General features: G+C 41.5%; 4 protein-coding genes and 1 long non-coding RNA gene across 10 annotated transcripts; 3 read left to right on the top strand and 2 right to left on the bottom strand.

Annotated features, from left to right (window-relative positions):
- Window positions 1–453: 453 nt before the first annotated feature.
- Window positions 454–51,605, bottom strand: LOC309709843 (uncharacterized protein). Of its 5 annotated transcripts, XM_082538723.1 has the most exons (5): window positions 50,983–51,605; window positions 38,314–38,627; window positions 34,840–37,851; window positions 31,115–31,189; window positions 454–1,468 (listed from the first exon to the last, which is right to left on the bottom strand). In XM_082538723.1, the coding sequence occupies exons 3-5, from the start codon at window positions 37,797–37,799 to the stop codon at window positions 1,279–1,281; spliced, it is 3,225 nt and encodes a 1,074-aa protein (XP_082394849.1). In that variant the 5' UTR covers window positions 37,800–37,851; window positions 38,314–38,627; window positions 50,983–51,605; the 3' UTR covers window positions 454–1,278. The 5 variants fall into 5 exon arrangements, with proteins under 5 accessions (XP_082394849.1, XP_082394852.1, XP_082394851.1 ...); XM_082538726.1 differs by having other exon boundaries at window positions 31,115–31,186; window positions 34,840–38,627; XM_082538725.1 differs by having other exon boundaries at window positions 34,840–38,627; window positions 51,135–51,605.
- Window positions 42,920–47,957, top strand: LOC309710903 (uncharacterized protein). Of its 2 annotated transcripts, none has more exons than XM_082540760.1 (5): window positions 42,920–43,036; window positions 45,282–45,333; window positions 46,195–46,350; window positions 46,584–46,679; window positions 46,849–47,957. In XM_082540760.1, the coding sequence occupies exons 3-5, from the start codon at window positions 46,237–46,239 to the stop codon at window positions 47,086–47,088; spliced, it is 450 nt and encodes a 149-aa protein (XP_082396886.1). In that variant the 5' UTR covers window positions 42,920–43,036; window positions 45,282–45,333; window positions 46,195–46,236; the 3' UTR covers window positions 47,089–47,957. The 2 variants fall into 2 exon arrangements, with proteins under 2 accessions (XP_082396886.1, XP_082396887.1); XM_082540761.1 differs by having other exon boundaries at window positions 46,189–46,350.
- Window positions 46,129–46,678, bottom strand: LOC309710904. The gene is made up of 2 exons (XR_014277827.1): window positions 46,571–46,678; window positions 46,129–46,241 (listed from the first exon to the last, which is right to left on the bottom strand). It is a non-coding gene; the product is annotated as an uncharacterized lncRNA (long non-coding RNA).
- A 7,415-nt stretch (window positions 51,606–59,020) lies between the features above and the next one.
- LOC309709845 (BCL2/adenovirus E1B 19 kDa protein-interacting protein 3) lies at window positions 59,021–65,338 on the top strand. Its single transcript, XM_082538729.1, has 6 exons — window positions 59,021–59,235; window positions 62,162–62,312; window positions 62,575–62,656; window positions 62,772–62,845; window positions 63,485–63,631; window positions 64,568–65,338. The coding sequence occupies exons 1-6, from the start codon at window positions 59,193–59,195 to the stop codon at window positions 64,614–64,616; spliced, it is 546 nt and encodes a 181-aa protein (XP_082394855.1). The 5' UTR covers window positions 59,021–59,192; the 3' UTR covers window positions 64,617–65,338.
- A 10,425-nt stretch (window positions 65,339–75,763) lies between these two features.
- Window positions 75,764–94,919, top strand: thbs4b (thrombospondin 4b). The gene is made up of 22 exons (XM_082540955.1): window positions 75,764–76,079; window positions 79,816–80,013; window positions 80,390–80,652; window positions 80,770–80,872; window positions 81,005–81,087; window positions 81,205–81,256; window positions 81,626–81,780; window positions 82,563–82,700; window positions 83,901–83,978; window positions 84,073–84,225; window positions 84,302–84,406; window positions 84,496–84,603; window positions 87,267–87,426; window positions 88,315–88,433; window positions 88,865–88,917; window positions 89,010–89,203; window positions 91,279–91,457; window positions 92,073–92,121; window positions 92,223–92,419; window positions 92,530–92,702; window positions 92,883–93,022; window positions 93,349–94,919. The coding sequence occupies exons 1-22, from the start codon at window positions 76,001–76,003 to the stop codon at window positions 93,405–93,407; spliced, it is 2,838 nt and encodes a 945-aa protein (XP_082397081.1). The 5' UTR covers window positions 75,764–76,000; the 3' UTR covers window positions 93,408–94,919.
- Window positions 94,920–107,234: the final 12,315 nt, after the last annotated feature.

Below are 107,234 nucleotides of genomic sequence, written 5' to 3'. Positions count from 1 at the left end.
AGGACCCCAAAGCGCTTTACACTACATTCAGTCATCCACCCATTCACACACACATTCACACACTGGCGATGGCAAGCTACATTGTAGCCACAGCTGCCCTGGGGCGCACTGACAGAGGCGAGGCTGCCGGACACAGGCGCCACCGGGCCCTCTGACCACCACCAGTAGGCAAACATGGGGTTAGTATCTTGCCCAAGGATATTTGGCATGCAGCCAGGAGGCAGCCTGGGATCGAACCACCGACCTTCTGATTAGTGGCTGACCTGCTCTGCCACCTGAGCTACAGCCACCCCAGTGACTATCATTTATACACAGTCTATGACTCAACTCCCAAACCGGACACTGCTACTTACGCTAAAGTGAAAACCATACACACAATAATTCCACTGTGCACTGTGATGGGCAAAAAGCACACTGAAGTCTGAATGACAAGAGATACCAAGGAGCTGTGGTAAAATACTTTTATTTAGCAGTAATCCATATCTGAAATATAGCATCCAAGCAAAACGGCTCTGACATATACAGAACTCAACTCACCATTCTCTCAAGTCATATATGCCTTTATTTATGTAAATATGTCGATTTATTTGCTCTTCTGTGTGTTGGCATGTGTGCATGTAGACACATGTAGTGTCTTTTTTTTATTTTCATCAATTACATTATAATAAAACTTTTAAATACAGGTCATAATAATTCTCTCGCTCTCTCTTTTTTTAAATGTCTCTGGATATAAAAGCTGGTGTTCTGACCCTCATTAGTCCAGTGATGATGATAAGTCCTATTTCTCTTTATCTCTTTGCCCATAAAACTCTGTTCATTACATCATTTATAAATATGCTCCATGGTATCTGCTATACTGCCGCTCGTGCTGTGCCCCTTAGCCGCTATATATTCTTTTTATATCTCCTAATTGCTTCCTAACCGTGAGTCATATTGTGGACTGAACTTTTACTTTTATTTGACTTCAGCACTTTTTACTTCCCTGCACCGGTGTCAGACCTGTGAGTGTTGAAGAGGCATTTTAAGAGCAGTAACAACATGTGCCTCCCAGTCAAACCATTATTTTAGACTCCAGCAGAAACAGCTTAAATTGTAACCTTTGTAGCTCTTTCTCCACCCACAGTTGTACATTTGCATTTTAATCCACCCGTTCATTTAACATTTGTCCCTTTAAACAAATCTCTGCAGGTAATCTTTTTTTCTTTTTTTTTTTTTGTTTTTTTTTAAGATCGTTACTCAGTGCATTATAGTATAAAAATGTCTCCATCCTCTCGGTGTTCAGAGGAACCAGAAGCACTTCTTCCGGTTCTTCTTGGTGGTGGCAGGGGGTCGCACTGGTTGTGGGGAGTCCTGTTGGTGAGGTGTCGTGGGCTGGGGTGTGGGTGTCTGTGGCGAGCCTTCTGGAGGGTCGCCCACCTTCCACGTGCGTACAACCTGCCCTTCCTGCAGGCGAAAGTCATGCTCTACACTGGAGATAGAAAGGGAAACATAGGCAGTTCAGAAAAGTGTCCGTAATTCACATTTAGACCTGCAATAACTGACTTGATGGCCATGTGGGGGCAGCAGAAACAACCAGTGAACGCAACATATGACCTCTAAAGTTGGCTGCACGACCTTGATGGCAGTTATTTGGAAACAATACATTGAGCTGAAACTCACTTGCTGAGGTTTCATAAAGCAGAGGGGAGCTTGCCCCGCCCCCCATGGGCTCGACCAAATGTGTTGTGCTAAATTACACAACTGGTACTTAAACCTGCTTTAAACAGCGTGATTTACCGGAAAGAACGCGTACGACAAAGCATCAAACTGAAGCAAGAAGGAGATAATGAGACCCACATCTACAACTTCCTCGCAGACAATAATGAATCTGTTGACAAAGTGAATCAAGCGCTAAAATGCTGAGGATGGCAGAAATGTCGCAGCACCAGCACTGATCCCCAGGACTGCAGTTGACACGCGCTCCAAAGGAAAAGTCAGCAAAGGTGCATTGTCAGTCACATTCAGGTCACGTGACCGCGCAGCTCAGGGGCTTGACCGCGAGAATGAGACGTGAACTCTGATGCACCTCTGCAGAACTGTAAAGGTAAAGGTAAGCAATAATAAATGAATGCATGCGCAATAAAGGAATAAGGACAATATTTGCTTACTGAATTACTTTTGTCAGCAGTTACATGTTGGGTAAGCATTTCCCCAATGAACTGATTCTTTCCCCCCTCTCTCTTCTCTTCTCTTTTCTTTTTTTCCCCCCATTTTACTTTGCTGCTATTCTTTCTTATTATGCAGTGGCCTAGTTAGATGGTGTTTCTCATCACAGCACAGATGCTGGAAATAAAGAGGACTCCCTCATACATGTGGATACGATGAGAGAAGTGCTGCAGAGGAAGTGAGGAGCACTGAGCTCAGCAGCAGCAGCAGAGGCAGGAACAGCACCAGCAAGGCCAGGAGTTTCCAGGCACGAACAAAGAGGGCTATTGCATTCATATCCATCTGGCTTTGTAACTCCCACTACCGCAGTCACTCAGCCACTCCACTCTGGATGGCCCACTGGTATTCTAATGCACAGACACAAAAAAAGAAAACAAAAAAAAGCCCCAAAATACAAATGAAACATCAAACTCCAGACAGGAGCACAGCGCAGGTAACGGGTGGGAGTGTGTAAAAAGAGCAGTGAAGAGGATTTCTTCCCTCGTCGATATTTACAGCAGGTTAAAAAAAAAAGTCACTTCAACTAAAGCCCTCTGCGACAGTTGGGACTGCTTCACAGCTGGAAACAAACCTCCAGAGCTGTGTAAAATGAGCCACTAGTCAGTAGAAAAGTACGAGATGGAGACTATGTCTCTATCTGTCTCTGCCAGTTTTTATTGCCCTAAAATGAACAGAGTAAATAAAACGTCTCCCTGTTTGTACCAACATACAGCTCGGCTCCCCTATAGAGCTCCCCAGTGGCTCTTGTCTTGCTTCTGCTGTGTTCCTTTCTTGTTTAAATGAATAGCCTCGGTCCACGGTTCTGCGTGATCAAGGCGCATCGTAGGGAACTGTCCACCCTCAACCTTAATTACTGTATCTGCACACTGAGCCCACAAACTGTGGCAGGCAGGAAGCTGTGAACCTAACAGCTCTTTCTCCGTGCTCCTCTTCTGTCCTCCGCTCACGTCTTTGCAAATTTTTAGCTGGAGGCTGCGCCCCGCCACACCTCCAGCCCGTGGGCAATTAGGTGCGTTTTACACACCGTACGATGATGGCCACGCTTTTGAAGCAGAGCGGCAGACTGTGAGCAGAGCTGAGGGTGTTCTTATAGTTGTGGAACTGTAAGCGATAATGTGCGTGCGCAGCCACACTTGAATTTAAAGTGTCAGGAATGATGGCGATGATCAGATCTGATCAGCTTTATGGTGGTAATCACCCATATCTGAGCTCGCCACAATCTCTGGACATTTACAAAAAGATGAGAGAAGAAGCAGATTTACATATGGATGCAGTGATTTTACAGGGCATATAAAATTAGTACATAGCACTGGTCGGTATAATTGTATTACATAGATACACAAAAAATGTGTTATTCAGTAATGAATAAAGGAAAGTCTTCTTTAATATACATATACGTGAGTTAAGTAAAGAACGGTTTCATGTTTTTGTTCTTTGGGCTCTGTTCTCTAGCACATTCCTTCTGAAATACAATAATACAGCATCATAAGTGCCGTGTTTCAGCTTTAATTTGTGAAGGTTCACATCAGACAGTCTTTGTTCCAGGCTCTTTCTTTCTTTTTTCCAGCCTGACCTTTTTGTTGACCAGAGGTGTCCATGTCTGTTGTGAAACCTCGTAGGCTGTCTTCTTTTGATCATTTCCAGATAATGCGTGACTCACTGTGCAGTCATAAAGGGCTTGTGCTAATGATTCTCTGTTTTTGCTTTTTGCAAATGTGTTTTTTTTATGTTTTAAAGTCTCAATTTTATTTTTATTTGCATGGCCAGTTGAGTACTTCTTATACAATAACAATCATAGTCTTGCCTCTAACTTTGTCTCCAAACAACCTGAGCTGTCCCTCTGATGTACTCATTTCTAATTTTGTCCCTCTTGGTCATTCCCAACAAAAAATCTCCAAACCATATATCATAGCAGCTCTCACTATGTGAGATCTACAGTTTTGGTTATTCTTTTATCACTTTGGCGGTGTGTTTGAAATCATTATCATACTGAAAATTGAAGATGTTGCTAATCAGACACTTGCACAATGCATCACGGATCAAAAACCATATTGCATTGATAATTCCATACATTTTGACAAGATCCCCAATGCAACTAGCTGAAGTGGAAGCCCAAACCATGACACAGCCTCCACCGTGTTTTGCAGATAGCAATAGAAACTCATTGCTATACCTTTCTCTACATGTTGACTGGATTAAAAAAAGATCAAATTCTGATTCATAACTCTGAGACCCATTGACACTTCTTTTCAGCCCAGTTCTTGTGTAATTTGGCATGCCTCAGCCTTTCCCCTTCCTTAAGAATGGCTTCCTGAAAGCCACATTACTGCTGAGACCATTTCTGCTGAGGCTTCAGCAGAAGGATCAACTGAAGGGCCCGATGCATCTCTTCAGGTCAGGTCTTTGCTGGATTTTTTTCTGATTTCTTAAAGACATGGCTTCTTTTGCCGTCCACTTGAGGGCAAAGTTTAAGGACAAACTGAACCTTATGCGACGTTTTTGGATGATAGCTATATCATATCATGTACATATATATATACACACACACACACACACACACACACATATATATATATATATATATATATATATATATATATATATATATATATATATATATATATATATATATATGTGTATATGTATATATGTATATATATGTATATATATATATATATATATATATATGTATGTATATATATATATATATATATATATATATATATATATATATGTGTGTATGTATATATATATATATATATATATATATATATATATATATATATATATATATGTATATATATATATATATATATATGTGTGTATGTGTATATATATATATATATATATATATATATATATATATATATATATGTGAGTGTGAGAGGTTATTTGTCTCTATGTCTTAGCCCTGCGACAGACTGATAACCTAGAGGTGTACCCAACCACTCAACTTTTGGCAGCTGGGATAGGCTCCTGCACTCATGGAGACCCTTAAACTGGATATGGAGTTAAGTCATTGTCTAAGGAGCATCTAAAGAAAGAAAAGCTTCTGAAGTTCTTTAAGTTTCCTTGAAGACTTTTCACCTCTCATCCAAGAAGCTTCTTCAGTTCCAAGAGCAATGAATGTAATGACATTTATTAGTGACTGAAACAACAGACATCCGAGTTTCTGTGTCAACATCAAAACCCGTCGAAAGTCTACTGAGATCACGTAAAAAATATGATATTTCACATTGTTAAAGTGTAAGTATGCCGTTCATTCCCACTGAGTGACCTTACTTTGCACATGCTGGTCCAATCCTAACAGATTTATTGTAGAAACTGCCTTTTATAATCATTCAGTTTGGGAGACAGTGACCTTGCCAAAGAGCACTACCACAGCGCATCTCTACAGGGGATTGAATCAGCATATTTGTAGTTACAGAATTCAAGGTTGTTTCCATCAACTACTTGAAAAATTAACAGCAAATTAAGTAGAATGATTGAAATGCTCTTAACAATTTTATTAACACTATCAGACTATCAGTCGGATGAAATTCCAGTTGGAAAAGAAGACGATGCTTGGCTGCGTGTTTGACACTTTCTGTAAATGAGTGTGTTACGGAGTCAGGTTGAATATGATTAAAAAAACTGACAAGGTAAAAATAATATTTTATAACCACAATTTAAAAAAAAAAAATAGGCATAGAGATTGGACACTACTTCATCTCTTTTTCATCCTTCCATCTATAAAACATTCATTCAAGTGCACCAGCAGGAGATCATCATTCCTTCTCTATCTCTCCTCTGTGGTTTTGCTGAGTAGTGGTGGAGAGACATTGGGCAGAAATATAGCAGCGTAAAGGCAATCAACTCGAAATATCTTTGCAATTTTCGCTCCTATGTCCTGAATATCCCTCAAGAAAAAAGAAAGAAAAAGCTCCGAACATTTCCTTACGACAGGGTTTGATGAACAGGCAGTCTCTGTGTGAGAGCCAAGTGTTGAGCCACCACACCCACAGATGCAAAACAAAAGATAAACGTATATGCACACACACATATACACTCTTACAAAACCTTGATACGCACAGATAATCTGTAATATTAGTACTCAGGAGAACAGGCTGCACCATGAGGTAATATTGTTCTGAGATGGCCTCATCATCTGCTTTGCTGTCACAGAGTGTCCCAAACTGTGGTCGTTTACTTTTAAAGGCGCCTCTTTTCCTTTTGGATTAACATTCAGATTGAACTGACTTGGTAATGGGATATAAACAGACAGAGTGTTAGGAGTGTCCAAGGCAGTTGTTTGAATCTAGCATTTCATTCTCCCTTAAGGTGGTAATTTATCCAGCCTGGTGTGATTTGTTGAGCACGTCTATTTTAGTAAACCATTAACTATGATGAGGGATCTTGAATTCAATCTTTCCCAGACACTGACCCATGTACTGCTGCTTGTATATGTATATACTTTTACAATATTGTGTTTGACCCATGTTTCTGGTGTAACTACACCACATGTCTGTTTTGGTTTTTCTCTTGAAGCAGAGAGTAACGTAATGCTTATAATTAATATAGGAACTAGAGGTGTATTAAATGGGAATATTCAGCACTGAGCAATACTGTACAAGTCATTCAAGATCTTCGAGTCAAATGAACGACAAGCACGAGTATCTAGGATCATCACTTAGAAATACTGCATAGAAAGTGCAACTGAATTTTTTCAAGGCTGTAATAAGTAAGTAAGCAAATAAGTAATAATAACAATATGATGATGAATGAATGAATATTCTTTATTGTCATTGTCACAGGTACAATGAAATTGAAAGATGTCTCTGGTCAGTGCAACATCACAAAAGATAAATACTTAAAAACTATAATTAAATACTTAAAAACTATAATGATAGGATATAAAAGATAGAAATACATATAAAATACAGTATTCTCATACCGTAGATACACCCAAGCAATCCAGGCCTAAGGCCCCATACAGACACTCAACATACGACCTAGTTGATATATCACTCAAACAATCAATCACTCAATCAATTTGTTAGCGCATCCAACAAAACATGTCTGAAAGCCTTCCAACATCAAGGGCACAAATGACAACAGGGGCAATGAAAGTCATCTACTTTTAGTAGCATTGAGACATGATATTGCAATTGGGTAGAAACTGTGTTTGAGTCTGTTAGTCCTTGTGTATGTTGTTCTATACCGTTTACCTGAAGGCAGCAGTTCGAACATTGAGTGTCCAGGGTGTGAGGTGTCCTTTATGATGTTATGGGCTCTTTTGAGGCAGCGGGAACTGTGTAGGTCTTTCAGTTTGAGGAGAGGGCAGCCGATTGTCCTTTGGGCAGCGTTGATTACTCCCTGGAGTGCTTTCCTCTGAGCCACTGTGCAGCTAGCGTACCATATGCCTATGCAGTACGTTAGTATGCTTTCGATGGAGGCTCTGTAGAAAGACACCAGCAGTCTCTGTGTGATGTTGTTCTTCCTAAGCACTCTCAGAAAGTACAGTCTCTGTTGTGTCTTTTTCAGTAGCTCAGAGGTATTCACACTCCAGGATAGGTTTCCCTCTATGCTGACTCCCAAGAAGCGGAAGTCTGCCACCCTCTCCACACAGTCGTCGCTGATGATTAGTGGTTGGATTTCTGTCTTGTGTCTTCTGTAGTCAATTATGAGTTCTTTGGTCTTTTTCGTGTTTAGGAGAAGGTTGTTATCCTTGCACCATGAAGACAGCCGCTCCACCTCATCTCTGTAGGCAGACTCATCTCCCCCAGATATGAGCCCCACCACAGTAGTGTCATCTGCGAACTTTACAATGGCGTTGCTCTGGTGGGCGGGGGTGCAGTCGTGTGTATAAAGCGAGTAGAGCAGTGGACTAAGCACGCAGCCCTGTGGCGACCCAGTGCTTAGATTTAGGGCTGGAGATGTGTAACGTCCCACTCTCACTCTCTGTCTGCAGTCGGTGAGGAAGCTATTGATCCACTTACAGGTGCTGTGAGGAAGCCCTAGGTCTTTTAGCTTGGCGTCCAGTTTGTATGGAAGAATGGTGTTAAATGCCGAGCTATAATCCACAAAGAGCATACGCACATAGCTTCCTTGCCTCTCCAGATGTGTTAATGCTACATTGAGTGCTGTTGCTATGGCGTCCTCTGTCGATCGGTTTGCTCTGTAGGCAAACTGGTGTGGGTCAAGGCTGCTGGGTAGGGCTGCTGTAATGTGGTAACGCACAAGTTTCTCAAAGCACTTCATCACCACCGGGGTTAGTGCCACTGGTCTATAGTCATTTAGGCTAGAGATATGAGATTTCTTGGGCAAGGGTATTATGGTGGAGGTCTTGAGGCAGGGTGGGACGTTTGACTGTTCAAGGGATTGGTTAAAAATCCTGGTGAAAATATAGGCAAGCTGGTCTGCGCAGTCTCTCAGCACACGTCCTGGTACGCCAGGTTTTTTAGCGGATGATCTAATGTTACTGGCGATGGGGCCGATGTCAGTGCCAAACACTAGATCCTAAGTTTTACTACAACTGAGATGGATGAAATCTGAATACAACCAATTAGCAATGGCAGAGAAGCATTAATTGAAGTAGGAAAGGCTGTTTCTGTTGTTGGGCTAAACAGAAAAAGCATAACGGTGTATCATCTGCATAGAAATAGTAGGCATAGAAAGAACAGGTGATACCTTTAAATCTATTTAATAGATGGCCCAAAGGTAACACATATAAACAAAAAAGAATTAAGCTCTGATGAGGACAGCAGATGAGGATGAAGGATGTGTCCCACAAGTATGATGAAAACTATTTGAGACCAGTCAGTAGGAAGTCAATAGTGAAGTTTACTTAAATAGTACTTTACAATATAAAATAAGATACAACAAATACAAGTGTAAAAATATGCCTAACAAGCTCTGATCAGCTGACCTTTCAGACCTCATGGTTACATACAGATGTAGCAGCTCACCAGTATAGGTGGGCATCTGACCAGTGATCACCAGCGTTCTAGGACTATAGAAGCTTCCATGCTCAAATGTCGTCTTGGTACTGGATTTCTTCCACTAACATATGACTGTAAGTTAACTGTGTGGTTTTTATCCTTTCCAGGATAAACCATGCCTCTGGCCCCTTAACAGGCAGGATGATCTACAGCCCAGTTGTGAGCAAGGCTGTGGCGATAACTCATGTTTAAAAACAAAAGCTTGATTAGTTATCATCACAGATGCTCATCACCTCCACGTATTTGGATTTTGAGTCAAATTTGCCAGAACGAAAACAGACATAAACAAATACAACATAACAGCATTATTTCTATTGTTTTCAAATTCTCTAGAGATATTACAGTGGAGTATTTTGACCATGATCATCGTGATGTGAAAATCTGATATCGCAATCTCTGCACATGCAGACAGACAAACACATAAACACCTGCCAAAATACTGCAAACCATTTCTCACCACAGCAGGTGTCTCCGTGACCACATGACCCCCTCGCCCCCTTCCCCCAACCACCACAGAGAGAGAGAGAGAGAGGGAGAGAAGCAGGTTTGTAAGCTGAAAACAATACACAACTACATGAACACAGCTGGTGATAGCACCAGGACTCTACAGTCACGCTATCCACAACGAAAGGCCGCACTATCTTTTGAACAACAGAAAATTTGAGTCAAATGCTATGAACAGCTTGCTATAATGATAACAATTTGTGGATTGTTTTTAAATGCTATTGTTTCTGTGAAGGCCCTTGTATTTTGAGTTTAGAAAGCTATTATAGAAAAAAACAAAGTAAATAAAGTTTATTAATCTGAAGTCTTATTTTTGAAATAGCTTTTTTTTTGTAGGGGGCGTTCAAGAGACATTAGGTTTACAGTGGTCCCTCGCTATAATGCGGTTCACGTTAAGCAGCCTCGCTGTTTCGCGGCTTTTTTTTGGTGCAATTTTGCATGCTTTTTTTTTTTTTTTTAAACAGCGCATTGTGTTCTGCATTGTGATTGGCTGTAAACCATTGTCAATCACCTCGTGCCGTGTCTCCTGTACACTACAGAATGCATTCAGCTTGTCAAATTTATCTAAGTCTTCGATCGATAGCCGTGTGACTCTGAAGTGCTGTACTGTATGTTTGTAAGTTTTCTCCAACAATACCCATTTATATGGGTATACCCAACACCCATTTCCCCGACAAATGTCGATGAAACATTTTGCACGGCTGCCTTTGGTTTTATTCTATAATACTGGACTTATTTCTCTATGAAGGTTTGAACTTTTAGAGTTTAAACCATAGAGAAAAGTGTGAAAATGTCCAAGCCTGTTGGAGAAAAGTTTATAAAGTGTGTAGTGAGGGGTTTTACAGCCATAAAACATCTATAATAATTGTAAAAAAAATAAAGTTGGCCACTTAGCGGATTTCACTTATCGCGGGTTATTTTTAGAACCTAACTCCCGCAATGAACGAGGGACCACTGTACTTACATTTTTATTCATCTTGATGGGGTTTTAATTGTACTGAAATACCTTTGTTGTAAGTATTAATGAAATTATGCACCATGATGCGCATTTGTCATTTTGATTTTACACATTAATTAAGCAACAGCCAAAAGACAGACATGAGGCAGGATTCACATGGACATATTCCCAGCAAACATGGGTGAAACCCCAACATCATGTCCTTCGTCAAAACTGGACACAAAACAATAAAAAAACGGAACTATAGATGGACAAGTGTTGGGAAAATACAAGTTGTGTCAGACTGTCTCTCATAAAGTGAGAAAAATAGATCAGATTATTGCAAAATAAAGGAAGTAATGCATTAGTACTTTTTAACAACAAATCTGGTTGCTGACTGCTTGTGAAGGCGACGTCTTGGCTAGCTAGGTGTGTGTTTGTTCCTATAGAACAAGCTGATTATTCACCGCAATGATCAACTTCTTTGACATTTTGATGCTGAACTACAAAGGCAACCACATCGCTCTCTTAGGATATTTGTATAACATTGATTTGGTGGTGCTTCAGCTGAATTACTGATCTTCTCTTGACTTGTTCACAATAAAGCCTTACTTAAGGCACATGCCGCGGCTAACTCCTCTCCCATCCCAGAATTTCTGCAACTTCCATTCACCTCCCACCGCTGGCCACCCTTCAAACTGCTCAGCCATCGCTGGATCTGCCCTGTTGGACTTCAATTTTATTCGACCTCTCCGGTGTGCTCGCCGCTTCTGACCTGGATTGGGACCTCTGGGACTCGCGCTCAACGCAGGCACCTAAGTACGCTGAGACGCGCCTCTGTCGAGGACAAGGAGACTAAGAGCAGGATGGCATTGTTAAACACAAGATCATTGGTGAATAAAACCTCCCTCCTCCCTTTGCTTGCTTTCTTACAGATACTGTAAGTAATCTAGGTGTTTGCCTGGATAGTTCACTTTAGCTGCATAAACAGGTTTCCTCAGTGGTTAAATCTGGCTTCTTCCAATTGCGCCAAATTTCAAAGGTCAAACACTTAATACCGTACAACGATCTCGAAAAACTGATACACGCCTTTGTGACCTCCAGATTAGATTATTGTAACTCGCTCTACCCTGGACTCCAGCTCGCTCACCTCCACCGATTACAGCTCGTTCAGAATGCTGCGGCTCGTCTCCTAACCGGAACTAGAAAGTTTGACTCTATTACTCCAGTGCTCTCTGACTTACATTGGCTGCCTATTAAATTTCGTATTGATTTTAAAGTTCTGCTGCTTACTTTCAAATGCCTAAATAACCTTGCCCCTGACTATCTCATCGGCCTCCTCAGTCTCTATACCCCCAGCCGTTCTTTACGATCATCTGGTCAGTTACTTCTGGCCCAGCCCAGGCACCGTCGTGCCTTTGCCTCTGTAGCACCAAACCTCTGGAATAGTCTTCCTGCTACCATTCGTGCCTCTGACTCTATTCAATCCTTTAAAGCACGCTTGAAAACGTACCTATTCAACCTGGCTTTTCCGACTCGCTAATTCTCACCGCTCATTAATTGCTTTATCGCTACTCATTTCTCTGGATAATCATGACTTCTCCCTATCTCTACACTACTTATGCTTTTGTTTGTTCTCTGTTTCCTCTATTTTACCTTGTTTTAACGACTTACTGTTCAGTGTAATCATTTACCGTTATTCCTCACTGTGAAGCACTTTGGTGTACCCCCTGGTTTTAAACATGCTATATAAATAAAATTGTAATGTATTGTAGTGGTTATTAGTACTATCATTAGTATTATTGACCAGTTAGCCTACACTTGTAGACTAATTGCACTGTATTGTTCAAAACTGGCTGTGAGAAAAGCAGTACTATAGTTCCAAAAATCTATCCTTACATTTATGCTTTATTTGTCTATAACTGGTACACACAATAATTTGAACCACGTATCTGCATTCACACCTTTCTCACAAGTGCAGCTAATTGAGTATGATGACATTAATATAAATTGAACATAGTACATATACAGACACTGGTTTGGTTTAGAGAGTGTCGCATTTCAATCCATAGCTCCTCTGAAGTCAGTCTCTGCATCTCAAGACATGTAATAGGGAAAATTTAAGAAATTTCTGGCATTTGAAAACAACATCTTCAAATAAGTATCTTGGGATGGAGCACTTTGAAACTAAATAAGAGCTTCAAATAATTAAGTAATGATCATGAGAAATTGTTTTACATCTAAAGATAATGAGACAATTAAGATGAGAGCTCAAGCATGACAAGCATGACTGCCAGGTTACAACCAAGTTTTGTTGTTGTCGTCAGATTCACTTTATTGACAGCTGGATGAAACATGTTTCCTCTGGAGGCCTGAACTGGGGTTGATCCCAGTGTAATCACAAAGCTATCCGAGGAGTTTTTGTATTGGACAGAAACACAGTGACACCAGTAAGTTACAGACCTTAATTTATCAAACTCAAAGAGGTCTGGAAGAAATCTAATTAAAAATCTGAAGATACAGCAGGCTTCACTAACAAGATAGCCGACTCGGGCAAGAACCAGCTGAGACGGATGCCTACAGCAGACTGAGACTGGCTCACTGAAAGGAGACTGTGTGACTGAACAAGAAATGAAAGACACTGGATACATGAATAATACCTCAGGGACACATCATCACAGATTTATGCTGTCCATGATAGGGTTTGACTCTATAATTATGCTAATCATAGGATGCTAAATGTCTAAACGCACGCCATCAGCACTGAGATCACTTTACAGCAAAAAACGTCTTTGCAAACGACAGAGCAATATGATGTATTGAAGCTATTTGTATTTGGATATGAATGTGACTTTTTTCAAGGTCGGCACATTTGGCTGCATAACTAAGTGCTGAAGTTCTTGGCAGCAATTCAGAATAAACAAAGGCAAACCTGTTGTGGATGTTTTAACCTTGTGCAACTTTAACATAATTCTCTATCCTCTCTATAGCTTTTCTTTCACAACTCAAATAATGAATACCCAATATTTACATTTTTATAGCAATTACCCACACAGATTTGACTAATGTGACCTTATTAGAGACCGCTGGCACTTTCAAAAGTGCTTTGTTTTTCAAAAATCAACACACAGCTAATCCCAGTGAGAAAAAAGGACCCATCTCACCTTGTTTGTATTTCGCTTCATGTGCATGAATAAGTAACATTAACTGTTTTTTATTAAAAAGATGAGATAAAGTGTAAACATCTAAAATGTTTAAGTTGTTGGGTTTTTTTTAAAATCCACTGCATCTGCATGGTGTTTTAAATAAAGAGCAAGTCAGGTTAAGATTGATTGGTCAGGAAGCATAAGCTAGGGATGAAGAAATGAAAGCAGCTGCTGCCCAGGAGCTTACAGAGTTAGCCTCTATCAGCTTAAGACTTGACCCGCTACTGTAGTCTAAGTCTTAGTGCTTTGTTTACTCTGTAGAGTTCATTGTACCATGGGATGATGGTGTACAAAGTGTATAAATGAGACAAAGCTTTACATACACTAAACCATCAGCCAAGAGTGAGGCTGGCTGTCCTTTGCATTCATGGTCTGCTCTGTGGGAAAAGAGCTGCTTGCTGTGAATTCACATTCATTACTGAATTACTTTGGGAGGTCACTGTGCATGCATGCTGCTATCACCTAACTGCCTCTGTCATGAGCTGTTTTGAGCAACTCGATTATTAAATGTAGCATAACAGAGGAGGTGAACTGTAAACCAACACAGCCACCTTACAGGCAAAATGAAATGACACCAGAACTTGCTCTTTATAGAAAATGAAATTAAGTTACGCTAACTGATCCATTGTGCCTATAGATGTTATAACGTAGCCATCGCTATGTTACCCAATGGTTTGTGAAGGCCTGTTTTGAAAGTTTGAGATGAGTGTTTTCAACAACAACACTGCTGTTTTGAAACCAATTAATTATTGGCTAACAAAATTGAATTAATGTTTTATTCACTATGATGTGAAACTGATTGACCAAACTCATCAGGAAGGTCTTTACAGAGGTCAGGGCAGAAGATGTTTCCCCAGAGACAGCTGTCGTGCTCTGATAACTTTTACACATCCAGCTGATATATTCTTCAGAAACTCTTTGTTTACTCACTGAAAAACGAGTATTTGTAGCTGTGAATGCTCCTTACCATTTTCTAAAGACAAGAACAATGTCTGGTTCTGCTAAATCCACTACATATGTTGACCAGCTATAGTTGCCAAGCAAATTACATTTAAAATTACACTTTCCTATAGCTTCTATGGGCTAAGTCACTCATTTTTGGTCACACCGAGTTAGAATTAGGTCTATTTTATAAATCTTGGTCATGCCATGCTTCGTTGTATGTATCCGCACATTCATTGACTAATTACTTGTCTGTGACAATCAAACCCACCCCCATTTGTCTCATCTCAGTTCGTGAGATTACAAAGCTGCACTTCAGAAACCAATGAGTGATGTCACAGCAGCTATATCCATCTTTTATACTTTCTATTCTTCCATGGAAGTTGTGCTAGCAGCCCATTCAATTCATTTTAGTTCTGAGCAGGTATAATTATACTAAGCAATTTTCCTGAAAAGTCATGTTTACAAATGACCGTGATAACAACAGAGAGACAAAAATAATAAACGTATAAGACAGAAAACAAAAGTAATAAGTCATATAAGATGAGGGTAATTGTGGAGGGTTAGTTAAGTAATCTTATTGTTATAAGAGCAAGCAAGTCAAGCACTGCTTGCCCACTGAACTCTAAAAACACACAAAGTGAAAATAATCTCTTTCCTTTCATTTCACCCAGTGTCTTGTCCCAGTTTGCATCTGTCCTTTAAATTACTGGCATCTTATGGCTGCAGTTGGCTGTTGTCTTTAGAAGTTAGCTTGACTTTGAGTTATTGGAATCTATAGTTTCTGTCATTTTCATGGGCGTAACTCTGTCCCATTAACACAGACTTGTGTTTTGTGAGCTGAGAGACAAACGGCATTGCCTGTCATGCATATTGTGAATAAACCTCTGTTCTCTGTTCGTTTAATACACACAGACAGTTGACCAGCATATTAAACAAGCTACTTCTGGCTCTGCTTCTTTCACTGCTCTGAGATTAGTTATGATCTGTGTGTTATTATACACATGTGAAGATATGTGTGGAATGATAGTAAGCAAAAGTGAAGTAACCAAGCAAATTACTCTGTGATTGAGCATCTTAACAAGCAAGATTTGTCACGCTGATCACCTTGACCACAATGTGTGACGTAGCTGACTGTTATTAGTAGACTGTTATCATTAGATTCAAATGATGGAGAAAGGACACAGAGTTTGATAAAAAGTTGAACAGGTGCAGGGTTCATACATGTATGAGATATTACTCTATTCACCGAAAGTACCAAGTTTAACTGGCTGTTTTGCTACTGTGTCAACATACCAGTTACACTGCCACATTAAGTTTTCATTTATATTTTTAACCACGTGTAGATATTGACAGTCAGCAATGTCACATACACTATATGGACAAAAGCATTGGACCACATCTCTTAATCTTTGAACTCAGGTGTTTTCAGTCCCACTACCAAAATTATGCACCTAGCCATGCAGCTTCTTATGGCTAGGTGCTTGAGCAGTGTAAAAGTCACCATATGCCACTGAATATAAGGAAAGAAAGAATGAGTACAGCACTTTTCAAGTGTATTATACCTTAGAAGCTGGGAGAAACAAAAAAGCCATGAATTCCATCACAGACATCAGAATAAATGGATACTGGGAGTGGGGGGGCTTTAATGGTAAATCTTTCACATGTCTGCACTTTGCCTATACAGCACCATTTCTGGACAACTGAGCAGGAAAGTTGGATGGTGGATGTCATTTCAATTCAGCCGAGCTGTAATTCTGAGTATAAGCACAGCTTCAGTGTGTAATAGTGGTTAAACACAAAGCAATGTAGATTTGTGTTGATATGAGCTGAGTGCTGGTATTGAGAAAATTGGACCAAAATTTACTGCTCAGCCTCTCTGAGCTGTTGTGGGCCAAATTTAGTGCAGCATATGTGATGAGGCGTGCTTACCCAGTCTGTCCTAACACTCAAGCCAGGATTTTTCTTCAGCACCCGCCTACAATCAATACTTATCCAGAACTCAGCAAGGTTGCACATAAAAGAACTGCAAAGTTCACTCGTTGCTCCAAAGGTTTGTCCATAATTTACTTAGACATTACCACAACCCAGCAACTGTACAGTAAGTCAGCTGAGGGGTAATTCAAAGGCATAACGTGATAGCTGGTTGCACACAGTGCCAGTTTGTCTTCAGCACCGCTGAGGTATTGAGTGATAGCTGCTGGAGCGGAAGGCTCTGATGGATGAATGGTGATTGAGGAGATCTGAAAGATAGAGGTGTGATGGCATGGTGGCAGCTTGCCACTTGTAAAAAAAAACAACCAACTAGCAGTTAAGATCAATCCATCTTTATATCTGTCATAGCCATTCATAAACATATACTATTTTAGTAGCTTGCTCTGCATAAAGGGGTGTGGTTTTGTTGCATCAACATTTCAAGGTAATGAAAGATTGCGGCTAAGATGAGCTGAAAGATTTGTGCACAGCTGCAGCTAATATGGATTATTAGCAATGATTACTTCCCTTTTAGACAAAGAGGATTTTTATTTCGGAAAAAACAGAAATCTCAGCCATGTTTGACGTGCATAATCCATTTGTTTTATGTCTTTTAAAAGATAAAAAAGTATCAGATATTAGATTTGATGAGTATTGTAAAGCATTCCTGTTGTAAATACACTGAATTAGTCCATTCATGATGAAGTCTGTGAAAAAGGTAGGATCCTTTTTTTTCAGAAACAGACTAAACCCAACCAAAAACTCAGGGTGTGTGTTTTATGACCAATACGGTTATTTTAAGGTTGGATGCAATTCTGATAGATTGTGTCATTTAAGGTCAGGGTTATGATATACTGAAACAGGAAAATGAAGGGTTCATTGTTCATCAACATTGCAGCAGTGTGTTTCACAAATTAAACAACAATAGAAAGTGTGAAACCACTTAATACCACACTACTGCTGGGATGCTATTCTGCTACATGGCTGCAGACAGTGCTGTAAATATTAAAGGTGGAGCACAAGTTAATGAAAGCTAATATCCCGATATAAGACATCTATCGTCCCGATAACGATATAAATCACAAAAATTTAACATTTTCTGTAAATTCTGTGAGTCTCGGGCAGCTCGACTTGCATGAAGTGTTTCCAGCTGGGTGCCATGTACCTGGAGTCCAGTGTTTTAACTGATGCATGAAACGATACATTTTTAGACATAAGTTTTAACGGCCACCGTTTTCTTTGTGAGTATTTATTACACAGCGTGCTGCGGGGAAAAGCCTGTTCTAACGTTTGAGTCTAAGGTTTATATTTAGGACCTGACGGCTCTTTTTTGCTTCATCCATCCATCCATTCGCTTCCGCTTATCCTTTTCAGGGTCGCTGGAGCCTATCCCAGCTGTCATGGGGCGAGAGGCGGGGTACACCCTGGACAGGTCGCCAGTCTGTTGCAGGGCCAACACACGGGACAGACAACCATTCACACCTAGTGGCAATATGGATTATCCAATCAACCTATCCCCACAAGCTGCATGTCTTTGGACGGTGGGAGGAAGCCGGAGTACCCGGAGGGAACCCACACAAACACGGGGAGAACATGCAAACTCCACACAGAAAGACCCCGGCCTGATGGTGGAATTGAACTCAGGACCTTCTTGCTGTGCCACAGTGCTGATCCTCTTTTTTGCTTCTCATCCGTAAATACTCTGCATACTCTTTCACGTGATTCGGTTTATTTTGAAAAGTCTCAACAGGATCTTGAGCTTTATTGTGAAAGGTTTATGTGGAAAATAAACAAGCGGACACGGGATGGTTTTACCGTCCTTGTTGCTAATGACAACGCATAAAAACAGGCGCTTGTCCATCCGTAGTGTGGTTATATTAAATATAAGAGAAAGAGAGAACTTTAAGAAATTAATATAGCCACTACAGTGACCAATATTGCCGCAAACGGTTTATTTTGCGACACCACGAAACAAACGATAGCGTAAAATGAAACGATAGACATTTTTATATCGTCTTCCGATATATATCATTATATCGAACAGCCCTAACATCAATACCAACATATCTGTCCTTAACCAAGATTGGCTGTTGATATATGTATGTATAAACACCTTTACACATACATCTAAGCTGCTCTTATGATTTATACTGACCCATGACCAGAGATGGGCAGTAACGCGTTAGTAATCCGATTACTTTTTTCAAGTAACGAGTAAAGTAAGGGATTACTATTGCAGAAAAGGTAATTTGATTACTGTTACTTTCCCGTAAGCACCTGCGTTACTGCATGACTAAAACCGGGCTTTTTTTGCAAGAGTATCTCATGACAATGACATAAGTAAGTGCAACGTTTGTGGCAACAGCTGTGTGCAGATCAACAATGGATAATATATCGAATGCGGGAGAGCATATGATCGTGCAGCGTTTAAAGAGTGGAAGTACTTTGGGTTTGATTCTGTAAAAAGTGACAAAATCATTAGCGTCCGCTGCTCACTGCGTAGGAAGAAAACTTCTTTTTACAGCGAAAAAAACCCCCCTAAACTTCCAAACAAGCACCAACAATACGCTGCCACTGGAATGTGAAATTCACAGAGAAACTCCCAGATCCTTCCACTGACCGCTGCGACACACCTGCACCAGGGCAAACCTCCGCCTGCCTGCTATACAGGTGAAAATTGAGAAACAGGACTGCTGAGTCTTTGATTTTATTTATTTTCTGCTGTGTTTTACTTGCATCTATTTGGAAGAGTGAGTGTAAACACAAATACAGTGGGGCAAAAAAGTATTTAGTCAGCCACCGATTGTGCAAGTTCCCCCACTTAAAATGATGACAGAGGTCAGTAATTTGCACCAGAGGTACACTTCAACTGTGAGAGACAGAATGTGAAAAAAAAAATCCATGAATTCACATGGTAGGATTTGTAAAGAATTTATTCGTAAATCAGGGTGGAAAATAAGTATTTGGTCACCTCAATCAAGGAAAATCTCTGGCTCTCACAGACCTGTAACGTCTTCTGTAAGAAGCTTTTCTGTCCTCCACTCGTTACCTGTATGAATGGCACCTGTTTGAACTCATCATCTGTATAAAAGACACCTGTCCACAGCCTCAAACAGTCAGACTCCAAACTCCGCCATGGCCAAGACCAAAGAGCTTTCGAAGGACACCAGGAAAAGTATTGTAGACCTGCACCAGACTGGGAAGAGTGAATCTACAATAGGCAAGCAGCTTGGTGTGAAAAAAATCAACTGTGGGAGCAATCATCAGAAAATGGAAGACATACAAGACCACTGATAATCTCCCTCGATCTAGGGCTCCACGCAAGATCTCATCCCGTGGGGTCAAAATGATCATGAGAACGGTGCGCAAAGATCCCAGAACCACACGGGGGGACCTGGTGAATGACCTGCAGAGAGCTGGGACCAAAGTAACAAAGGTCACCATCAGTAACACACTACAACGGCAGGGAATCAAATCCCACAGTGCCAGACGTGTTCCGCTGCTGAAGCCAGTGCATGTCCAGGCCCGTCTGAAGTTTGCCAGAGAGCACATGGATGATACAGCAGAGGATTGGGAGAATGTCATGTGGTCAGATGAAACCAAAGTAGAACTTTTTGGTATAAACTCAACTCGTCGTGTTTGGAGGAAGAAGAATACTGAGTTGCATCCCAAGAACACCATACCTACTGTGAAGCATGGGGGTGGAAACATCATGCTATGGGGCTGTTTTTCTGCCAAGGGGACAGGACGACTGATCCGTGTTAAGGACAGAATGAATGGGGCCATGTATCGTGAGATTTGAGCCAAAACCTCCTTCCATCAGTGAGAACTTTGAAGATGAAACGAGGCTGGGTCTTCCAACATGACAATGATCCAAAACACACCGCCCGGGCAACAAAGGAGTGGCTCCGTAAGAAGCATTTGAAAGTCCTGGAGTGGCCTAGCCAGTCTCCAGACCTCAACCCCATAGAAAATCTGTTGCGGGAGTTGAAAGTCCGTGTTGCTCGGCGACAGCCCCAAAACATCACTGCTCTCGAGAAGATCTGCATGGAGGAATGGGCCAAAATACCAGCTACTGTGTGTGCAAACCTGGTAAAGACCTATAGTAAACATTTGACCTCTGTTATTGCCAACAAAGGTTATGTTACAAAGTATTGAGTTGTATTTTTGTTATTGACCAAATACTTATTTTCCACCCTGATTTACGAATAAATTCTTTACAAATCCTACCATGTGGATTCATGGATTTTTTTTTTTTTCACATTCTGTCTCTCACAGTTGAAGTGTACCTCTGGTGCAAATTACTGACCTCTGTCATCATTTTAGGTGGGGGAACTTGCACAATTGGTGGCTGACTAAATACTTTTTTGCCCCACTGTAACTATTTTATTTTATGTGCTGGAATGTGCAGAAAATAGGTTTAAATGTTAAACAAATTTCTTCCAGTCAGAGAATGGTGCATACAATTTAATGTTTGCTTGATGCTTAACGTTAAAAGATTAAAACTAATAAAACTAGTTTCAAAAAGTGACTTTTTTATTTGATTACATTTTATATGATGGATTATGCAGAAAAAATAGAATTGGCTAAAAGATCTATTGCTTTATTACCTATTCAGGTTGTAAATATTTTTTTAAAGTAACTAAGTAAGTAATTACTTTTGAAAATAAGTAATCAGTAAAGTAACAGGATTACTTTTTTGGGGAAGTAATCTGTAATTAGTTACTGATTACTTTTTTCAAGTAACTTGACCAACACTGCCCATGACTCACACTAACAAAAGTAAAGGTAACTACTGTGAGTAAAGGAAGAAGTGAGATGATTTAGGTATTGAGCCACAAAGGGCTCATGGAGACGGTTGAGGCAGATGGCTGGGTAAGCCAACACCGGATTTTATCATGGAACATAATGTTTTGTTTCCTGCTCCAAATACAAGATTTTTTTATACTGTTACTGTTATATAACTTTAGCATGTTTAACTTTGCAACCATGATGCTCAAGGTCATTTATTTATAAGAAAACCTTCACTTCTTTCTAAATCCAGTCTTCACTAGATAGTGAAGATTTGTGAAAAGCAACCTTAATGGGCATTCAGGTTGGAAGGCTTCAACCCCAACAACGTGTTTAATAGACACGCTGGTCCACTGTGTCCCTTTCAGGCTTTTCCTCTCCAAAATGTGAAGTTGCAGAAGTTGCTTTAAGTTGCAGTAAGCTGCATTAATAGCAGAAGGACATTTTTTATTTCAAGTCAATCGATTCTAACGATGAAGGACCCTGGAATATACTTAATAATTTTTTTGCTCACTACCAACTTTGTGGCTTTAAATATATTATCTCCCTCTGCTGGTAATGCAGGGAGATTACCAGCAAGAGATTTACCCTGCTCGTATTGCACCAATTGCATGCACTAATGCAACTTCTGCATGCGTATCCATTTCATGTTTTAGAGAGGCAAAGTGTGAAATGGACCAGTGTGTCTATTACATGTTTTGGGTGATACTGGGCTGAAGGATTGTTGCACTAACAGAATTGGCTGGTAGAATATGCCAGTTGATTTTACATGAAGTAAGGCTGATCAAAATGGTGAAGCTGTAGTGTTACTTTAATAAAAAATGGCTCTATAGCATTGTTTTTCATCTTGTCTTCCAGAGTTTAGTTTAGGAGACGTATAAACATATTTGTCTGTAATGAGAATGGAGATCACGATCTACTGATGTTTAATTTCTATCATGCCCCAGAGTTTATGTTGGAAGTGAAACACCAACCAAAGGGATATTCATACAAATTGCCAACTCAAAAACAACACTATAATGGGCCTATAAAACATTATACACTGACTTATTATCCTCAATCAAGCAGACAGTTACCACTTATATCACCCAAAATAAAGTGGTCCCCACGAATACTATTAGAGCAATGGAAAAAAGAATTCCAGAGTTGGCGTTTAGCATTTAATATCGCATCTATTGATCATCTCTGATAATGACAGAGGCACAGTGCCAAAGCAGGGAGAAGATTGAGAGTGGGTGCTAGTGGATGAGCTTTAGGGATCTAATTTAGCTGTGGGTGAGATTCTAGCCTGATTATTATTTATATGACACATCATCCACATTAGGCAGAGCTTCCCTGTTCCACATGCCACTCTTGATCTTCCTCTCTCCTCCCTGTTTCAAAGACATGGCACAATGGTGATGGGCACCATCTGGCACTCACTGTTGGCACAAGTTCGGTATGTGATTAGCAGCATGAACAAGGGTTTTCGCTCTCCTGTTTTTCTTGGTGTGTCTCTCACCCTTCTGTTTCACACCCAGGTTTATATTTGTCATTTCCACACACAAACAAACTCACGAGTGGATGGATACACATTTGTAAGGACATAAAACAATTTTATGGTTTCACATCTCCTCTGAATGGTCTGGGACAAACATGTTTTCAATGTATGCACTATGAACACGTCACATACCACGGTGCCTTTTCTGACCTAGCTGTAGTGCTGTCAGCAGTTCAAGATAAAAATTTTAAAAAAATAAGTATGTAGAGCCAATAATGCTCTTCATGTCTATTTTCTTGTTTTCTCACTGTGAAAATCTCGTGCTCCAGCTGGCTGAACATTTCGACTGTGTAGATTCATATGAATGAGATTGATGCCTACAGTGTGTTTTCTCCCTCTCCCCCGCGAGATGCCTGTTGATCCATGGCTCAGCCCTGAAGTAAAGATGGATTACTGCAGAAGAACTGCCTGCCTTGCCCTTTACACATTTCACACACACCACTTCTCCATTATCAGGCTCATCCACGGGGGGAAGACGTGCACATGTGCACACACATGCCCCAACATCAACACAGGTCTTAAAGCTCTGATGGGGTTGTTAGCAAAAGGTCACTGTCAAGACTCTGACAAATCTTTCTTTAGAGAGACAAAAACGTGTCATATCCAGTTACATTCGCAATATATCAGGTATCAGCTTTTTGTTGTCTTTCTATCACTTTCCATTTACATGTCTCTCTCTGTTTCTCTCTCTAGTTTTTTCCCTCCATTTGCTTAGGTTGTACAGTAAAGAATTCATGCTTGTATGTTTGGATCAATTTCCCATGGAGTGCTCACACTCTGGATGTAGAAGACATCCATAAAAGCAAATCCAAGCTCAGTTATGGGCAGTTTAGATCGGGATACACCTGGATACTGGATGTTGACAGCTTTAGCCTCAGGATTCAGTTAAAATTGTTTTGACTGGTAACTAAATTATTTTTGAATATATCATGTCTAAGAGCTATTCTGTTTATTTTTGCTCTTGCAACAAAATGTTTGAATGCGGCGAACCTCCTCTTCTCTATCTTACATATTAGTCAAGCTGGTTAGTGAGAGAAAATTGATCCTCCTACTTTACTTGCTATTGTTTCCATACAACACAGATATGGTAACAGACCGATGAAAGTAGAGTCAGCTACAGTTTGTCTAGCATAAAAGTCTCACATCAGTTTCTCAAGTTAACCACAATGTTCATGTGTAAATAATCAGAATAAAAAGCTGCTGGCCTTCTGGCTCGCCCAACTCCAGCCTTTTTTTAAAAGGACATGGACATTTCCATAAAACTGGCAAATACTACAGATTCCAGAGGAATTGTATTAAAGCAGAGTTAAGCATGCTTCCAGAGACAATAGCCAACTGTGGCCACAAGATGGCAGTAATTTAAAAGATGGTGAAAAACACGCAATGACAGAAACAGAAACTTTATTTAGTGTGATGGAAGTGAAACATATAGGATCAAAGGATGTCACTGACTCACATATGATGGGATATAAAATATATTCGAGGGTGAGCTGTGCAAGTGGAACTAGTGCCCAGGGGTGACAAGCAAATTGCTAGATAAGTGGATGGACCTTAATTACATCTGCCTGCTGTTTGGTGATGAATAAGCAGGTGTTCATTGGGTCGTAGAGCTTTTTTTCTGAAAAAAAAGGGGGGGTGCGTTGCAGTTGTTGACAATGCTTTGACATCACACCAGAATGTTAAAAAAATTGTGGACCATAAAATAAAATAAACAGTAAAAAAGAAAAAACAAGCAGAAACCTGCCACTAGACTTTACAGTTTTTTACATTTAGGACCATAGGCATGTTAGCATCAGCAGAGGAAGCTCAGTCTCAGTGGAGGGTTCTTTACACCGTCTTTGAGGTCACAAATCACAGCACTAGTACTACATTGCTCCCGAAACTGTCACTGCTGCTGCACAGATGATGTCACAGGACTGGAGGAACCCCTCAAAATAAGGACCATTCACTTAAATGATTGCAGACTTGGCCCTGCAATGTAGAAGCAAATCAGATTAATGGTGGAACAGATGGAGTTTGCTTGATTTGTGAGACTGACGCTGTATGTGACAGTCAAGTCTGGACGACGTCTGCTCACTCTCTTTTACAAAAACACACTCAGGTCCCTCTGTCACTAAATTATACTTTGTATGGTTTATGTTTCATAAAAGTAGGTTTTGTGTTTCATCTTCCTCCCCGCTTTGCTCCATTGCTTCTTCAAGTACAGATGCACTCTTTTCCTCCTCCTCCTCCTCTTTCTTCCTCTCTGTATTTTTCCCCCCTGAGAATTCATTTTCTATTCTATTCAGTCAGGTCTTCTCACTCCCTGTTATGATAATGGAAGAGAATCGTCAATGTTTAATGAAAGCCTTGAGGCTACATACAGGTTCAGACATATCCTTGTGTACGTGAACATAAGAAGTTCATCTATAATTAGTTCACACATCACTGTGTTTCAAGGGGAGCTCTGTTAAATATGTGCACATCGGGGTGCAGACTTTTTTGGGACGAGTGTCTACTGATTTGCATACTGCATGTATAGTGCAATTGTTGATTTGCCTCAGTAAACTGTGCATAGAAACATGTTGGGGTCATGGTTCATTTATCTATTGAAGGGAATCCAGTGCTGTAAGTAGCAATTGTTCCCACTAAACACCTCTCTGATGTTCCTCTCATCCTTCTTTCCTGCTGCTGCTATACCCAATCCAGAGTTGCCAGTTTGCACCACTTCACCTCATCCCCATTTAGGTGTGAAATGTATTTATATTCAAGGCGGGGAGAACGGAGAAGTGGGGGCAGAGCAGAGGAAGTGACACAAGCAATCTGTGGGAAAAGGCGCCTCTTTCTGATGCCTGTAAAATAGCATATTCGTCTGGATAAAAGCAGGACAATGAGAAGCTGTCTTGTAGCTATGGGCCACAGTTAGGAACATGTGGAGAATATTTGAATTGGACTGCTATGCCCTTCTGGGCCAGATGAGAAGGTGATTCAAAGGTGGTGGAAAGAAACGTGAGACCGAGCTGTGAAGTGGCACTCTGGCGATAGGGAAGGAGACAGAAGCATATTACAGAGGCCAAGAGTAGTATGAATGAGGGCTCTATGCAACACAGCCCACAACTCTTAACACTCACTTGAGTTCCTGAAAAGACACTATGAATTTTCTTACTAGGTTCTTCACTTTAGTGTGCTTCTCTTTATTCCCTTGTTCAGCCTTTCACAGCTTGACAGAATCACAAAAAAAAGCCACATGCTGTTTAAAAACAAAACAAAACAAACAAACAATCAATTTGTTCTCTCAATCAATTAATTCTGTCTGAAACTCAGCTTGCACTGTGCTGCATGTTTAATCATGCAAGGCATGCAGAGCTGCTCCATCACAGAAATCCACTGGACAAGCGTCTCTGGCAATCATCCTCCACCCATATCGAGCCAACAAAGAGATGACTCCAAGTCTCCCCCGGCACTATTATTACTTTTTAAAATCTTTTAAAGCCGTTGTGATGAATTCTTGATGTGGATTAATATTTCACTGCACACAAGAGTTAGACATTTGCGCAGGGGAAAAAGTAAGAGAAGAAGGGATGGGACACTTGCCAAATTTTTTTTTTAAAAAAAGGAGAAATTGAGATGCATCGAGAGTCATCCGCAATTCATCTCCCACGCCCAGTCTCCAGACTCTCTTATTCTCAGCCGACTCTCTCTGGGGTCTATCACAATCGAGGGACAGCGTGCGAATATCTGTCGTGCAATGTTGTGCCAGTGGAGCTGTGCGTCAGGAAGCGCTGATTCACAGTCGGTGTGTGGTGGGATTGGGGAGCGAAGAACTCTTACTGTAGGCACTGTCACAAAATGTTCATCTCAAATCATCCCGATGGATCAGTCTACGGCCCGATTCTTACGAGACACGCAAAAGAAATCCTCTGTCACCACCGTGCCTGGGCATGCATATGCATATCACTGATGTGAACAGGCACTCATTGACAATTGTTTAAAGAGTCTGACTAAATGAGAGCAATGGAGAGAAAACAATATGAGCGTGGAACAAGGCCACACACAAGATTGGCAACAAACACGAGTGATATCTCCGTGGATAAAAGTCAGCGAAAAGGAAAACAAGAAAGGCAGAAATGCTTCCTCAGCACTCCTTTTTCCCCTCAATTATCTGCTGTTCACTGAAGGCGACGAAGGTTTTGTTTTAAAGAAAGGAAAAAAAGAGCAAACTTTAGTAGACTCATAGTTCAGATGAAAACATATCGTCCACGGAGTCATTAATCCGTCTCAGAGTCGCGGCCCATCAAGCTCCTCCAGCGAAACGCGTGATCGAGCAATAGACAGAGCAGTTGCAGAGATAAAGCAGCAGAGTACAGATCTGATTAGGCTGCTGTCTCCGTACACTCCACGGGGATTAAGCACAACAGCTCCTTGTTAGACCTCCCTACTTCATTTCATACAGCACATTCGCCATTAGCAAAAAGAATAACAGGGAGAGAAGGGGGTGGGGATCACCAACGCATTCACTAATTAACACTCCTGCATGGCCACACAATCGAATTCACATTTTAATATGCAGTTAATGTGCCAGTGGTGCTGGATAAATAACATCAGATACATCATGCATTATTCGTCCTGTAAAATGAGACCTTAAAAAAAGGCAGAACAAATGAAGTGTTTGTTTATGAACTGTGTTTGGGTACAAAATGCTCAGAATGTTTCTCTCTGTAGCCACTAGAATCTACATTTGCATGCTTAAAGTGTCATTAGCATTTTGATATAAGCTCTGCCGATGTCCTGAGAAACTAGAGAACAAAGCCCTGTGCGCAAACACACAAAGGCATGCTTAAATACACATGTATCATAACAACTTTGTGCTTAACATATTCATGATGTTGTTAGGTGTTTATGTTTTTTTTAAAGAGATGCTTATCATATCCAGCTTGGTGCCTGCATTAAAGTGAGGGTTAGATTTTGTCCTTTTTTTCCTCCAAGTTTTACAATCCCACTCTTACACATATCATTATGTAACATAACTTTTTCCTAGACAATAAGTTGGATGTTTTTTTTCTTTTCTTTGTTATTTCTGATTGATTACGCCTCAAACTTCCCTTTGGTAACCAGTAATTAAATTTAAAAATGTCATTGTCCTGGTCACAAAAGCAAAGTCTGAAAAGAATAATATGGATTTTCTCGACCTTTGAGGCAATCAGGAGAAAAAACACTTACTACACAGGATCAAAAGCGTAGTGTAATTGCTGTGTTTGAAAACTGCAGACTCTCTACTAGAATGTATCGTTGCATTAACTCTTTCCACCTGCAAGCTGTAAGCCAAACACTGATGATTATTGTTAATTGGATTTCAGGATCACTCAGGACAAATACTGAACTGAACTGTGTCTTTCAACTCAATTTTGCTCAGCAACACCAGGTATAAGATTTAACTCAAAATCTTTCCTTAAAATTGCAATGGAAGAAAAATCAGATTAAATGTAGATGAAATCTAACACAAAAACATACTATGGTTTCAGCTTGTGTCCATACCAGAAACAGCTGTGTGGCACAGCCAAAAAAAGCACTTTGAGTGCAGTGAATCAAAAATGCAGAAAAGTCCTCTTTTCTGCCGCTGCCCTGCCAGTGCTGGCACCAGCTCTGCCTCTGTGCCTTTTAATAATCTGGTCGCATTTTAGCAGGTTTGAAACCTGAACATTACACTGCATTATGCAGTGGAGGCTGGGGGTCATTACTGGAGGAAGAAAATCATCAGGAGAAAAATCTGCATTTGTGTAGTTTCTTGCCTTAGACCCTCACAGAGCCACTGAGGTCAGTAGTTTGAACTTTGGACCCAAACGACCAAACCATTCATCCATCCATCCATCCATCGCAAACAACCTCTGCTGGCTCCTTTTCGATGTGGCAAGCATGCAGCCACTTTTATCAAAGGCTAAGCACCAGCACCACATGCCTGAGGAACATGTACGAGCTGCCGGCCAACTAACCAAAACAACGGTTTGATTGTAGCGGTATTGACCTGCGAGCTTATCGCGACCCTTTTTATACAAGTACCTATCTGATCCGTGAAAATAAATACTCTTTATTTCGCTTTGAAATGACTCTCGGTCACATCACTCGGCTAAAATTTGTTGCGGCTGACTTGTCAATGACAAATAGTCTTGCACAAAAATTCTGAAATGGAATTCATTTTTCTGAATAAACTCCCATCTCAGCTTTTCAACTAGATTGGCAGAGTGCGGCGTGCTGAGCTGGGCTTTTCTTCGAAGACTAAGATTCCAAGAAGCTTCTTAATTGATGAAATCTGCCTTGTCAGATTTCAGGGCTTTTCCATCACTCACTTTTTCAGGCTACGCTTTATCTTCACCTTCTTCTGTACTGCTGCCAACTTCTCTTTTTCTAAACTCGGCTCTACTTGAGTCGCAGAGAAAAGAGAATCCCCCCCCCCCCCCCCCCCTTTCAAAGCAGGAAAATCCTCTTGTCACACATGGAAAGAAGCATGTCGACTCGGCGGCAGATTGACTGATAAGTCCTCATCTGACCATAAAACCGAGGCTTGTGATGTCATCGGCAGGTCGCAGTATTAAGTCAAATATTTCAGAACTGCTACCCGAGAGAAAAAAAACTGCGAAGAACATCCCAGAGTGATAACTTTTGAATCTCTCTTCTTTTTTTTACTTTAACATTAGGAAGTGTCGCTGCTTCAGACATTCCTGAGGAGTAATGTGGCAATATTTCAAGATGAACCCCTATTTAGCTTCCAACTCAATCACTTTTCTTATAGGCCTCTTTTCCCTCTTTTCATCTTTCATTTTAAATCTCTCTTTTCTCTTAGATCTCTCTGTTTTTTATTTTCTTTTTTGCTTTCTTGTCCTCAACTGTCGCCCCCACTGTCTTTTCCATGTGTTTTGACAGAGGGGCTCTCCACACACACAGTATAAATAAATTACTGAACACAATCAGATTAGGATAATAGTTTGATTGAATCATTTATGTGGTTTACAGTAACTAAGCTTCAGTTATAATGCCATTTGCTTGATAATGGAGTTAAGGTCGAGGATACGTCGCAGCTACAGGAAACACCTTATTAATAAAATAATAAGCAAAATAATAAATAACAAACGAGCGAGTGGGCACGGAATCGAATCACTGGAAGTAATCAGTCTGAGGTGAATGTATGTCACTTTTCGCCGCTCCAGACCACAATTAAAAAGACTGATGATGAATTTTGTCTCCTTAATTGAGTTATTCGTTCGCAGATTTATGAAATAATTTCTTAGCCCCCATCCGAGGTGTTTAAATGAAAGTTTTAATAATCAGAGTACTGCTTTAATCCTGCCATAATCAAATTACATCCACGCATGCAAGCACTCTTGTCACCCCTCCTATTCTATCATGGGTTTCATTTCTCCTCTTGTCTCCTCTCTGAAGGACCCCCTCCCCTCCCCCACAGTTTTTGACATGTACAAGCAGGAGACACGGATTTCAATTTTGTCACAATCCCCACTTTTCTGTTCTTTTTTCACCCTCTCACAAAGTGTGAAATCCTGTTTGTTAATTGACTGATTTTAATTCAAATCTCAGAGCAGAATGATTCTGGAGTCACTCTATGTGTGTGTGAGTGCCTGTCTAAAAGAGAGATGACGAGAGTTGAAAAATGAGAGGAGCAAAAAGGGGAGAGGGAGGGGGAAAAAGTGGTTTGAACACAGGTGCATGACTTAAGTCTGTGTTTCTTGTTTAGCCTATTAATTTAGAGGAGGAGCAGGAGAATGATTGCGATTAATGCAGCTCTTATAAATGCGTTCAGTGATCAAAACTGGCAGCGGTGTTTATGCAACGAGTGGCCATACTCAGAGTGCTTCATATCCGTCCGTGCTGTCACACAGAGCAGAATGGCAATCCTACCAAGCCATAAAACTGAACTTCTGATGTGACTCAAAGTGACAGCGTGATGCACATAACTGTGCACCGACACAAGCTCTGTGCTCTCGGTGCTCACGTGTGATGCAAGCAATAAACAGTCAGATTTCCAAATACGTATACATCCACGTACCTGTAGATGATGCACGCGCAGTCCCTGCAGGTCCCACAGTTCTCGATGTCCTGTCCGGTTCTGTAGGAATGTCTTCTGTTGAGAAGCGCAGAGATGACATATCAGGGGAACAAAATAAAAGAGGAATGGTTTTGTGTTTGTGTGAGCCCACAAAGACATATTGAGGTTATCATTTTTCCCTCGCTGAGTCGAATTTTTGGCACACGAAGTCCTGAATATAAACCAATCTCCTCCCTGAAATCACCCCTGATCATTTTTTAATGAACGATACCCCTTCCAACGGGCTCGGTCGGTTACGTAAACCATGAGTCACTATATCACTCCAGGCATAAAATAATGCTTATGAGGTAGAAGTCAAGTCTGCGTGCACAAGGCCGGGGACTGAATTTAAATACTGGAACATGCAAGATGTGTCACTTTATGAGACAGTAGGCTGTTCAGTCACATGTTCAGATGTCTTCAAAGGGCTGGCATTAGTGTTAACACTGTGATTTGGATTACGCTGCTCAGACATCAGTCAAGTCTTTCCATGGATTCACAGACACGCATCCCTTCCTGTGTATCCATGATTTTTCTTTCGCGTCCCCCCCGCAAACATGTACTATTTTGGAATGATAAGGCAGAAGAAATTACTAAGCTGCTTACAATGTAGGAAGCAGATTAATTAAAGACTTGATGAGAATGGCTTTACACTAAAGAGGCATGGAGCATCTGAAACCACTTGATGACAATCTCTCCCGCCTGCTGCATACATGCATGAGGAACAAGGCTTCGCGAAATAGGTGCGCCCAAACTCCCATAAGCCTCCCCGTGGTCTGACATGAGATCAGTTCCTCAGCATATTGAGAGCTGACACTTGCCTGACTGACATGAGACGTCGTAAAAATAACTACAGATGCTCCCCTGCTTTCTGCTGCTGCTCAATCTGGTGTTGCGTTTTCCTCTTTCTGTCGCTCAACCTGCCGTTTTAGCTTTTGCCTTTTTCACTCTGACCAAATTTATATTGTGTTCTGTCCACAGAGCTTTGTATTGACACTGTGTGCAGTAGGGGGATTGGCTATAAATAGAGGAGCTTCATCACAGCAAGGCTTAGGCGCAACAACCATCTATCTGTAATATTCAGAGCACACGATGCTGGAAAGTTATTACTGCTGGGCTGTGGATATTCCCTTTTTGGTGAAGAATAATCTGTCTACAACAACCCACTTGTCTGCTCCGTTCCATGAGAGAAGAGATAGTCTATTAGTGCAAAGCGCTGTTATGTCTGGCTTTGATATCTATCCATCTTTCTAAATTTAATAAAGGCTGAGCGATTGACTGTTAAAAATTAACAGATGGCTTCTCACACTGTGCTTGGAACTGTGCTGCAAGGCTCTGGTAGCCTTGGGTTTACAGTTCCATTAGCCCAAGGGTTGCAGTCATTTCATATTTACAGCTTCAGTTGTGGGATAGCTCCTCTTTTAGCCCAGGGCTTTCACACTACTTTTAAAACCAAACAAGCCCTTTTGAGGCTCTTGATTTAACCCCAGGCAGCAGCACCTTTCACACTACTGGTAACACTACCTTTGGAAACCACCTTGGGCACGTGGTGCCAAAGAACAATGGTGTGATCCGGGGCCATCTTCACTAGTGTGTGAAATTTCTAGAATTAAATTCCAGACTGTGTGATTTTTTTAAAAAGGCCAACAGCCTTTTTTAATAGCAAGCTCAGGAAATGAGCTCTACTTGCGGAACAGTCCAGCAAACTATTAAAATGTGCTGACCCTGCTGTCATGTAAGATTTGCGCATGTATGTGTATTGCATATTTTTAGAGTTTGGGCTCAACAAGCTTCGGTTGTTCCCAGTTGCTTTGGCTCAATTCTTCAATAACAGTCCAAACTGTCACACACAATATCTGAAAACCTTCAGCTTTAAATGTATGCACATCAAAGAGAGTATTTCTCTTTGTTATCGTCTGTTATTTAGCATTTGCTAATATCTTTTAGGACATTTAAGCAAATAGCTAACAACCTTGGCATGTCTTTGTAATTAAAAGCAGACTTTTTTGTGTTTGGTGGTGGTCAGAAGGCCCGGTGGCGCCAGTGTTCGGCAGCCTCGCCTCTGTCAGTGCGCCCCAGGGTGGCTGTGGCTACAATGTAGCTTGCCATCACCAGTGTGTGAATGTGTGTGTGAATGGGTGGATGACTGAATGTGTAAAGCGCTTTGGGGTCCTTAGGGACTAGTAAAGCGCTATTATAAATACAGGCCATTTACCATTTTTTAAAAAATAGTTTTGCACTTTATTATGTATGTCATTAAATGCAGAATAGTCCACCAGAAAACCAAAATCTGGTGATCCAGGTGTATGTATATATTTTATAGAGCTTGAGAGCAACAGAGTTACAACAGTTTGTTAACACTGAAGAGCCAACTCATTTTATAGGGCAAGCAGCCTGCCATGAATGTAAGAAGATCCAGGAGAGTGCAGAGGACGGATGCGGCATTCAATGGTTCTTTCTCTTTTACACTGAAAGCGAACACATTAGGTGTGAGGTGGCTGAGAATCTGTGGCCAACAGAGTAACAGGATGTCCAGTGATTCCAGCACTGTTTATTGATGTAGAATACTAGAAAACAGTGTCTTGTTTCCACGCTATGTGCTTAAAGCGATGACAATCTATGTGGTGGTGGTGGTGGTGGTGGGGGGGGGGGGGTGTCTTTGCAATTATGTTTACATTTTACGGTCTGTTTACTGCAATTTACTATGTTGTATGATAATTGCAGGAAATTTTTATTCATCACATTACATGCTAATGTATGTGTACTTTTGCTCTACAAAGTATGCAATAAACACTGCATGATAAATCATCTGAATTCACTTTGATACACAACAGCACTCAGTTATCATCAGGAAAATAAGCCGAATGCAATATAGTCAATAGAAACACTGTCAATAGAAACATGTAGAACAAAACTTTTTAGGGAAATTAGAAGATGAGGAAATCACTTGTAGAGTTATTTCGACCAAATACCGAAACATTCTGATGACTCTGGTTTACACAGTGTCAAATGAGCTTGTCATTTTTTGGCAGGAGTAACTTATTCATTGAGACAAAAGCCTATTCTGAAAGGTTCGGGTCACGTTACAGTCTTTTGCAGGTTAACTATGGTGTTTTTTCTATGTTTGAGAGAAACTGTAAAATGTCAATTATCAGTTGTTATTGTGGCAAAAAAATACAGCCAGTAGATCATCAACAAATAGGCTTAGTAGTACATTATTGCTTTATAAATCAGATGAACCCAGGTGCATATGAGACTTGTGCTTTCTCTTTGTTTTCTATTACTGTTGATATGAAGTTTATTGTTGACTGGTTGTTTGGTTATGTTATAGTAATCCCCAAAGTCACCAAAGTCTCAAGTGAAGCACTTAAAGATCATAGTTTTAATTTAAACAGACTTGTTCATAATAATCACAATTTAGAAGTCTCAGTTTTCTGTCTTACCAGGGTGAAACGTACACTGGAGAGTTTATGTGTTATTCATGTGGCTTACATAAAAGTCACTTTCTGTCAACCAGTGATCAGAAAGAATGATACTGCACCTCCTGGCTTACTAGTGGGTACAGCAGGGTGCGCGTGATCTGTGGGTGACAACTGATAACAGTCATTTAATTGTCTAATAACATTCAAAGCAGGTTCACTTTTTCATTATGTAAATTGTCTCACTGAAATTAAATATAGCCTCACCCATCTCTCTCAGCTTCCTTCTTCTCAAGGTCTTGAATGACATCCAGCAGGACCTTAATGGTGTTCTGGCTGGTCTCCAGGACCCCCTCCAGGCTGTGAAGTTGAGTCTGCAAGCTACGAATATCATGCAGAGGGCCATTGGGACTCAAGAGCTTTTCTGTCACCCTGGATGGGTCCAATTTACACCTGGCCCCAGACACCAACCCTCCCAGAATTTCCTGGACCTGTCTCAGAGTATCAGCCTGGGTGGCAGTCAGGGGCCCAGCTGTAGGCCGCCCCCCAGAAGCAGAGCAGCCCCTGGATCCAGAGCATCCCTGCTGATTTGGAGGGAGAGCGTGTTGGCTGTTGGGGGTGTTCGGCCTGACGTTGGCTCCTGAGCAGAGCATTTTGTGTAGCGCCCCAAGCTGAGCCTGGGCTGAGCTAAGACAGCTGGGCTTAAAACAGGCCTTGGCAGGAGAGGAGGAGGAGGAGGAGGACTGCTTCTCTCCCTTCATCACAGCAACTGGCGGAGTTTGAGCTCTGTGCTTCAGAGAGCTGGCTCTCTCACAGAGCTTTGGTGAGTCTTTTATATCCTCCTTTTTTTCCTTCTCTCTATCTTTATCTTTGTTGCTGACCTTGCTGTCTGCCCTGAGCATGGGTGTTCGGACTGCAGGACCTGGCGGATCATTTCCCTTTTTTCGTGGTGTGTATGGTGGAGGCGGTGGAGGAGGAGGTGGAAGTCGAATGCCCCTCTTATCCTGAGCATTGTACGGGGTCTGAGAAGGGGGGGTGTACGGTGGTGCAGCACGAAATGTGGAAGAGTACAGAGGAATGGCTTTAGTTGGTGTTGCACATTGTTGAACATTTGCAAGAGTGGACACATAGGTTTTCACAAGCGGAGGCGGAGAAGTGCAAGATTTCAGTTTTGGGACGGGGGAGGAATAAGGGGTTATGCCTGTGCAAGCAGAAGAGGTATTTTGCAAAGTTTGACATGGGATGTTGCAATGAGAGACAGTTTGAATAACTGTGGCATAAGAAGGTGCAGTTGGGTTCAAGTGAGGTGCATGGGGACCAACTGCATGTGTAGTTGTGTAATATGATATGGATGTGCAAGATATGGCAGTTTGAGTAACAAATGTACAGGGAGTTACATTTGATGAAGGTGTAGCATTTGATGCTGCTGATGGTGGTTGATGTATTACATTTGGGGCAGGGGTTGGCTGTTTGGTGGGATCAGCAGGAGTTACAATGGGTGTTATAGTTGGGGTAGAGGTGGAGCGGGTTAACTGAGGGAATGACACCACGTTTGACATAAGGGGGGTGCAGTTTTGGGTGGGGCATGGCGATGCAGCTGAAGAAGCACTGGAGCAGACTGCGGCTGTGCTGGGTGTTGTTGGTGGGGACACAACAGTGTAATAGGGGACTGGGAGTTGGGTAACAGTAGGTACAGAAGTGGCGCAAGGAATGGAAAGTGCTTTGGGAGGAGGTGGGGCTGTGGAAGCTAACTTGGCTGGAGAAGTACAAGGTAGCTTTGTGCAGTGCTCAGGAGTTTGTATTGGTGCACTTGTAGGTGGGGGAGATGTACAATAAGGCACAGTAGTTGTTTGGGTAGTAGGAGGGTCTGGAGTCACTGTTGGGGATATAGGCTTGCACAGAATTTGCACTGAGCTGGGTGATGGTATTAAAGGTGGGGAAGCAAACGGGCTTTTAGTTTGTGTCTGTGTAGTGGAAAGTTTACGATCAGGAGAAGAGTGACTGGGAGAGCTTGTTTGTATTTGAGCGGTACACTGTTGAGCATTCAGAGGTAGGGTTGGATTGGTACTGGTGGTCTGAATTTGGGTTGTGCATTGTTCCTCACTTGAAGGTGGAGAATGGTGATTTTCAGTTTGACTCTGGGCGGTGCTGTACCTTGAACTTAAAGGAGGGGGTGGGCTCTCAGTCTGAACTTGAGTGGTACAGAGTTTGGTATTTGAAGGGGGTGGGGATGGACGGGGACTTTCAGTCTGTGTGGGAGTGGTGCAGTAGTGCACTTCCTTTCCAGGATCACTCGTTGTCCTATTTAGACGCTTTCTCCTCCTGATCGCTGAGGGAGTAATGCTTCCCTGACGTTTGGGGCCATCTCGGCAGGATACAGAGGAACAGTGGTATGGCTCAGCATTTTGAAGGACTAAAGGGGGGCAGCTGTGCCTTGAGGGTTTTACAGCAGACTTAATTTCGGTCCTTGATACTTTAGACCTTCGTTCCACCACAGTTCGCTCCCCTGGGCCAGGAGGGCCGTTCTGATCTTTGGACGCAGGTAACAACACATGGTTGTGAGTAAGGAACTCGTCTTGAGAGTCATGTTCGTCATCCCCATCCACCCCAACTGAGTCCCCAAGGCTGTGGCTACGAGTGTGGGAGGAAGGGAGAGATTGGGGCTTTTTCAGGCATGGGGAGGTCTGAATGGCTGTGCTGGTGCTTGTACTCGGCCTGCGTGTCATTGGCAAGGTTAGGGAGTTAGCCTGCGGTGGTGCCCAGGTTCGACGTGTAGGACCAGGTGTCAATGGATGAGGAGGCGCTCGAGCTAAAAAGGCAGCCACCACCTCTATAGTGCTCGCCATGTCACCACGCACAGCCCCAACCACAGAGGTTTGGCCAGGTAGATCCTTGGTCTGTGGCCTGTCCCTGTCAGTCCATGGCAGGGGGGACCTGCTGCTGTGTTTGCGAAGAGGATGTGGACTGTCACAGTCTTTGACAGGCTTCTGATGGCTATTGTTTTCCCCTGTTCCACTATTGCCACTGCTGCTGCTACCATCCTCCAGGTCTTTGAAGCGGACCTGGTGGGTGCGGTTGCGGCGCCGCTTGAGGCGACTTTCGATATCGGGGGAGTCTCGATTGAGAAGCACAGAGCGCACGGTCATTGTCCCAGGTAACTTGTCTGCCAAGCTGCTCTTGCCATTGGTCTGGCCTGTGAGCAAGTGGTCAGGCTCTTTGCTCACCATTTCTCCAGCCTCTGTCGCTCCCACAACATCCACACACTGTGAAGGCAGGTTGCTGTTGTGGAGAATCTCTTGTGTTAGTGTGTCAACAAGGAAAGCGATCGCTCCATCACTATATATTCAGTGTAACAGTGAGAGATCTATACGATTGACTGACTACGTTTCACTTTCATCCCAGAAAATACTGTAGATGTAGCAGTCTCTATACAGTATTGCATTTAGCTGCTCAGCTCATCTGTACACCAAGGACTTCCTTTGCAAATAAGATTGTCCTCAAGAAAAGATGGATTACCATTTTCCCAATTCAAGGTATAGTATAGATATCTGTGAGAAAACTTGTCTTAAACTTCCCTTTAAAATCTTATATAAAAATAAATATATGCAGCATCAAATATTCTTTAAAATGTCCATGCTGTTTCATGTCTTCTGAAGTTGTACATGTATTTTTTTGCCTCTTATTCACATTTCTCTTTAACGTTCCAGCAAGAAGAACTCTTGCAGAGGCCAGGGAGGTTACCTGCAGATAAGTGGAGAGGAAGGGAATGCAGCCTATCCTTTGTCTGTCCATCACATTGGCTGGTCTACTTGGCAGCCTGTCCTTCTCCACCTGCTTTGTCCCCTGGGCCCTCAGGAGATTGGATGGCCAAAGTACGGGATTGGCTTGACTGCGTTCCCATAATGATCTGGTCTTTTTAAACTTTTTTTTTTGGTCTCTTCTGCTTCCTTTTTTAAATTTTTTTTTATCACTTTCTTTTTCTCTCTCTGCTTCTTTCTTTTCTCAGCTCTTCTCTCCGTGACTCATTCTCTCATGGTCGAAGGCAGCATGAGTTCCTAAAGAGAGGAGAAAGATAAAGAGAGAGACGAATAAGAGACTGTAATTGTTTCCATATTATTGTGCTTCAGTTTCCATCGAAACACAATGTGCTCGTTCCTCCCGATAATGAAGAAGATGTAAGATAGGCAGCTATTTTGAAATGCATGAGAGCGGGGGTCAACACAGAATGGGAAAAGGAGACATGAATTCAGAAAAAGTGCTGAAAGGATGGAGGTTGGAAAAGAGAGAGAAAAAAAGGCTCGGTGTATCATCAGCAGTGGAGAAATGTAAACTGAAAACAAGTGAAAAGAGATTGTAATTAAGGCCTATTCACACTGGCCAAGGGGGGTGTATAATGTTTCATTCCTTTTTTACGCTCTTTCCTCTCAGTATTGTTAAAAGTAGCCGTGTTTTAGTGACAGCAATAATTTTTGCATTGAGTATCACTTCTGCTCATGGGCACACAGTACGACTGTTGTCGTATTCCTTGGATTTCTCTTTTTCCTCCATGTTTTACAGTCTGTTGCCCTGTTATCAGTTCTTGATGATCTGCCATGGTGACATCCTCTCTGATTCATCTGGTCATTTTGTGACAGTCTGTCCACCATGCTGCAGTTAGTAGTATGTTCTCGTCACCCCGATTCCGTGCTCTGTTTTTGACGATCTATGGCCTTGATACATGCAGTATATATCACTTCATTTCCTGTCTGCGAAACAGGCAGCCGGGCGTGATGCTGTCATTTGCCTTACACGATCTATGGATCTGTTCCTCGTTATCTCCCCGTGATAGCCTCTGACACTGACAGGCTCGGGCTAATTCTGTTGTGCGAGTGTGACTGGCTGTTACTCTGTTCCCCTCACCCCACCCACCCTCCCATCTTCTGTGGGAGGGGTAATTAGTGACTCCTTCACAGCTCCCAGGTTATTTAGGGAGAGAGATACCCGAGGGGCTGCCACTTTTATTTACATCCACTGTTTTCCTCGCTTTCCTCTCTTTTCTTTCCACTGAAGAGGAGGATCTTTGGCACAACTGCCCCCACCCTCCTCCCTCCCTCCCTCCCTCCCTCCCTCCCTCCCTCCCGTCAACCTCTTTAAAAACATGGTTATTTGGATTAATCATGATTAAAGTCACAGCAGATAGAGCCTTGAGGGGAAATATCAACCATGCACACTGTGATATATTAATGGATTTAGAAACAAACCGCGGGATTCCTTCTCATTTTACTTTCTTATCGCCGCCATGTATACAGATGAGCCGCTTAACTATGAATCACCCGGAAAAAACAAATGACTCTGAGTTGAGGCACACATTTTTTCAAATGCGGGCGTGGGTGACGGTGCACTACGGAGGCTCAAGAACACAAGCTACGGTTCATCTATAGCATAGAAACTTCTGTTCATTTGACCTTGATGGTGATTTCTCCTTTCCTCACTTCTCCCTGGATAAATTAGTGGTTCCACCCTTCCTGTGTTTTTCATTAATATCCAATTTCACTCCGGTCGATGGTCTACCCATTTCTTGTACGAAGCAGCCTTTCAACCTTCACCCTGACAGATTTCCCTCTACGTATCATAGGGCCATTACCCTTACTCATTCTGGACGTGTCACCCTGAGCACACCTTCCTTTCATCTTTCTCCCATCTGGCCGTTCTCCTTTTTTTACCCACTCTCAGCTCTATCTTTCTATCTTTATTTCCCAATCTACCGAATGCTTTGCAGCAATCTCTTCTGCTGCCTCTTTTTGTCTAGTGCTTTCCACAGTTCATCCCCCTCACTCTGCAAACTACCCTCGGATCAAAATTTACGCTGACAGTTTAATGAATCCCCCTCTTAATGCTGCATGGGCTTACCGCTAGGGCTGAGGGCAGCTCTTTTGCACATGTGACATTTCCATGTTGAGCTTTATTGGAAGACAAGAGATAAATCACCAGGGAAGAGGTGGAAGGTGTGCAGTGGCATAATCCTAGCAAGGGTCGTAACTCTTAGCAGTTATTGTTTAGGATGTACCATAGTCTCTTTGCAAAGGTTTTGCTCCTATTCTCTTTCCTCTGTGTGTGTGTGTGTGTGTGTGTGTGTGTGTGTGTGTGTGTGTGTGTGTGCATCATGAAAATGCTAAGGTCACATCTGATCATCCCGTGCTAAGCTGTTGTGACTCTTAGAAACGCATCTGAACATTCAAAATAGAAGAAGTCAAGATTGGTTCCACAGATATAATAACATTCTGATGATTTCAAGGATACCGAGAACTGTATCCATGCCAGTAGCACACTTTTGGGTCCAACTATGCAGAGGGGATGGGAGGTGTCATGGATTGGATTGTTATGTAAAGACATGTCAGATCAGATTGTCTAGGCACGCTTAAAATTTGTCAGAGAGGACTGCGATGAAGAGGAGGCAGAAAGAGGAAGAGGAAGGAGAGGAGGTAGACATGCTGGGATATATTTAGAGATGCTATGAGACACATAGCAAAGCAAGAGGAGTAGGAATTGGAATAAGTAGGAGGGAGGAAGAGGCGGAGGGAGACAGACAGGCAGAGGGGGGGCAAAAGCAGGAGGAAGCAACCCCTGGCAGCAGAGGAAATGTCATGGTTAGGGTTCAGTGAAGTGGTAAATCAGGAGCATCAGCGTGTCAGGGCATTTAAGGGAGAAGTGGAGAGGAACTAAGAAAAGCTATATGATCAGCTATCGGTCCTGTAAGCACACGGAGGTTAAGAGTTATACCTGTGCTTTGTCACAGAAATTTACACCACGGTCGGCTCAGAGACGAGATGCAAAATGCATAAGCCGTTTTGGTGTTTGTGTTCTTGTCCAAAGAGATTTCCAATTCAAGAGCAGCTCCTTGGGAGTTGCCTGCAGATGACTACTTTGTTAGGTAAGCACTGAGTGTAGTACAGCTCAGCAATCTCACAAACAAAGGGATGTTCAGTTTTATCTAATACAATAAAACCAGCAAGTGCATTTAAAAATGCAAATAAAAGGCTTTTGCATGCACGCGCAAATCAACAGCCTAGAATTATATATAGGTTTAACATATTATTATTATTAGAAGCAAGGGAGTATATGAAGTAAAGCAAGTAAAAGTATTGTCCTCGGTGCTGGTACTTAAATTAGAAAACGGTACTACTGCTGTAGCTGCCTCTCATCGCTGAAAGTCTTGAGCCAGATTATGCTTAACAGCAAATTAAATTAAACAAACACAAATTAAATTATGATTCTTAATTCATTAGATACCCAACGCAACACGGCGAACACAGCCATTGTCATTCCTGTCAGACACTTGTGTAATAGCGTCTAAATGTAAATGCTGGTTTGTTTGATTATGACTATGTAGGCTACTGGCATTCCAATTTGACCAGCTTCAATCTTGGCAAGCTGTTTTTCAGCAAGCTCTAGCTGCAAAGGAAGTTTTATATAATCAAGCAGTATAAAATAAAGCTATTGCCCAAGTGGTAACCACCGTGGCTGAGAATGAAAGAAGTTTAGCCTCTGGATGTTAACCGCCATGCATTAAAAAGATGGTCTTGTGCAGTTTACTGGTGCTGATGGCTGCATGTGTCTCTTGTTCAACGAATCTCTAACGAAACTCTATCATAAAATTACATTATTTCCAATGACCTGTAGGGGGAGACTCCTCCGGCTGCAACTTGATTTATGAACTCAGCAGGCACTTTCCTAAATAGTTTACAGTTTAAATGACTAGTGGAAAAGCTTTCTTAGTATAGTAAGGTGCTCATTTGATAAACTACAGTGAAATTTAAAGTTTAATGAGAAAGCAGACCCTGTTATATCATCTATTTATATGATCACTACCATATAAGCTAATGGTGCTTTTGGCTTGCTGGTCTGATTGACCTCTTATTCACGACATCTAATCCCAAAACCTGGACGACCATGGTTAAAATGTCAAATTTAAAGTTTCAGAATGTTAGGACGAAAACCTGGTAGCTAGCATTTCAGTCCAACAAACACACCCTTCTTTTCCCTCCAGTTTATTCTAATTGTGAGCATTCGTTACTGTACTGAAGAAGGCTTAAACTAAGCAACTCCACCAATAAGGTTTTGTGCTTGGCTTGGTTTGTTTTTCAGAATGATCAGTCTACACTGAAAAAAGTGATATTGTCTCCTTTTAAATATAGCATATTATATTTTGGTATATCTTTTCAATTCAAATGAGTAATTCCTGTCTACATATATAATTCGAGTAACTCCAGAATACATTCCCTGCGTTTTAATCCAATTAATTTTAGTTAATTAAATGTAGCTCAAAATGCTTAAGTATGTTTTCCATAGCCTCCTGCTGGGCCATTTTGCGCATGCGTTAGGACAGGCCACCATTTTGCACGCGGACTGAAGAAGCGGACTCTTTGTGTGCTGCAAGCGGGCTCAAGTTAATCGCACAACTTCATATAAAGGTGGTCTAGCTTCGGTAAGTAAACCTTTTACGGTCGTTTTTGTTTTATTTTTTTACCTCAGTCAAAGCATGTTGACTCTTTAAGACGTGTGCACATGGAGAAAGAAGTCTAAGTAGTTGTACACCTCTGAACTTTGTCATGAATTTGACTTAAGCTAGCTATGTGCTCTATTAGCTACTGCTCTATTAAAAGAGTAATTGTATTGATGCGTTAAAATGTCATATGTTTTTAGCTTAGTTCTTGTGGCACACTTTGTACTAACAAATTATGGAACGAGGCAATTTCTCTGTAGTTAGCTGTAAAGTTCACTGTACAGTCGCCTGCAGTTTTAAGTTGAGAAATCGTCCCTCCCGCCACAACATTGGCATTAAGGAATAGTCGGGCGGGGGAGGGGGCTTCTGAACGCACCTGCACAGTCAGGGGTGCAGTAGGAAATAAATAAGTAGGATTGGCGTTGCACAACGCCTTTTGTGCAGAAAAAAATAATGGTTGTAAACTGTGGAGGAGAATAACTCAGTGGTTGCCAAAAATGTGAGATCAAAAGGCACTGAGAGTGATGTTTGTCAGAACTGAAATTAACTCAGAAAAGAAGTTGCTTCACTTGATAGAGCTGTTGAGTGCAAGACCTGTCAGCGGTCTGGTTTAGCATTTGAAGCCTCGCTACGTGCTTCCAAACCGCTGCATTTAATCTCAGAGAAAACTAACACAGAGAAGTAAAGCAAGTGTGTAAGTTCATCTCTTTATGTTTGCATAGTATTTCCATGTTGAGCTTAACAACCGATGTATGGAGCCACAGCTGGACTGGCTGTCGGAGTTTTGTATTGAGGGGGAAAGGAAGCGATTTGTTTTATACTTCAGCTAGAATGAAAAAAGACACAAAGCTGGAGTTATTCGGTGTCTTCATGCTGAACAGCTAAAACTTCTTCCCTCATTCTCCCCCCTCCCTCTCCTGTTGCTACTTCAATCATGAAACTGATCGATTATCAGGTGATCGGCTTTTCTGTCGCTAGTCTCTCTCATTTGTTAGTCACCCAGTTTGCGCTAGAAAGAGGAAAACGGCAGATAAACAACAGCAGCACGTTTAAGCTTGATAAGCTGTTGCTAGAATTTTTTTAATATTACTTCTAGTATCCGCTTATGTTTTCTGGAGCCACAGCCGTAATAGCTGCTGGTCATGATAGTTTGGATATGTGGTGAGAAGGAAACATGAAGGTGAAACCAGGAGAAGTTTTTACTGAATCATTAGAGCTGAACAGGTAATGAAGAAACAGGTTTACATTTTAGGTGACATGAATGAGTTGAAGGGAAGTTATGAACTGTTTATGAGAGACAAATAACACCAGGATCCTTTTCTATGTAGCTGACATCTGGTAACTGTGCAGGGGCGGATCTAGCAAAGTTTTGCCAGGGGGCCAGGTAGGGCATTAACAGGGAAAGGGAGACACAAAGACATAATTTTCTTTCTTATTCTCATTTAAAATGTCTAGCTTTTAATAAATAATTATTCTAAATCTTACTACCAAAGTGGTGATCTGGTTAAATGTATAGAGATCCATTATTGTATGTAGTAAATATTAAGTCTAATATATGCCCTAGTAATAGTAGTACATATAGCACTTTTTCCTTTGGGAAGGTACGCTGTCTGCGCTGTCTGCAACTGTATTGAAGAAAAATGTTGAATCTAATTATTATAGAAAAATAATTGATTTCTGTGCATTAAAGTAGATTACGTCAATTAAGCATTATCAGGCGAAGGGTGCGGGGTGGTTTCCTAATATTTTTGCTGGGAGTTGGCAGTCCTATTAGTTAGTTTAATATTTCTATGTACTGTTTAGAATACCTGAATAAGGAGGATGGTGTAAGTTTTTTAGGTTGATCAGTATTGCTGAAGTATAAAATATTTTGGGTGCAGTGTATTTTTTGCATACAGGTATAACAGAATAGCTTTAATGTTTTGTTTTTAAAACTGAGTATGAACTTATACAAAATGCAGCAAAATATTTATAAAAACAGTTTTATTTATTATAAAATACACTATATCGGATTCATATCGGCATCGGCAGATAATCAAATTTATGATATCGGTATCGGACATAAAAAAGTGGTATCGTGCCATCTGTAGTTTGCACAGAGGCACAAGTAAGATTTGTTTTGTTACAAGGGAGTATCATGAAGTAATGCACTAATGGCTTGGAAACGGTAATTGTTTGTCTTTTTAAAGTTTTTTTTTTTTTTTTATTTGTCTTCCTTTTCTGGCAGATTTTCTTCCCCTTATGTGTTACTGTTTATTCAAGAAGATGGTGTTATTTTGGTAAGTACATGCAAATTCCTTACATATTTATCACAACAGTATTTGTCACAGTATTGCAGGGACAAGTTTATCTATCTCATCTTAAGGGTTCTTGTGATTATTAATATTGATATTAATTAATATCAATTAATATATATGATTAAATTTCTTTTATCCAGGACAAAAGAAAAAAAAAACTTGCGAAAGTGAAATGAAAAACAGGAATTTAGTTCTTGTGAGTTAAGAGGATGCAGAGCATAGGGTTAGATGGAGGTGGATCATTCACTGTGGTGATCCCTGAAGGAAACAGCCAAGAGAAAAAGGATCAGATTGCAAAAAAAAATGTGGTTTGTTTGCATACATGAGTCTTTACGGTACCCACAGGACTCCTGAAGTATAAGTACTCTGAAGTTTGCAGAGCAATTTCAGAGATGTTTGGGGCTTACATGGCAAGCATGTTTTTAGTTGCACATCTAAATTTTCTCTGCTCTCTGTTGCTGATGGCAGAGTTCTGCCCCGCTGACCTCACAGGTGAGACACTCCCACCAGTGGACAAAGAGCACAGGAAAATGTGTTGCCAACCACCTGAAACAGACAAATATCTGCTTTTTAAAACCCTTTAAACCCGTTAAATGGACTGATGCCATTCATTTCTTCTTTGATTAACAGTAGTAACATCCTTCATGCACTGTATACTAACCCATATGATAATCATGCTTTATGAAGTGATGGCAATTGCATTGTAGCATTTAATGAAGAAATAACAAAATAATCATACCAATGATTAAGCACCAGTCTTCTTTTTTTCTGTGTGTGTGTGTGTGTGTGTGTGTGTGTGTGTGTGTGTGTGTGTGTGTGTGTGTGTGTGTGTGTGAGATACAGGTAAATGCTGAATTCCAGTGTATTACAACACTTCAACTGGAGATGACCTTCGCGGCACAGTTAGACAGAATTACACCTCAGCTGATGACAGTTTTCCAGAAGAAGGGCGGTGTTTCTGGGCAGAAACTTGCCCACCACTTGCAGATCATGCAAGAGGTAAATCTGAATATTGCAAATTCTATTTGGATTTCTTTTGTCTTAAGTGGCAGGTCACTGGTGAGTCCAATAAGCCGTTTTAGGTGACCAGCCAAGCAATCTAAATTTTGAAATTTCATATATAAATTTTATTTACTATGTTTGAACTGACATATGATAAAATTTACTTATTGCGAATTTCAGACATTGTTCTTTTTTCCAAATTGGTTTAATCAGCAACTCTCTTTAAACAGGCTGAAAGTGATGTTAAAGTGAAAAGGGAAGCAGTTCTCAGGGCACTTTGCCTCTACCTTGGTGAAGAGGACGGAAGCCTTATTCGGGAGTTCTTTGTAAGTCATTTAAGTCATTGTAAGCAAGTCATCTATACACACACTTTTTAGATAGATATCTGTGTGTGTGTGTATTACACACACACACACACACACACACAAACGACTAGATTGGAATTTAATTGTAGAGTTAATTGTTTTTTCTTTTACCTTTTTATTAAATGTTTAGGACATTGAAGGAGATGATATCCAGAGAGACCTGAAGAAGCACACCATGGGCATTTATGTCATCAACAGGGAGGATGGACAAAATGGACATTATGATGACATTGGAATATTTGTTGAAGGGGAGATAGTCATGGACAACATTGGATCTCTGGCGCAAGCTTGTGCATTGATGCTTGGAGTAATCTATGCACTAAACCTAGCCTTCCCCAAGGAATTGAAGGACTATTATGAATTCATTTAGAAAGTGTTGATGGGATTCGATGGTGAAAAGCTCTCCCCCAAAGTCTTTGGGCTGAAGAACAAAATTGCTACTGGATAGGAAGATTTCTAAAATAACACATCAAGAGAATGCTGTTATGTAAATTACCAATGACTGGTGCTCTTGTGAATAGGAGTGAAACTCTTGTACAACCATCATTTGTTCTGTGTTATGTTTCGATTGAACATTTTAACTTTCAATAATGAATGTTTCACGTGTGGTACATTTGAGTAGCTTGAAGAGCAACTTTGTAATTATTCAGTTATAGCTGCTGCCCTGCGTATAATCAGTGTTAACTCAACCGGATAAAAAAAACAAAAAAAACCATTCATGATTACCACACTGGTAACACTTTAAAGACTATTAATTGTTTTGAAGCGAGTATGTTAGGTCAGAAAATATGTAAAACATTCAGAATCTTCAAGGAAGGACTAGAATGGAAAGACAGTGGTCAATAAGCAGTAAGGAAAACACAAGTTTAATTTTAAGTCTAATTACCTTATTAAAATGCAATTTCTAAATATGGATCGCAGAACAGCAAGTCTGAAACTGGTTAGTTTGTGGATGCATCAGTTTCTAATTGTGATACATTATACTGCTGGTAGTGTTTTATTCTTTTATGTAAGGAGTTTGTTTTTTTTTTTTTTTTCTTTTTTAGAGGAAGAGAAACATTGGTTAACATTTCTCTTGTCTGTTGTTTCTGTTTTGTTTGAATACAGCTTTTTAAAGCTACTAGTTCATAGGCAAAAGTTTTGTAATTTGTATTATACAAATTGCAGCAATTTCCCTTAGAGATGTGGATTCTTATTCTGTTTGCAACAAATTTTGCATTAATAAATGATGTGAAAGAATGTTGTAGTTTTCATTATTGACGTTTTTAAAAACTACAAATCAGGGTAAGCAATATTTTTTAAGTAAACTTAACTTAATTGAAATGGAGAGAAATTAACAATTTGATTGATTTGAATATAAGTTTGGGACATAAGTGTAAAGGAAACAAATTATTCTGGTACATTTAACACGACCTTAGTTGGACTTACTAATAATATTTGACTAAGACGTATCCACAACAGTTAAGTTAAAGTAGCTTAAAAATATATGTTGGTTTTACTCGCTTAAATTAAATTCAGTGTACTTAAAAAATATTTCTGGATTCAAACAAATTTATTTCGTGCAACCACTTGTCATAAAAAAATTGAGTAAATTGAACAAAACATTTTTTTCAGTGTAAAGAAAGTCATGGACAGATTTGCACAATTATTTATCTCTGGGCAAAAAGTTCCCACTATATCGTCACAAAAAACATTAGACTGATGGAAGAGAAAATGGGTAATGCTGTCTTGATCTTCAAGACAATACTTAAAACTAGCCTAGATGGAGCTAGCCTTTTGGATGCAGAGACTGGAAATTTTCCACTTCATCAGGAGTATGCAGTCTTTGATTGTTCTTGTTGCAAAGTGTTTAATGAAAGTCACAAATCAGATGATTTATAATATAGTTATTTTCATATAGGTTTCTATACAATCTCACTGCTTGTTTGTAACCAGAGGAGTCTCCCCCTGCTGGTCATTATAACAAATTAAAGACACTTTTTGCATTGCCTCTGCTTTTCAGACCCGAAGGCCAAGCTGTGCTTACTACATGCTTCTGCTGTTCCCAAGCGACAAGAAAACAATCATTATTCACCTCACAGTGTTTGGCATAACCATGAGATTCTGGCCTGGTAATACCGTTAGCCCCCCCCATCACCACCACCACACACACATACACACACGTCTTAATTTGGAAAAGCAGGTTTGTTTTGAAGCAGTAAGTCTTTGAATTTGTGTCATAAATGGAACATTTTTGAGTTTCAGTGCAGAACACTCTTAAAATTGTATTTAATAACAGATCTGTACCACAGTGATTTAAAGTGCTTTATTGCGATGCTCTGCACACCTCAGGTGGCAAATACTTTCGCTTCTCCTGACGCCTTCATGACTTTAAAAAGTCATTCAAACATGCATAATATGTTATCTCGCAAAGTTTCTCACCAGCTTCTTACTAAAGAGGACACTCTACTTGTTCCAGCTTTCTTCAAGGATGGCTGGATTACCTCTATCTTTCCGAGCGCGAGTGCCAGAAATGATTTGTTCCATCTGTCCTCTTTTAACCAAAATCCTCTGCCTAATATGAAATCCCTATATGTAGGCCAGTGGATGGTGATAAGCATACTTAGCCAACTGTGAGCAAATTTGAGAATGTTTGGGTGTCTGTGAAAGAAAGCCAGAGTAAACATTGTTCTTCCTTGTGCTCATTCTGCAAGCCCAATTGTCTTGCTTCGCTGGCTGCTTCAGTTTGTTTCTTCTACTGTTCACGTCTCCTCGCCACTCTGTGCCACAGATTTCCAAGGTTCCCAAGGTCTCTGTGTGAATTCAGCAACACCTCGTAACTCGTGGTCAGACGGACATGTCCAGTGCACAGCAGCATGTTACACGTATGCAGCACAGTCCACTCCCCTGGGGGGGTTACTCTCTGCCAGGCTGCGACGTTGCTGTCCAAACTAATGTCCCAAGAGTACATCATAGTGTGTTACCTATGAAGCCAGCATGCTGTCAGTCCAGTGGAAACACCTGGCCCGCAGATAGGCATATTCTCCAAGTGCATAAATGAAATTAAGAATAAAAGAAAAGGACACGTTAACTTCTCCTGGGCAAAGACAGAAAATGAAGTGACGCAGATAGATGACAGATTCTTTCTTTTAAAAGCAATGTGCTAAAAGAAAAAAAAAGTGCTAGACGGAAGAGCCGAGAGACAGCAATATCTGACCTCTTTAGAGATGAGAGATGAGATGAAAGGGAGCGATACAGTGGTGCAGCGCAGAAGGAGGGAGAGAACAAGGGGGAAAGAGTTGCGCGACAACAGTCGGGATTAACAGCACAGCGTTTCTTCACACAGGAAAAAGCGGGCGCACGAATCTGCACCTGCGCATGTGCACGTGGAGGTGTGTGTGTGTGTGTGCGCACCCACGCGAAGGAGTACGTGTACGGCTGGGATTGTTTCATGCGCGCCAGTGACAAGATTGCTTCAGTGACGGATGCAAACACATATGCAAACTATGAGAAACAATTACTCTCACATGTGTGAGAAGATTACTGAAGCATGTTAATATGATTGAAATTGAAATGCTCATGTTGCCAGAGCAGCACACACACGCGTGTACGCGTGCATAAATAAACACACACACACACACACACACACAGATCCATACAAATGGAATTCCCCCATTCAGAGCCTCCTCCTTAAACTTTCTGTGCATAGCTCCAAACACTCACACACTCACACATGCACACACACACACACAATCCTGCTCATGACAAATGTGCAATGAAAGCACGCTGCTGGAACCTGCAACGCCACACCACCGACAAACCAATCTGAGCTTCTCACTCTGTAAGCTTCTCATAAAGCTGCCCAGTATCAGTAAATGACTCCCACACCTGCAGTAAAGCAAAAATCCAGAAATCACTAGATTTCTCACACACACTCACACTCACAAATCAGCAGGGGCACACCCCCACTGCTGGAATATGTGCACACACACACACACACACACCTGCCGAGTATGTAAACAAAATGTATGCAGGCACGTGTGTGCACGCATGCGAGGACCATTCAGCGGGCTGATGGGAGCCAAAACAAAACAATAAGTCAAATATGTCCTCGCTGCCAACGTCCACTGCACGCAATCAACACAGACACTTGTACGCTGCTTTTTAAATCTCACCTCTTCTCTGATTTGCCTAACTCTCCATCTCTATGGTGATGCTGCAAGAAGGCTGCTGATGAGATTGCTGTACTATCTTCCATCAGGACACAGAACTGAGTCACACATACCTCATCTCTCTCTCTCTCTTCCTGTTTTCCTTCTGTGTTGTCTTCCCACAAGTGCTCGCTCCCTCTTCCCAAGCTATTCCTTCATGTCGCTTCCTCCCATTCTTCCATCCCTCTGGCATTCATGTTTGCTTTTTTTTTTTTTTAATTCCCACCTCTCTGTCACTGCTTCTCAGTGAGCTTCGCACCGTTCCCCTTCCTCTGTGCAGAGTCCATCTGCTCCTCTCTTGTCTCCCTTTCCTCTCCAGCTCACCTCTTTCTCTCTCTCTCTCTCTCTCTCTCTCTCTCTCTCTCTCCTCCTCCTCCTCTCTGGTTGTGTCTTCCTCTATTTCACCCTCCTCTTTTCTCGTAGATTCATGCCTTTCACGTGGGAACCCTTTTATCCATCCCTCACAGCTTTCAGCTCCGCTGTGCCTACCTAGTTGTCTGAGCGTTTGTTCTGTGTGTGGAAGTGAAAGGACAGGAGGGGGAGTAAGAAGGCAAGAGTGAGCAAACAGGCAGTTATCGTCTCAGATGCTCCTCTCAGTTCTCCCCGTCCTGCTCCTTTTTTGCTCTCTCGCCTTTTCTCTCTGCATCTCTTCATCATGACCTCCTCTCCATGTCGCCATGCAAGCCCCCTGTCTCCTTGTAAGCAAAAGGAGGGAGGGGAGCGAAGAGAGGCTGGGGGAGAAGGAGTGTGGGATGGAGAGTAGGAGGTAGGGGGAGGTGGAGCTAGTGAGTCGGTCTAATTAAAAAGCAGAGTATGTACGGCTGCAGAGAGCGAAGAGAGGAGACAGTGAGAGGAGGAGAGGGGAGGAGAGAGGGAAGGAAAGTGATCTAGGGGGCGGATCTAAGGGACATGGAGGAAAGAAGCAAAAGAAGCAGTCAGTGGGGGGTAGAAATGAAGAGCATGGGGTTGTTTAAGGGGGCGGTGGTACGTAGAGGCTAGTAGTGCGAGGTGGAGGAAAGGAACGATCTGACAGGACACCAAGGTCAGCTGGAGAGGAACGCAGAAAGGTCATTCATGGAGAGGGGGAGGAAGGAGGGGGAGAGAAGCAGGGAGAAGGCGATAGAAACAGACAGGTAGAATTATTCTACAGATATCTCCCATATGAGCGGGGGCAGCAGAGCAGGGGGGAACCGTGACCAGCAGGATAATAGAGACACATGGACAATGGCCCTCAAAGGCAGAGGAAGCTCCGTAGTCAATGAAGGTTAAACTGCTCCCATGGTTTCAGGCCTCTGGATTAACATGCATAAGTGCCGTGCATGCAAATTAAAAAGGAAAAAACACCGACCTGTATTACATCAATCGCAGATTTTTTCTTTTCACCTCATTTTCTTTCCTGCCTAAAGTTCCAAGCTCACTTTTTGTTTTTCGGTGGGGCGAGGGGGTGCTGACCAACTGATGTACATCGAAACTATCATCGCTATACTGGCTGTTATTACCTGAGGCTAGGCAGCAGAAACCACTGTACTCTGCAGAGATAGAGAGATAAAGTCTACACCTAAATGCCTTCAGGGCTGAGACACCTCATCCCATTTTATCAGCTCTGATCACTTATCTTGTCCCATCTCCTCCGTCTCGATCAGACTTACATTAACATCCCAGCAAATCTTGTTGGGTTTTTTTTTTCCTAATGTCTAAGATGTTCTGTTTTTTGTTTTTCTAGAACTGTATGGATTTAAAGTGCAATCACATGCATAAAGTGCATAATGACTCCCAGTGATTTTAGAGCAAGTGGAGCTGAATGGAGAGGCACTCCCCTGCAACATACATACAGAACAGGATATAATATACTATAATGCATGGGTACATGTGAATACTAAGGCTTGCAGCTACATGCACTACTACAGATACTGCATTTAACTTCCTGGCAGACAGACTCATATATAAAAAATATATATTTTTGCTTTCCCTGGAAATTGCCACTCAACATCTGCATCCCAGTACTTAAGCAGAGTGACACAGTGTTCGAAAGGATCACCCAGGGTCGCACGCTGGATTGAGAGCTTCAATTTGCACGACCGAAGCCACTTTGACTCCTTCGAGAGTTAAAAGAGCTCGTAATGTTAGAATCAATGTCTGCGGCTGTCAGCGTGGTGGAACGGCAGATGGAGCAGCGGAGGATGATGACAGGAGGACAGACTCAGTGAGGCATCTAAACAGACAGAGCAGGCTGCTGATTAAAGCGAGGACCTTGAGTTTACGGACAACAAAGAGCTTCTGCTGGCGGAGCTTCAGGTGGTGTTTAGCGTACTGTCCATTAAATTTTGATGACGTTTGAGGCTCTCTACAGTCTCATGCGCTTCACTGTGGATTATGAGTTGCGTGAGGGTCAAGCCATTTTTAGGAGATCTTAAAAGCAGCTCTTTATAGCTTCAGAGACTTTCAGATATGGAGGCCGTGCGCACACTGCTTTATGAAGAGCCACATTTTTTTGGTGCTAGTCCACAACTTCAAATTCCACTGTGGTGATCCTTTGACTTTTTCCATCTAGTGCTAATATGAAGCAGAATTTCACTTTATTCAAATACTTTGGTTTGTGACCAAGCACAGCCACACAAAGCTACAAGTTTATATTCTGCACAGAGCTGTCATTTTAAACCCTTTGCTTGGCTTTCTCTGGCTTTGTGCTGCCCACGGTTACCATGCACTTGGGTGAGATGGGGGATTGTAATTATTATTTAAACTAATCCAACGGTGGCCTGCTTGCACTCAGTCAGATCTTGTTTTCAGAGAGCACCTACAGAGCCACCAAAGGAACACCACTAGTTTCCCGTGGCACTCATTAATCAGCCTTTGTGTGTCTGCAGACAAAAAAAAAGACTTTTAAGCAGATCCTATAATGTACACTCAGATCAAGTCATCAATCACAGCCTAATACAAGGTTTGAGGCAAGGGGGCATGTCTAATGGTGATATCTAACTGTAGCCATTACCTGAAAAGCTTTTATTATTTTTGCTATCTTCTTTTCAAACATGATGGATGAACGAGGTGGCGAGTCATTTGCCGGACCTGAGTACAGCTGGCATCTCCCTCTTTGATCTGAGCCATGCCCAGGACAGTGTCAGATATCTTTAGTTGCTTTGATGGATGAGGAGAACTTTTCCCGCTTTGTTTCTGGGCTGAATAATGACTTTCCGTGTCTGTCCCCTCGTCTCGAAACAAGGCTGGAGGTCAGAAGGGAAAATGCTGCTTGGCAACATAATAGATGGGTGAGAAGATGGACTGTGAAAATCGAGAGGTTTCTGGCTACTGCTGTTGCCCTAACAAAACATTGCATCATCCCTAATGCCGGGGCCTCACGTCCACCCTCAAATAATAAGTCTTGGAAAGTGATTTACAAAACAGTTTAGAGGCTCTAAACCAGTTTTACTTGGATCAATGAAATGCCGCGCAGCATGTGGCGGCTCTAGCTTTAATAGAGGTAAATAAAATTGCCTCGGGACGTGGTGCTTTTTAAGGCCTCTTTCCACCAGGTGGGGATGTTGTTCATAAAGTGTTGGGCAGTGTTGCGTCACAATACACTTTTCCAAATGATTCAGGAAAAGAAAAGCAAATCTATTTCACCAAAATGCTCTTTTAACTCATTGGACACTCAAGGGCTTTATGTTTGCTAAATTAGAAACTACTAGCAACTATCAGAATAAACGTGATGATCATGGTTATTTTTTCCTTTTCTTGCACGACTGTGCGCATCCTCCTGTGATGAATGAAATCCAGCAGAGCCTCTGTACCGCCAAGCGTCTTAAAGAAATGTCGCAGAAACAGATGAATCACTGGCCATGGGGTTTATTTGATGCAGAGCAGAAAACAGAAAAATCTGACACACGTTCCTGATTTAATTCATTCAAACTTTTTCCCCCTTTCCCTCTTTCCCTTATGTTCCAGGTACATGTAGCTGATAAAGTGATGATGCAGCAACCATGAACGCCCTGATCTGCTTTGGTCCGTTTCATTTGATGTTTTTAAGGCGCACATCAAAGACGACTCTCCAGGATGTTCAGCTTGCCAAAGATTAAAAAGGGAGGACGTTAGAAGTGTTTTTTAGAGTTGAGCAATGACCTTATCTTAGAGACCTATGAAGCTGTGATTTTATCATAGAAAAAAAAATGCAATAATTATAATAGATGTGCCAGTATTTGAAAATATTTTAGTTTGGTTATAGATAATATCAAACAGCAGACATTTTGCATGAGCCTCCTTAGGCTGAAATGTGAAAGCTGTAACACAAATCAAAGATACATATTTTAAAAGTGTGTGCGTGTGCCATTACTTTCATGTACTCTATCATTAGTTAGAAACAAAGGCAGATCTTATTGTTTCCCTGCATTCTCTCTGTTGCCTTTAGCCTGCAGTATTATTTTGGGCTTGTGGAAATAACAGGTGGGCACTTTATGGGGTTGCTGTTGTTGTAGCTTGGAGATTATAAAAGTGGACTAGTTGTCTGAAAGATGCTGGTTTGATGGCAGATGCTGTCATGTCTTCCTCCTCGTGTTTTTCGCACACAATCCCTGACAAAAAAAATAAGCATAATCCATAAAACCTTAGTCCACAGACTTGCATCGTTCCAGACTCAAACCAAAACAGGTTTGTGTGTCATTTTTCACAAGCAGTGGGGGCATATTTAGACTGTTTGCACAGTCTGAGTTCATTCAGTGCAGTGGAGGGGACTGCCTGCTTCAGAGTAGTCTGATTAAATAGCCAAGATACACTTTTGGGTTGTAAAGACTATGTAGCTATGACGGCTCTGGGATTTAGAGGAGACAAAGAGTCATTTAATGCTTTATTGTATACTACAGCCCTGTAAAAAGTAAGTACACCACATGATTCAGTAGCTGTAGACAAACCTTTAGGTTCTGTTCTTTTTCAGACATTCTTTGACTCTTGAATACTTTGTAGAGAAACAATCCCCAATCATCATTTCTCCACCACTGTGCTTGACATGTATTATGACGTGTTTGTGCTAAAATGCTTTGTCTGCTTTGGTACTGTGCATTATGGCTAAACATCTCCAGTTTGGTCTCATCTGTCCAAAGGACATTTTTCCAGAAGTCTTGTGGTTTGTTCAGATGCAGCTTTTCAAATCTGAGCTGTGCCACCATGTTTTGTTTTTTTTTTAAAGAGGCTTTCTCCTGATAACCCCTCCAAACAAGCCGTACTTGTTCAGTCTTCTTCTAACTGGGGCCTGTAGAGTTTGAGATGTAGCTCTTGGGTTTTTTGAGGAGTCTCTGAGCATTTCAGTCTGACCTTGGGATGAATTTGCTGCGATGTTCACTCCGGGGAAGACTGTGGCATTTTGTCAACACACACCTGAACACTACAGAGTGGCCAAAGCGTCTGTTTTGATAGAGGTCCTCACACATGATGATGATCAATTAAGCAACTGCATTTGATTTGCAGCACGCTCTTAATTCCTCTGGTAGCAGTAAAAATGTATGTAGTTTTTATTCGTAATGCGCAGAATCGCATGATTACATATGGTAATTTAACACTGTTTAGGTCTTTTGGTTGAATTATTTTAAGTTGCTAAAGATCTAAAGTATCTGTAGTAACCACAGAGGTAATCTGATCAGAAGCTGACTTTATTGGCACACACTGGGCAAATTAGAGTATAGAAAACTACAATGAAGAGTCAGAGGAGCAAATAACTACAACTCAGACACCATCACATCTATCACACATTTCAAAGCCCTGAGGTCTTCTCTACCACTAACTGTGGGTGCAAGAAAAGAACAAATGGATAAAACATATCAATAGCCTGGATTATTTTAATAGAAAGGAAGAAATGATGAAAAAAATAAAAGAGAATAAATAAGAAGGATAGTGTCCCCTTAAAATGAAATAACCTATAACCCATTGTAAACTCAAAGAGCTCTGTGAAAATTAAGAATGTCCACTCACTCTTCATGCTGTTTGTCATTCACATCTGCCAAACAGCAAGAAAGCTCCTGGTTCAAACCCTGGCTGGGGCCTTTGTACAGTTTCTACACGCAGTAATTGTTGATTCTAAATGGAGTGTGGATGCAATGTAAATAAAGTGCTTACAGCGTAAAGAAGAAAGCATTGTGACCTGTAGTCTAAACCACTTGGTCAGTAAGAATATAAAAGCACTATATAAATTCCAGTCATTTCCTACAATGCAGTACGCTCTCATTAAAAATCTGCATTATTATAATGGCTGAGTAAGCGGATTTTTTTAAACCAACAGCAGCACTTAATGCAAAATACTAAAAGATTTACAAAATGCCTACAAATGATGCATATCTGTACGCGTGGGAAGGAAGAAAGGAAACGCCTTTGCATGTCTGTGCCAATTGGCCCATTGTCCTATAATCCATCCATGAATCAAACAAATAAACTGCTCTCGTGCAGAATTAAGGTGATATAAATATAAATCTCCAGAGGAATGTAAGAGCCTGTTCCCAGAACCAAGAAAAGTATACTTAATCATCTTTTACAAAGTAAAACAATAATTAAAAGTATTTGCTTTGAGAGAGTCTCAAAGCATGACACGCTGACATGAAGAACAGGCCTACAATTCAGCTTACTGAAATGAGGTGCTGTGCAAAAGTTTAGACCTTTATCCATCACAATAGCTAAAGTGTCCCATAAATGAGTGCAAATATACAGACAGAGGCTGAATTTAAGCCACAAGAAGAGCAAGGAGTTTTGCAACAGATGGAATCACCCCCCGGAGTCCGTTTTGGGCATCGTGAAGTCACTGTGGGCTTACATGAAGAGGCAGAAGTAATCCACAGAAAAACCGTGGCATCCAAGATGCTGTCAAGTACTATCTAACTCTAAATACACTGCTAATGGAGACACTACTAGTTAACTTTGTCTAATAATAAAAAAATGAAAAATGTAATTGGAACAAATATACATAAAGAAAACATGAAGGGGGCTAACACTTTTTCACTGTATTTCTGTATCTAAGTGTTGATAAAAATCTACTACAAAGTACTTTTAGAAAATGTAATGCATTACTTTCAGTATTTAGTCCCTCTAGAAAGTCATTTGCTCCATTAATCTTTAAAATTTACAACAAAGCCAACATGGGTAGAATTTCCACCTGTAACGATACTAGACTGTTGACCTCTGCCCATTTACAATCAAGTGTTGGCTGGTTGATTGGCATCGCCATCAGTTTAAGTATTTATTCAAGCACTTTGATTCCAGAGGTCAATCACTACTTGCTTTGTGTTAACATAACAGACTGCGGTCTTGGGCTTTCAGCTCATTGTGGCCCATTGAGTTGATACAATGTTGCATCCACGTCCATCTGTCCACAGTTTACAAGACCTGCTACTCCTACAGTATCGATCAGAGTTTAGTGACTCTTGCACACAGTGATCACCCAGTGGCTCTTTACTATTACCCACACTGTGCTCAAGGCCAATATCATATTTGTTGTTTTACAGTCATTAACACATAAAATGTTTTACTTTTGTTCATTCTCCCTGTAAATAATTGCTAGTGCTGTACGATATTGCAAATGTTGGTATTGATCAGATACCAATAAATACACAACAATAGCCATGCCAATGCTAACAATAGTTCAACATATGCAGAGCAGAGTAATGGGGCACAACTTATGAGAAGATTATTATTATTTTATATATTAGGATTGTGGGTCAACTTCTGTTGTTTAAATACTTGTGTTGGCAATACATAAAATAGATGTACACAAAAGTTTCAGACATTTTCTTTACAGCGCATGTTTGAGGTATATTTTTTCATTTCCAAAAAAAAAAGAATTAATTTAATCCAATTCAGTGGGTTACATACTGAACCTAGAGGATAGAAACAAAGTATCAATCTTATCTTGTAGTATCGATCCAGTACCCACACCAGCGTCGGTATAGATACTAATTACCTAGTAACTGCTCTTAACAGATCATTAATGGTGTGAATGGTGGGTGCAATTTGAATAGGTGCTCAGGACTATCTATCCATCTATGTGTGATGTTAAGCTGCACAGTCTGTTTGTTTACCTCTTCCTTCTTGACACGTGGGAAAGCGGAGAGGGAGGGGGTGCGCGCGGGGAAGGGAGGGCACGGGGAGCGGATTAGCGCTGCGTCGGTGTCATTTTTAGACTACACAACAACGCAGAGTGACTGAGGGTAACGTGTACAGGGTAGAGACCGGTTTTGCACCTGCTTGTCCTCCTGGGTCAGTGTCAGCATCTCTCCGAGCTCTTTCTCCAGCCTCTCCCCAGCGTTCAAACATGTCTCTGTCCGGCTCGCAGACGCCAGAGGACGGACTCTACGGTGAGTGATGGTGGCACATGGACCAGGCCGTTGTTTCTTTGTTACGTCATCACTGTTAACTATTTGCCTTTTAATAGCGTGTCTGTAGCCGATTGTTGCATACCTTAAACAGGCTGTAAATTAATTTTGCGTGCGCACGGGTCGATTTATACTCCAATTTCACGATGCAAATGTCAACAGTGTGTGGGCAAAACATTTCAGGCAATGAGAACATTCATTCCCTCAGTGTGTTTGAATGAAGAGCTAGCCAGCCGTGGCTGCTTATCAATGGAGACAAGATACTAACAGCCTGTCAGACTCTGAGAGCAGGTGTGAGAAGAGGCCACAGACGGAAACAAGGCACAGGCAGTTTTATAGTTGTCATTGTCGTTGCTACTGTCATTGTGTAAATGGATCCCCTGACTCACCTGTTTGTATCTCTGTAAGCCAATTAAGCTGCGGAGATTTTCTGATACTTATAGCTCCACTTAGCTGGCTGCACATTGCTTGGAACAGAGGATGCTGGGTAAAACATGTGGATCACTGTGAGCTGTATCATTGGGAGCTGTACAGTGGAAATCACTGATGTGCAGGTTGTTTACTAAATAAATAAATAAATAATAAAAGATCAGTTTGACAAATATTTGATTTCAGCCCAAAACTGAAAACCCATCGCTGATATGTCATCTGATAGTTTCTTGCTAAACAAGAAACTATCAGATGGTAATTTCAAAATCCAATAATCCAATATATCCACCAGCATTTTTTTACTTTCACACACACAAAACATAAACAGATTTCCCTCACATTTGTTGCTAACAGGGAAGGTAGAGTGGGTTGTCTACCAATTGGAAGCTTGGTGGTTCGATCCCTGACTACTTGAGTCCGCATGCTGATGAGTTGTCCACAATGAATCCATTGGACTGTGAGTGTGTGTCAATTTTAAACAAGGTGCATAGATATGTAAAAGTGCTTGTATGAATGTGTGTGTGATTGGTTGTAGTAAAAAAGCATTTTGAGTACTCGATTAGGGTAGAAAAGTGTTATATAAGTACCAGTCCGTGTCTTCACATTTCGTTAATAGTTAGCTAGCTAGGTATTGATCTTCTTTTTCCCACTTTATTTCAGGGTCTCCATGCCCGTTTCTATCACAGCCTTTTTAAATGTAAAAAGAATCACAATTATTGTCTGTATCAATACATTAAAAATATAAATGCAACCATATTTTCATATTTTATTTATCTTTTTTTTATTTTTACATCCACATGAATAGGACACAGCTGCTTTAAAGGTAACTTTATATTCAATTCTAGAAAGACAAACAAAATCTGAATCTCCCGTGCTGTCCAAAAATAATCTGATTGCCCTGCAGCCATTCTTTCAAACTGCACCTCACACCCTAATTTTTGTTTCTTTTTCTTGGCCCTAAAATGGAAACAGTCATTCTCATCCTAGCAGAGCACAAATTAATCTGTTGTGCTGCAGTTCATTGAGTCTTTTCACATCCTGGCTCCACATTACATAAAGCTGATTTGGCAGCGGCACAGATGAATGTGTACAGGACTGCGCCATAGAAACTGATTTAGTGCTGCAGAGTGGCATCACATAGATAAGGCAGCCAACAAGGCAGCTGTTACGTCACAACTCCCCTCTGTAGGAAAATAACTAGGGCAATGGCACAGTTTCCTCTGCCCTCCCTTCCCCCCATCCCTTGCTTCCACCCCCTTCAGCACTGTGCCCGCTCATGCATCCACCGCCTCTTGTTATAAAGCGTCATAAACCAGGTAAAGTGACAGTCAGAGAGGTCAGATGAGGAAGGATACTTTGGTAGGTAAATGAGGGGAGCTGTTTCGTAAGTGCTGCCTCTGTCCGAGAGATGTGGGGCAGCATGACAAGGGAGAAACAGCTAGAGGAAGGGAGAGGGTGAATGGCTAATCTCTCACAGAAATAAGTTCTTGCGTAAGCAAGCATGCTGTCAGGCTGAGTTAGCCCTGCCCCACTGTTTAGCTGTGGGAGCGCACACACCATACAACATGCGAGCATGCATATGTGTATATGCGTGCATGTGTAAATCCCTTTCTGCTCCTGTGCCCGATCACCAAACCCCGCCCCCGTGTCCATTCATTCATATGCAGTTTATCTTTTCAGCACTCATTGATGGGAAGAAGCAGGCACACTCTGCCTTGCTCTCACTGTTTATATATGATAATATGTGTGTTTTTTGGACGCGGCTCAGCGTGTCTCCATCCAGCCACGAGCTCTGTGATTCTGAGGTCATTGCGTGTCATGTCAGGACAGCCGCAGGGCAGCTTCTAAATCTCCACATGCCAGTGGACAACAACACACACCTGTCCATTCACTGCCCACTCGGCGCTAAAGAGATTAGAGTTCTAGGAAGGACCTAAAAACGTGCATCAGTAATGCAGTGTGAAATTTGCTCTGACAATGTTTCGGAACCGGGTTAGGATCAGTTACTTGGCAGTAAAAATAATCTGAATATGTCATTATGACAATAAAGCTGAAGTAATCTGCATAACATAGTTGGGTAATCAAATGACTTAAGTCACGTTAATGGCAAGTATAAATAAAAGAATCAGGAGAAAGTGTGGGCTAACTGCATCATTGCATAGAACATTAAAAATGAGTTTTTCACATGTAAAACTATGCACAACACGGTTACTTTGGACCTTTCTGGGATCACACAGACTTCAAAATGAAATATGTACAGTTGTAATTATAGTAAGATTATAAACAAGACAACAAAATGCCCATAAATGTTAAAATCTCCATAAAATGGCTTCTGTTTGTTTACTTTCCACATCATGACTCCTTCTTGGCTTATTAGAAATCTAATATAGGTGTACTGAGAAGCATTGTTTTTTTTCCCCTTCTTACCGACACCTAAGCGTCAGCACAAACTCAGCTTGCCCTCCTTTTTTCTTGTCAGGCTCCTGGGTCGAGCTGGAGGAGCTGATTGCAGCCGTGAGCCGCAGAGAGAGCCTGACAGGGCCGCAGGACAGCGTTTCCACCGCCCTGCAGGGGGAGCTGGAGAGGATCCTCCTGGAGGCACAGCTGGAGTGCGAGCGGAGTAGAGACAGGTAATGATGCAGTTTGTTGGCACGAACTTGTTTTGTTTGGGGAGTTTGGGGCGGGCGAGCTGCACAGTGAGGTGTAGAAGTGATTTGCACAGTAATGAGGTTTGTTTTGTGCTCAGAGGAACTTTGCTTGTTTTCCACGGCGTGTTTACTTTTTCTGTTCTTGTTTGTTGGGCTGTAAAATTATCACGCTGCAGCTTGATTGTTTCTCCAGACCGCACCCACCTCGTACAAGTTCACTTGTTTGTTTGTTTTTAATCCACAGTCCTCCACAGGCCACGACTCCACAGTCCACCGGCTCACCAAGACCCACCAGTGAGCACGACAGTGACTGTGTCACTATACAGGTGCTGGTTTTCATTTGAACACAGAGACATGGTTAATATTTATCAGATAAAGACATCAAAAAAATATATAATTTTTTCAAATTATTCAACATCATCTGATTCTTGTTGCGTTCAGGAGGATGGTGAGCGACGGGTGGACACTGACTGGGTGTGGGATTGGTCCAGTAGACCTGAAAACATGCCACCGAAGTAAGCCTAGCTCCTTTGAATGTTACTGTTATTTAGTCCTGCTGTGATGATTTACTCCTTCAGGCAAGTAGCTTAGTTTGGCTTAAAGACTGACAGCAGGTGACTCGAGGCCCGCGCCTCCAGAGGTACATAATTAAAAGATTCTTTCTAGTTTAAAAAAATAATACATTTTAGAAAAAATGAATTGTAACACGAACCAGCCAAGATTCATGACGTCACCCTGGCAGTATGCCCTCTAAATATGCATACAAGTATAAGTAAACAAAAATAAGCTTTGTGTTTGTTTGTTTTGGTTTGTTTGTGTGTTTATAAAAAGCCTGTTTTACTCACAAAACATTCAATAGCACATTGTTTTTGTCTTTTTTTGTTTTTTTTAATTTAGTTGGATTATACCTTTGAAGCCCATGAATCGCTTTCATTTTTATTTATGCTGCCGCACTTGACATTTAATCTCCTGCAATAAAATAAGCCTGTTTGACAGGTAGCAGTTCTCAGGCTCTCGGTTTCTTTCTTGTATTCTCAGGCTTCTCTCTTGTGCTCTCATTATCTCTGTTTATTTTTATTTTTTTCCCCCCCGCCTTTCAATCTCCGTGCTTCCGCATCTCTTATCTCCGACGCCTCTCTCTTCCTTCTCTGCAGAGAGTTTGTGTTTCAGCACCCAAAGCAGCAGAGCTCCCTCAGTGTCAGAAAGACAGAGGTGATGAAGAGAGGCATCTTCTCCTCCGATGTTCTCCTCATTCTTGTTCCCTCGCTGCTGGCTTCACACCTTCTCACGCTTGGAGTCGGGTGAGATTCATTCACATAAACTTGACATTCTTGGTAATACTTGGGGAAAAAATAACTGGATGCTTTTCATCCTGGTAGAATTTGGAAAGTGTGCAAATTAAGAAAGCGATCAAAGAGTTGACCCCTGTGTGCCCTTCTAAGTGGTTTTAAAATGATGTTGCTGATGTGCAGCTGAAGCTATAGATGTAAGAAAAACAAGCTTGAGACAAGTTAACGGTAGGGAGGGTCTACCTTTTCACTGACAAGTTGCTACCTTATGATAATGCAGTGCCCTTAGTTTCTGAGTTATAGCCTTCACTTATTTGATACATCGGGTGTCAAAAAATCCATATACTACAGCCGGTTGGTTTGTGAGTTACTAGGAAAATTTAGTCACAAAGAAGATGCTGCACCAAAACCTTTCTGTGATTGCTTTGGTTGCTAGCAGATTACCATGGTCTCCTGTAGTTTGCATGGAAGATGCTGATTTGTCTGCACACACTGAAACAATGTGATGCAAACTGGAAACAAATAACTTTCAAAGAACCATTTTTCCCTTTTGCTGAAACCAAAATGTTTCAAAAGGCACATTTTTTTTGTATTTTAAAGGGTTTCTGTCCCTTTCTGTCACAGTTTTTGCAGTTCCACTGTTACTGATTGGTTAGTTAGCAAATGTTTGCAGATAAGTCGGCATCATACATGCAAAATAAAATATGTTAGCAACCAAAGCAATCACAGGGAGGTTTTCTCTTTGCAACCAAATTTACCTAGCAGTATTCTGCAACTTCCCCCAATCACTTTCCAACATGTTGGGGAATACATATTTTATCCTCATGATCAGCAGTTGCAAAGTGCTTGATTAACAGTCTCCCCGCCTGTGTGACTGGGGTCCAAGGGCTATAGCAAAGGATCAATCATTGATTCCTGTTTTTTTTTTTTTTTTTTTTTCCTTTTTAGGATCTACATAGGAAAGCGATTGGCTGCATCCACCACCAGTACGCTGTGACAGCAACTATACGCCAGTGCCCCTATTTGCTAACAGTGTGGCCAATAAGATCAAAGTCCACCCTCTGTAATGCACTCATTTGCCTCCTTTCTTTGTCATGGGGCTAAAATAGGACCTTGCCTGTCTGTACCTGTCTCTCTATCTATCCAGCAGTACTCTGTCTTTTCTGTCAGCCTCTTTGTTGTCTGTGCATTTCATAGGGCCCTGGGAGCAGATGGCTGCTGACCAGTGAGTCAGACTGAGGTCACTTTTACTCTCCCGCAAAGTAACACTGATCTCAACCAGCTAATCAGGAGTGTAATCCGAGGGGGGGTAGTTTTCCTGACACAAAAGAAGAGAGGGAAAGAGAATTCTACTCAGCTAGAATAATAAATCCCTTTGATGGGAGGAGATGAAAACTGTTTGTTGGGAACGGTGTGTTCCAACAAAATGAAAAGGATAATGTGCGATACCCATTCACCCAACCTCTGAAAAAGCAAAATGTCTGTCATTTGTCAGAAGCAATGATCCTCTGTAAGACTGAGCTGCTTAAAGCGGTTCTTAGCTGTTTCCTTTTTTCTTTTTTTGGTCGGCCTGATGGTGAATCTAATGTAGGGACTTCTAGTTGGCTGAGTGAATAGGAGAGGCTCTGGTTGTGCTTTTTGTCCCGTAAACCCATTAAATATTTGACCTCCGACAAAGGCAATCACGATCCCATTAAACTTCACTCCTCCAAACCTTAATGTGTCTCTCGGGTCTTTTATTCCTCTCCTCTGCTCTCACCCTGACAGCATGTATTGTACACATGCTCGTCTTTTCTAATACATGTGGGGAAAGTGAAGAATTTTTAGCCAGCAAAGCACAGAGATGTGCTGAAGTAAGCGTTGGCCACTGTATGTGTACATTTCTATGCTTTGCTAGTCTGGAGATTACTTGCAGGCATGCAGAGACAACAGCAGCAGCAACAACAACAAAAAGACTTTTAAAACATACTGTGATGTTAACAACCTGCAAATGAACCGCAGCATCTGTTTAAAATTGATTCCTGTTTTCATATGAGGTAAATCACTGCTAATGACTTTGTTTGTTTGTCCTGATGAGCTCTTTGGTGTGTATGCCACCGGTGCTCCTTAAGCACATTGTTCCCCTGTGAGCACTCTTTCTCTTGTCTAACCGAAACCTTCCAGGAGCCTTATGACATCTGCCTTTGTCATTCTTACCTCACATAAGTCACCCTCTTCCCTATATTTTTTAACAAGTTGCTGCTTTGACTTGAATCTAGGATTTGACATTTTATTGCCTTCCCATATACTAAAAAGCTGTTTCCTCTTAACATGTTGTAAAAATAGCTGGCTTGGATTTTGAATGGTGGGGTGGGGCTGGGACTGAGAAGCCACCAGGGTTTTGCACGGTTGCCTTGGACATAAACGTGCCCCATTTGTTTTCTGTCCAGCCTGACCAAGCACAATTACTTTATCAGCCATTAGCAGAGCGTTTGATGTGAGGGGTCCTGCTGCGCTAATGAGCACAGCAAGCAACTTCTAGACACACCAAGCTGACGATGCATCAACAGGCCTGCTTTGGCAGAGCACAAGAGCACCTGGTTTCCATTCACAGACCCCAACACATAACACGCCCAAGCAATCTATGGGTAGTTACTGGTGCATGTTTTGGCACCAGTTTTACTCAACAGCGCAAAAGGAAACGCTTAGTTCATGAACGAGGTGAATGCACGTGCTCCGGAAATGCCCATTCATCATCTTTGACATAAATGAATTTGTCACACAGCATAGTAATTCAAGTGTGTTGGAGCTTGTATAAATAGAAAAGCAAGTTGAAATTTTTGTTCTATCCGTCGTGGTAAATGAAATGAGCTGTACTTAATACATTAGCAGCAAGTAATAATATAACTATGAAAAGAGCTCATTTCACAACAGCAAATTATAATTCTGGGCTGAAATTATTCATGCAAAAAACCATTATAATAGAGCTTGCAAAGGCTCCCAGTGGTTGAAGGCTATTTCTTAGTGCCACGTGCATCGTGAATGTAACCAAATCACCGCTCAAGCAACAACAAAACAACAGCAGCAAAAGGTAAGTCAAATGTGCACCAAAACTGTTCAGTCTGTAGAGCTGATACTTTCCTTCATGACAACTGTAGAAGGATCGAATTGTTCCTATTACAGTTCTCTAAATTGTATTAAGGTCTAAATTTAGCATTATTAGGGGCGTGGTCACTATGCTGCCATAGCTGTGTCACTCTCTGAGGTCTAAGTGGTCACACAAACCCTAAAAGCCTTTACACACCAGACACGTAAAATCAGCTAATATTACTTGGGTCAAAAATATTTTTCACCTATTCTAATTGCAGCTTTTAACAGTGACCATGTAATTTCATCTGACGAATTTGTGACATTTTTTTTTAACCAAGCCCAAGTTTTCCTATATTTTGAATCAAAATAACCAGATCTAAGAGTCCAATCGCTGGATTTGGCAACACGTGAAATACTAGTGGAACTGGTGCAATACCTCAGACAAACTGCCTCCTCAGATTTGGTCCCAACTCTCCGAACAAGAGCTCAAACTGCCCCCACTGACATCCTGAAATATATATAAAGCTGCTGTGATACAGCTCCGACTGCTGGATCACACAATCAGATTCTCCCTGCTGAGGTCTTCTTCTGAAGATTGGATGCATCCAGAATCTGTTTCTTCCTGTTCTTCCATCACGGTGCCTTCTTTATCTCTTCTACGCATAAGATCAGTAAAATCTTAAACAGATTACACAGTTTGATGTATTTTATTGGTAGGTTTCTGTTTTGGGGGGGTTCTTTTTTGAGTCAGGACACTGGAGAGAAGATGGAGAAAACGCATGGCAGATTCTCTCCAATAACCTCCTGGCTTTAGCTCAGCAACCAGGAGGTCTATATTTTAATCTGAAATTAAAGTAAACAAAATGCAGTTGAGTAAAAAGGTGAAATACTTTAACACAAAGTAACACAAAATACATCCATGTCTGCACAAAATCGTATTATGTGGATAATGTCTGTATGAACCTATGTGGGTGACTGACCAAGAGCATGTCCCTCAGGGTGGGAGAGATTTAGATAAGGCTTCTAAACTATTGGCTCCTTTGCAACCCACATAATTGTTTCTTGCCTTGTCAGATGACATCAAACGATACAAAACTCTGTGAAAAGAAGAAAATCAGAGGAGTGGCACACCTGAACTGTTCTTTAGACTGTTAATTTAGTCCTGTGGATTGTCCCTGGTTCAACCCCCTAAGCCGTTTATCTTGTTATTTGGACAAACAAGCAGCCACAGGTGGCACTGGCTGTTGTAAATCACCGTGTTCCCACACAGCTTCATCCTATTTTAGTGTGATCCTCCATGGCTTCTTTATAGGACAGGACTGGGTTAAGATCTGCCAGCCCTGTAATATCCTCCCTCAAGATGGTAACAATTACAACTACTTTCAAAGAAGTAAAATAAAAATCACCATTTTCCCCACATCGTTTCTTTAAAGATATTACTAGACAATGAGATTTATGCTGAATAGGGTTATAGATATGACTTTGAGCTTTTGGTGTTACGAAAGAAAATCCAAATCCTGTTCTTGAAGTGAGAGGAGACTGAGGCCCAGACAGAATATGGGAGAAATCTGTTCATTTCCTGGACCACACTTCAGAGATCAGACATCTGTCTTTCTGGGAAATCCATTATATCCTCCTCCTATACAGCTAGACAGGAAATAGAGAGTCCAGTTTCGAAGAGTTTGGACACAACAAAAGAATCCAGTTGAACTGGCACGGCGTTTGCGCCTTAACTTTAAAACAAGGTCACTAATTTGAGCCTCCATCTCAAGTAACATCGCTTTACCACATGTGGCCCACTTCCCCCTCGTGCGCCACTCATAATGAGGGACAGTAGGTTATAATTCCACAGAACACAATGACGTAGTCAAATAGCAGACACATAACCACACACAGCTTACCGGACCGTGAACACTCCCACACAGGAATGAAAAAATGAAAAACCCTTTTTTCTGTTTGCATTGTGTGGGCTTAAATAGTTACACTCATGTGGAATAAACACATTCATCTCCAATATTTGATATTTGCTACACTGAGTGTTTGTAGAAGGGAGTCGCTGCGTCTCTCTTCAGATGTAATTTGGCATTCAGTAGGCACGATGAATGCATTGACGGCAACGTTTTTGTTTTGAGTTTTATGCATTTTTCCATTCTTCCTGTCACTCTTGAGCAAATAGAAGCAATTTGTCTAATAAGCCTGAAATGTGACAAGCGTTCGATGTGGAACAGAGTGAGTGAAAGAAGCTCTTTTGTGTGCGAGCAGAATTTGTTTTCTTTCTACCTGTCATGTACCCAAACACACGTGTTCGCCTTGTGCTCGTATCTGCTGGGCCAGACTGCACACCAGGAAGAGGCAATAATTGCTTCCATGTGCTGGCTTCCCTCTCCACCTCATGTGTGCGTCCTTCTTTCCTCCGTGCAGCGCTCAATCAAACCAGGTGAGCGCGGCCCGGGTGTGGACGTGAACTGAACCCAGTGTGCTCTCCACTCGAGTGCTTTTTTTCTTTCCCACAGCAAGGTGGACCTTTCTAGCCCAGACATGCTTGGTCTCCGTGCACCAGATGTGTGAAGGATTAGATGAGAGCACCCGGAATAAGACTCAGTGAAGCACAATGTGTCACTGCTCATGCTGTGTAAACAAACCAACTCAATTTTTAAGTGTACACGTGCGCTGTCCTGACATGCCAAGAGAACCGTCCCGTTCGTGTTTTGCTGAGTTGAGTAGAAGATTAGGATAGGTGGATTAAGATGTGTGCCTCCAGCATATGCTTCCTCAGAACAGCTTGCTGGATGATCAAATATCTTTAAAAAATTCCCTTTCCCATAAGTCTTGCTGACATCAAATGGGTCTGTGTTGACCGTTAGCCTTTAATTTGCTGAGATTCACCAGCTGTTCGGAGGTGAAAAAGGAAGCTTCTCCTGACAGCAATCCTCCACCAGTGATTGCCTTGTAGGCCAAACTGTCTAAAAACATGTTCTTATCTTTATATTTAAAGCATAATCCTCTGCATGAGAGCTATAAGCTTGATTCAGATTTTGGATTTAAAGAAGAAGAATTCTGTGGTTGTCTGTCCTGCTAGTGTTGTTTCTACCTCACCCTCGGCCGATGTGTTGCTGCTCTATTACTCTATTGCAGAACTCGGTTTGTCTGGACATGCAGTTCTCATATTTCAGCTAAAACAACTCATTTACTGCTATCTCAGATTTTAAGCTAAGTATGTGAAGTTACGTTGGACACTAGTGACTGGTGTCTGTTGTCCTGTTGTCTATATTGTGAACAAAGAAAATATTGTTAAAGGCAGAGTGTCTTTTTTCATGTATTTGGCAATGGTTGGCTTTGCTCTGACTTTGTATAATAGCAGACAAGACACACACACACATACTCGGTTCATTGAGTGCATCCTTACACACAAAGCTGAGGAACATTAATGACAACTTAAGCTTTGGAAAATAATACTGAATGCAAAACAAATAAGGCTTTACTTCACACAGAGTGCCCCTGTCTGAGATCACACACTCCAAAAAAAAGAAAAAGAAAAAAAATTCTGGCTCCTTTTAGATGGTAAATATTTAATCCTGCTTATTTCTTGTGTTAAGTCTACACGTATAAATCAGTGTACTGCTTCAGTCTATAACAAGTTCACTTTACTCAGTCAAATGCAGTAAGATAAAGATTTGTAAAACCAAATAGGGCTCTGTTGGTTTCATTTACGCAAATGCAGCATTTTTTCACTCTGGAGGATCTGCGAAGTGTTCTTTACTGAAAGCTTTTCAAATGTTTCTGAATTTGGTAAGTAAGCACAAGTTCATTGCCATGTCGCTTTGTGTTACAATTGCAAAACTATTCATTCTAGCAGCAAGCTACATGTTTTAAAAGTTTCTCTGTAGCTAGCTAGCTAAGGGTAGATGCAGAGTGGGCTAAAATACTGTTTCCATTACAAGCTTGAGTATTATTTGTAATTTTTTAAGGGAGTAAATTAGGCACAAAACTCTTAGCAGAACATTCCTTTTGAATATGGACACATGAAAGTGAGGGGGTACTGTGTGTAATGGCAGTGATGCTAAAATGACTGGATGCACCAGTAAGAAGAGGGTAGCTTTATATCCCATGTAGTGGAACAAATACACAATTTATACATAATTTAATCGTTGACATCCACTGATGTAAAGTGCACTCATAGGACACTAGTTACACCTTACTAATATTGGGTCCGACCCCGTTTGCCTTCAGAACTGCCTTAAATCTTCCTGGCACAGAGAAGGTGCTGGAAACAGTTGCGCACCTATTATGCGATTCACCCGTTCCACCACATCCCAAAGAAATAATTTCTACTTTACATGGCTGGTTGTCCTTCTGGAAGGAGCCATCACTGAGGACACAGTTAACAACAATATTCAGGTAGGCTGTGGTGTTTAAATAATAGGTGGTACTAACAGGCCCCCACATCATTACACCACCAACAGCAATCTGAAGTTATTGGCCAACATTCTTCTCATTCAATTTTGATGAGCCTGTGCAATTTTCAGCCTTGGTTTCCTGATTTAGCTGACAGGAATGGCACCTGGTGTAATTTTCTGCCTCTGTAGCCCATCTGCTTCAAGGTTTATTGTGTTCTGCCTTCAAAGATGCTTTTCTGTATACCTTAACAGTAAGAAGTATAAATTTGAGTTGCCTTCCTATCATCTCGTCCTCTGACCTGTCAAAGTGTGCCTTCGTCCAATCGATGTAAAGATTGGTAGCACTGGAGAAAAAGTTAGAGACTTATCAAAGTCTGTAAAATTCCTTCTCTGGCGAACATAAATGTCTGTATCAGTTTTCATGGCAGTCCATCCGGTACTCAGTGAGATGTCTGAACCAAGGCAAAGGTAATGTCTTTTAAAGTTGTGCTGCTAGCATGGCTAAAAATAAAAACAGTCAAAAACTGTCAGAAAAACAGGAAAAGGTTGCATCGGGGTGGTTTGTATGAAAAACAGAAAGAAAGGAAATGCACAGCCTAGCTGACTGGGTGTCGAGAAACTAAAGCAGTGATTTACAGCAGTCTCCATCTACAGAGTGAGGTGTGTAGGTGTAGGCGAAACATCCACTCAGTTGGAGTGAATGAGTCTGAACGCATCCAGCTGGTGCGAGTGACTGAAAGAGCAGCTGTATAGTCTGAAATGATCCGAGAATGAACTCACAGTTTACACATGGCAAAACCATCAACCATAACTTCTAACGCTGACTTTGCGGGGGCTTTCATTAATACCCTTGCATAATACTGAGTAATCTAGCGAGACACTAAGGCCGCATTGTTGTTTTAAAAACGGTATTTTCCCTTATTGCACGGAGAATATCTTTGTGCACCTTTCATCAATCTTCTAACATAATAGCTATGTTTTTCCAACAAGAGCAGGTTCACGTTACAGTGTCCATAACTGACGCCGCCTTGAGCGATTTTACAGGGATATGAAGTTGGGCAATTTGGTCAGGTAAATAAAAGTAAAGAGGAAAAAAGCAGCAACAGTTTAATCGGTATTCTGTTATTTCTAAGTTTTAGACAAGTCCAACTTCAGCTCGAATACCTCAAGGCCTGGTACTAATCGAATCTACAACAGTAATAAGTTTTGCCTCATTTCTACACATTTTTTTGTACCATATTACTTCTACAACATTTGATGTATAATTTGTATTCATGTCCTCTGCGCCGAGTTCGACGATTCCAGGAAACTCGGCGGCGTTATCCACCATGACATACCAATTTGGCTCAAGAATTTGCAGACTAAATATGCTGCAGGATGTGGGTCCATTTATTAGGCCTCTGCCTTGAGTTCAGAGCTACAGTCTGCCTAACACCAAAAATTCAGGCAATTTAATGCTGTAATTTCAGGTTTGGAGTGAGTCCTCTCCACCAGACTGGGGTGAGGTTTCGATAGAAGCGACAGATTTAATGAGGTGTTGGCTCAGACCGCTGTGACTTGCCGACTGGCTGCTGTTACATAACTTCATCAGGTAAGACAGTGCAGTGCCTGTTAAGGCTCTACATCCTACAGCGTAATGAGCCCTTAACCACTCAGCGCAGTAGCAAGGAGACTTATGGTCACCTCCAGCTGTGTCTGTAAAAGTCTGTCCGTTCTTCAGACCTCCTAATGTAAGTCGTTTTATGAAAGAGCTTCTTATGAGGAATGTAATTATTATTTTCTTTAATAGTGTAGTTTCCCTGACATAAAAAAAAAACACTTTCCCCAAAGTCTGTACCTGTAAATCATTTCAGTTATGCCAGAAAATGTCACATTGACCAGATAAACTTAGTAACTGTACAGGATTTTCTTGTGTGTGCCGTGTGAATAATATGATTCAGAACTAGGGTGAAAAGTTACAAACAGACACACACACGCACAAACTTCTGCACAATCCAAACAGCTTGATCTCACACCAGAGGAAGGAAAACAGCAATTACGTCTCCTGATTGCAAAAATAATGCTATAGACACACTAGGGAAACCAGTGGTTGGATACTGCGACACGACCAGTATTATTCGGATTATTCGGATACACGATGGCTTTGAAATGGTTCCTTCTTAGACATGGACCAGGTGTGTGACATTTAGCAGTCAGCTGCAGTCTTCAACGCGACTATTGTGCGTCAGGATGTCAACAAAACAAAGTCAGCCTGCTGTCAGCCTACAAATGAATGGGGTTAAGGTGGCAATGTTTGTGATAATACAGCGATTAACTGTGAAATCAGTGAAAAATCACAAATCTGTTGCCATGTACATATGCAGAAATTCACCTTAAATAGAAATGTGAAATAATTTTTCTACATCTTCCACAAAAGGAGTGATGTAGTTAGAACTACAGGAGTGGTGTAGTCTAGAAGAACAATTCAGCTGCAGAAAAACATATAACATTATACCAGAACACAACCAGCTGGCAACCAGTTGTTCATTTCTGCTAATGTAAAGAGTTACATTGAAGGACAAGCTCCAAACTGGCTCAGATCGATTGCAATGTGTTGGCAATCTCTTCGAGAATGATTGCATTAAGTCAGTGTCAGACTGGAGACAGGTTACCTCCCACCAGGTGATCCAGCATATGAATAAAAGTATCTGCCCGAAATTTTGAGGCTGTTGAATACCTCTCGCTGCAGATATTTGCAATCAGACATCAAGTTCGAAAAAAATCAATGTAGTTGATTCATTTCAATTTTATTTTATTTATATAGCACCAAATCACAACAACAATTACATCAAGGTGCTTTATATTGCAAGACAAAGACCCTACAATCATGCAGATGACCCCCTACGGGAAAGCACTAGGCAACAGTGGGAAGGAAAAACTACCTTTTAAGAGGAAGAAACCTCTGACAGAACCAGGCTCAGGAAGGGGCAGGCATCCAGTTTTTACTCTAGTGTGACAGAACCACAAACCAGTTCATTATGAGTTAAGAAAAATGTTGAGTTTAATTAAAAAAAAAACCCAAAAAAACATCTTAAATAAAAAAACATAAAAGGTGAATCTGATTAAAATTAAATGTGATCATAAAATATCTGTAGTTTCTTCATTTTTCCTACAATAAAACATCTTTTGCTTTGCTGTTAATGCCTCACCTGCCTCCTATTATGGACATTTAATCACTCTTGTTTTTTGACCTGTTTGTCTTGTCTTTGTTTTGAGTCGAAAGGTTTTAAAAAATGCGAATTGTCAGACCTCCTCTGAGCGAGGGAACAGCTCTCAGTGTTGTTTTATGTTCCGTAAAGCCGTAACTTGAAGTCGGCTACGTAGTACTTATTGGTAACACAGTACGTTTTGTTGTTTTTGGAGTTGCAGCAGCGTTGTAATCTTTAATGTCTGTTACACGTCATGTAAGTTGAGTTACGAGTGTGGGTATGAGGGTCTCGGGATTTGGTTGTATCGATGTCACAAATAAAAATAGTCAGGCGATGGTGTCAGACACATTTGGGCTTTAGTTTTATCGCTGAGCCAGCTGCAGCGCTCACTGTCTGACCTCATCAACCGCACCATGATGTGAGTCAGTCCAGGGCCTCCAGCAAACTGATGTGGTCTGTTGAGCTCCTGGCTTGGGCTGCCGACCACGCATGGAGGTCTGTGGAGCTTTCTGTCATCCAGAACCCCGACGCCTGCAAAGCATCATTCTAAAAGCCAATCAGAGGGCAGATAAAACTCTGAGCGCCCTGCTGCTGACTGAATGGAGTCTGTAACAGTTCACAAGCATGAAAAAAACCCCAAAAAACAGTGCGGCTGTATTCTGGATAACCACAAGGAGCACCTGTATTGGCGTATGGAAACTGTGACTCATTTGGTGTTGTTTGTTGCTATAGGTACTCGTGTTTATGCTTTTAAGTGGGAACATCATCTTGTAGCCACTAAGACTTGAAAGAGTACAACATAATTAATACAGGTTCTGTGGTAACATGGAATTAGGCTGGAGGAACTTACTTAAAAACATAAAATGGAACAGTGAAAGAAAGAGGGAAAAACAAGCAAAGCATAACTCTGACCTGAGCTTCCTCACCTCTACCAACTGTGGCCGGTCACGCGGTGCCAGACATGCTGACGACCCGGAGGCCATGTGAGCCAGCAGCCTGTCTGAAGCTCTACTGGCCGCTTAACGCGGCTTGTTGAGGCACGAGCAGCAGAGCGCTTGTTTCCTGACCTTGCCCAGGGATGGAAGTGGCAACCAGGGGCAGATAGGAAAGGTGTTACATCTGATCCCTGTAAGGAAAGTTAAAAAAAATCTGTCTTTTAGTTTTTTCAGGCAGAGTGTTAATAAATACTAGAAGTCTGTTTGCTGGAAGTGGGAAACACATTTTCAGAAATTCACCCCAAGCTTGAACTCAAGAGTCTAAAAATATTCTGACTCCGGTCTGGTTTGAAACGTGTTTTTGGTGGCCAAACATGGGTTCCTAGACTCTAAAGGGAGCAAACCGTGTACAGCAGATTTGTGAAGGCGCCTGTGGGAATTGGTAGCAGCCAGCAGGAGCCAATGCAAAGAGTTTTCCCAGGTCACTCCTTCTCTGCATGGGGCCGCCTGAGGAGGGTTTTAAAAGCAGGTTCTGGCCCTGTTGCTCCTCCCTCAATAAGACTCCTACAATCCCTTCTTCACACACTCTCCCTCTCTCTCTCACACACACACACACATAAAAGCAGTCAGCACCCTCTATTAGGCTTAACATGACAGTTTTGCCTCATTTTTGATTCAGAAAGGAAGACAAGTACACAGATACGCCTCAACGGGGGGAAACTGCTGGAGTTTCAGACACATTTAAGTAGCTACAAAGAGAACTGCAGATCTGGGACCAGTTGGAAGGACAAAATGAACGTGTGGACGGCCCTCACACTGGCCTTGCAGCTGCTATTAAAAATGTGCTTACACGTGGAAGCACAGGCTTTGGGTGAGTGTCTTTTTTTCTTTTTTTGAAGTGTTTTGAGTCACTTTTATGTCAGTTATTTAAATGTCACTGCATTTTTTTTTTATTTGGATTATATGGTTGCTGCTTGGGATGACAAAAAAATCAAGAAGTGGAAAAACATCTTTCCTTTTTTTAGGTTTACACAAACACACATAAGGAACGATGTCTTTAAGGTTTCTTTTTTCTTTTTTATTTCTGACACCCTGCCTGCAATGTAATCGTCCATTTTCATTAGCTGTCAGAAAAGATTCAATGGCTCCACCTCTCAGTATTTTAACACACTTATGTATGAGTTTTAATGCATTATGGATGAAGCAGACACTGTGAAAGAGAATATGATATGCAGGCCCAAACACAAAAAGATCAGACAATGTGTGTGATACTCGCTGAGGTGCGAATAAAATGCTAAATATCCCAGTGAGTTGTAGAAGATATGGGGCAGTCAAATGCTTTTATTTGGGCTGGGTGTGTGTGTTTCTGACAGGAAGCAGGCAAAGATAAGAAAAAAATATTAAAAGTAGACAAAAGTTTGAGTATTAAATCCCACCATCTTTCCGCTGAAGTAAAGACATCCTGATTTTGATATCCATCTAGCCAGATCTGCTTGATTACTTCGGCTCGGGAGATTCAGCTTCCTGGCTCGTTTTAATTTAAAGAAAATCCCAGCTGGGTCACACACATGGGAATAATCAGAGATGATCTGGGTGCAGTACTGAAGTTCAAGACTCTCTTCTCTCTCACACTGTCTGACACGCGCTTGCAGTCACACACGCACGCGCCCGCATTTATTCAAGGTCACACACAAACTCGGGGCTACGCGACGCATAGAAATGTTGGCGTTTAGAGTTTATCGCCCTTCTTGCAAACCCCACCAGGTGATTGATGGCATACCTTTAAAATGCCCATTAATCCCTGGAGTCTTTTGGCAAATAGGTGCCTGATGGTATGTATAAAACAAGTCCAGATTAATGGAGTTTGTCATCTATCATTTCTCAGGCTCATTGTCTGCGTGACCACAAAACAAGGAGTGAGATCCATTTAAACCAGCCAAGTCTGGTTTTAGGTGCTCAAAAATGACATTCCATAAGCGTTATCTATGTTATTGATTAATATTAACATGTCAAGGATGGCTCACTGAGAGATGATATTACTGAAGTTTAAAGCGGACTCTCTTTCCTCTGGGCCATCCTCCAGGCCGAGCTATATCAAACTTTAAAATGAGGTAAAAGGGGGGAATATCCAGCTCTGCTTATCTTTGCAGAGTTTATGGTGAGTCTTAACTCACTGTTTAGCTCAGCTGACAAGTTCAGTTCAATTCAGTTTTTACTTATATAGTAAAGGTGCATTATATTGTAAAAAAAAACAAAACCCTACATTAATAGAGCAAAAAACCAAACAATCAAATGCCCCTCTACAAGCAAGTAACTGGCGACAGTGGGAAGGAAAAACTCCCTTTTAACAGGAGGAAACCTCCGGGACAAACCAATAAGGAGTCCACCACAACTAGTTGGGGTTGAGAGGAGGGGGACAGGACGAAAGACACGCTGTAGAAGAGAGGGGGAATTAATGATAACAGGTGGTAGAAAGTCAAAGCCAGCAACTTTTTTCCATTCATTTTTCTTCCGCTTACAATTCAAATGTCAGCGTGGATCTAAGAACAAAGCTGAAAGTAAACGTAACCTAAATCAGTGATAATGACAATAACACATAGAGTTTCTGTGTTTACGTGAATATATCTTTCTGTAAATGTACACACGGCTAGCTGATTCATTGATTCACGTAGGCTGCACTCATCCAACAGAATATATTTCATCCAGTTTATTTAGTTTCACTTTTTAAGAATAGACACAGTGTCAGCGCAGAATCATGATGGTCTCCTGGAGAAATACACATTACAGAATACTGCTCTGTGTTTACAGTGGGGGGAAAAAGCTTTTGGACACTGCTCAATGTGTGCTTTGTTCTTGTTTGAAGCTGCGACATCAGTGCAGTGGGTTTCTGGGTTTATGACAACTCCCCATGTCAGCACAGACCATGTGATCTGCTTTCCAACATTATCGCACCGTAATGTTAAAGATCGAGGGTATTAACAAGTAAATCAATTAAAAACACATACAGCAATGCAAAAATAGCAAGAGAAATGCTGAAAGCACGTTTTTACTTAGTTTATACTTATTTTAGTTTAGTTTTTACTCAAGTTTATTCAAGACTTAATGGAAGCCAAAAGGAAAGCTAGTGTCAGAAGTAAAGTAGGAGTGCACGTGTAGTTACATTTGTAAACACTTACACATCTTAAAAGTGACAATATGCCATGTGATGTTTAAAAATGTCTAAAAAAATACACATAAAAGCCTAATATTGTTTGAATATCATGGTTTTGGTCCTGGGTAGCTAGATGACTCTTGGCTAAATGTGACTTTGCTTCTTCTGTTCTATACACTACGATGTTGTTAACGTAATTACTTCACTGCTGTTATGGCTGGCCTTTAAATGTGATGTGATAAATTAAAGCTTGCCACACAGAAATGCTCGAGTGCGAAGCGTGCGCTGAAATGCTAAAACAAGGAATGCCAGCCATTTGCACTCTTTACAGTAATCGCACCGTGACAGATTTATATGCTGGTGTTAAGGAAAGGTCAAGACACTGTTTTCCTTTATGGCTTTCAGCTGAACTAGTTTTATGAAGCTTGAAATCTGAGGTTAATCGGGGGGTGAAGTGAGACACTTTCTCAGGGTCTCCTGTGTAAGACAGCCCTGACCCTGCGAAGCCCTTTGTCCAGAAGACTGTGTGTGGATGCCACTAAAGACACGATGCACACATCGAGCTTCCTTTGTTCTCTTTTCTTTTCTTTTTTTTTTTTATATATTAAAAAGTTCTTATCTTGATAAAAACCAAACACAAAGGATTCGAAAAGCTTTACATTTTTAGTGGAAGTAGTGTTGACAGCACGGTGCAAGCAGGCATTTCGGTGGCTTAGTCTCACTTATCTGCGCACATATTTAAAGGCTCTGTGTTGTGTCTGACAAAACACAAGGGACCCCAGGCAGATGAGAGAGATAAAAGAAAGAGCGAGAGATCTCATCTGGGGCAATCTTGGCTGACAACAGTCAGCGGAAGCATTTGGGAGCAATTTCTGCTCCCTCACGACAGAGGGCCGTGCGGACCGTTTCAGTGGTACTTGTGTATTCACGATGGTGCAGATGCGGGACTAGAGATTCAATGCGCATCCTCTTGTGGTTTGCCCAGCTCCCAAGCCACTTTATTAAAAGGAGACTCTGACCATGAGCACCAGTGTTCTGCTCCTCTCTGGCTTTTTACTTTTAAATTGCCTGTCAGTTGAGTCAGAACATCTAAATTTCACTGTGCTTTTGTCTGCAAGCGGAAGCTCCATCTCATTTTACAATTCAAACAGTTTTAAAACAAACCTAAGAGAAGATCATAAAAACAGCACACATCTAACGTCACTGTATGCTGTTTACTTACAAATCCGCCTCCTTTTGATTTGCCTGAGCCGACCCAGCCTGCCAAGTTTGCGCTGACTGATTGACACAGCGTCTTGCTAGAGCATCTAATGCTGGGTCAACATCATCATCTTCTTCTTGTCGACTCGGAATGTGTTTACTCTCGGATCAGAGCGCCGCTGCGGGTTGTAAATATTCACATCATCCATTACTCATGTGCTTTCCCGTTTCCCTGCCTTGCTATCTGTCTCAACAGTCTACGATCTGCTCACCTCACCCGACTGCCTGCCAGACCTGCTGCAGGGGGGCCTGACCGGGCAAGGGGTGAACGAGGCTTTCATCCTAACCTCCTTCAAGTTGCAGCCCAAGACCGGAACCACTGTGTTTGGCCTGCACAACCCCAGGGACAACAGCAAGTACTTTGAGTTCACAGTGATGGGGAAGCTCAACCGAGGTAGGAGGACATCAAAGAGGCGCTGGTTGTTTAAAGCTACGCCAATCAATGTCTTCATGTTAAAAATGGATTAAACGTGATAATGTTTAAAGACTCTGCAGACAGACCTGAAATCCAGCAGACAGTGTTTGCCCCCACATAATGAACTGTACTGAGTTTGTGCCCCAAACTATTTTGGTTGTGGCCAAATAGCTACACAAATAATGACGTTGCTGTTGCTATGTGCTAAGACGCAATCCAAGCACAGATAGAGAAACAAATAGCAAACAATATCAATGCTTAACATCACATAAACCCTTTACAGCAACACAGTCAATTTTGCTCTATTCATTACCTCTTCTTCCTTCTTCCTCTTCCATGCCGTGTCCTCTTAAAGCTGTGTTACGGTACTTGAGGAGTGACAAGAGGATGGCCTCTGTCACATTCAACAACCTGGTGCTGGCAGATGGCCAGCAACACCGACTGCTGTTCCACCTCAGGGGGCTGCAGCAGCAGCAGCAGCAGCAGGGGCCAGGTGGGGTGGAGCTGCATCTGGACTGCAGGCTGGTGGAGACAGTCAGGGATCTCCCTGCTGCCTTCCAGGGTTTGCCAGCAGGCTATGGCACAGTGGAACTAAAGACTATGCAAGCCAGAGAGCAGGTGAGCCATCGCTTACAATATTTCCACACAATAGTGAATGCCCTTCTGTCACGATAATGACTCTGTAGGTTTCCAGATGGCTTAGCTGTGCACTTTCACTCGATTGATTTTAAACAGGAAAGCTTAGATGAACTAAAGCTGGTGGTTGGGGACTCATTTGAAAACGTTGCGTCGCTACAAGACTGCCACTTCCAGCAAAGAGACTCAGTTCAGACTCTGGGTAAGGTTCTTTCTGTGGAAATGTCAGTGAAAACACTCTCAGCGATATGAAATGTTGAGTCAAAGGGGGGCAGACTCTGAGAAGCCCTTAGCTCTGTTTCAGCTGAATAAAATAACAGTCCTTCTCCCTCAGGGGTCAACACAAAGCAGCTGTCCAATCAAATGCTGGAGTTAACGAAGGTGATAAATGAGCTGAAAGACGTCCTAATTCAGCAGGTAACCACCTCTTAGCAGTCCCTCTGAGGCCACTTAATCTCTGCTCCGTCAATCCTGACCTCCCTGACAGCTCGCCTGACTGAATATAAACTTTTGTTCATTTTTGACCCGTTCCAGGTTAAAGAAACATCCTTTCTCAGGAATACCATCTCAGAGTGTCAGGCCTGTGGTAAGATAATGTCTATAGTAGCTGTCAGTCATTGTAGAGAGGAAAATTGAGGACCAGTTTCCAATTGTTTAATTTATCACAGCTGATCACTTTCTTTTTTTTCATTATCTCATGTTGTGTCACAACGCAAATTAAAATGGCACAAATGTGCACATTTTAATTTAATGGAAGACTTTCTTTTTGCTTTGTTTCTGCACTGACCCCTCAGACTCAAAACTCTCTCAATAAATTAGTTATCCTATTAGCAGATCGCACGTGATAATGGTATCAGTACATCCTTATCAGTATCCGTGCCTACATGATATTTTGATATTACTGAATGAATAACAGATGGTTAAAAAAAAAATCTTTATTTCCTCCTATTTAAAGGTCTAGGTGGCACAGAGGTGGTGAAGCCAAGGTGTGCACCGGGTGTCTGTTTCCGTGACGACATGTGTATAGAAACAGCAGAAGGTGTTGTTGAATGTGGACCATGTCCTGATGGATACACTGGAGATGGTTTTAACTGTGATGATGTCGACGAGGTAAAGCTCAATATCGCTCTGTGTGTGTGTGTGTGTGTGTGTGTGTGTGTGTGTGTGTGTGTGTGTGTGTCTTGCCATGCTTCTGTCCTCATGACAATCAATATAAATTTACGACCTGTGGTGTAAGGGCAAACTGTCGACATCCTTTCGAGTATTTTATGGCTACTACTTGGGCTGCTGGTTTATGAGATTATAGCTAGGGTAAAGACAGATAAATGTTTTGAGTGTATCTATTTGGCATAGCAGCAAGTTCATATTAGTGGTTTTGGATCCCGATGAGAAACAGTGTGAATTAACAGGCTGCGATTAAGGAGTACACTCAAATACACCTTGATGTCACTGAATAATGGTGGCTCCAGAATTGATCCATAAATGACTTTTTTGACGATCTGTTTATAGGTGAAAGAAATGCATCTCACTGTATTTTTCACCATTTTCAGCATATACAGACTGAATGGCAGTGGGTCCATCAAACTGGAACATGAGAAGCAAAGATATTTCACACAGGCTAATGTTCTATAATTTAGACTATGACCAAAAAAAGCAGGTAAAGGTAGAACTTTCTAAAACAAGATGGAGAACCTTATAAGGATGGCAATACAAGATTGTGTGTTTGCCTGTCTGTCTTTTCTGTTTGCACTGACCTCTTTTCTGAGGACTGGGCCCTTCAGCATTCTCTTTCTTGCATGAGCAATGTCATCAGACCTAAAAGCTTTTGGGGAGAAGCCCTTTGAGAACCACATACATTTTGCAGCTCAACAGAGTTCATGTCCTTTCTGCAGTGTCAGTTTAACCCCTGCTTTCCTGGAGTGCGCTGCGTCAACACTGCCCCAGGCTTCCGCTGTGACGCCTGTCCGCTGGGCTACACCGGCCTGCCAGTGGAGGGTGTGGGCATAGTGTACGCTCAGACCAATAAACAGGTAAGACAGTGGATGCATTATGAAGGAAACAGAATATTATTATCAGTGTATATCAAAAAAGACACACACACATACACAAAAATGGACTTAAATGTAGTCTGAATCCAGCAGCAGATTGCAATATGTTGTTGATCTTACCATAAAATTATTTATTTAAGCATTTAAACAATAAAGGAGGGTTCTCACTTTAAAAGAGCAAAAAAGTTCAATCAATAAATGTGCCAACACAAGTGACTTTTACTTTAGGTGTTTAAAAAAGTTTGCACAAACCTATGGGGGTTTTCACTGGAGTCCAGTCAGCCAGTAGATCACGTCTGTCAAGCTCATTAGATATCATGTGCTGCATAGAACCCACTTTGACCTCAAGAGGGCCGGGCCATTGAATCCTTGAGATATCTTAATATAAGGAAAAGGGCAATTTCAGTGGTAAATCTCAGTTTTTCTACCTGAAATGCAGCTGTAGTGAATGAAAGAAATCTATTGGCACAAGTAATTGTTTATTAATTACTTAATTACTTTAGTGTTGTGTAAATGGCCACGGGCACGGTCTTTATCAGTAGGAAAAATTGCATTACTTTTACAAATGAGTTAAAACTCCAGAGTTTTACCCAACTTCACTTTTTTCCAACACCATACAGTGGGTCGGTTTGTCTTCTCCGGGCCAATTCTGGCCCCTGTGCCTTATGTTTGACAAACTTGGTCGAGAGCAATGAAGACACCAAATTTAAAACATGAAGAAAACATAACTTTTCCACTTCGTTGGACTGCTTTCATTATCTCCATCATGTCACACAGGATTAGCCACTCTAAATGTTTATCTTGATGCACCAGATCCTGATTGGCGGGAACAGATGGATATCGTTTTTTTAATTTGCTGATTTACGTTCTACTTCCATGCTTATTTATTGCTCCGAATTTGTAAATATGACCTGCAGTCTGCAGCGTGTTATTTACCCTTTTAATGCATTTTAGATTCCTACAAAATAAACACCTAAAATACCCGGTGTGCATAAATTACTCCCACTTTAATTTGTGCTCTAATACTGTAAGTATTATAAAGCACAGCTTCAGCTGTTTCGGGGCTTTAGAGGATTTATATGGCATCCTTTGTTTTGTTTTGGGGCGTATTTTTTACACTTATTTTTGGAGCAATTAAATCTGAACAAGTTGTTACAGTCTGCTCATTTTTTTACAATCCAGGTCTGCGATGACATCGATGAATGCAAAGGACCTGACAATGGAGGCTGTACTGCAAACTCGAACTGCCACAACTCTGCGGTAAGAACACCGTTGATGTATTGTATGACCATTACTACAGGTCTTTATTGCTACTCAAAGATGCTCATGTGCAGTTGTGATAATTCCCGCACAGGGCTCCTATCACTGTGGTAGCTGTAAGTCAGGATTCACAGGAGATCAGGTGAAGGGCTGTAAGCCGGAGATCAGCTGTGGCAACAGCCTGACCAACCCCTGTGATGTCAACGCTCAGTGTATTGTAGAAAGAGACGGATCCATCTCTTGTCAGGTAATATTCTTCATCACTCAAATGCTTATGTGCAGTATATGAATGAGTTTGTAAGAAGCTTCATTTGTCTTGTCAGTGTGGAATTGGCTGGGCTGGAAATGGATACCTGTGTGGAAAGGATACGGACATTGATGGATATCCAGATGAGAAACTCAAATGCAAAGATCCAAACTGCAGAAAGGTAACCATGGTGCAAGTTGTCAAGATTAGCAGCTTTGCTGTGGCAGGTATATCTTTATTTAATCATCATACTGTCACATGTCTTTGCAGGATAACTGTGTCTTTGTTCCTAACTCTGGTCAAGAGGATGCCGACAGAGATGGTTATGGAGATGCCTGTGATGAAGATGCAGATGGCGATGGTATTCCAAACGAACAGGTCGGTGGCTATCTCGCAACAAATGCCTCTAAAACATATTATACCTAAACATTCTCATTTTTGTTTGTCTTGCTAATTTTCCTAGATTGATTAAGCTTGTAAAAGTACTAATACCTCCTATGTGTATGTGCACTAAAATGACTGCTGCTCCTGGCAGACGGTTATTTTACGACTGTAAAGTGGGCAAAGGGGCTAGCCTAGCTCTGTCCAAAGATTACAAAATCCACTTGCCGCTGTTTTCCAAATTCACCTATTAACATATCATATCCACAGACACCACATTTATGCACAGAAATGTGGATGTAGCAACTTTGAGGTCACCCACTGGCTACCTTTACAAAGCCACAAGTTTGGTGTGGATACAACCATTTGCTGACATCAGGGGAATCGCTTGCTATTTAGATTAGCAAGATGCATTGGGATGCTAATGCTGGCTTACGAAAAAGACTTAAAGCAAATTAAACTGCCTGGAGAAACTGAACATCCGATATTTAGAGTGTGTTTAATTACCATCAAACAAAGCCAAAATCCTTTATAAAGTATAACTTTAACTCTTAAAGAGGAACTGCAAATTTTTATACTTAAGGGACAAAAGTTGCTGTTTGCTATGTGCAGAAATATGAGCCAAGTGGCACTGAATTCCCCCTCACCCCAAACTACAGGGAGTGCAGAATTATTAGGCAAGTTGTATTTTTGAGGAATAATTTTATTATTGAACAACAACCATGTTCTCAATGAACCCAAAAAACTCATTAATATCAAAGCTGAATGTTTTTGGAAGTAGTTTTTAGTTTGTTTTTAGTTTTCGCTATTTTAGGGGGATATCTGTGTGTGCAGGTGACTATTACTGTGCATAATTATTAGGCAACTTAACAAAAAACAAATATATACCCATTTCAATTATTTATTTTTACCAGTGAAACCAATATAACATCTCCACATTCACAAATATACATTTCTGACATTCAAAAACAAAACAAAAACAAATCAGCGACCAATATAGCCACCTTTCTTTGCAAGGACACTCAAAAGCCTGCCATCCATGGATTCTGTCAGTGTTTTGATCTGTTCACCATCAACATTGCGTGCAGCAGCAACCACAGCCTCCCAGACACTGTTCAGAGAGGTGTACTGTTTTCCCTCCTTGTAAATCTCACATTTGATGATGGACCACAGGTTCTCAATGGGGTTCAGATCAGGTGAACAAGGAGGCCATGTCATTAGTTTTTCTTCTTTTATACCCTTTCTTGCCAGCCACGCTGTGGAGTACTTGGACGCGTGTGATGGAGCATTGTCCTGCATGAAAATCATGTTTTTCTTGAAGGATGCAGACTTCTTCCTGTACCACTGCTTGAAGAAGGTGTCTTCCAGAAACTGGCAGTAGGACTGGGAGTTGAGCTTGACTCCATCCTCAACCCGAAAAGGCCCCACAAGCTCATCTTTGATGATACCAGCCCAAACCAGTACTCCACCTCCACCTTGCTGGCGTCTGAGTCGGACTGGAGCTCTCTGCCCTTTACCAATCCAGCCACGGGCCCATCCATCTGGCCCATCAAGACTCACTCTCATTTCATCAGTCCATAAAACCTTAGAAAAACCAGTCTTGAGATATTTCTTGGCCCAGTCTTGACGTTTCAGCTTGTGTGTCTTGTTCAGTGGTGGTCGTCTTTCAGCCTTTCTTACCTTGGCCATGTCTCTGAGTATTGCACACCTTGTGCTTTTGGGCACTCCAGTGATGTTGCAGCTCTGAAATATGGCCAAACTGGTGGCAAGTGGCATCTTGGCAGCTGCACGCTTGACTTTTCTCAGTTCATGGGCAGTTATTTTGCGCCTTGGTTTTTCCACACGCTTCTTGCGACCCTGTTGATTATTTTGAATGAAACGCTTGATTGTTCGATGATCACGCTTCAGAAGCTTTGCAATTTTGAGACTGCTGCATCCCTCTGCAAGATAGCTCACTATTTTTGACTTTTCTGAGCCTGTCAAGTCCTTCTTTTGACCCATTTTGCCAAAGGAAAGGAAGTTGCCTAATAATTATGCACACCTGATATAGGGTGTTGATGTCATTAGACCACACCCCTTCTCATTACAGCGATGCACATCACCTAATATGCTTAATTGGTAGTAGGCTTTCGAGCCTATACAGCTTGGAGTAAGACAACATGCATGAAGAGGATGATGTGGACAAAATACTCATTTGCCTAATAATTCTGCACTCCCTGTAGTACATGTCCATGCTAGGTTATTGTTTTTGGCTTTTTTCTGCTGTTGGCAAAATTACATGCTTAATGACACTGAGAAAAGTTAAAAGTGTGGGCAGTAGATGTCATTTATATGACCAAAAACTGTTTTGTTTTTAGTTCACTTCCAGGTTGTTGCAAAGCAACATGATGATTTTAACTGATATCCCTAACAATACGAATCGGGGGCTAAGATGTACCTATGTGCTAAGTTTGGCTACTCCTAATCATGTTGACAGTACAGGCAGCCAAAGAAACAAACAAAAGATTTCATCTTTTATAATAAGATGCACAGTGATATCAATCTCATAAAAATCGAAAAGGTTTCAGCCCTGAAGCATACAGAGGCTTACGCTTTACCCACCATATTACCCACTCACATGACTCATAAATGAATATGTGCACACGCTCCTTCTTCATCAGGACAACTGCAGGTTAAAAGCCAATGTGGACCAGAGGAACAGCGACAAGGACAGCCACGGCGACGCCTGTGATAACTGCCGCCTGGTGGAGAACCCCGACCAGAGGGACACTGACGGTGATGGCAAAGGGGACGCCTGTGATGATGACATGGATGGAGATGGTGAGGAGAGAAATGACATCACTGATGCTGACGCTCTTGTTATATAATCAACATCACTGGAGGCTTTTGCTGTTATGACTTCTTACCCTGCACTCCCTTTTATGATTCCACTGCTGTGGTCTCGTAGTGAATTACTCACAAGGATGCATGCAACTTTTATAGTTAGTTACAGATCCCTTTGTTGTTTAAATGCATCACTTTATATTAGGATAGATTTTGTATGCCAGCTCAGGCTGAATAAACAACACCGTAAAGAAAAAAATAAATGATGAAAGCCGATAGCAGGCTGACCCCAAAGCGAGTACAACCTTTGATCACTCAACAGCGTGATTATACCTCATGAAGCCCCCACAGGACAAGAAGATAGTTCTTCCTTCCACTGCTGCTGCTTGACCTTTATGCATTAGTAGTGCTGCTACTGCCTCCCTGTGATGAAGTAAAATACCATCTGAATGCAGGTTCTCCGGAACAACATAGAAAATGCAACAGTGCACCCTAGTGGTGATATTAGAAAGATCAGCTTATAAAATCATTTCTTTAGTGAGACAGCAGCATAAACCTATTGCTCGTGTTTCATGATAAAGATGACTCTGTCAGTAATACAGCTTGCTTTCCACAGGTATGCTGCTGTGATTATATTACAAAGAATACTGCTGATTATTTCCTGGAAAATAGTGGCCCAAACTCATATCTGTCTTTTAAAGCAAGGTATTCAGTCCACTGCCGCAGAAAGCAAACAAATGCACATCTTTACAGCTGACATGCAGGATTTACAGTCTTTGTTGACTTAACTGACTGCTCATCAAATTCTTTGCACATTTATATATTTTATAAACCCACTTGGTGGCAGTTTGAGTGTTAAATGAGTGTCACCTGATCGATGTGCAGGTCTGAAGAACTTCCTGGATAATTGCCAGCGTGTCCAGAACAGAGACCAGCTGGACCGGGATGGAGACGGGGTGGGAGACGCTTGTGACAGCTGCCCCGACATCCCCAACCCAAATCAGGTCAGTCATACAGGTGGATGTATGGCGGTCATGTAAATTAACTAAATACACTGACATAAGGATAGTTTATTTGATTTTGCTCGTAGTATTTAGTGTTTGATTCACTAGATTTATCTAACCACTATAGTTATGAGTGAGATATGAGATTTCAAATTCAACATCTTATGAAATACAAAAATATACTATCAACACACTGTTGAAGTAACAGTTTCTTTGAAATAAAAGGAAAAATTATCTAATGATCAGAGAATAGTCAGATAAATGCAGTTTGTTCTATAGTTTGCAGTTCTAATATGTCATTCAAAAGGTCCATATTACTGCTGAACGAAGCTGTTTGCACTGTGCATTTACCTTTACAAAAATAAGATCTTAACTGCAGGATTAAAGTTGTATTTTCACACTTGTCTCATTGCTGTCTGCTCTCTCTTCAGTCTGATGTTGATAATGACTTGGTTGGGGATTCCTGTGATACAAACCAAGACAGGTGATAACACTATCTTGATATCTACAGTACCAGTATAGCTTTTATTCATTTATTTCAATTTAACTCATGTCACTGCGTCGCTTCCTGTGTAGTGATGGCGATGGTCACCAGGATACCAAGGATAACTGCCCACTCGTGATCAATAGCTCTCAGCTGGACACTGACAAAGACGGGCTGGGTGACGAATGCGATGACGATGATGACAACGACGGGATACCGGATGTTTTACCACCGGGTCCAGACAACTGCCGGCTGGTACCAAATCCTGATCAGATTGATGATAACAGTGAGTTTCAGATTGTCCCCTGATAATTAAAAAAAATGAGTTTGTAGGGATGTTCAGTTGTTTTTGTTGAGACGTTTGGCTAAAAAGCAGATTGATGCTGAAAGATTAATGGTCATAATTTCGGGAGAACGTCTCTCTTCCCCCTGCACTGTTACTGACATTATTTATTTCACACCCACGCGGATCAAACAGTAGCAACCTTGGGCAGATTAAGTGGCAATTTTTGTGAGGAGAAAAAAAAAGCGCAATTTTTGCGAGCCTAAACTCATTCGCCAATTTTATGACTCGCTGAGACATTACTTGTGTGAAAATGGATTCTGAAACTAATGGGAGTGGAGTGTCAATTCAAATAAAGAGGGGCAAGGCCATTTTTTCCCAGCAGTCAGAGTTCAGCGAGGCAGAGTTAACAGACCATTACTTACATTATTACAACACACAACTTTTTCTTGTGTAGCCAGTTGTGGTAGTAGCACAGTTTTAATAGCCTAACAAAACTCAAAAGTCAGATATTTGCTTTTATTTAATAATCAGTGCCCTTTTAAATGTCATGTGTCCAAAGCTGTACTGTTAGACAAATGTATTTTTGCCAGCTAATATGTAGCATCTAGACCTATGAATTAAGAAATGGTATTGCTCCCTTTGATTTAGATTCGGTTTTCTTTTGAAGTTTATCGCACAGAGGGTTTTGTTTTTTGTAACTGCCATCCAGGGCTATTGCTGTCCCCTGTTGAGCAGAGACCAGAAAGCACGTAGCCTGTGTCGTGATTAAGGTTTCTTTCGTTTGTGTGTCGTCTGGTGGTTAGTTGCTGTTTGCTCCACACAACAAAGTGATTCATTCTTTCTGCCCTCACAGATTTTGTTTCCCCCTCGCTGTCATTCAGGGGCCTTTGATGTGTGGCACTCTCATAATTCCCACCAACTACATAAAAGCAAAGTGGTTCCCTTTGACATTGTAATCTTTTTTCTAGATTTCTACTCAATCGTGCACTCTGTGAGCCTGTACAAACTACTGTTACTGAAAGGTAGCAGTCCATTCGTAACATTATGTGTGGTTCAACATTACAGAATAATGTATGGTTATCACAAAATCCCAGTTGCAAACGTGGACGGCTTATGTTTGTGTCTCGGTACAGCATTTAGGAAGAATCAGACACATTCAGAGCTGATTTTGACTTATTAAAGACTCAGCGAGAAGCCATATCAGTATATGTCTGTCGTACTGGAGGGTGTGGACTGTAGTGAGCTTCACTAAAAGGTCTTAATTTTTCAGCAATTTTTTAAAAACTGTGTGACAACATTTAGTGCATCAATTCATCCATTTTCATGTGCTTATCTGGGACCGGGTTGCAGGGGCAACAGCCTATTCGGAGCAACCCAGTCCTCCCTCTCCCCAGCCACCTCCTACAGCTTATCCAGGGGCAAACTGAGGTGTTCCCAGGCCAGCCAAAAAATATAATCGCTCCAGCGTGTCCCCGTGATCTTTCACGGGGCCTTCTCCCTGGTGGTGCCCAAGAGACATCCTTGTCAGATACTAAAACCTTTCAGTGTTTAGTAGTGGCTCCACTCTGAGCCCTTGCTTGAATGAATGAATGAATGAATGAATGAATGAATTACTAGCCCCATCTCAGGTGCCCCTCAGAGAAAGCTCATTCTTGTCAGTCATTATCCATTCAGATTCAGGAAAGGAGAGAAGTTAATGGACCAGGTCACCCTACCCGGGGCAGGGTTACCGTAGCCCCACCCTGGACCCTGGCCTGTGGAGGGAGCTTGAAGGAGAGTGGCTGGTGGCTGGCCCTTAGCTCACATGGATTAAGCATAGGCCTGCCCTCCACCACCCACAGGAGTCACTAAAGGGGTCGGGTGAAACGCATCGAGCAGAGGCCCTGGCGGTCTATCCCCGGCTATCAAGGCTGGCTATTGTGTAGTGACAAAGTACAGTACTTGAGATCATTTTTCCAATGAGGTTGCACAGCTTCTGAGATATTTTGATCATACACTATTGTGTTTCCAAAGTAAATTAAAGATTTGAAACTACTCATGCACCAAATTTTTAACTGTACTTTTTAACTTTTCAGGTGACGGTGTTGGAGATATTTGTGAGTCTGACTTTGACCAGGACAAAGTGATAGACAGGATTGATAATTGTCCTGAAAATGCCGAGATTACCTTGACTGACTTCAGGGCCTATCAGACTGTTGTGCTGGACCCCGAGGGCGATGCCCAGATTGACCCCAACTGGGTTGTTTTGAACCAGGTATGAACATTATTATCACTGATCATTCAAATTTATCCATCATAGGCAGATATTTTTATATACACATGCTTGACTTTACTTGACTTTTGTGATTTCCCCAAGTGTTTTGTTGTCCAGCTTTGCTGTTTTGGTTCACTCTTACCACTCTCCTTGAATAGATTTCTGGCCCAGCAGGCAGCCTTTTATTGCCAAAAAACTAAAAACCCACGCTACACTACATGTTGAGACACACTTAGTCGGTAGCTGATGAACGTGTTGGTGCATTTAGCAGCTAATGTTCAGCAGATGTTGCCCTCGGGAGCTGGAAGAACAGAAAAATTACGCTGAAAGCAGGGTGCTGATCTGTATTCAGTTTGTGGCCAGAAACTGAAAAAAAAATCAGAGCTGCTAAATGTGTATATAGGGCACTTGCCAGATCAACTTGAAAGGTCGTGTTGTTCACAGTGTGTTAAAAAAAAGAAAAGAAAAAAAAGAGTCACGGCAGCTTTAATTCATGGCCTAAAAAAAGTACGTGTGCAAGCACATTTTAATAAACCTGAAATGCAAATACAAGCTTTTGAAATTAAAAGTTTCACGGTGCATCATTCATCATTAAAAACATCTCTTCCTTATCAGGGAATGGAAATCGTTCAGACCATGAATAGTGATCCTGGACTTGCTGTCGGTAAGGTGTATTTAGCTTTTTTACCTGAATATCACTTTTAGTGTTGTGTGCAAGAAACTACTCGTCGTATCTAATGCGCTAATTACTCTTTCTGATGTCAGGTTACACGGCTTTCAGCGGCGTGGACTTTGAGGGGACTTTTCACGTGAATACAGTCACTGATGATGACTACGCTGGCTTCATCTTTGGTTACCAGGACTCATCCTCCTTCTACGTGGTGATGTGGAAGCAGACTGAACAGACCTACTGGCAGGCAACCCCCTTCAGAGCCGTGGCCGAGCCCGGCATACAGCTGAAGGTGAGAGGGCGAGTCATCTCACTTTAGTTTTACTCACTCGACCTGTTTTACACATTCTTGTTTTCCTTCTGCTTCTACAATCGCCTTACTTGTCTCTGCTTCTGCGTTAGGCTGTGAAGTCTAGATCAGGCCCCGGCGAGCATTTGAGAAACTCACTGTGGCACACGGGAGACACCACCGACCAAGTGCGCCTGCTGTGGAAGGACCCGAGAAATGTGGGCTGGAAGGATAAGGTGTCCTATCGCTGGTACCTGCAGCACCGCCCACAGGTTGGATACATCAGGTATTATAAAATTCTTACGGCTTCCTAAATTTTCTTGCCAAGAGCAAGATGAGACGGTCAGCATTGTGTGTAGGTGCAAACTGTATGTTCAGCCATTGGAAAGCCAGGCTGGCTGTTTCTTAGTCTTAATAGTTGTAATTTAATAACTAAGGTAAAAATCCCTTGTTGTGCTTTGAGCAGAGCCCGCTTTTACGAAGGAACTGAGCTGGTTGCAGACTCCGGCGTGACCATCGACACAACCATGAGAGGAGGACGACTTGGTGTGTTCTGTTTCTCGCAGGAAAACATTATCTGGTCCAATCTGAAATACCGCTGCAATGGTAAGGAAATCAAACGTTGCAACATAATTTACAAATGGGATAACAATGCTAGAAAACTGTCAGTAGCTCCATCCTAATTTGGTGTTTAGTGCAGGTAATTAGCAGAAAACTATGCTAATATGCTGATCAACATTTTACTAAAGGGCTTTCTCAGCCTCACGGAATGTGCAGCATCTTGCTGCATGACCTCTGAGACTAGTTGTCTGCAACAGCTTCATATTCCATCTTGTTACATAAAGACTGCAGCTGTGAAGAGAATTAGTTTGACCTCACTGCATATGAGATTTTAAGCTTGTCTCATAACGCCTAACTTGTCACTTCCGCAGACACCATCCCGGAGGATTTCCAGGAGTTCAGCACTCAGCATGGCGTCGACTCGCTCTAAAGCCAACGCGGAAAAAAATACCACTGCAGAGCTACGAGGAATGCATCAGTGTGTACGTGCAAGTGTGTACGTGCGAGTGTGCGCACGTTTGTGTGTGCGTGTGTGGATGCCTGTGTCTGTGTTTTGATGTTTATGGCTTTTGTGCATACATGGCCACAATCTTTGTACTGTGTGTGTATTTTCTCATGCTGTCTCATTTCTCTTAAATGTCTCGAGCTGAGCTTTTAGGTTTAATGGATTTTATCAAATACATTGCAATATGCCCCCTTAGAAATCCTGCATATTTGATTTTTACCCTTTGGTATCTCTCTGTAAAACATAATCCTTTTCAAAGTTTCCTCATGCAAAAAGTTACAAACTGACATGCTGAAGAGTCTCTGGTGTAGATGTCAATGTGCATTTGATGCATTTGATCTCCTGCACAGTTATTTTAGTTATTTTACCCAAACTTCATTTTTTGCGTCCATATTCAGAAAATTCAAGTGTCTTTTATTTTGTCTTCTACTCTATACTCTTCTTCTCTTCCTCTTAGTGCCTTACTCGTGGTTAAATCATCTTGTAAGCTGAATCCTTACCAAAAAATGTAGCATAAGACACCATAGCGCTGCATACAGTTTTATTAGTTTTGTTTCCCCTATACTTGGAGTTGTTCTTTTATTATGATTTTTTCATAATAAATTCTACATTTTCCCAGGAAATAAAGTGAGATGTTATCATATAATAATTTTTACTACTACGCAGAAGTCATATTTGAACGCTTTTTGGGATATACAGTGCTTAGCAGATTTCTTAGACCACCTGTCATAAAAACCAAATAAAAAAACACGTCTTTACATTTATTGGCATGTAAGGAATTAAATTCACCTTTTTATACCCAAATTTAGCTGGTCCATTTTCTTGTCAGAAATGGAAGTAAATAACTGTCAAAAGAAAAAGAAAAAAACAGGCTTTGCTGGTTTTTTTCACCTTTTCTTGTATTTCAATCAATTTGAAAATTCATAGATAATAACAATAATTGTATTTTAGCATTTAAAATATAATTTCATCATTTGGATTAACCGGTAAAGAAATATAAAAATAATTTTGGTAATTTCCAGTACTATTAATATTGGACAGCTAGGTGGTGGGTCGTTGTGTTTGTGGGGTCAATTTTTTCTTTATGTTTTGTTTTTTATAATAGCTACCAGAAAATGGGCTGATCATGTTTCTGGATTTTTTAAAAATCATGCATGCGTGCATTCATTACTTTTCAAGGATGGGCAATTAATTATCCCAAGGGGCTACATGTCAAACTGGGACTGTTATGAAAGCCCCACATCAATAAGCTTAATTCACTTCTATGTTATCTCTTTATTAGCTTATTGACTCCATGACCTCATGTGACCCCTTAGGAAAAATGAATTGCCCAACATTTACGCTGAAAGTGCTGTTTTGTTTTGATCAAAGGGTCCTAAAATGCCACTGCAGATCCCTCTGATGGAACATTTGTTAATTAAAGAATCAGGCAGACCACACGATGCTTCTGAATCTCACCAGTGGGAACTTTGCATTCACATGGAGGTAGAGCTGTTTTATGGTGAGCTGAGACCAGAATTTGGATAAGCTTTTATAAATTGGATTTGGAAAAAAATATGCAAATTCAGATACGGTGCCACACTTTTCATCGTGACAGGAATTTAAAATGCTGCAAATGGTGTTCAAGAGCAGCAATCGGGACCACCGCTTTTAAGACGCAGCAGCAATCTGCAAAACTGTGTGTGCGTGTGTGTGTGTGTGTGTGTGTGTGTGTGTGTGTGTGTGTGTGTGTGTGTGTGTGTGTGTGTGTGTGTGTGTGTGTAAACTCAAACAGTGAAAACAACACAAAGTAATAATGAAAAATCAGCACAGTGTTTTTGAAGATAATAGCCTTGTTGTCTGAAATACCTACAGACACATTCTTTGTTTGATGGCTGTTACAGAGAAAAGTTATTGATCAGTTTCCTTCTGATCGCCTGGCTTTTTGGTTTGCAGTTTGAAAACTTACTGTGGAATCGTGTTGAGTAGTTTCCATATTTGTTGCCTGTTTGAAAATTGCTATTGTAGCAGGGAGGAAAAGAGGTTACCAGCAGAGCTGAAGAGATCAAGGGGTTCAGTACAAGCTGCACAGCATAAAGACACCCGGGCTTTCATTGCTGAGAATTGTGACCGAAGATGTTGACGATAGAACAGTGGGAAGCTCTTTGGAAAATCGGCTTTGATCACTCCTTCAAAATGAATAAATAAGGCAGGTGGGGGAGAGGAAACTCCATGGCAAAGTGGCAGCCAGGTTTCGATTTCAGCTCGCACGTCTCTGCTGGAGTTGTCTCCACCTCAGGGGGCATGAGAGAATAATTCACTGATTTATATGGTGCACGGGGAGATGTTGACTTGTCTGTAATTTGTGATGAAGCAGAGAGTGGATGACAAAACCTGATAACATCAATGTCTGTGCTGTGCCACACAACAACTATTTAATGAACATACCGACAGAGGGGGGGTTCTTTGTAACTTAATTTTGTAACACAACAAACAAGAAGCTGATGCTGGTAACAAACCAAGAGTCTTTAACCGTGCTGGCAGCTCTGTGAGGCTGCACAGCCGTGCTTTGAACTAGTGTTGCTGTCACCTTGAGATGTCACCATCAGCTGAACATTAAAACTCTGGGGATCACTGAAGATGTTGGAAGACATTGGCCACAAATCGTTATCGTCCATATGAGATGTAGACGCTGTGTTTCGTTGAATATAAGAGTAATTCTCCCTGATGAGGGGATCACCGACGTCTGATCGCTTATCTTCTGTAGAGCGTAGATCTGGAGGTATTCACCAAAGGTACGAGCTCTGAATATCAATACTGAGGCAGTTGCTTATAGCAGCGGAGCTCCCCTCTCTGGAGAACTGCTGTCAGCTCACCTTAAAGTTCTTTCATGATAAAATTCTGCAAACTTGCCATTAAAACCACAGAATATGGTCTGATGTTATCATAATCTCAAAGATTGAGGTGCTGCTCAGTTAGTAACCCTGTCGAGGTTAAAGAATATATTGAGCAATGGCTATGAATGTTAAATAAAAGATTAATGTAGGCACTATGATGTTGAAGTGAAGCCCTGCTTTCAAGCTTTGAATGTTCTGCATGTATGTATGTATACTGCGTATATAACAAAGAGCATCCATACTGTATGGGTGGATCCCACAGGCAAAAATTTGTCTGATAATTGCATCACAAAATGTGTAAAAATCTTTTTAGAGCATTTTTACTCATTCAAGTTTGCTGACTTGAAAGGAGGTGATGCAGTGCAGACAGCTAGTGGCCACTTATCTGTAAAAGTGGCCTTGCACTTTATGGTGAAAGCATTATTAAAGTTTAGTGGGTGAGTTTGAAGAAAATCCCCTGTGTAGTTGTCACAAAGGGCTAAAACAACTATAGAAAGAAATGTTGTTGTTTGTAAAGAGCTATTATTTCTGCTGTAATATTTCAAACTGTGGTTTTTGGCAGTTCCTGCATCTTATGTTTACTTCTAGACAGATGTTGTCATCAGGAAAAACTCATTTAAAGATGCTCAACCTCATTGTGGTCCAAGCAGCACAGCGGTATGATGGTTAGCAATGTTGATGATGGTCAAAACCACTGGCCAGCAAGGGTCTTTCTGTGTGGGGTGGTTGTATGGATTCACTCCAGGGACTCCTGGCTCACTCCCACAATCCAAAAGCATGCATTGGTTAGGTTAACTGGCACTTCTATTCAGTATTAGCCCTGCAATAGATTGGTGACCTGTCCAGGGTGCACTCTGCCTGCGCTGGATGAAGATGGATGGACAGAACGCGGTGGTCATAGAGGAAAGGTCAGGGAAACACTGTCAGAGGTCTCTTCCTGTTTAATAGGGAGTTCTTCCTTCCCACAGTCACGAAGCGGGGCATTGAGGCTTTCTCTCTAATACTGCAGGGTAATTACCTTTCAATACAAAGACAACCTTTGTCGTCAACTGGCGCTATATAACCAAAACTTGGTTGAACTCCAGGCTTTATCTTCTTTTGACAATGTCTCTACAAACTCTTATACAATTCAACCTGTAGCTGCTATAACCTGTAGTGTGTACATAATCCAGTTAATGATCTGCATGAACAAGCACGCACTACAACAAAAACAGCAAAAAACACCCCCAAAAACCTTCAAAGGAAGAAAGTCCAGCTGGTTCCTTTTGCTTCCATCCTATTGGGCTTTTTACAGGGAACATGTAATGTTATACTAATAGAAGTATGGATATGCAATAGATTTCAGCAAGGAGTTAATTTTGAGTGTGAATAATTATGACTGATGGTGACTCATAGTACTACTAATAAAACTGAAGTCAGTTTATCACAGTTTATCATCTATCACTAGATGGGCTATAATAATCCAGGTGCTAGACCGCATCATTTAAAGGGTAGCCCAAGACACATTTCTCATCAGACCTCTCAGTTGGCTCCTAACTGTGGTTAACCTCATCCTACAGAACACTGGAGCGCTCTGAATGGTCTTCTAGGTGTTCTAGTTCCCACTGGGTCTGGCTTCTTTGCTGGGACTAAAGAGACCCAATGGCTTCTACTTATCTGTAATAAACCTTCTTTGAGTTCATCGTGAAAATAGGGAGAGAAAAAACACCTTTTCCTCCAAACACAAAGTCATTATCACTGTCTTTTCCCCTTATATTCCCTGGGCCTACACTTCTGTTGACTTTTACATGTGTACTTTACACAGTTTCTCATTTAGCTGCATCTCACTAATTTGGGCTATATTTGTCACATTCAGCTCAGGGAGACCACATCAGTGGGATTATATGCCTACAACGGAACATAGTGATGGCCATGTTCTCTGCCTAAAGACACTGGCACTGGTGGCTTTTCATGTCAAATGTTTTTATGTCCATGTTGCAGTAAGTGTTCTCCTCCAGAAATTAATTTGCTGCATCCTGTAAATGGGAAAGGCACCTTGTCAAATGTTAAAGACCAGTATAATAAGCTGCACTGTGAGCAGCTGATATACTCCGGTGCAATATGTTTGTCCTTTTTTTTTCTGAGTGTCTAAATTACGATGGTTTAAATGCATCTACCATAAAGCACCCTCAAAAAACCCTCAAGGGAAAAAGGGGTCAATTACATGGTTGTTATTTTCAGCTAAGTACAGCAGCGTTCGGCAGTGTGCTGCATCATTTAGTTTCACTGTCAGCTGTAAATGTGGCTCTTTGGATTATACGATTGCTAGCAGAAAGAGGTGTGGAAGCCACGAACACTACCTTTAGCTTACGCTGTGACACTGAGACACATACTGATGAGCGAGTGAACATGACTTTACATTTTACCATTTAAAAAAACTTTAATTGGGGCAATAAATGACAGTATGTTGCATTGTAAAGGGAGTGTTTTCAGGACACAGCCATAACTCTACAGTGGCAGCAATAACATGATGATTAGTAAGTCTCAGTCCTTAATCTCAATTTACTGCAGACTGAAAAATATCAAAGTACTCGAGCCTTACTGTTTTTCTAAAGTCGTAATAGAGTGATTTAGAGGTTTTGGACAACATGTTTTTTAATTTTAGAGCAGCTTTGCCCATCAATTTTCCAGTGCAAATGAAAGCTCCTGCTGGCTGAATTTTTCAGCTTGTCAATTGGATGGTTAAAAATAATGGTCTCTGATGTGTTTGGTGAGCGCCTGACTTTTGCATAGAACTACCACGCTGTTGCCTTTCTGTTTGTTCTTTTCAAAAGCTGTGAAAGCGCAATATCCAGCAGGGAATCTGCTCATCTGGCTCTCTTTGATTGGACATTTGCCCCATAAATAATAACAAATATAATGTCACCCTGTAGCGATTCCAAGTTTCCTCTTAATTCATTTCCGGCCCAGTAGTTGTCAGTGCTTTGCCCTCAGTTGCTAACAAATGAGATCCTTCCATCTAATTTTGTGGATGTGGCTGCACATTGCAGCTACATGAGCTACTCACACAGATAATCTTACAGAGTGCATAAGATATGCAAAAAACCTCATGTTTCTGGTCCACTAGCTATGAATATCTAAATGGTGGTTTTTTTGTGTTTTTTTTTTGACATTTTTCTATCAGCGCCATTAAAAAAACAGTGCTAACTGTTTAAAATGTAAATAAACGGAGGCTGTCATTTTGCAGCTATTCTTGTCAGTGCCAGTTGGTGCTGGCCAGGTGTACGGCTGTGACAGTCCTTGGACAGGAGGTCTCATCCTTCTGTCCCTGCTGCTCTGCTTACCAGCTATTTGTTTTCATGCCACGTTTGGGCTCTGCTGCTGGCATGTTTGCTGCTGAAAGTCTCAAAACAATTTGCATAGAAATATGCATAATGTCTGAGCCTCAAGAATGACCTCTGGCTTCTTTAAATGGCACAGTGGAATGTTTTCTTAAATAATGCACACGTTCAGTTTTCAGATTCATGCAGTTGCTTGTTATTTGTGTAATACTTCACACAAATGGGGGGATTAAAGTGTTTTTCACTGATGTGTGGTGGATGGCTTGCTCTGGCCTGCTCCTCAAAGGGATATTTACACAAGGCTGTGGGGATGTAATAGTGCACTATCCTCCAGTGCCATTGGGGGTGTCTTCCTCTGGTTCTGCTGTTTGGTGAAACTCATAAACTTTTCTGCACACATACACACAGATGATTGCAGCAACCTCAAATCTGATGTCTGCAGTAGCTCAGAAACTTTCCTCCCAAGTCTGCAAACATCATTTCCACGTGCTCATCATGTGTCACGCTCTCCTCTCCTATGGCATCCCCTTTCAGCTTGCATTACCGGCCTGCACGTGGCCTTTCTGCCTGTCGACTCTCATCTCTCTCCTCATTTCCTCTGAGATTCCAGCAATCTGCAGACTGCCTCTGTCTGTGGTCTCCTACCCCGAGGTAAATCTCTGCTACCAGAGACAATTAAAGAAAGCTCAGCACAGTCAGCAGAAGAGCGGCCAAGAGGAGGCCCCGCTGAAGGAGAGGGAAGGACCAAGTGTCTATCTGGCTGCAGAGAAGAAGAATTTGTCCTTAACATTTACCTTTGTGAGCATTTATATTGTAGGAATGGAACGGTGATGGAATGGCTGGCGCCCCCCCCCCCCCACCGCCGCCCCCCCTTTACATAACTAAATTTGTTATATAATTTGGCATTGTGCATGGTGACAAATGATGAATTTCTAAACAGCAAATATTTTCTTCTTCAGTATTTATTCTGCCCTGAAGAGGGCAGTACATTCCAATAAAAGGGTGTAACAACAGTGGATGTAAATCTAATCATACTGAGAGAACAGGCTGAGCACATCTGTGTGTGTGTGTGTGTGTGTGTGTGTGTGTGTGTGTGTGTGTGTGTTTTAGCTGTAGCATATTTTATTAAGCTTCACTTTGCAAACCACAACATTTGTCGTGCTGATTAGTTATGACTGCAGAGCAAAAAAATTAGGGGGGGCTGGGCAGTCTTTCCTCGACAGCACAGTAGTGGCTGTTGGTAGAGGATATGTAGGGAAAATGCAGAAGTGTTTTCAGCTGTGCAAAAAATGAGCTGCAGGGGAGATTTCATAACCCCCCCCAGCAGAGAAACAAAAATAAAAACACCTCCCTCACTGCCAGACATAATCCATCTCCGCCTTCTGTACTCCGCAATCTGTCTTAATGTTTTCTCTTATCATTTCCTCCCCATCTCTCTGATAAATTTTATAACCCGCTTTCTTACTTCTTCCCTTTCTGCCCTTTTCTCTCTTTTTGCTCATCTCTGTTCAGACATCATCTGTCCTCATCTAGCTTTCTGTCCTCCACCAAAATGATTTTTCTATCTGGGTCACGGCCTGTATCTTTGTGTGCATTTCTGCCTGTATCTTTCTGTGTCCTTATTGCCATCTGTCTGTCTCTATCTGCTGCACTTGAAGGCGGATGGCTATAGTCTAGCCAGAACGACACATACGAGCTAGTCACACACCCAGACATGTGTGGGAGCTGCAGTCGGGGGGTAGGTGCGAGACGGGAGAAGGCGACAGAGTCGCAAATGAGAATGTCTCATTACTTTGCCTGGTGATAAAATATGGCTTGTTATGACTGTCTTTTTTTAAACTTAATATCTGATATGCATTCCCTAATTCTGCCCTCATTTGAACACAATACTCAAAAAGATCTCTGCTGAAACTCTTGGTGCATTACGTTACATAAGGAAACTTTCCCCAGCGGCCTGTAAGTACACCAGACCTCAGACAATAGATTTTTTTCGGTGGCCTTTTCAAGCAATGTCGATTCATCCGGTGACATTTGAAGGACAGGGCGGCGGTGTCATGATGTGAGATGAGGTTGGCGTCGCTTCCTCCCGTGTGCTCTCAGCAGTATGATTCACCTTTCTGCATCCCCTGCAGGCATCACCCAATACTCCCACAAAAATGAGACAGGGCTGAAGCATTAGCAAACAGTCGCCTGTATGAGTGCTGTGAAAAAAGAAAGAAAGAAAGAAAGAAATGAGTGAAAATAAAAAGTATTTGGCCACATCTCTCTCTACCAGCTGTCTACTATGCTGTCAGATAAGAATAGCATGTCTGGTACAGAAATGTAGGCCAAAGTCTTCCATAACTGTAGTTACATTATCCACTTGTACTTGTTTGGTACAAATACTGATGGTATCAGTTAAATATGCTGCATTTTTCCTGCTCTTTTAAGGGTGTTTTATTGAGCAGTGTTGCAGTTTCTTGATCTGCACGGCCTCGTTATATAATTATTAGCCTCTCTCTAAATAAGCTTGCATTCTTTATATACAGGAAAAGCTGTACAACTTTGAAAATAAAACTGCAGAAAATGCAGTTAAAGGTAAAAAAATCTCGCACTCCATGGAGAAGATGCAACAGTATGTAAGCCACAGCTGTTAAATACATCAAGATGTACAACTAGAATATCACTCTTACGTGGGCAGGGCTCTAATAACATAGACTTTAAGTACAAGTCAATTGAATGAATAGAAAGGACACAACAGGAGGCTGAGCACACAAAACGGGGGGGGGGGAGGAGGGGGCAAAGTGGAGGTGGTGTGACTGCCAATCCAAACTGCCAGGGATCTGTTTGTGAAGTCCAATATCAGTTGTTTGGTTGCCTGCCCATCAGTTTGTGGTGTGTGTGTGTGTGGGGGGGGGGTGTCGGCTCAGAGCTCAGTGGGTTCAGTGTCTGCTTTTGCTTCATCACCTTGTTTTGAACTGAAAGCATCATTATGAGTCGGCTGGTATTATGCTTTTGGAGGACAGAGTGTGTCTGCCATAAAGATGGTTTCTTAAGTAGTAGTGATTTACACCCACAACCCTCCTGTTCCTTTGCTCATTAGTGTCTAATCAGGCAAATCACATGGATTTGGGCTAGTCTGAACATTTTAGAAATTGCTAATCTCTTGTGATTTTTCCCTAACAAAGAATGGCCAAAAAAAAAAAAGAAAACATATCATGCATCAGTTCTCTGGGTGAAGATGTCTCCTTGATGCCAGAAATCAGAGAAGGGTGGGCAAGACTGCTTCAGACTGACAGCGTAATAGACAGCTGGTAGAGCGAGAAGCGGCTAGGATCGATAGGAAGGCAACAACATGTTAAATAAGCGCTTGTGGTTCAGGTGACGGCAATGTAGTTGTGTGGAGGATTGTTATGACCCAAGTCATCATTGTGCGTACTCTGTCCGCTCCTCCACACCTGGGGGTGGCGTTGTTCATTGTTTCTGTTGTGTTTTGATTATGTAAGCTCCAGGCGACAGCTGACCATTGGTTGGAGACTGAATGGTACTCGCTATAAATTGGTACCTGTCAGCACTGGCTGGGCACTGCCTACTTCCTGTTTCCAACAAGGCTGGGCTGTGTGTATAATTGCATAGTGTTGTGTGACCGAGAGTTCTGTGTCTAGAACAGCTTGATCTTTTTATGCACCTGGTAGATGCAGGGGTGGGAAGTCTTTTTCTTTTAATACATTTTCTCTTGTTTAGGTTACGTTAGTTGTGTTCCCTTTACCTAATGTTTTGTTGGTTTTTCTGGATGTGCTCACCCTGACATTTTTTACCGCTATAGAAAAAAATAAACTATTGTGTTTGGGCCTGCAGACCTTGCTGTAGTACTGATCCTTCCTTGGAAAGAGGGAGCATAACAGGGACATTTTCCTGACTCACTGTGGGCAACAGATGACAATTTTTCAAACTTCACAGCCTGCATGAGTATTGTTGCTGATCATGTCCATCCCTTTATAACCTCAGCACAGTACACACATCTTCTGATGGATGCTTCTGGCAGAATAACACACCTAGTCATAAACTGGATTCTTGAACATAATGAGTTCACTGTATTCAAATTGCCTCCACCATCACCAGATCTCAATCTAACAGAGCACGTTTGGAGAATTTTGGAACATTTGCATCATCGACAAATCTGCAGAAAATGTGTGATGGTATAATGTTGAAGAGTGTTTCTGGCATATTGTTGAATCTGTGCCTCAAAGAATTAAAGTGGTGTACCTAATGAGGTTTGCAGTGAGCTTATGGAAGCTCATGAAGTAATAGTAATTGATAGTATGAAATAGGTAGTTTAACCACTGCTTTAGTCTACTCAGACATGTTATATATAATTTAAAGTTAACTTCATGTATTTGATTCCAAACAATAAAAAGTAGTACAGTATGTACTACTGCAGGGGGGGGAGAAAAACAGCAGCCTGGACAAAGGAAGACGAGAGTGAACACTCAGTACAGCTACTACAAAACACGCGAACAACACCACAAAGAACACCAGGCTCCGTGTAAGCTGTCCGCCTTCTCACCACCTAACAGTAACAGTGTTACTGCTGCTTGGTTCTTTAATTAGCATTATTTTCTCCGAGACTGACAGGCACCTTTGAATGTGTCTCTGTGAGAGAGACACAGAGTGTGAATGTGCGACAAACAGGACCAAACACACTGACTGTTCCCGTGGGCAGGAGTTATGAATGCTGGCTGTTCTGATTCACTCTCTCCTGCTCAGTCTGTGAATAGTATGGATGAGCTGCTATCTGTTGCATGACGCTCCTGGCTCAACATGTTCGAACCAAATTTGTCTGCTGCTTCCTGTGAGACGAAGGGAGAATCCTGAGGAAATTCCATCCTCCATTGGATGCCTGAAGCATCACGGAGGAGGAAGCACTGCCATGTATGTACGCTCTCTGTGACACCGACTCCATATCCATGAGTGCAGTCTGCTGTGTGTGTCGTAATCTCATAGTATGTGTAGTACGATCCCAAAATAGAAACGCTAGTTTGTTTTTTCTTCAATGGGAGTAAAAAAAAAAAAACTAAAAACAGATGACTTTCTGAATTTCATCAAAAGAGTGGCCTTTGTGTAGTAATCAGCACATGTCATCATGTGAATCATTCATCCAGGACCAGTAGAAGAGGGGCAGTCACTTCCTACCACAGATTTATGCTTAATGTAGTCATTACAACCAAAAATTTACTTCTAGGTGCTCAGTGGCACAGATACACAGAGAAAATGCCAGTGTGTCAGCCATAATGACATTTTTCAAAAGCAGCAGATTTGGCTACCTCTGATTCTGGGTCATCCCAGCACCATTGTTTAGTTTAGTATCCACGTTTTGCCACGATGTAACACATATTCATCACAGCCTACTATTATTACTATTCTCTGACACTAGGAATAAGTTCAAATATGAGAACATGACCCGTTTGTCTGTTTGTTGGCAGTTACTAAATCCTCGTCTTATGCTATGTTCCATTTACATGCTTATTAGAAAGCCACATCCTTCACTCAGACTAACTCAGATAACATGCTGTAAAAATGCAAGACAAAAACTGAGGATTCGTGACTGTCAATCCAAACTGTCTCGAGTGTGTAACATGAGCCCAGACTGCCAAGTTGGACGGTTTCTCGGGGGGGGGGGGGGGGGGGGGGGGGTAAGTGTTGTTTTCACTGTGTGTGAAGACTGAATGGGGGATGTGGAGGGGGGCTGCTGTGGAGATGGCACGCTTTGTGTTTTTATAGTTTTGGCGATTTTTTGCTTTAGTTTTTTTTGGCTGTGAATGCAAACTGGTGAGGGTCCAGGCTGGCTTGAGATGGAGTCTTTGATGTACTTGAGAACCAGCCTGTCGACACATTTCACCAGAATGGAGTGTGCGCCGCGGGCTAGCAGCCCTTTAGACTCTGCAGGCTTTCAGAGACGATTGTTGGCTTATTTGAAGCAAGTGGCAACACATTTAAGTGACAGCGATGTGTTGAAAATTTATGTAACACCAACAGCCAGCCAGGTTCAGGTAATATCTCAAATTTTCACAAGATATTTGAACACTTACAAGGGTTTTTTCTTTTTTAACACGTTCAGTTACATAACACTAAGCTGTCTTTTTCTTCTACAGCTGTTTGCTGCTAGCTGCCCAGTGCTTTACTTGCATAGGTTTGCATTTATTGACGACAGAATTATACACAACTGCACCTACTGTACGATCTTATCCGTTCAGTAAAGGCTACTAAAAACATCACAAGAGGGGGAATGGCATTGAAAGGAGGACAAATTGAAATCAATGGGAAAATCCAGCAACAGCAAACATGATGGTTAAAGTAAATTCCAAGGGGGAGAAAAGGATTTCAAAACCTTATTTTAATTTGAGTTATCTTAGATAATCACAATCACTGCTTAGATAAGTGCTTGGTGGTGTTATGAAGATGGCTATCTGCTGACAAGACTTACTTATAGAAGGATTTGGATACTATTCTGACCTTTTAATCAATCTCCATTAGCAGCTCTTTACAGTACAGAAAATCAGCTTTGGCTCTTGGTCACGTGAACATCTAAATGTGGTTTTCTTTTGAATTATGGTCAATATATAAAATATGAGGAGTTTGGGATGTGACAGAGTGCAATCCAACTCAATAACTCCAACTCACTGTGATACTGCCCCAAAAAATGATAATTTTGCATTCCGTCCTCTGCTGTTATACTACATTAGCTTGATAGCTAAGTCAGGTTTTAGACACTTAGAATTTATACTACCTTTTTCCTGCCGCCCGACTGTATTATAACAGTTTTTATTAACTGTCTGATGAAAGATTTGAATTACATAACATAACAGACGTCTGATTAAAACTACCGTGTAAAGCAGCAGTCTAGTTAGTACCCCTGTCATGTTAAACAATGGTTTTGTCACTCCTTCTTATTTTCTTATTCATCTCACAAGCCCTCACATTTCTCTTAAAAGGATAAAAGACTAAAATACCAAACTCTGTGTGAACCATCATCTCCAACCAACTACAGTTGTTCAGATGATGCATCACTGATCCCTACATATACACACACTATACCCATCTATGTATCCCTCCTCTTCCTCTTATCTAACCCTATCCCAGCTGCCATAGGGTGGAAGGCAGGGTACACCATGGACATGTAATCAATTTCTTGCAGGGCTAACACCGAGAGACAACAAGCATTCGCACTCACATTCACTGCTATGGCCAATGTAGAAGTACCAGTTAACCTACCCCCTCAAGCTGCATGTCTTTGGACAGTGGGAGGAAGCCTGATAGTCTCAACAAAGTCCAAAGAGTAAAAGTGGAATTTATGACAGACATCATGTGTCTGAAAACTGTTCATAACAAGGCGCTCCTTGAGGTGGTGCCATATTCGTTTCCTTTCAATAGCTGGGACCACATCCTTATTATCCTCATCTAGATTTGACAGTCGTAGATAGAGAATCATGTACTATTATCTACATAACAAAATAGTCACAATACATTTTAACTGGAATACATTCCCCCTGCAACTGAATGAGCATTGCCTTACAGTA

Source organism: Aulonocara stuartgranti (assembly GCF_965226115.1).
Source record: "Aulonocara stuartgranti genome assembly, chromosome: 7".
Lineage (NCBI taxonomy): Eukaryota > Metazoa > Chordata > Actinopteri > Cichliformes > Cichlidae > Aulonocara > Aulonocara stuartgranti.
The sequence above is the reverse complement of the archived record's forward strand: the minus strand, read 5'-3'. Positions and strand labels throughout refer to the sequence as shown.

Excerpts from the sequence above, each read along its gene's own strand:
- LOC309710903 (XM_082540760.1), top strand. The coding sequence starts at position 46,237 with ATGACCTTCGCGGCACAGTTAGACAGAATTACACCTCAGCTGATGACA. Across the intron at positions 46,351-46,583 it reads ACTTGCAGATCATGCAAGAG|GCTGAAAGTGATGTTAAAGT; the intron begins GTAAATCTGAAT and ends CTCTTTAAACAG. Across the intron at positions 46,680-46,848 it reads GCCTTATTCGGGAGTTCTTT|GACATTGAAGGAGATGATAT; the intron begins GTAAGTCATTTA and ends TTAAATGTTTAG.
- LOC309709843 (XM_082538723.1), bottom strand. The coding sequence starts at position 37,799 with ATGGTGAGCAAAGAGCCTGACCACTTGCTCACAGGCCAGACCAATGGC. Across the intron at positions 31,190-34,839 it reads AAGGAAGCTGAGAGAGATGG|AAGACATTCCTACAGAACCG; the intron begins GTGAGGCTATAT and ends GCTTCTCAACAG. Across the intron at positions 1,469-31,114 it reads TGCGCGTGCATCATCTACAG|TGTAGAGCATGACTTTCGCC; the intron begins GTACGTGGATGT and ends TTCTATCTCCAG.
- LOC309709845 (XM_082538729.1), top strand. The coding sequence starts at position 59,193 with ATGTCTCTGTCCGGCTCGCAGACGCCAGAGGACGGACTCTACG. Across the intron at positions 62,846-63,484 it reads CCTGAAAACATGCCACCGAA|AGAGTTTGTGTTTCAGCACC; the intron begins GTAAGCCTAGCT and ends CCTTCTCTGCAG. Across the intron at positions 63,632-64,567 it reads CTTCTCACGCTTGGAGTCGG|GATCTACATAGGAAAGCGAT; the intron begins GTGAGATTCATT and ends TTTCCTTTTTAG.
- thbs4b (XM_082540955.1), top strand. The coding sequence starts at position 76,001 with ATGAACGTGTGGACGGCCCTCACACTGGCCTTGCAGCTGCTATTAAAA. Across the intron at positions 80,653-80,769 it reads CTATGCAAGCCAGAGAGCAG|GAAAGCTTAGATGAACTAAA; the intron begins GTGAGCCATCGC and ends GATTTTAAACAG. Across the intron at positions 88,918-89,009 it reads TGTGATACAAACCAAGACAG|TGATGGCGATGGTCACCAGG; the intron begins GTGATAACACTA and ends CTTCCTGTGTAG.